This window comes from Poecile atricapillus, chromosome Z (assembly GCF_030490865.1).
Source record: "Poecile atricapillus isolate bPoeAtr1 chromosome Z, bPoeAtr1.hap1, whole genome shotgun sequence".
NCBI classification, from domain to species: domain Eukaryota; kingdom Metazoa; phylum Chordata; class Aves; order Passeriformes; family Paridae; genus Poecile; species Poecile atricapillus.
In genome coordinates, this window is record NC_081289.1 from 36,281,263 (window position 1) to 36,422,876 (window position 141,614).

General features: G+C 37.8%; 2 protein-coding genes across 3 annotated transcripts; one reads left to right on the forward strand and one right to left on the reverse strand.

The window, feature by feature from the left end:
• Positions 1 to 11,323: 11,323 nt before the first annotated feature.
• On the reverse strand, positions 11,324 to 62,701 carry LOC131573539 (probable methyltransferase-like protein 25). 2 transcript variants are annotated; one of them, XM_058827589.1, is made up of 12 exons: positions 62,440 to 62,701; positions 58,304 to 58,468; positions 53,654 to 53,754; positions 47,322 to 47,954; positions 46,958 to 47,102; positions 37,246 to 37,340; positions 34,781 to 34,810; positions 33,622 to 33,695; positions 31,563 to 31,656; positions 20,726 to 20,800; positions 20,019 to 20,090; positions 18,172 to 18,442 (listed from the first exon to the last, which is right to left on the reverse strand). In XM_058827589.1, exons 1-12 carry the CDS (start codon positions 62,684 to 62,686, stop codon positions 18,344 to 18,346), a joined length of 1,830 nt encoding a protein of 609 aa, XP_058683572.1. In that variant the 5' UTR covers positions 62,687 to 62,701; the 3' UTR covers positions 18,172 to 18,343. The 2 variants fall into 2 exon arrangements, with proteins under 2 accessions (XP_058683573.1, XP_058683572.1); XM_058827590.1 differs by lacking the exons at positions 18,172 to 18,442; positions 20,019 to 20,090; positions 20,726 to 20,800 and adding an exon at positions 11,324 to 11,395.
• A 43-nt stretch (positions 62,702 to 62,744) lies between these two features.
• On the forward strand, positions 62,745 to 67,946 carry LOC131573716 (thyroid transcription factor 1-associated protein 26-like). Its single transcript, XM_058827925.1, has 4 exons — positions 62,745 to 62,890; positions 64,136 to 64,361; positions 65,134 to 65,233; positions 67,709 to 67,946. The coding sequence occupies exons 1-4, from the start codon at positions 62,761 to 62,763 to the stop codon at positions 67,868 to 67,870; spliced, it is 618 nt and encodes a 205-aa protein (XP_058683908.1). The 5' UTR covers positions 62,745 to 62,760; the 3' UTR covers positions 67,871 to 67,946.
• The last annotated feature ends 73,668 nt before the right edge of the window (positions 67,947 to 141,614 follow it).

The following is a 141,614-nucleotide window of genomic DNA, read 5'->3' on the forward strand; positions in this document are numbered from 1 at the left end:
TCTGCGCCTGGTGCTACATCTAATTTAGGATTAGAGGGATGGAATTGGGAGCCTCTGCCCAAGGTTGTTGTGCTCGTCTGGGAGACATTCTCAGAGCACATCTGAAATGCCTGCAGTCCACACAGCACACAGGTGAAACAAGCAATCCCTTCAGAATATGGCCAGGAAAACCAAGTGTTTGATTGTCTCCCTTTTTCCTTCTCTTTTTGCTACAGTTGTGATCTCTGAAGCCCAAGAGATGTGAGGAAGGCTAGACTATATCCTCACCATCTGCTGTGTTCTGGCCACTCACATGACTAATGGAGACTGCTACATCTTAGCTTTTGGCTGACTTCGGAGTTAGCCCTGCTTTGGGGCTGACCACCAGAGGTCCCTTCCAGCCTAAGTTACTATGTGAAAATAACATCTGCTACTCATATTTTAAAAGCCAGCAGTAGGTTTTGCTAATTTTCTGCAAGAAAAACTGTTGACTTTTTTTTTCATAATTCTACAATGAATAAGGGGGTAGGTATAAATAATAAGACTAAGGAAAGTAAATTCTGTCTATGGAGTTTTTCACACTGGTGAGGTGGGTTTACTATGCATATGGATGCTTGATTTTGCCATCCTTTATAGGATGTCAAGCACTACTTATTAGTACCCAGATCTCCTGTGTGTCTAAAATTTCAGTCCTAAAATTCAGATGTGAAACCAACAGGATTGCCTCTGGGGAAAAGGAATTTCAACTCCAGCCACTCAGATACCAGCTAAAATGCATTTTGGTTTCTCAACAAGATCCTTTATTCAGCAACTCCTTTTCTGGTTTTGCACTAAAGAAGCCTGGCAGAGAGCTCTTCTCACTCCTCCAACATTTTGAACTGAGCAGCAAGCCATGAACCAAGTCCTCATGCCCGCAGATTACGGCTCTGGTTATAAAAGTGCTTCTTGAAGTTTTAATTCCTTACCACTCAGAAGTTTTAATTCCTTTACCCAGCTGAAAGTAGACTGAAAATCAATAACTGAAAATTATGCTAATGCAGCAAAAAATTTCAAAATATTGTTCTATCTATCTGTAAGTTACCAGCAGAGCACATTAAACTAGAGAGTATGTCTCTATTCATAAACAGAAATTAGAGGATAATTAGAGGTTCAAGATAAACTCCTAATAAGCATCCCTGGAGATGTGCTGGGCTGTGTCATTTATCCTGGTTTTGGGTGCTGTTCAGGGTGCTGGGGTGCGGCCGGGCAGGGCCTGGCTCCAGGCCCCATCCCACCATCCCACCATCCCACCATCCCACCATCCCACCAGGAACAGCCTATCCCGGGGCACTGTGCTCCCTGGGGATGGGGCTGAGGCCAACCATGGGGCAGGAGTGCGTGGGCAGCGATGCTGCTGCAGAGCTGCTGGGGCACACACTTGTGGCCATGGGCAGGGTGATGGCAGCACTGGGAAGGGGACCAGGGTCCTGAGGACTGTGGTGCTGTCAGGACTCTGAGAAAGGGCCATGGAAAATTCCAAACAGGCAAGGATGGATGAGGTTGTCTTTTTTGAAGAGAAGTAAATAGACATATGGCTACAAGCTCTGCAGACCTTCTCCCCAGGCCTGAGCTCTCCCTTTTCACAAGAATGGCCAATAAACAGACACAGTTTGAGATACCCTGGAAACGTCCTGTGACAACAGCTATTCTAAGTTTCTGCTCTCAAACATATGAATTACCTTCTCTTCAGTATCTATGGGCAATCCAAAAGGCTTTGCCCTCAGGATCCCGACACCTTAGGCCTGGGTCTTTGTGTATTTATAACTCATTTCTCAGATGAGCCTCCTGCAGAGCCACCTCAAACACCAGGTTTTTAAGCTCTTGGGTGTTGGGGCAAAGGGGAACCCTCTGGCTGTGGCTGAGCGGGCATATACTCATCCTCTGATGGACTTCTCCAATCTACACATGCTTCTGGGAATTACAGGAGACTGACATTCCCTTGCAAGGGGCTGGCTGCCCGTGTGATTTAGCATGTTCATCCCTTGCTTCTGTTCCTTATGCTCAAATTGAATTGTGAGGTTTTAGATCTGTATCTTTGGTAATGTCTGGCACAACACAAAGCTTCTGGTCTTGCTCACAGGCTTATTTCTGCCAGCTAAGAAATCTTGTGTTGATCCCTAACAGTAAGCAGAACTTTGCTGGAAGTGTGAACTGTCAGTTCTGTCAGACCTGGCAAGTACTCCTTTGGGAAATATGTTATCTACTGGAAAGCATCCTTAAACTCTTCCTCAGTATTTTGTTTCTTTCAGCAATGATTCTTCTCAAGGAGATAATTTACAAAAATGAACACTTATTTGGGGGAGGTGGGGCCTTCAGAAATTGAGAAGTTTCCAAATAATTTTTACCCACATACTTTTTTCCTTTCTTAATAGGTGAATAGCCTATGCCTGTGCCATCCTAAATGCCTATTTAACCTTGAGTCTAACTGTTACCTTCTACTAATGCTGGCTTTTCTTTCAGTGATAATATTATGGTTTCTGGCTGCACAGGCTTCTGCACCTGCATCCAACTTAAAATGGATAAAAGTTTCATTTGCTTTGGACTGGTGGTTAATTCATCTTTTGATGCAATGATGTCCAAAAATTCCTGTTTCTTCATTCTCTCCTGGCACCAGTAAACTCTTACGACATGGTGTAATTACTTACAGTGTCTGCATTCTCTTCTAAAGGCCAGGAATTGTGTTGTTTATTGCAATACACGGAACTGTTCCATGTATGCTGATTTTCATCTCCACATCCTTTATTTCTTCCTTATTTCAGTAGTTAATCTTCTTTTTGCATCGTCTGGGTCAAAATCACTTTCACTTCTTCACAGTAAATTTGTAAAAATTTGAAACTGGATCCCTTATTAATTAGTATCTTCTGTTTCAGATTTCCAATGTGATTTGCTATATAGAAACTTAGCCTCCAAAATCTGAGGTGTTTCAACCCTCTGTAAGTCAAAAAGCTTTGTATCTTCTCTTTTCATTCTGTGATGAAGAACACCTCTGTCCCATTTCATGTAACACGAAGTAGAGCATTCCTCCACTTCTATGAGTTTCAGAGTGTGCCTTTTCTGTCTCTCCTGGTGTTTGTGTTTTTTAGTTTCCTTTCTGGCATCCTACATCCATTAGGAAATGTAAGTATCAAAGTGCTTAACAAATGTCTGCTTTAGGTTGTAATCTCCCAGTCATTAGCACTGGGTCAGATGCATTTCCAGATCACCCATAATATATTCTTGATCCAGATCAGGTGTAGTCATACAAATACTGTTTGGTAAAATTAAGAGTACTCAAGAGGGTGTTAATGCTTCCTTTACACTGTGTGATTTTTGATCTTGCACTATAGACTCTAAACCTGGCTCCAGTGTGCAGTCAGAGCACAACCTCAGTGCCTGTGTTGCAAGCTGGCAGCAGACACAGAAATCGAGCCTCAGCAGAGCACAATGCATTCCCTGCAGCTTTTGAAGGGTTTGCGAAATCTGTAGATCCCTGCTGGTTTAGCAACTTGCACAAAGGAACCTCAGTCAAAGCTGAAGATGTGTAACAGTGTGTTTTTCTTGATACACAGTGATATAGGACTTCTTGATATTTAATATGAGCTTTTTATTTTTTTTTCATTTTCTAGTAAGTTTACCATTAGTCTGTAATTTTTCCTCCCTACGTATTTCAGAACCCAGAACTGTATCATCACAATAGCTTTGGGTCTGAATGCAAATTTTAAATATACATTTTTATATATATATACATATATATTTATATATATATATAAATTTATTTTCAAACTCAAGTATTTAAGTGCTCTTTAAATTCTACTGATTTTTTTTTTTTATTCCTGTGAAATATGCCTTTAACTTGTATTGTAGTTTTAGTCTATGAAGTTGCTAAAGTAGACAGGGAGACAGTGAGAAAGTCGCGGGTTAACCAAAGAGTATTTCAGAAGCCCTGTCATGAAAAGGTGAATGTAATTGTCCTAAAAGTGAGCAAGCTGGCATGCAGAAGGAGAGCATCTATTCCAATTTTGTCTCTTCTGCAGAACACAGTTTATTATATTTGTCTTCATTCTCTCATTTGTAAAATAGGCATGGAAATATATTTCAAAATTCTTAGTGTCAAAACTTGGAAGAAGCTCCTATGAATATATTCTTTATGTTGCTATGAGTGCCAGTACTAATTTCATTTCATAATTCACAAAAGGCTTCAGTGGTTGACTAGAGGACTGGGAAGATTTGAAATCTGACATTGTGTAAATTGCTATTTCCAGCTTTGATAAGGAAAGTAAAACATGTGGAAGAGGATACAGTGGGATAAAGACATAAAGATATGGCTCTGGAAGGGCCCTCTCTAGGGATCCTGTAGCCCTTTTGATTCTAGTGAGAATTCATCACCTATGAATTAGATTGGGTATCAAGCTTTGCCAGAGCTGACTTGGCTTGTGACAGCTAAACATCTCCTGTGTCATCATTTTTACAGAAAAACATCCTAATGCAGTAAAGCCTGAGTGCCCTTGGATGCATAAGCAATGGACTCAGTGAGAGATGAGGATGCAGATGAGTGGATGTGAAGTGGCAAGCAGGATACAGACACAATGCTGCACTGGAAAGGCTGAAGTGAGCATTCATCCCATATTAATGCTCATCTTCCTGCCAGCTTCGCGCTCATCACTGTGTGCATTGAAAAGCTGTATGCTGTGAGTTACAGTGAATAGGGCTGGAAGATAACCTTACAAAAGATGGTATGGGAGATGTGGAAACCTGTGCCTTTGGAGCCAGTCATATATGCAGACATAGGAAGCCTGGGGTGGTAGCAGAGAAAAACTGATTATCTGTGACAGTCAGTGATTTACAGCACACATCAGTAAAAAAATACAGCATCTCTCTCCCTTACTCTCAGAAGACAGCTCTGCAGATTTTCTCAGAACCTTCACAGGTATTCTGCCTGTATTTGGAGGAAAAAGAATTTTGAACAGGAAACATTCAGTTGTGAGCTAAATCCATATGCAAATACTAAAATTTATATTCTGTGGGGAGCTAACTGGATTTCTGAGGTCTGCAGCAAGCTTAGAAGACTGGAAAGCTGCCAGAAGCCTGGCAAGGTGACATCGTCATCCTTCTGCAATTACTGTGGTATAACACAACCTAAGTTTTCTTGAGGAGAAAACAATCCATACTGAGTTTGTACAATAAACTTCTGTCAAGCACTTCACAGGAATCTACAGCGTAGACAATGCTTTGAACTGAAGTAAGTCAAAGGTTAACAGAGGGGCTTATGGAACCTGAAACCATACATGAACCAATTCCAGTCAAACAAGAGTAACCTATAGTTCAACACTTTGAATTCACAGTTTTCTTTTCCAGTAAGACTTTTAAAGTCCAGGTAGGACTTTAAAAATAGAGAAGCATATGACATATGTTTATGTGTACATAACCCAAAAGTGAAATCTGGAAGGAGGGAAACCTAGCAGACAAAATTTATGCTTATTTTATTGGCAAATGTAAGGATTTTATTTTTAAGATAACTATAACATTCCTGAGTTAATGTGGGGTGGTGGCTTTGAAAGTTCATGCCTTGAAGGCTTGATACTGGCATTCAAAATTTGGTTTATATGGTGAAAAAGACATTGTGCAAATTGGTTGATTTTCTCCTTTTTTGTCTGCTTACTGCTACAGTAAAAAGAGCATTTCTATTAATAAAAAATATCCTTAACTTCTAGGGAAAAAATGTATGAGAACTATCTGGATTGTTGATACTTGTTTGTAATAGAAAATGTATTGGTGTCCTTGCCACATGCCATAAAAATGGTACAAAGATCAGGAAAATTCCTTATATTTTTCACTGAGTAGAGGAAGTTTTGATTATATATATCACAGAGAGAACTGTCCCCATTAATTAATTTTTTCCTTTTTATAGGATATACAAGAAATCCTGGACTGGTAGGAATACAGGTAGAAATGCTGATTATTTGGCTGGTGATTAACTGTCATATTAATAAAAGAAAATTAAAAACATTTCAAGTAAACTAATAAATTCTTGAAGAAGAGCATTCACAGAACTACTACTAGTATAGGAGAACTACATATAATGACTATGTATATTAGAAATATAAGATATATTTCATAAGGTTCAAAAAATCTCCCTTCAGTAGCTGCATAACTGGAGGAAGGATATGATCTGAGGAATTTAACCACTTATCTCTGTTTCCCCAAAAAATAATAGAAATCTTTGTAACTGGTTAAATCTTGTATCCTTCATGCATCCTTGGTAAAATTAGTTATAAAATATTGCCAAAAATGTCTTTGTCTACAACTTGCTAACATGCAACACTTCATATAGAATCTTCAGAAGGTAAAGCTGACTTTCATGGTACATGGAAGTTGCTTGTGAACTCCAACCCTTTCTTCCTCTTGTCAGTATTTCTTGCATTAAGGTACAGCCCTAAGAAATCACATTTGGCAGCTTTCCTTGAAATGCTTGGAGTCAAGTGGCTACAAAGGATCTCTTCAATTTAACAAGTATTATCCTTCTCAAGCAGTGTTGGAGGTGAACCATGCCGTTAAGGAAGCAGGAAATGCATTTAAGTAAACAAACCAGCAAATAAATAAATAACACTTTTTGCTCTAACCATTAATAATATTGGCTTCTGAATGGCTGATAGCATAAAGCAGTCTTTGCTCAGATCTGAGCAGAAAGTGCTCCTCCTTAAGTATTTCACACTGTTAGTGCAGGAGAACAATGCAAAAAGACTCACTCATGACAAATAAATGCAAAAAAGCATGCTCAGACACTGGATTTGTCACAGGAGTGATTAGGAATAAAAGCAGGCAGAAAATACATTCTAAGAAAAGCCAACAAGGATTTTCAACACTGCTTCTTCCCTTAGCAGTACAGCATTGAAACAGGCTTACATGAGGGAATGGGAAATGGGAATTCAAAAGCTCCTGGGGTTACTATGTAATGTTTAGATTTGTATTAATGATTGACATAACAGATTGAAATTGGAAAGATGTTATTTTCATGGCAGCATTACCTTATTTCTTATTTAACAGAAAGCAGTAAGAATATTTACTAAAACAATATGAAAAGGTAAGGTGACTTGTCCTGAACTGGACCAAAAATTAAATTAAAAATGAAAATAGAGAAACAATATAAAACTTAAATGGAAACATTATTATGGCTTTGTCTACATTGCAACTTTCATCAAGTCCTGACGTATATGTAAAAACTGTGAAACACAGATCTGGACACAGTAAAATCAATTAGAGAAATTTGTGACTCTGTGTCACTCAAAGCACGATGCTGCAAGGGGTGTATTTACACACTGTGACAGTACACACATTTGATTTCTAAATCAAATACTTACAGTCAAGCATATTTGAGTCAAAGATGCAGCTTCACATCTTTAATGGTCACCAAGCTGTCTTTGAGTATTCCCATTAGAGATAATTATTTATAAAATTTTGTGTCTGTTCAGCATACAGTGTATAAAAATAGTTACACTAACTGGAAACACTTCTAATTTATATTCTGTTCGATTATTTTGGTTCACATTTGCTATGTTCCAAATGGTCAACATTTTTTTTTAAAATTAATTAATTCAATCAGTCTTTTCTTTTGTTTTCTGTTTTAGCTAAACAAAGTCTAAAAAGTTTCCATTGTTGCTGTTGCTGTGTTTCCAAAACATCCTGTGGTATGTCTGATTTGCTACATATTTGGCTGTTTTTTGTGCACTTTCTTTCAATGTTCAGTCTGCCTATCATGCAGTGTTCTTTCTGGCCCCAAATGTCTGAATTTCCTTCCTAGATTCTCTGCTATTGGTTCACAGCATACTTAATTTGATCATGATACAAACATAAATATTAAATGTGTATACTACACATACCATATTAATCTTGCAAAAAAGTCTGGGATAAATATGTTTCAGAAATGTTTACTTTCTTTAACTACCTAATTTATTTTAAGAATGTACATCTTTGGCTTTGTTTGTGCCTATTTGGTGTACATGTTCCATAAATACTTTTATAAATGCTGTTCATTAAGTGAGTAGTTACAACTGCTAATTTTGATCAGATGCTCTTATAGTAGCAGGAAATATTCATATATTATATAGCAGTTCATAATTCATATACCATCATTAATCCACATTAAATGTGCCATTGTTGCTAGCTTACGATCCTGGATGATATCTCCCACTTATTTGTGCTACAATGCAGCGCCTCATGACCTGGACTGGACTAAAGTAGTGAGGATAAGCAGATGAACCAGTGTCTGCACAAACAGATCTTCCTTTACTGAAAAAATTATCCAGTCAGAAAACAAAGCAGTGGAAAATAATCATCACATACCATTTGTGAACCATCTGCAGGCCAAGTTATTCCCTGAAGAAATGTATCCTTCAAGACAACAAGTATGAGAGATAAATAGGATCTGTTTGTACAATTCACATCAGGGAGGAATCACTGTGAACAAGGAGACAGAATCAGGTAGGAATCTTGCAGGCTGATTTTTATCTCTTCAAACAGGGTTTAAATTAGATATAAGTACATAATGTATTTTATAACTAGGATCAGAATTCACACAAACCAAGTGAAAAATTAAATAATGAGTCTGTTGAAATGTTTTCCTGTTCTTCTATGTAGGAAATAGACACTCAGTGAAAAATATGCTTTTTACAAGGAAAGGTGTCATTGAGTTAAAAAAATGAGAATGCTTTGTAGTATTCTTCTGACAGAGTTTACTGAAGAATCCTTGTTTTGTATGGGGAGTAGTTCATTACCTGTCTGCTTTTTAGGGCAACTTAGCAACAGATTGCAGAGGTAAAAAAACCTGGCATTTTAATCCAACAAACAAATATACAATTTTTCAGAAATTGAGTGTAAACACTTCTAAGGTCACTTTCAACAGAAGATACATTGATTAGACAGAAAAAAGAAAAAAAAAAAAGAACTAAAAAGAACTTTAAAATATTAATCTGTCTGTAGCTGGCTTTCATAACAAATATTAGGGATTTTTTGTTACATAAAACTGCCTGTCTATAATAATTTGCTTAAGTTTTTGGGAAAGCAGAGCACTGGAATTCACGTTGCTCAGCATATCACTGTTTTTGAAAGCCATACAAACTGCATGTATTGACTGTGTATGTTGACATTAGAACTTTCTAAGTTTAAAACTTTACAATGGGAATAGACCTTTTCAGCATCTGCAAAATAAAATTCGGATTTCTTATCTGTATGAAATCTTATTTAAATTATTCCAAAAGTTGTAACTTTTTTTACTTCATCTGGAAAATGGTTTTTCTCTCTAACACTCCATTATCCCTCACTTGAAGAAAAAAACCCAAAAAGAATGATAAAAGTCCATGGAAATTAGAAATAAAAACTACATTTATAATACAAAAGATAGTTGCCCTGAGGAGATGTTTCAAGAGAGAAGGTCAGTTTTTGAAAAGCACTTTGAAGTGCATTTTGTTGTTAAGAGGGTTGCCAGAATGCAAATGTAGTGATAATGAATGTAGTGTATGTACTCTTCTGCCAACAAAGGGCAATATTTATGATTTAGCACACATAAAAATACTCACCTGTCTGAACACAAAACTATTTTTGTTTTGTTTCTTTTTAATAACATCCTCTAGGCAACCTGGGAATGATAAGATGTATTGCAATGTTCGATGGCAAGCCTGTGATTTTACTGTTCAAGGGAAGAACTCCAGTTCAATAAGAAATGCTCAGAACAACCTGGAACAGGGCACCCCACCACACTGCAAAGCACAGCATCACTTCTTGAAGAGAAAGTAAATCCTGCAGGCTAACTTCCACAAAGGGAATTATCCAGCCTTTGGTGGTAGCAGGTTCCAGGCACCAATTACACAAAAGAGATATGCAGGAGCAATGCTTGACCCTCAAGAACTGTGTGAGCTGCTCACTGCTACCTTTAGACAGTAAGAGAAAACTTGGCCCAAAGCGCTTAAAGGTGTTACACAAGCAGTAGGTGGGAGGAGTAATAAAACTTCTACATTCTTCCTTGTTGATCCTGTCTCAAAAAGCCAGATAATGCTCAGAGCATACACATGCTCCTCCCCTGGGCTATACAGGAGTAGAACCGTATCAGGGAAGCACTGCACCAGTCTGGTGATGCTGCAGTCATAGAATTAATTTGGGGGAATCTCAGACTAACAGGCTTATGTGGCCACTGGGGTATATATAAGGTAATAATACAACAGTTTTACCTGGTGTAAAGTGAATCCATCTTTCCTTTCCTGAGATGGAGAATCAAAATGTGAGGCTGGTCTCAAACCTTAACTGATTAAAAAGAAGCTAATTAAGCTGACATTAACTTCTGATGACAAATTGATAAGGAAACTAAATGCTTACTGTGAACTGTAACATTTTTTTGCATGTATTCGGATTTATTTTGGCAGCTTTTTTATGGAGAAACATGACATTGCTTACTATATCATACACTTCTATTTCATTCAACAGAACTAATGCATAAAAACATTAATGTTCCCAGATTTGCTCTTCCAAAATCTTAGGTGCAGTTTGCCGAAGACAAGTAAATTTGCAACATATGAGGCTGTAATATTTCAATAAACTAGAAGTGAATGAATAATTGTGATACCTTTTACACTTAATTAATTTCTGTTGTTGTTAAATCATAACAAACAGGATTTTTATTAAATTATCCCCACAGACAACCTGAAATATTATTTTAATTCTCCACTGAGATTCTACCTCCAATTACATAATTTTCAAGTGCTGCTGTAAAATATTTTTATAAAATCACATTTAAAAATGTTTTCTATAGAAATCCATTCTTAAAATATGTCCTAAATGAAATTATAAAAATAAATCAAAATTTTTGTCTGACAATCAACATTTATAGGTTCTATTGAATTCTTGGGCTGTGCAGAAAGAGTTATTAACATTCCTTTAACACACGGTTCGTGAATAAGGGATGCGCTGCCTACAAAGTGCTAGCAGAGGTGGCTAACTGGTGAAACACAACAGATAACTCATAAAAACAGATAACTCAGATAAATTCAGTTTTTTGTTTTACAATATTTTATAAAATTTCTGCATAGAAGAAAGGAAGGGAAATACAGGGGAAAATGAAAAGTAAATACAAAGTGAAATCTTGCTATGACAATATTCCGTTAAAGTGCTGTGACAAGTGTTGATATTTTTAAGAATTAAGGCTAAATCTTACTTTCCTTATTCATAGAATCAGTTACATTGGTGTTCATGAGAATTAAGCCATTAGATTCAAAGTACAGGCTGAGACACTTCAGTTGTTCTCAGGAACAAAAAGTGCCATTTAACTCTGTTACTGTAGTCAGTGCCCTCATTGTTAAGGGCTAGTGAGAGGAGAAAATCCTGAGAGTTTTGATACATTCAAACATATTATCTGAAATAAAAAAAAAAACAAAACAAAAAGCCATTTAAACCTTCTCTTACTATATGTCAGGAAGATTTCAGTGATGAACCAGCACTCACAATCGTTTCTATACCATTCAATATGAATGAATAAAGGAAGCGCATACAATCTCTCCACCTTCAGAAATGTAAATTTGGAACTGTCCTTGTACAAAAGTATTTGATCATACACACTGTTTGTCTTCAGCAGACGCTTTTGTATCCAAGCCTGCTCCCATGGAAATCAAGAGAAATTAGCCAGTGACTGAAAAGACAATACAGGTCTTCACTACATTATTTTTTACTTTTACTTAAATCAAGTAAAATTGTCTAGGTGTAATCTTAATGATATGCATTTTTACTACATGACTGGCTACCATTATTCATATTCTCAAATTAAATGCTTTCATTTCTGTGGAATAAAAGCATTTTTGTATTAGCTAATAACAGTCTGTCAATAAACACTGGAGAACTTAAAATTCATAGAACTTGTTTTATATGCCGCTCATTGAGTATTTTGTGAGTTGTGCTCTTTGAATGGATGCCCATGCCTCAAAGTGTAAAAAGCTTAGCAAATGGCACATTTATTCAAGCAATGTAGAGCTCTTTTTGCAGTTTTTAACATCTGTATGTCCTCTTGATGACTTTAGCCTTTCTAAGACTAACAAGTGAACTTAGGATTTATAGTTGAGAAACAGCATGGTTGCTTCTGCTGTCAGTCTTTATTCATTACTCTAATAATAGGAGGTATAATAAACAGCATAGATTTACAACTGTACATTTTAATTATTGTTTCTGAAGGTTTCTATAATCAAGAGAGGTGATCACTGCTCCTTTCTGCTTTGGAATTTTCTCCTTCAGTGCCAGACACTACTGAGTTATTCAGTAAGCGGACAGCTTTGCTCTTTTCATCAGTGAGTCATGAAAGAGTTGACAGTGTGTTAAGGCCATCTCAGCTTCAGTCTAACAATCTGATTTGTTGGCTCAGTAGATTTAGTGCATCTTGATTTTCCTGATAAATTCCATGTGAAACCCAATACCAGCTACCCTGACAACATCTTTATCTACATCAGTAAGTTCATACTGGTCAAGATGCAAAAAGAAAGAGACTTGTATAAATCTGCGAATTTTGTAATGAAAACTTAAGCAGGTTTCACATGCAGAGTTTTTTAATCCACAGATAAACTGTAGATAAATTCAGAAGTGATATTTTGCTTTTGGACAGTCTTTTTTAATCTTAAACAAAGATAGTAAATAATTGTATACTGTTAGCATGTGTTGTATCATGTAGCAATTGTATCATGTTAGCTACAAGAAGAAATAAAAAGTCCTTGCTTATTACACATAACCACTGTGACTGTAATTGCAAAACACTGAAAAGACATAATTTAATAATCAATTATTAAAACATGCATGGACTTGGATTATAGAACAGGTACAAAATAAATGTTGTGTAGCTTGATTTCCTGGGGGAAACAGTATATCAAATGGTTGCCCCCAAAAAATTGTCACTTTTGCAGCCACTTCCTAAATTGTAAGGCAAGTTTAAAGTGTCACTCTCTCGTCTACTTACTGTGAGTTCCAGTTTTCCTGTATTCCAGTTAAATTACATAATTGCATTTCTTCCTATGGCTTATAAAGAACAGCAATACACTTTATGGTAACTGCAAATCTCAGATATTTTCTGCATGCAATCCTGTCTATGTGTTTTTTATTTGTCAAATTCTGGCCAAGAGTTCACCTCACGATGCAACCTGACATATACTGTGCTTTCCTACCAAGAACACATTTACACAGTATAATTTCAGTTTCTTTTACATTTAATTGGTAATCTAGAAACTATTTTCTGGTGTACTTCAAATGCACATTTCTGAGAAAATTATGGTACATAGCAGGATTCCACTTAGATAAAACAAATTTACTATAAAATCCATACATAAACTTAGGAGTAGCTAGCACTGCTAGAAACTAGTTGAAGTAATTTACTGTTTGGACAAATGTATTGTTGGAAAGGTTCACCAGTGAAACATAAACCACAGGACACTGTAGACCTGTTGATGATAGTAGTGACTGCAGTAACAGACTGGACCGACTGAAAAAATCTGTTCAAAGGATTTCAATAATGGTATCAGGAAAAATCTGTGAATGTTTGGCATACCCATTCTAAGGATTCTGTTGCATTTTAGCATAAAGCAGAGAGTAGAATGTCATTCTCTTGCTGATTTCATGAATGTAAGACAAGTGTCTATTTGTTTCCAGTTTGATACAGACATTGCAGACAGCCTTGAAGAGAATTTAGGTTTATACTGGGAAGATTGGTGTACAACAGCAATGTTTTAACAATTTGAGGCCAATCTTTATTATGCTGGTGGGTTTCCTTAGATGTCTGAGTTTAATGATAATGTGCTCTGGAATTCATGTGAAGAAAATGCTTTAGAGCTCTTGAATTGAGAAAGACTTCTGAAGTGAAGATATTGTGCACAGTAATTTTTAATAGCCCATGCCTCTCAGGATGTCTGGTGCTTACTAATCTTTCTGATCATCAGGAATTAATTTAAGGGAGAAAGCAACAAGAAGTGTAACTGTGGTGTAGCTTCTCTGAGGCATCCTAAATCTCAGAAGGATTTTACTCTATCTCAAAGTACAACAAAATACAACATTGACAGAGATAACAAGAAGGGATAAGGAAATTCAAAGAAACCAACTTATTCAGCGGTTGCCTGGAGATACAGAATATAAACCCACCAATCTGAGTTGGTTATTTCAGATAGGGAGAGAACTGCAGCTGGATTTGCAGAGAATTAGGTCATGCTCCCATCTGGCAGGATTTTGGAACTCAAAATTTGAATGGACTTCAGAAACTTAGGGAGCTAAAGTCACAGTTCTAAGGGTTAGGTGGCTGATTTAAGTGTCTGGACAACTATACTTCAATTCTGATTTGCTTACAAATACTGACAATTCTTCATGGACCACAGCCTAGCATGAATTTCCCTATTTTCAGTGCACTAGACTATATATCAGGAAGAAGGAGAACAGATACCAGTGAGAATGCTAAGATGCATGGGGTAAAGAGATTTAAAGATGCTAACAGTGGTTGGTATCCAGTTACTTCCCTGGGAAAGGGAAGTCTGAAGTGCCACACTAAGCTGGCTAATTCACACATAAGCAGGGAGGACTTTCTTGGTGCTTGTCCTATTTTACCACTTGCCCTTAGTACCAGTGATATCTGCCAGTATAATGACAACTTAGGATAGTCTCTAGGAAAAAAAGTAAATATAAGCCAGTAAGTACTCCAGTAATTTGAAAGACATATTGCTGCCACAAAGCCAAATACATTTAGCATACTTCCCCTGTGCAGATTTTATGCCATCACAGAACACAGACTCTCAAGATTTTAAGTCCATCAAGACATAGCAAAAGCATGCTAACTGTGAGAAGATACTAAGCACTTTAACAGTAATGAATAATGTCAATTGAGAAGATAATTTACCATAAAATATACCTAATATTTAATAAGAAAAAAACCTTTGAAACTAAAACAGCATGAATTTTTTTTGTGTGTGATGTTACAACTAAGGAATCAGACCTGGAATCAGAATCGTAGAATGGTGTGGTTTGAAAGAGACCTTGAAGATTATCTAGTTCCAACCCCCCTGCCGTGGGCAGGGACACCCTCTACTAGACCAGGTCTTACAGTCCTATCCGACTCGGGCTTGAACCCTCCCTGGCATGAGGAGTTCATAACCTTTCTGGCAACCTGTTCCAGTGCTTCACCATTTTTTCCTAACACCTAATCTAAACCTACCTGCTTCAGCTTGAGACCATTCCCCCTTGTCCTTCTCCCCAGGGCTCATCTCAATCCATTCTCTGCCCAGCCTGTGTTTGTGCTTGGGATTGCCCCAAATCAGATACAGGACCTTCCACTTGGCTTTGTTGAACTTCATGAGGTTCTTATAGGCTCATCTCTCAAGCCTGGCAAGATCCCTTCCCTCCAGCACACTGACCTCACCACACAGCCTGGTGTCACCTGCAAACTTGCTGAGATGCACTTGATCCCACTGCCCATATCTCCAACAAGGATGTTAAACAGCACCAGCCCCAATACCAACCCCTGAGGAACCCCACTCGACCTGCAGAATTAAAGTTTGTCACAAAAGCAGGCTTGGAGATTTTAGGGCTACATTGATCTCTTTAATACTAAGTTTTCCCACATACCCTGCATATACCCTTATTCCTCCAACTAAAAATGGGTTTCAACCCTAAGAAAGATAAATAAGCTCTCTGAATCTGTTAGAGAATGCATAGTTGTGCCACAAATAGAATCAGGCAAACACCTGATGGAAAGAAGGTATATCCTCTGTTCCTTAGGGAGACCAGGAAAATAGATAACGGTCTGTCATACTGAAAGAAAATGGAGATTCGTTCCTATCAAAAGACTTCATCATATTTAGGATACAGTTTACTTTATGGGAGAACTTCTGGCAATAACCATGAGGAAAAGCAGTTTTATTCATCTTTATTACTGTCAGGGATTTTTCCATTGTGTAAGCAATAATGCATAGGTATTCAGGCACCCAAAGCTTTGAAACAGCTTTGAGAGCAGACAGCAACTGACTTCACTTGAATCCAAACTCATCATATAAACCTCTTGATAGTTATTATTCTAAGAAGCACATTGCCTCTGTTTTTGCCTGCATAGACTACAAAGTGCATGAAAAGTACTGAAAGAGCCTGAGATGTTGCTGGGGGAGGGTATGCAAATTTATTCAGACCTTTTTAAAACAGTAGACAAGCACTTGTGCTAATCCTAGAGATGTGCTTGTTTTTCTAAGCTGTTGCAAACGTTCTCTTAAGATAGTAATAAAAATTTAACTTTGAATTTATCTAGCATTACAGACATATCACATCAAATTAACAGCAGTCTGTATACCCTTTGCAATTTTGACTGTGTTCAGATTAAACCAGACAGGGCTTGCTCAAATGAGTATTTCTGGACCATAAAAAGGTACTTTTAAGCCCTTGTTTTCAGTGGGAAACTGTGCTTTCTTTGTTTAAACATCATATATGCCCAGTTTTTAGAATTTGGTCTGCAAAAGTAGAAGAACCTATTCATAACAGAAAAAAAGGTAATTTCTTCCCCAAGTACATTTTTTCAACAGCACATAAAATAGGGATGACAACATCTGAACACTTCAGTGACAATTAGTCATCATGTCTTAGCATGAACATAATATAATAAAATAGAACATAATATAATAAAACCTATTTTTCTAGGAATTTTGCTCACCTTTTTTCTAACTTCATGTACTTTAGATTGCCTTTTTATATCGGATATTATGGGGTTTTTTTTTCCTTCCAGATGCTTAGAGGTTACGAAAGTATTTTCTTTCTTTTAATTCCTCTCCTGGGAAAAAAGTTCAGTGGCTTATTAGTTTTCTCAGTACTCTCTGTATAACAAAAGGTGGCACTTATGGAAGGCCTCATTTTTCTCTTAGCTCTACTGCTCCAGACCTGCAACTTCTGATAATTTCCTTGGGCACTGAAGATGTTCAGCAGCTCTAAGGACCAAACAAATATCAGACACTAACACTGGAAACATGGAATTAATAAGGACTGGAGTTCTGAAACAGACAGCAGTGAGTTTAGACAGACACAAAACCAAAGTATTACTTCTAAGTGAATACATCAAGAAAGATGTGACTTGTTAGAAAAATACCTTACTTCTCTTGAGTGGCCATGTTCACAAGCTCTCATTATATTTTGCAAAGTGCAACAGACTAAGATCCATTCCTGTTCACATCTCAGTCTCAGCCTAATTACTGTCATTATACAATTACTATAAAAAGTATTTTTGTTATTCTCATCTTCCATTAGTATTCTCCTTTTTCTTCTTTCTCTTCTTTTTCTTCTTTACTGCTGTATTTTATTATTTATTTGTTGTCCTTTTTTTCTGTGCACTAGTAATTAATTATATTTTACATATGCTGGAAAATTCTAATAAAAGCACTAGGACTTAGAAAATAAACTTTTCTCTTTTTTTAATTAATGGAAAATCTGCAAGTTTAATTAGGCAACCCATTGAGATAAATGCATCAACAAATAAATTTCCCACTCATGAATGCAGCACAGCTAACAAGAAACTGCCTAGGAAGTTTCAATTCATTTGAGTACTGAAGTATTTATACCAAACAGATTTGGGCCAGATAATAGCTTTCCAATACAACCCAAGGATTACAGAGTGAACCCCAGCAGGGCAGCTGATTCTTAAGCACTGGGAAATCTCCCACTGGATTAGAGCACACATATTTTTCTTTCAGAGTGACAGGAAAACAAGTGCATGCCAGGAAAATGCCTGAAGGAAGAAGAGGTTGATACGAAACTGTCCTTTGCAGGTAGTTGCTGCTTAGGCTTTTCTACGCTGCTGTATAAATAAACTGGTCCTGATGACCGAAGAAGGGGAATTACAAAGATTCTACTTAGTCTATGAGCCTCTTGTTTACAGTGCAGGTTATTTTTCTGTTTATACTCCTCACCATCTGAATCCAGAAAAGAAAAAAGTGAGCCCAGTCTGAGACTGCTGATACCAGCCACTGGTAAAAATTTAGCTTATTATGGGATTAGAAGTATCAAGAGAAAGGATACACAAGCATAATACCTTAAAAAGAAGAAACATAATTGTTATTTTAAATAATAATCACAGAGTATGGGTCATACCGTTTATAATAAAATCAATGCTCGACATTAATAACAGACATAAGGAAGCAATCATATTTATAAAGGAGATATTTATTTCTGGAGATTCAAAGAGACATTGCACTTTTTTCTTTTGCATCGAAAAACAAACACTGTACTTGAGGAATCAGTTAAAAATAACAGAATAAAATGGAGGAAAAAGCACTATCAGTTCAGAATTTCCAACCTCTTTGCAATTTGCTTCCACTTAAGAATATGACTGGTTCTTCAGAGCAATAACTGCATAGCATCTGGGGGACTTCACAGGATCAAATAACTTCACAAGTCCAGACCAGGCAATGTTTTCCTGAAAATGATATATGATCGAAGTGCATAAAAATGTGTTTGACTTACAAGCTAAAATATGGTAACAGGTACACATTTTGAAATACAAAATTGAAAATAAATAGAACTATCCTAATGCAAAGCAGAAGAACTACTTATCTAACAAGAAAATTGGGGGAAAGTTTGTTGTGAAAAAATGGGAATCCATAACAGGATGTATTTTAAAGTCATTTAATTATTTCTGGTGCTATCAAATGATAGCTTCTCACCTGCTTCATCAATAAAGCTTTGTTTTTTGGTTGAACTAGAACAAAGAAATTAAGGATCATGTCATATTCGTTTTATGTTGCACATTCTACTACTGAGCTAATTAACTGACTTTTCTAATGAATCAGGCCAGCTGGATCTGGTCATCACCCTGCATTTGGCTTTTATAATTTGTATTTTTCTTCCTAAACACATTTTGTGAATCAATCAGTACGAGATTAAATCCATGCATATATTACATTTAGAAAAGGTGAATTAGTATTATATGCAGCAAGTTTGATCTGCCATCTTGGAAATCATACAGATTTCTATGCAATTTTTAACTGGTTGGCATTTGGGAAAATACATCATTATTTAACTATTTCAAATTGCCTCTGTAAAAATACCAGTTAGAACAAAGGCATACATTTACTACAAAGCAGTTGTTCCAAGTGCACCATGACAGAGAATAAAGTGAGTTTTCACTTATGATAAAATGGAGCTGTTAAAATGAAAGGTTTATAGTGGAAAAACATAGCTATTCATATGAATGAGTTTAAACTTTATTTTAAAATTTTATTTTGACCATGGCCCAGAGCAGAAGCTGGAAGATGCTACCATTTCCTCCTAGGAAATTATTACTTGTGTGAAAAATGTTTATTGGCACAGAAAAAGTATTACCACTGCTTTCAAGCTAACCAGGCCAAGCTCAAAATCAGTGTTAGAAGAAAAAAGCAATAATGGAAGAAGTCATCATGGAGTAAATGTAGCAGCATTTGCTTATTACATCCCAGATCTATACTTGTAAAATATATCCAGGCTGTATATTAGTCAAATGTACCTCAGCTGACCCATACAGTTAGAAAAGGTGCATCCTCTCTCTTTATTAACTGATCTTAATTAAGAAACAGTAAAAGAATGTCATAAACATTTTGGATTGAATTCAAACATTTTTGAATTATAAGTTCCAAAGCACATTAATTGGAAGTATTAACAGCACAATATTTGTTTAGCATTTCCTAAAATTTTTTTTAATTATTAAATATTTCATTATGTTGTGTAAAATGAGATTTGCTGCATCTTTGATTGATTTATTTTTTACTATCTATTGACTAGTAATTACAATACAATTAAAAGAGCATAAACTTTACTGTTGCTGCTTTGTTGAAAATAAAAACATCTGCTGGGCATATGTTTATACTAAATGGAATGAATGCTTATACTTGTGCAAATATGATGAGAATAATAATTCTGCAACAGAGACTTTTCGTCTGCACAGTAATAAATTGACTGAAATAGCCTCATTTCAGTGATGTAGCCTTTAGGTATCATGAAAGAGAATGCAAAAATACCTGCTCCTTGAGGTAGCAAAGACGATCCAGAAGTATCAAAACTTCTATGCAAGGAGCCAGAACAACCTTCAACTGAAAGAAAGATTAGATGCTAGAATCCTTTTAGGAAAGACAAGCAATACACTCCCAAATGGCTACATTTCCTCAGAACAATTCCAGGAAGGTCAATCACCTTTTAGGGGTTCTGTTGTACAAATGTACAATTTGTAATTGTAATTGCTAATTTTTCCCATGGGATGGACATCTTCAAAACAGATTATATTAAAATCAAAAATACATGGAATGCCATAAATCACGGAACTACGTTGTTTAGTTGGTTTTCAGACATTGTCCAACAAGAAAATAATATTAAATGTAGCAGAACAATTTTAAAGAGGGAAATAACCAATTTTAATAAAAAGAGTTTTTTATGAAATAACTGCATGGAGACCAGTCTAGATTTAAAAGGAGACTGACATTCCATTTTCCAGTGCAACAGTCCCTCTTGAGAAAGAATCTTCCATGTGTTGTTCACTTTATTACTTTACTTACACCTAATATAGTTCTGGAATAGGATACGCTCCAAAGTGTGGAAGGGGGAACTGCTTTGTTTCTTGAGATTGCATACCACAGTGTAAGACAGTCCCCCACCACATAAAACTTAACAGGGCTTTGTTCTAGACTAGCACATGTACACAAGGTAGTAGTATTATTCCTATAACTTTTACCATATTAAATGCTTCAAGCTCATTCATTCTGTGCTTGTACTTTTCATAATAATCGATTATACAGCTGTCTGGGAGCTGCAAGAGATTAAAAAAAAGATATCAAAGTTATTTTAGGTACTTTTTCAAGAGAACTTCAGAATTAAATATTGTCACACTACAAAATGAAATCTGTATTTTGTTTTTGAAATTAGCACTTTGCTAGTATTTATAATGGTTTTCCAATAGCCGTTTCTCAGTTCTTACTTACAGTAACTGTTCTTCACACAGCATTTTCCACTGACAGGAAATACTGAGAAATATCCTTATACAGAAAGCTCCAGCCACTCTTAAATGAGAATTAGACAGTAAAGTGGAGATAACATTCTCATTTCCTTTCCATGTACCTTATCCGTTCTTCACTTCCATGCCCAAGAGATTTATTTAAATAGCTGAGAATTAAACTCCGGTGTGAGACTAACATGGATGGTATTTCACCACCTACTGCCAGATTCTGGAAATAATGCTTTGTCTCCCTGTGCATAAAATTACCCATCTTTAAAGCAGAACTTTCTCTACTGACTTTGAACTACTTCATGTTCCCTCTCTTCCCAATCACCTGATGTGAATTTGCCAGCACTGCCACCATGACTGCAAATGCTGAAATTTGGGGCTGAATTTGATACACAGTCAGTTCAGGAACTTGGCCAAGCCTTTTCAGCCCTTGCTGGACAATGCAGCAGAGCAGCTGCTGCAGCTGTGACCATGACTGCTCTTTACATGTTCTCTATAGGGCAGCCAGACCACCACATCTCCTGGCTTTTGAAGGTCATGATGTGTCTGCTCTGTTGACCACAGTCCTGGACACTGAACAAGACACTTGAACTGGCCACGTAAGGAACATGCCAAAGAAGTGGGAAGTAGGATTGTAGCATTATTGCTGCTGAGAAGAGCAGAGCTGAAAGAGCCTGATGCACTTCTGCTGTACTGGGAGTTTTGCAGTATGGCAGTTCTGTCATGGCTATGGAATGAAAGGGTCCAAACTCAGCAGAAAAGTAACAGTTCTGCCAGATGTGTTGATGTGGTGCTGAGGGACATGGTTTAGTGGTGGACTTGCAGTGCTGAGTTAATGGCTGGAATTGCTGCTCTTAGAAGTCTTTTTCAGCCTAAATGCCTCTATGACTCTATGACAAAAGACTAGGAAAGCTAAGATGCTTAATAAATTTTTGCACATTTTATTAGAAGAATCATCTGAGAGCATGTGGCTAATACAGTTGCAAAGAAGTAAAATCTTTGTCTAAAATAGGGAAACAAACCAGTAAACATTTAAAAAATATGTAAGTTTTCCAATCAAGTGAGTATTATAAACTTTATCCTGGGACAGCCAAGAAAGGACTGAAGTGACCTCAGAACTATTACTCATTGTCACTGAGAAGTTCTCAAAGAGAGTATGTCAGACACATACATAGCATAAAGATAGCAGATACATCTTTTATTATAGACCAGAAAGTTCAGGTTCAATGCACTGAAAAAGTGGAACAAATAAAGAATTTAAAACCACTGAAAGATAAGCAAATGAGTAACAACAAAAAGTCATCAAGAATAAATCACAAGTCAGTCTACTTCACTTGTAAGGATAAAAGGATTCACGACAGAGAAAAACAACTGATTCACACATATTTTGATTTCAAAAAGATTTTTGATAGCATTTCCCATAATAATTTTATAAGCAAATTTAGGAAACAAGCTTCAGATTAAAGTACTAAAAAGTGAGTGAGAACTGTTTGAATTACCATAACCAGAGAGTAGCTCCTAATGAGTCTTTGAGCAACTGGAACTACCTGCTGACTGGAGGTCCATCATGGAATGCAGTATTTTCATTAAGAATTCAGACAATAGAACAGAAACCACATTAGCCAAGTCTGCAAATGTGCAACAGGAAGGTATTGCCAGAACTTAAAATAACTTTCAGAAACTGGAGCATTGCTTAGAGAAGAAGTTTGAAATGCTGTACAGAAAAGCAGAAGGGACTAGGCTCAGGCAGAAATAATCAGCTGTTCAGGATGGGGAGCACCAAATGACAGTCTGGAAGACAGAGCAGATCATAAGCTGAGTGAGAGCCACAGTTGTGCTACTGCAAAAAAAAAGCAATCACCATTCTGTGACATGTATGGGAGAGCAGCCTGCAAAGTGCAGGAAGTAATCCTTCAACTCTGGCAGTGGAAAAGCTCTAGCTGGAATACTGCATCCATTTTTGGGCATCAGATTTCAAAGAAAGAAATGAACTGTCTGAAAAAGCCCTGAGAGAGAAAATAGATCAGAGATCTAGAAAACATGACCTGTGAAGAAAGACTCAGAGAACTGGAACTGATCAGGCTAAATGAGACAAAATTGAGAGTGGGGATAATAACAGTTTTTACAAGGCTATCACCAAGAAGTAGGGAACAGTTTATTCACTGTGTGATAGGGCAAGAATTAATGGGCTTGAATTGAAGGAAAAAAAAAAAGAAAAAAAAAGTCAAGACTTGAAAATTTTCTATTAGAGGTTAATTAAGGACTGGCAAGGCTGTCAGTCTGCATCACAGGAAGCTTTTAGAAGATCTGACAAATATTTTCAGGAATGATGCATAATTCTAGCTCTGCTTTAAAACAAGAGATCAGAAAAAATCCTTTTGTGGTATTTCAGTCATATTTTTTTAATTTAAAAAGTACATTTTCACTACTGCAAAGGCAAGGTTGAGTAGTTTATCCAGCAGTACTAAAGTGGACTAACAAGAATTTTTTGGTCTTACTGCTATTTTATTTTCTGTGAAGCTGTGCAAATATTTTAGAGTTCTTTTTGTTTTTCTCTTCCCCTCTAAACAGTCAAACCAATTAAAATATATCAGTCATGAAATAAACAAAAGAGTTTATTTAACCTCTGCCCTGTAAGCTTTTCATTTCAACTGAGTATTAATAGGGTTTTAGTATAATGGATTTTTGAAATTACAGGCTATTTGGAATTAAAATACAAAGATCTATATTTGGAAAAAACATGATCTTGAAACCTCTCTCCTTTTGCTCCCTTTATGTTCTCCTTTTTTCAAGACAAAACATTCAAATTAAAAGAAAACAAGCTGCGAAATGTTTGGTAAATAAAAAGTAGGTCAAAAATGTCTCTGCCATATACAAGTATGCGCTTTTCCATTCCTTCCCTGCCTATTACACATTTTGACAGAACACATCCTGCTGTCATGGATAGATCAGGTACTATTCCAAACTGTGCCTCAGATAAAGGTTTGGTGAGCGAACCAATTCAGTGAAACAGCTCAGCTGGAAAAGAGCAAAAGTGTCCGTCTGAAAAGCATTGGTAGAGAAGGGCACAAAAATGGTAGTTAGCCATGTGTTCAATTTACTGGAAGACATCTAAAACCCAAATAACACTGGCTTTGTCTGAAACTGCAACAGCTTTCCACCTGCCTTCGGTACCTAACACAACCTTCAGCTCTCCTTCCAGGGTGAAGTAGGAGTAGTTTACTCTTGGCATTTCTGAAGAAGAATTGTACTTCCACATGCAAAGCAAGCCCCATTCAGCCACTGAAGTTATCCAAGCAACTGAACTCTGCGTTGTCACTCACTTGTGTATGCAAAAAAAATTCTTCATATATATGCACTGAACTTTTTGCTTACATTTTGACATTGAGACTATGAACATGAAAAAACTCAAATACATGCATTTGTCTTAATAATGACTCTGCACTCAAAGATCTAACTTATGTTATTGACATTCAAGTGACCTTCATTTCATTTGGGCCAGTATTTCTTTCCTGATACAGCTACAATGTCTCCTGGTCTTTATCAGGTTGCCAACAAAAGGACCTTATCTCTTTGTACTGTGATGGTGGTGCAAGCTTTATTTTGAACAGATTTCTTTGAGGATGGATGTGGGCACTCAAACAACTGAAACAAGCAAGAGGAGCTAGCAAAGTCTCCAGTGACTTAGTTGTTACAATACCATATATAATATACCATATATATCATAAATATCATATGGTGGAGATGGCACTAAACATGAGCCATAGGACTGACTGATCCAATTTGAACATGGTGAGAACTCTGAGAGTTCTGAGATACCACACACCTGAGCACAACCAGCTTGGACTGCAGTCCAAGGCACACTGATACAGCACAGGCTGAAAAGAAAACACTCAGGCACAAGGTGTGAGGCAATTACTGATACCACACTTCATGGTTCTTCAGAGAGCATTTTTTCAGAGCCATATCCTTCCCTAGACTAAGAGTATTTTCACTGAATGCAAGTCGCTTTTACTGTCCAATGCTACACATGACCTCAACAGAAGAGACAGCCTAAGGATGCTATTCCACAGTCTGTTAGATGCAATTCCTCTTTGCTATCTCAAAGGGACTGCTTCTTCCTGCACTGACTGCACACTTCCATGTTTCCTCTCTCTCCTTGTACCAGTGTGATCAGGAACACTGACGAGACTACAAGAAAACTGTGAGGCAATACTTCTAGCAGAGCAGAGTCTTAGATCAGTTCAAAACATTGGGGAGAACATACTTAAGAGGAAATTTTACAACTTTTCCATGACTAAGGTAGTTAAAAATAATGTAATGTTACATACTATAAAATGATGTAAAACAGATAATGAGACTACTGACTGGCTTAAGTTTATTTAGAACTTTGTTTAAAATGCATTTCAAATGAATGCAATTTATATTATTTATAATTATGCTTAACTGATATACAAGTCACATCTCTTAGGACCCTTCATCAGAGTAAAATGCTACAGTACTATAACTGGGATAGTATTTTGTCTATGTGAAAAACAGTTATGCTTAAAAACAGCATTATGTGCTTATACTTTATAGAGTGCTATGCAAGTGTTACCCGAGCCATCATTTAGTACTTCCCTAACTAACAAAGGAAACAGGAAGTCTGTGAGATTAAATTCATTCTGTCCAAGAAAACAGTGAAGGAAGTCAACTCTTCAACAATTGTAAAATGTATTATGTGTGTAAATCCATGTACTACCTTCATTTTTTGACTGCTTAGTCTCAGTTAATTGCTGTTTCAGGGTTCAGGGGAAAGTAGTATTGTTTTGGCTTTGGCTCCATGTTTGCCCAGTGGCTGAACACAATAAAACATATCAAATTACAAATATTCTTAGCAAAGACCAACCAGTTTCAGATATTCACTGTCATTTCAGGATATCCACCCTGACGCTGACTGTGGGGTAGACATTAAGATCATGAGAAATCTCAGGCTAAAAGTCCCTCTCTTTTCCAATTTCTGCAAAAATTCATTTTAGTTCACAGTACAGCTGCATATATTCAGGTTAGTTAATGTCTTAATGTATTACACAATTCCACTACTGACAGTTTCCCAGTCTTAAGTGAGTGGCTTTTCAACGCTTTTTAAAGCAAGAGAAAATTAAGACACACTGTAAGCTTCATGTTGTCTCTCTTCATTTGCAACCTGCATTTTATGATATTCCGCTAGTGACTGCTGAGGAGAATTTAAAAGTCAAGGACAGTCTATAGTAAGCTAAGAGTAACCCATCTCCCTTATCAAATGCAAAAAAACCCTGAACTTGTCTAATTAAAAAATAAGCAATTAGTGAAAAAAAAAAGTATTTTTGCTCAAATTCTGATTTCAGTATTGTCTACCAGCTTTAACACTAAAATTAAATAGTCTGGATTTTTGAAAAGCACCAAGTCAATAGATCCCAAAGGCTGTCAGACACACATCCAGGCCTTAGCTTTGTAAGCACTTCATTTAATCACCTTAAGCTAGCCCCAATGAAAGGTCTTTTGCTAATCTACCCCAGTAAGAACAGGACACCAGAAAACTTAAAGAGTTTTGAGTTTTCTTTCTTAAAAACTCTAGAAATACATAAATACTTATATAAGGAGATTTTACCATGGCAATGCTATTTGTAGCACTTACTGCCTTAAGCAGCAATCAGATGTGTTAATAAAGAGGCTTCATTTTAAATGCATTTGCAAAGCAGCTACAAACAGCTGGAACATGTTCTGAGCTGAAGAGGAAGGAATTGCTCTCGCTGCTTGAAAGCAAAAAAGGCTAACAAGTATCAGAGGGGCCAGCTACTCCAGGAGAGACGGCAGGGATGAATGCTTCATTCTCCCAAAAGAGGGTTCCCTGTCCACATCAATTAGGTTAAACGTGAATAAAAGGGAAAAGAAATCTTGTGATAGAAAGAATTTCTCCAAAATCTATATGAACCTAAACGCTCTGTCTGTACAAAACAGAATTTATAGAAAGAGAGTGAATTATGACAAACAAAACAATCAGGAACAAAATACTGCTTTGGTATGCATCCAGAGCAATTACTGCAGCCCTGTGCAGGGATCTCTAGATATGGCCTTCTACAAGCACAAAGGAGCAGCCCTTGTCCTCATGGGGCACTTCAACCACACCAGTATCTGCTGGAGGGACAACACAGCAGGGCATAAGCAACCCAGGAGGTTCCTGGAATGCATCAATGAGAACTTCTTCCCTTGAGACAGAGGAGCCAATGCTCTCAGTTCTCAGCAATAGAGTGCCTGGTGGGGAATGTGAAACTCAAGGGGAAGCCTGGGCTGCAGTGACCATGAAGTGGTGGAATTCAAGGTCCTTGGGGCAGCAAGGAGAGCACACAGCAAACTCATTATCCGGGACTTCAGGAGACCAGACTTCTGGGATTAGCTTGACAGAGTACCATGGCATAAAGCCCTGGAGGGAAAAGGCCAGTAAAAGCTGGTTAATACTCAAGGGCTACCTTGTCCAAGCTTAAAGAGGAAGTAAAAAATACCATGAGGTCAGTATGGATGAACAATGATCTTCTGGCCAAACTAAACAACAAAAAGGAAGCCTACCAAGAGTGGAAGCAAGGTAGCCTGGGAGGAATACAGAGATATTGTCCGAGCAGCCAGGAATCAGGTTAGGAAAGACAAAGCTCTCAGAGAATTAAACTTGACTGACATCAAGAGCAAGAAGAAAAGCTTCTATAGGTACATGTGCGCTCTCCAGAACCAGAGAATGATTACGGAGCTTACGGAGAATGCTGAGATACTCAACAACTTTTTTGACTGAGTCTTCACCAGCAAGTGTTTCAGCCACACCACTGCAGAAGGCAAAGGCAGGGACTAACTAAATGAAGAACTGCTCCTTGTAGGAGAAGATCAGGCTCAATAACATCTTAGGAGCCTGAAGATGAACGAGTCCATAGGACCTGATGAGATGCATCTGCCAGATGAACTGGCAGATGAAGTTGCTAAGCCATTATCCAGCATATTTGAGAAGTCATGTCAGCCTAGTGAAGTTCCCATGGAAAAAGGGAACATAATCTGTAACTCATTTTCAAAAAGGAAAAAAACTGAAGGCCTGGGGAACTACAGGTTCCTTGATGCCTAAGATCATGCATCAGATCCTCCTGAAAACTATGCTAAGGCACACGGAAAATAAAGAGGTGGCTGTTGGCAGCCAACATGGCTTCATTAACGGCAAACTGTGCCTTCAAATCAGGTGGCCTTCTACGAAGGCGTTACAGAATTGGTAGATAAGGAAAGAGCAAGTGACATTGTTACCTGGACTTGTGCAAAACATTTCACATTGTCCCACGTGACATCCTCGTCTCTAAACTGGAGACCACTCGGTGGATAAGGAATTCACTGAATGACCACAATAAAAGAGTTGTGGCCAGCAGGCTGAGAGTGTTGAGGCTGCACAGCCTGGAGAAATGAAGACTCTGAGGAGACCTTAAAGGACTTTCCAGTACCTAAAGGGCACCTACAAGAGAACTGGAGAAGTACTTTTCACAAGGGCATGTAGTGACAGGACAAAATGACTGAGGATAGCTTCAGATTACATAAGGAAGAAATTCTTCACTATGGGGGTATGAGACACTGGCACAGGTTGTTCACAGAAGCTGTGGATGCCCCACCCCTGGTAACGTTCAAAGCAAGACTGGATGAGGTTTTCAGCAACCTGGTGAAAGGTGTCCCTGCCCACAGCAGGGGGGTTTTAACTAGATGATCATTAACACCCCTTCTATCATTTTATGATCCACAGCCCACAGAACAATTCCATTAATTCTGAAGCTAGAAGCAATATAACCACACTTGTGAAGCAGCATGCTTACACTAAAAGACCTTTCTCTGCCCTCACAGAATGAGAATGTTTTGTCAGAAATTCAGTTGTGGTTTATACCTCATTTTTACTACTGAGATGAAAAGATGTGTGAAGGGAATGGTCTTGTACCAAAAGGCAGAAAAAATTATTTCATTGCATCTAAGTGTTTAATTGACAGACTCTTCCACACTAAAAAGAAACACCATGAATGGAGGAAATTATTTTGGCTCACTTAATAGGAAACTTCAGTGCTTGAACAGCAATTCGTTACAATTGTGATGCTAGGTTATTGATAAATGCCTTTTATTTTTTGTAGAAAAACTATTTTACTATGCTGTTTCACTCTAACTCATTTCTGATTGAGACTCTTTTCATAAAGAGTCAATTCTTGCTTCACATAAGCAAAAACTTCACATCTATTTCACAAAGGAAAGAAGCAGAGGGCTTTCTTCACATGAATTATTGGCAGGATTCAAGAATTTATCTTTAATTAAAATCAACAGCCAAAACAACCTTACTATTTGGATAATTATAGGTGATGAGTCTTCATTAGGGTAATAGTTAGCAAAAGGCACACTTACAAAAATGAGTATCAAGGCAGGTTAGGTGTTTTATATACTTGCACTCTTTATCCTGCCTCCACAATTGTCCAGACTGGAAAATGACCAGATTGCCTCAGGGCTACCTTTTGATCAGAAACAGAGGTATTGGTGTGTATAAAGGAAGCAGCTGTGATGCTTATCATAAACCATTAATTTTGGAAGAGTGTTTACATCCCACAGTACAGATTCAGCTCCAGTGATAAAAACCATGCAAGATTTTACCATACATGAACAAGCTACCAAACCCTGGCAGGGACTCCTAAAAACAGCGCCTCTATCCCTCTGTTTTCCTTTCCAGTACTTTTATTATCATACAGAGATGAAATTATTTTTAATATTCTGATAAGCCTAGTAAAAGACTGGAGACTCACAATTTCTTGACTTCTGTATTTTAGAAAATATCTTTGCACATGTAAAACAGAGACCCATATGGAAACAATTTTTTCTCAGAGTTCTCTGCTTGTATTACACAGTGTCACTAAGTTTTAGCTGCTTTTTAATATAACCTAAATATATTTATGCATAAGACAATGATTGCCTCCCTTTTTTTTTTGTGAATGACAAGGACATTTTGGATTATTCTAGAAGTATGTTTCATATATGCTTACTCCCACCTTATATTCATCCCAAGGCATCAGTTTTTGTCCACTGCCAGAGACAAAGCAGACATTTGGTCTATGCAGTACAGCTGCTCTTTTGTTCATTTCTAAATAGAGCTAAAAAAACAAATTCCACATAAATTTCTCCTTGATTTTTGTTATCTTTCAGAGCAAATGTTTAGGCTTCATCACATTTCTAGCTACATAAGTATTTTTTTTTTCCTGAAGTGAGGCATTTAACGCATTCTCCAATATTGTGTAGATATAGTGCTGACTCCACCATGAAAACTGCAGGGTCAGAACCACTGTTAAGGGAGCAGTAACAACTTTCCTCTCAGTAGTATGAAAACAGCACTGGTTTTGTGCTGCTGCAGATTTCAATATAGCTGGGAAATAAAAAATAATATTGTTTACATCAGCATAAAATCCAGTCTTCAGTATGCAGCCAGCTGCACATAAAATGAGGAGAAACATGAGCAAAAGTGAGCATTTACTTGAATCAGGTCTTCAGCAGCCACATAAATGTGCAGCTTGAAGTAGTGTTGACAGACATCTTTGTCTCAGGGCAACTTGCATTTGTCCAGACCCTTCTTAGCAAAAGGCAACATATCTAAAATCAGACCTATTGAAACAACCTTTCTATTCTTACTGGTTTTCAAGAAAACATCTTGTGAATTGATTATTACACAAACAACCCACTATTACTTTTGGGTGACTGTACACACATGAAGAAAGATGTAATTTTATTTCTAGTTGAGGTGAATGCATCTTGTTAGTGCCTATTCGTACAGAAAAGCAAACAGGTAACTACATTTGCTAGAAGCGATTTGCTAACTACGGAATGAAATACAATCCTTCTAAAATACAGCAGACTTCAGGCATAAGTCCTTTTCCTAATGCTGTCAAGATGATTCCAATGTCATTTGAATTTACTTGCTTATTTGATTTTGCCTGTTTCTCCCAGCTTATGCTTTGATGTGCCTGGCAAATTTTGAGTCATTGGACATTTTGACTACAGGCTTTAAACATTACTTTACCAAGGGTTGCAACAACATTTAGCTTAAATATTTTACATGCTTACACTCACACTTTTCCTTTGATTGTACTTAATTTGTTAACAATATGTCTAGTACTCTCTAGTGTCTCCTCTGCTCAACTTGTTCTCACAACATGGTTGTGATCTTCACACAGTCATATTCCATGCCTAATACTATATTGCCATCTGTTGACCAATTGAGCAATTGTAGGACTACGACTAAGACAAGACTCAAGAACATAAATAAAATCTCCAAAAGATTTTAAATCTCTACTTTACATTTACTTCTTTTTCTCCAACAAAGTGATTTAATATCTTCATATATTTCCTTAACATTCACTAATTTAAAGGTATGAAGTCTTCAAATATAATATTCATACAGCAATATATGACATAAATCAACACAATGGCTCAAACATTGCATTGTGGTGCTGACTTAAGAACTTACATGGATGTAACAATTTCATATAGTCACTAATTAGTGACTCACCTTCGAGTCATCCAGTTCCAGCTTTTTCAGAGATCGTCTGACATAATCTACGAAGGAGGATGATTTGGAGAAGGTTTTTCCAACATGTCGATCACTGCAAATACAGTACTCAGGTGTAGCTTTTACACATCCAACAACAGAAATTCATGTGTTTTTAACAAAAGAAATAAATCAGTTGGATAGCTACTACTGCCAAGTTAGCAACAACTTTCTTTTTTCCCCCTTCCACTTAAAAGAATCTAGCTAACACTTGAAGTAGCTTCTAGACACAGCAACTGTATAACTGTATTATGGTTATAATATGGTTATTATTTTACCTAAAATTTTGAGAGATAGTTGAAGTTTCTTTTTAATTTCTTAAGTAACTTTTCCTTTTATGAATGACAAAATTATTATTTCCACTGACAGATATTTCTTTCCATACTTCTACATTATTTCCATAATCTAACATAATTCTGCTGTAATTTATTTAACACCAACTACTGGACTAAGAAAATGTCACTTTTGCTTGTTACCTGGTGTTCTTATCCTTTCAATTTTTATTTCATTAAATGATGCCAGAATTCTGTCCTGTTCAAAACTCAATAGCTTGCATTTTAAGCCAGACAAAAATGTGCGTTGTTTCAAAACATATGTTAAAATAATGCACAAAATCTTAAACATATAGGAAGAATGAATCCTAGCAGACCACTTGTCTGTGCTTAAAATATCTTGGAGAAACAACACACAAATCTTCTTTTTAGTCTGAATTCACTTTCTTGACTGAGTCTAACATTATTTCTCTTCTAGATGTGCAGGGTAGGAGTTAAATATTCAGGTACTGAGTTATATAATAAGAAATACACTCTCCCCATACCCTCCCAGTGAAAAATTGAATAGAAATATATTAGTTTCAAACTTTTCTCCTTCTTTATTCTTAGCATAATGTATCTCCTTATCTAAAACCCAGAACGAATATCTGAGGTCAACAGAATTCAAAGAATTTCAATGCAGTTCTAATGCTGTTTAGGTGTCAAGGACCCTCACTCATTGAGAATCATTTTTGTTTTCATATTTAATATTCAGATGCACCTAAACATTTAGGCTGATACAGTCTGAAAATCAGTTAATGATTATGTTGTTATGTCATTCCTAGGAATATGGGCATTTAATGTCATGCTCAGAAAAAAAAATGGGGGTGACAAAGGTCTTGCCAAGGGAGCCATTGTGCTCATTACGGACATATAATCTTAATTACTTCCTCCAAATTATACTTCCTTCAAAACATGAAAAATGTACCTCACAGTTTTTCTTTTCATTACAATTTAGCAGCCATGACTTTTTGTGTAATATTTTATGCAACTTTAAAATAAAGAAATGTTTCTTCTCTCAGGAATTTGACCTTCTGAAGGGTAGGTAATCTGTCAGACTCTACATCTAGTAAATTTTAAGGGTATTTGCATTAAGTACTTATTTTAGATCAGAGTATACTTCTGAAGTGAATTTTCTGGTTTTCCCCACCTCTCATGCCTTGGCTCACACCATGAAATAATATCAGAACTCAAAAAATGGGTTATTTTCAAACCAAATTAAACTGGTAGGTGTGCTTCTGGATGTGCTCCAAGTTCTAACAGGCATACATCCCACAGATTAAGATAAAATCAAATCCAACTGCAACCACAGAAGAGAATAATGTAGATGTCAGGTCCTGAACAGCAGCTCTCCAAATCCCATTCCTCCAAGAAAGCAGCACTTGCTAGTGTAGGCACAGGCAGTGAGTAAGCTCTTTGGAGCCATGATGGCCATAGAGCTGTCAGCAGTTTTTCTCAGGACAAACAGAAATGCCTTTTTCCTTCTGCAGTATCAAAGCACCCAGGATCTCTGCATGACAGGGACTGCCAGGACTGCCAGGACCGCCACTGACTTTTCAGTGCATTTGCTGAGTATTCTCAGGTGAAGATACACTTTACCCAGTACCAAAGAGGTACTGCTTTCCAAAACATACTTTCTCTACAACACAGAGGTGGAAGAGAATCAGATCAATCTCTGGTTGTTATTATGTGAATGCAGAGCTTCCTACCTTTTGGTGACACCATAAATTTCTTCTATAATAACCTGAAGAACAGCTCGATAAAACAATGATTCTGTAGGCAGCTGCAAAAAATTTTACAACAGCAAGGATTTAAAATTGGCACTGAAATTAAGATCAGAGCAACAAAACTAGTACTGGCTTCCTTAACTATTTATTGAGTTGTATACTTTACAACCAGTCATACCAGATTTAACAAGACAATTTACTAATGTTCTTGCATCCAGTTAAAATTATGTTTTTAAGTCAGATTCTAACACAACCATAAATATAAGAAAAGAAAAACAAACCCAGACTCTCTTGATGGAAAGAAAGACAACAGAGAAAAAAAGCACTGTTCATGATCCAAATTCTAATATACAAAATAAATAACAATTATCTAAGCTGTTTTGAAGACAAAAGGAGAAATTACCTAGCTGAATCATCTATGGTCAGACTGTAGTCTGAATCACGCTGAAAGTACTATGCTAAAAAAAAAAGTACTAAAAATTTCATATATTTGTCTATGGAAAATCTCTTTGCATAAAACCAGTTAATGACTGCCAATTAAAAATTCACAGAAAAAGACTGCTGGGGCCAGTGGGCTTACTGAATATGGAAAGTCTCTCAGCCTGGCCCTTTAAATACTTGCACAGGTGGTGCCCACCATCCCTTAAGGATAACTTGCACAACAATAATTCAAAATATTCACAGGGAAAAAATATACAGGGATTAAAAAGGAGAATGATGATGTTTCTAACAGGTTCAAGCTTTTGTCATAACAATGTCTATTTTTACACTAGTTGATAAAACATTGGGATAGAGTGATCCAAACCAGGGATATCAGGAGGACATTTGCACTGAATTTATGTATTAGCTGAAAGACAGCAAAGGAAGTTAGGATGGGTACTTTAATGACTTAAATTTTACGTTGTGCTTTTTTTTCTCAGACTCTTAATTGTCAAGGAAAACAGATTCACTAAGTACAACCACAGCAATAAAATGTGATTTCATGATGACACATGCTATCTATCAGGATTTGACATAGTGTAGACCAGTATTTCAGATTCCAGATACGCAGAAGTTCAATAAAAGGCCATGGATTAAGAACATTCAAGGGGGGAAAAACACATTTTATCGTAGAATGGCTAAAATAAACAGTATTACTTACCATTTGGCCAACTGCAACTCGCTCCAAAGCCTTTAAGAGTCAAGGAATTAAATTGCTGATATGTTTATTCTTTATCATAACATTTTATAAACACATGGTATAAAAGTCAGAGGAGATGACATTTTAAAAGATTAATGGTGTGAAATAACATGAGCTTGCACACTTTAAAGTGTTAATACCTTTAGGCACTCATAAGCAGCTACTCCTGTTATTTTGGTTTCTTTATGGGAGAAGCAATGACATCCAACTGTGTGGAAACAGGTCCATGAAAAATTTGCTTGTTTTTCTGTCTATTGCACAAGAATTTCAGAGGATTACTTTCTGTGAAAGCGTAAAAACAAATGAATTTTTCTTGAATCTGTTTCTACTGAAATACAAATAATTCACTTTGCATATTTAATCATTTAAAAGTAAATACTAGTTCAATGGACAGTATTAGTTTTAATTGCTAGTACTCAGGTAAACTGCAGGCAAATAAAGTACCTTAAGAGAGACTGCAGTTTAAAATACTGTGCATTGTTTTCACTAGAGTCTTCATACTATAAATGCTGATGTAGATATGAGACTACTTGATTTTTATGATGCATAGTGACAAAGAATGACACATAATTAGAAACATGTAATACTCTTTCACAGTTAAAACGATAATGTGCCTACAAAATTTCAACAGAGTTTTGAAGATTGTAGTAGAAATGAAGACAAAACCTCAGTATCTGATTATCTGATACTACACCAAATTAGGCAGCAAACCAAAAATCCCTTGCAATTTACAGATTATTATCACCCTTAGTCCCAAATTTCACTATAGTAAATAAGACTGCATGTTACACAATCAACCACTCTTCTTTCTCCTTATTATAGAACTAATCTTGTATTTCACACTGTTCTTCAAACACAGTCCACATAGTTGCAGTTCCTCCACTCACGGCTTTGGCCAGCTATCAGGTTTGCCTTTTGCTGCACAAGCTCTCGTAACAGCAGCTATCTGCTGCTGCTGAGGAGATGGTACGGGTTCCAAGACATATTGTAAGGCTCTGGAACTGTAACTCTTGCCCAACACCTCTGGCTCTTGTCAGTTCAACCAGTTTGAACTCAGTGTCACTGCTCAGCAGACCTGCTGCTAACCAGCCATTAGCCCAAGAAATGTGGGTGCTTAGTGGCTCTGTGCTGGCTCCCTTGTACATCCTACACGGCAAGGAAAATCCTAGTCATGAAAAATGCACATAGATGATTATAAACATAACAGGAGAAGTATCTAGTTACACAGGAGAACTCTGCCTTTTGTGGATATTCAAACAAAAGGTTTTTTAATTGCCAAATTTCTGTGATTTCTGAGACATCTAAAATAGATATATATAGCATGATCAGTACTCTCTTGGGGGTCATTTGCTTACAAAATTTATCTTCCTACCATTGCTGAAAAACAGCCCAACCTTTTTCTGTCCAAAAGAAATGGAATAGGAAACAGCTAATGTGTCAGCTGAGGAAGGACTGGTATTGTATGACACTGACAAGAAAAAGAGAAAAGGCAAATCCCTTTAGAAAGCACTTTTCTTCTGCTAAGTTTACAACTACATCTCTAAAATGAACAATTCTTTTCTTTTACTTTGCCGAGGGTAACACATTTAAGCCTTATGGATCCTAAACAACTGTCCTCCTATATTTTCTCTTGATAGCATTTAATTATCATGGTAGTTCAAGTTTACATAACCTCAATACATTAGTCCACACTCAATCTTTAGTCTATCTTCTTTGTAATGGAGGTGCGGAGCTAGCAGTACAGCCTAGCCAGAACCTGATGTGATTTATTTGGATACCATAAATTAAAAATTAATAGAGGGAAAGAATAGTGGTCTTCTACCTGAAACAGTGGTCAGAATTTTCAGTACCTATCTGTTTTTTCAAATTAGAAAACAGCTCATCATCCTATCTTGATGAGGCTAAGTCTTTAAAAGTACTTCATCTCTTGGTGCAATGTTAAAAAGACGCTTCCAGATTCTTAAGCTACATGGATTTTAGAGCTCCTCTAGTTTTTTGAATAGGCAGGATTGTTCAGGTTTTAAACAGCTAGAACAGTCAATATTATGAATCATGAAGGCATTGGAGGAGTTACTGACTGCAATCCTTCTACAATTACCTTGTTTCTCCCAAAGTCCTAGGCCAAGAACTATTATCCTGAGGGGCTACCTTGTTTAGGTTTCAGCAAAGTTTTGGCCTTTCTGTCCACTCTTAAAATACATTTCTGTCAATACTCATTTTTCATGCCTTCGGTAAGCATAAAATATATAAAGCTGGAAGGTCAATACTGTTTTTTTTAGATATAATTCATCACGCTTACAACATTAATGATGTTATTCTGTAGGTTCTTGGATTAAAGTCATGGCTTCAGGATCAGAAGCCAAAAACAATGAATCCTGTAACATCTGGACAAAGCTCTCTGTAGGAAAAAGGGAGGGGAATCATACCAAGCATGCTGACATCCTAGCATTGCGACCACAGCACCAGCCTTTGTCCTTCAAGTACTGGCACATGGGAAATCCCCAGACTTGGTCCTGGCATTCTGCAACAAGGAGGGAAAAAAAAAAAGGCACAGCTTTTTCACTTACAGAGTACTCAATGGATGGAGCAAGATGAACAGTAGGTAATGTAGCAGAAACACTTAACTGTTCTCACCCAGTACCAAAACTCGTGGTAGTCCTACAAAAAACATGCTTTCCCTTTAACAGATGTTTTTGGTTTATGCTGAATTTCTGATAATTTCACATTTACCAAAACAATTTTAAGTGAGTGTCCTTTGCATAAATCCACTGAAAAAACAGTCAAAGGGACAAGAGAAAAGTCTGCAAATACTCTGGGTAACCTACACTACTCCACGAATCACAAGATGTAGGCCAAGCAGTCATTCCATGCAGAAGAGCTTCATTACCACTTCTCATTGTCTCCTTATTCTATCCCAAATGTCTTTCAGACATCACACAGAACAATGTGTATTTGTTTATTCTAGTTTTGAAAGACCATTCTGCTGTGAGGCAGAATGTTTGTTTTCCAGAAAAGAGCAGCTGCAAAGGCTCTTGCTCTTTCTTCAAAACACCAAGAAGCATTTGCATCACAATCTGTGCTCAGTTTCAGTATCATTTGTATTTTGAATAACAAGAAAATTATTCATGTTTAACACTAGTGCAAATATTGGAAAACTGAAGCACAGAGATTACTTTATAGATGTTCTTAATACTCAGTTCTAAATGTACACAAACTCTAAATGTTTAGAGCCTTCATTAACACATTGTCAGCTGATTTTTTAGAATGGTGAATAAGAATCACTGCTTTCTTTAAAAAAACCCACAATTTGGCTGAGATCCTGGCTTTTTAGCACAGGAAGGTGACTGGGGCATATTTCAGAATAAATCATGTAATGGGGTTAAAAAGAGGGGACAGCAGAAAATTTACCAACAATTGGAGATACATACATGGAAGCTGAATTCATTCTATAAAAGTTAGGCAAAGAAAAAGAAAAAAAACTGTAAAGAACCAACCCCAAAACTTATGACAGCCTTTGCCTTTTTGGAAGAAATGCCCAGTCTCAGCTGACCACTAGAGAATTACAGCAAGCAAACAAGAATCCTGTGCAGGGAACCTCACACTTTGCTCTCCTTTTAGCCCTGAGGAACACCAGAGGCTCTTAGGGGTTGAATACTGGTTTGAGAACTGTGATTTAAGAATAGGATTTTAATTATGGATTGCAAGCAGAAAGAGAAAGAAAATTCTTTAGAAATAAAGATGAAATTTGATCAAACAGATTGCAATTGGTTTCAGCACTAGGAATGTACCAAGAATTTGTAAGTGCCTCATGACAAGCTCTAAAATATTAATTAACTTCAAGTCTAATTATGAAGTACATGGAATACATGAATATTTCTACTGCAGGGATGGCAGTAAGAAGTTATTAAATATATTTACTTTGCAAAGAAAACAATGACTGACTGTCACCCTGAAAACTCAGCTTTTTGAGCTTGTTGACATAGTTTCTAAAGACTTTCCCAGGACAGTAACTGTAAACATAGACATGTGTACATTCTTTCTGTTACACGTCTTTTGATGGACATCTCTCATGGCCAGTGCAGTGAGAAAGTGTTATCCTGACCATCCAATCCCTGGCTGTGGTCAGAAACCTATAAATTCTGAGAGAAGAAATAAAGTTTCTCTTTCCTTTCATCACACCTTGAGCTGTGTCTGTGTGACTCATTTTGTGTCCAACAGCGACAACTGACATGGTTCCTATTGTATGATTATCACTAATATGTCTTTCTAATATGTATGTTAAAATATTTCAAAATAAACATTTGCAAACTGATTTAGAAAGATGAAATACTTGATCTTTTCAAGCAAATCCCTTCTAATTTATGCCCTGTCCTCCAGGCAAACTAATCATTCATTCAAGTTGAAGATACTAGCCTGTCAGCTACAATCTCAATATCAGTGCACAGTACTCATGCATAATTCTGATAATCTTTGAAAAAGATTATCACTCAAAGCACCATCTTCATTTAAATTATTGAAACTGTAAAGCAGGAGAAAAAGGGAAATTAATACTTTAAGTTGGAAAGAATTTTTTGTATATATCAAAAGTTGACCACACATCTACAATATTGCTTTAAATTCTATTTATTATTTCACGTTCAGTCTGCTCTCAAGTACACTTTTAAAAATTTTAGGATTAATGTATTGCTACAAAGTTCATATATTTGCAAGCTATATTTTAAAAAACTAGAAATTATTTTAATGCCTCCAACTACTTCAGATACACTTAATATTATATAGCTCACTAAATACCTTATTGTGCCTCTAACAACACAACAGCTGTTCTACACTGTATAAATCTCAAAAAATATTCAAGAAACATTTTAAGTACATTTTAAGTACTCCATGGAACATTTCACAGGAAACAGCTCAAGTGTTCAACAGCACATGAAGCAATCACGTTATAATTCAGTACAGAGTAGCCAATCAGACAGAATTCCTTCTATGAGCAGTTAACAAAATAGGGAATTTTAGGTAATCATTCAATGAGCAGAACTGAAGTTAAGCTGGTGTTTAATATCAGAAGATATTAGTTAAATAGCAAGGATTTTACCTCTAAGCTAACTTCTAAGAAAGACTAAATCACGCATTTAATAAAATGCTGCAAATAACGCAACTAAACATCAGCATTTTTTAAATTGATATGGTATTTATAAAAAAATAATATAAGGCAATAAAAGTAAGATAAAGTTAAAATCCTTTTCACAGTTGCTAACTCTGTGCACAAATGATGACAAGGAAGTTCAAGAGAATGGGATGAACTTCCCCAATACCTTTAATATTAGGCTGTCCATAGATTCCCATCTCTAAGAATATTACAATTTTTAGTATGCTAATATTCAAATTTTACTTCACAAAGCTTTACAGTAAAATATTGTCATTATAAAACAACGAGACCAACAAGCTTTAACATTACTGGGAAAATAACTGACTTAAGTTATTATATTAACTGACTTGAGTTCCATGGGATGAGCCAGATCAGAAAGGTGTGGAGGCAGCAAAGCTGGTGCCGCATCGTATTCCTCTTGGCATGCCTTTTCCAGCCCTGGTGTCCCTGGAGCTGCAGGCTTTGTGGGAATCTCTGAATCCCAACCCTAAACCTAATGGCTGCTTTTGGCTGATTATGTAATTCAATGAATTGAAATGGCATTTTTCTTTATGAGATTTTTCAGTGGGAATTAATCTATTACCCTCCTCATTTTTTTTCACATACACCCTACTTTGTCTCTTTGTATATATTGTGAATTTCATCAAAGTAGTACTAAAACACAAACAACTTTTTTCAGGTCCTCCATACCCTCTATCTTCCACAACACTGTAGATTTTTAGTCTACTTCTGTTATTCAAAATGAAATAGATAACCACTAAACTGCCTTTTTCCTTCATGGGGTAGACTAAATCTTCCTTGGCCATGTAATTCACTGTTCCTTGAATTTGTATTTTTCAAAAAAAGTCCCCTGACTAAGCAGGATTTTGCTGGGGAAAGCAAGGGGCAGTGGGGAAGAAAAATGTTCTCTAATTGCAGGAAACAGAATCAGCTGCCACCAAAATAATTTCCAAAACCCAAACCTAGAGTATGTTTTAAGTATGTGCATTAAAACTTTGGCATTCTTAATTCTAACCTTATACTTTGTACACATGAGAAAAATACAAACGTAAGATGGTTTCAGGTTTTAATATATTCTTGCTACATTTATTAATGAAAAGTACCATAATAACTTCAATAGGTAATACTTTCATTTAACATCTGTAAAGCTTACCTTGTTAGTATTTTTTCAAGTTTCATATTTTCTTCAGAATCAATTTTTATAAAAAACATCTGGGATTTAGTGACTAGTTAGCTGTGTCACAAATACATAGAAAGGTTCCCTATGCAGCAATATCTAAAGATGCCTTGGGAAGGAAATTAAGTTTTTTGATCTGTTGCTTGGAAGTGTTTTCCTGTGTTGCCATGGTATCAGTGGTAGCTATTTTAAGATATTGGCTGTGGAATATTTTTGAAAATATAACTAGGCTACACATAAATCATCTGTACTCTAATACCCTGAAACAGTGAGTAATCTTTCATATTTGACTGGGATGGAGTGATACAAAGCCATTATGCTTGTGTAAGTAATCCTTTAGAAAATTCAGTTTCAGAGTATTTGTCCTCCAAATCCACCTTACTCAAGGCTTTGCCAAGTTTCACAAGTCTGATAAAATTCTGTCTGTGAATTTTGACTACCCTTTGCAACTCTTCTGATTCCCTTTATTATGTTCAGTAGCTTTTAATAGTCAAAGTTTATTTTACAAAAGCTTTGCTGACTTCTTCCAGAGTGCCTTATTGAGAAGCTACTTTCCACAGCTTCCTGTAGAGCTCTAGAACTCCTCTACCCAGCAGTGACCTGACTTTGGCAATGCTTACACAACCTGGAGTTTATGTTTTGTATTACTAAAGCCAACCTCAAAAAGAGCTTCTATCAGATAGCTATCACTGAAAGTATCTATACAACTACACCTATCTCTTATTTCAAATTACAGAATCAAAGATTATGTTGAATTGGAAGGGATCCAATGGATCACCAAGATCACCTTGTAGCCCTGCAGAGCACCATCCTCAAGGATCACACCATGTTCCTGAGAGCATTGCCCAAACACTTCTTGAACTCTGTCAGGCTTAGTGCTGTGACCACATGTGCTGAGGACTGCACATGATCCAAAGGGTTAGAACTTCCCCCCGCCCCGGCAGGGGAGGTACCTGGGCTTTCCCACCTGATCCTGAGCATATATTAACCCTTGAAGAGTTTGTTTCATGGCTTCCCCCACCCCTGATGGATCAAGACTGCAACCATCACTTTAACTAATGGACATCTGAAATGCAAAGTGCTCCTGAAGTGCAAAAATAATGTGTAGTGATACCTTTCCTCTCCACTAGCTACTCTTCTAATTTCTTTCTCTTCCTTATCGATTTTCTTCAGTGATATTTTCATGCTTTTATAATGTCATATTGTTATAGATAATAACCAAAATGGCTACATTTCCATTGCAACCGAATTGCTCTAAAATATATATACCACCACACACAAACACATATTAATATATATATATATATATATATATACACATGCACCTATCATTCTTTTCACTCTAATCTGCCCCAAGGGATATATTAAAAAGAACCTCAGTAACCCTGTCTCTGGTGAATCTTAACAGCGGCTCCAGAGCAAAAGAAACATTCGTGTATTTTTCCCTCAAAACAGAGGATATAATACTGAAGAATTTCATTGGTTTCTAGACTGGTACTGATATATTTGGTGGTAAGGAAGATGGAAAGCAGAGAATTAGAACACAGAAACTCAAATTCCTTTTCAAGGAAAGTAAAATATTTTTTAAAAATATGTTAAGTTTTCAGTTCTTCTCTGTTAATAGATAACCATAGACCAGCTGGTACACTGCCCCAAAAATGTGTTAGCTGAATGCAAGATAAAACAGCTCCCAAGAATCCTAAGAATATCTCCTGAACAGAGGCACAGAGTCTGTTTTAACCTAAAAATCATCAGCAAACTGATTTTTTCCCCAGAAAAACTGACATAATGGTTCACTATGTAAATAGGTTTATGTAAAATGTCTCTAATAAATAGTAAAATCCTTTCTACTCTGATGTAATTGACTACCCAATGCAGTAACAGAAAAGAAAACCCCCAAAGGAATCAATTATATTAATGGCTACATATATTTTATCCATACAAGAATCTCTACATAAACAGGCAATTCTCCTTAGGGAGACCCAAAGCAAAACTACTTAGAATTTTTCAAGAGCTGTCATATTATTCCTTATTAACTGATACTTAGAATTTCATACTGCTTATAAGCAGTGAAATTTAAAGACAGGTGTTAAAAGACATTGGCTTCAACTTTTTAAAATTGAGTTGAAATTTAACATTACACAGCACCTCTTGGTTGTTTTAGTTACTAATAAATCAAAGCAAAGGCTTTCATGATCTTAACAGTTCAAAATTATTCCCAGCATAATTGGAAATGTGGTCCCATTACCAAAATTCCAAGATGAATTGTTTATTTATAGACACATAGAAGGATACTGTATACTGATTGCATTATTATTCAAGATTCTGACTGTTGACACCTACTTTCATCAGAAATGCTTCCAAAGAATTCACAGCAGGTCCAACAGCAAACTCAATCAGCCAATCTTGTAATATATGTACTATTTTTAGAGTACGTGAGAAATGTAATGCATTATTCCCTGATGTCATCTCAGAAACAAAAACCAAACCCAAACTTGTGATAGCCAAAGTAATTCAGTAGCCCAACAAAAACCAAATAGTAACATTTTGTTGATACTGGTAAATTTTATTCCTATGAATATCAGTTGATTCCAGTTAATATGAAGTGAAAGAGTAATTTTCACTTGACTTGGTATTAAATCTTAAGTGCCAAAGAACATGCTCTCCAGCCATACCAAGTTCTGAAACCAGAAGTCCATCGCAGCTCCTGCTTGAGGCTCCTCTGCTTCAACTGTGCTTATGAGAACAACACTCTGAGTTTACATTAAAGAAACACCAAAGATGGAAAATGTGCTACTCTGGGGGCAAGAGCTTTGAGGTGGACTTGCCACAACCTTGACTTTAAGGGTGCATACCTCAGGAAAATAAAAAAGCTTTTATAGAGGACAAATAACATTTTTAAAACAGACTTCGAAAAACTTCGAGGCTATTTAGTCAAGATAAAATGACTGTAGAATGCTTTAGAACAGAACTTCCCACTGTGTCCTTGCAGCCAAGTCCTTACTTACTAGACTGATTTCAAATGAGTAAGTCATTTCCTGTGTTGGAGCAAATTCTGCCCAATTCTCTTTGCTTCTTAGGAAGAGCTATCCATCACTGCAGAGATGTAGCTCTAAACTTGCTTCCTAATATTCAAATTGGTCTCTCCGTCTAAAGCATGTACATGTCTCTGCAATCTCTGATTGGTGCCTAGAGTAGCCAGTAGCTTTCCTGAGTTCAGAGCCTGGGCAAATGAAGGACTATCTGCAGTAGAGATTATATTGGCTGAAGTACCACACAAGCCAACTGGAAATACACAACTGCACGTGGCCAGATGGGACGCATTTCAGGATCACATAACTCACTGGTGTCCCATGAAGACCATACTCTATCATCTTCGACAGGTCATGTCCATCCTGATTATAGGAAACAGGTGAAAATCACACTCATCTTCACCTGAATAAGCTCACTCTCAACAAGTTTATGGAGCACATTTTCCTGGAAACCATGCCCAGGCCCATGAAGAACGAGAAGAAGGTTGACACTAGCGGGCAGGAATTCATCAGGCACTGACAAACTATTACCCTCTGTGATATAGTGTCTGGCTCCATGAACTAGGGAACAGCAGAGTCATAGTTTATCTTGATTATATGAAGTCATTCAGCAAGCTTTCCTTAGCATCTTTATAGACAAAATGGAAAGATATGACTCAAATGGGTGGACTCTAAAATAGGCAGAAAATTGATAGCAATCTGAAGTTAGACAGTGAACCCTGCAGATTAAGGGATGTGATTATTCTCCCTTTTTAGCACTTATGAGAGTATCTGGAGTGCTTCTTTGGGCTCTTTAGCCCACCATAATGACTGAAATTAACTTAGTGGTGGCAAGAGCACTAAAGGGCTGCAGAGAAGGTCAAGAAGGGATCTAACTGCTGTTTTCAACAAAGGAAAGAGAACAAAAAAAGATTAAGCTAGACTATTCTTGGCAGTGCAAAATGAAAAAGACAATAGATAATGCACAATAGCTGCAAATTCTGAATAGATATGAGGGAAAGAACTTCATGGTGACAGCAAACATTGAAGTGGGCTACTGAATCACTGCCCTTGGAGAAATTCAAAACATGAATGGACAAGGCCCTGAATGAAATTATCTAAGTTGGCCCTGCCTTGTGCCATGATCTGGTCCAGATGGCCTCCAGAAGTTACTTGCTACTTAAATGCTATAATTTGGCCCATTCTGGAAGCAATATTAAAATCCACTTCCTTCCAACAGCTGCAAGAGGAGTTTGTTTACTGCTTGCAGAAGTAAATTGTTGGATCAATACCATCTGATTAGTTACAGAGTCTCCTAGAATCCTCTAGAATGCTCTGTCAGTTTGAAGTCCATGTATAGGAAATGCAGACACAAGATACAGTCTGAATTCTTTCCCATTTGAAGAGATCTAAGCTCTGAGATACTGTCAGTCCTTGTTCTCTTAGCCTTCCTCTGCACCTTTAAGAACAAGCCATTTGGTAGATGACTTAGTAGGGGAATACAACAGCATTATACATTTTAGAATATGCACTCTCATAGTAATAGTAAAAAAAAAATAATTTTGAGCATTACTAGGACAATATATGTATTCTTTCCCAAAAAAAGAATACTGCAATTTCCTTTTGTTCTGTCCAAACATTATTCTCTCCTTTGAGAATAATTTTGTCCTTCAAGCAGAGTAAAATCAAACAGCTAGAAATTCCAACATGTAGTCTGACTTCATTTCCATACTGCTATGAAACTGCAGTGTCTCTTCTAACCATGCACATATATCTGTTTGTTTAAGCTTTGAAAAGGTTATCATGCCTGATCCTTCGGTGGTGTCTGAGTTTATGCACTGGTCTGCAAAAAGTAATCCTATATAGCTAGAGCAGCAAGCTGTGTCCTCTTTGTAATAGTAAGAAAGAACCAAATATTTCAGACACACAGACTTAATGACAAGTACCTGAAAAGTTCTTAATTTCTCAAAACTCAGATGTAAAAGTAATTGTATGTCTTTTCTCTAACTGCATTTCTGAAGCACAGAAATTTCAATTGTATTTTGCTTTTGGAGTGAGCTGAAGTATTTTGAAATTACTAAGACTAATACACTGAAAAAACTCTTAAAATAGCTGCAGAGCAAATTAAAAACAACATGAAAAGCAAGAGCTAGCATGTGTCATGGCCAGTGTGGAGCTGTGCCATAACTGCCTAAGCAGCTAACTCATAAAGAGCAATACCTGGTAAATGAAACCGCCCCTCCATTTATAGCAAAATTTGACTATATTCTGAATCCACAAATAATTTTCAGGTTATCTCTCCAAGAAAAACTCTTACATATGTATTGTTTCATGATGGGCCAAACAGGCAAAGACCAGCACAGCACCCAGATGAGTGGTTTTTTGAGTATTACCTGACATTACAAAAACTTAATTCTGCTCATCATTGTATACGTACAACTTAACAAAAAGATGTTGCACGCAGACAGATGAGGACAAAATCTGGTACAAAATATTTCAAAAGGATGGAAACATACTGGAATAAAAGAGCCTATACATTTATGAGTGAATTAATGGAATAAAACCAGCTGTAAACCACATAAAACATTACGCACTAATGTCCCTAATCTCAGTAAAAATATTAGGATTATTGGCATAACAGAAAGGCAACAGTGCATCTGGGAGTGAATGATCCTCATAAAGTAATTAAAACCAGTACTAAATAAGCCACTGGAAAGGAACAAACACAAGGAAATTATTAATTAAAAGGTATAATACTCTCAACATGCAAACTGGCAGCCACGAGCTAAGCTCAGAAGAATTACCTTCTTGGTTTTCAAACTGTTCTGACAACAGATGGTAGCAGCAGCCCACACTGCAAACGGCTTTGATTTCAGGCTTGGCAGTAAAAATTCGTAGTGTATTTGCAGCAAGATCTCCGCATGTATGTAGACCCACCACCATACAGTCCTGAGAAGGAAAAGAAAAAAAAAAAGCAACAATAAATTCATCTCTTTCATCAACTGAAATAGCATACTTCTGCTACCTGGTTAAAAACCATTATTGGCCCAGAATATTCATTTACACCAGAGATAGCACTCTGTGTACACTCAGCAAACGTACACACGAAAATGGCAATCTAAAGACAATGGACAATCTAAAACGAGTAAATATTTAGAGTAAAATAACCTCCAGGTCTGTTATGATGTCACTGAGTTCTGTTTCTGCAGTGATGCAAGAGGTCAATGGAAAATACAGGTTCGATTCACTTGATTTTCTTGCTTTACTCTTGAGAGATGTCATTTTCCTTTGTACTTTTTCCTCTTCACAGAGCTCCCCACAGTTATAACAAGATGAAGAAAAATCTTCTACAGCATCAGCAGGAAGAACATTTAGAACAGCAAGAACCTCTTCAGAAAGTTTGGTCTCATGAGATTGTGCCCCAGTCACTAAATCAGCTTCAGTTTCTGTGTTGGTTTCAGGTGTAGCCATTTCTGTGAAACCAAAAGAAGGAACTAAATCTTGGTTAATCACTTGGTCCTGATTTTGAAGACTGTTGGCATTATTTAAGAGCTCTTCATTGATTGTTTTACAGTTAATTTCACTTTCCATTGGCCTGTTGTTTGACTTTTCCAAACTCTGGCTTTTGAGGTTTTCCCTTCCTCGACTCTGATATGCTCTCCAGTGTTTCTTCAATTTTTTATTTCTTTCATGAGCACCATTTGTGTTGGAGCTTGAGGAGTCAATTCCATAAACTTTTAAGTTATATTGCATGGACAAAAATGAACTCAGGTAGCCTTTTCCAGAACCTATATCAATCACCTAGATAATGGAGAAAAAATAAAGGAAAAGAAAGTTTGCTGCATTAATAAGAAACAAGGCACACTTCAAATGCAAAATCATTCCCTAAAAATTTAAGCATGGATTGAACAGCTACCTTATTAGTACCATACTTCTCAACGCACTTAGCTCTTTTGCTTTGTTGGTCCATCTTCTGACTTTAAAACACAGAATTAAGTCTTAACTGATGTACTCCAGAAAACAGAGACTACAATGTTTATGCAATACACATGCTCTGCTTCTTGTAAAGACTTCCAGTATATTTTTTTGACACAGACCTTTCTTCTGCTAAAAAAAATAACCATAAACCAACAGCAATTCTACCTGCCCTTACTAAACTGGGTCAGAGTTAGCAAACAAACCACACACAGTATTCAGCTTTAGGCATGCAATTCCCATACTTAGGAGCCTACTGCCAATGAGTGCAGAGCAGAAAGCATCCTTAGTTTGAGTGCCTAATTTAATCCCTTTAGATTTGACCTAAAAAAGGGTGATACCGATACTCTTTTATGTCAGAATGCTTGCTTATTCTGCTTTCCCCTTCTGTGAAACAATCCATACATCTTTATTTAACATGAGGATGCTTTTCTAATAAAATAAAGGGGCTCATAAGCCACATGTACTTTGCACTGCCCGTTCTGGAGGAAGGAGTGATAGGTGACAGTTTGTCTCACAGCTGATACCATGTGCTAGTTCAGTGACTGATGTACCCCAGGAAAGAAAACCCCATACAAAGTATTAGCAGAAACAAGAGTAACCTGAGATCTTTCAGTACATAATCACAGCTTTGTATAACACGTTTTAACATGTAATAAATACATATATAATAAATACATAACATAATAGTTATGAGAATTGGCAGAGTGACACTTCTCTAAGGAAAGAAAGTTACAATGTTCACTTCTGTCCAGGTACTGACCAAAAATTATACTGATTATATATGACTTCTTTGCAGAAGCTCCTGGAAGTGTTTGATTTAAGAACATCTATGTTTTATTCTTGGTCTGTCACATGTTCATAAGAAAGCTTACACTGACACTGCTAAACCCAAATTGCGGCATACACTACATTGATGCATCTCCAACTCAACTGCACAGTATTTTACCAGGTAAAAATATTCAATGCAGCAATATTCTTACTCAATGAGAAAGATTTATTCATTATCTTAATAAAAAGATTTGGACAGCCATGGAATTAGAAATAAAAATTTGAGCCAATGTCACCAAAGACTATGAAAAACACAGGAGAATACATAATATTAGGTAAAAACTGTTTACTCAAGTAGCACATGGCTTTCTCATTGTAGTCATCATGTGATATTGATGAATATTTGCAATCTAGACAATCTACCACCATAAATTCTTTTGAAATAAATCTGTACAGCAATGAATTTAGGGAAATGAAATTTATATAACCTAAGCATACTTTTTAAAATGCCATTTATTTGCCACATTAATCACTAATATTCTGCTCTACTCAGCCCTAGTGAGGCCACAAGTGGAATGCTATGTCCAGTTCTGGGCAGCTCAGCACAGGAGCGACACGGAGCTCCTAGAGCAGGTCAAGCACAGGGCAACAAAGACCATGAAGAGACTGGAGCACCTCTCTTATTAGGAAAGGCTGAGGGAGCTGGGCCTGTTCAGCCTTGATAGGAGACAACTGAGAGTAAAAGTAGCTGAAGGGAGGGTGTTAACAGGATTTCTCCAGGCTCTTGGTGCTGCCAAGCAGCAGGACAAGAGGCAACAGCTGGAAACTGATGCACAGGCAGTTCCATCTAAATATGAGGAAGAACTTCTTTATTGAGCAGGTGACTGTGCACTGGAACAGGGTGCCCAGAGAGGTTATGGAGATATTAAGGAATAATCTGGATGCAATCCTGTGCCTTGTGCTTTGGGATGAATCTGCTGAGCAGGGAGGTTGGACCCACTGTGATCACTTCCAACCTGATCCTTTCTGTGATTCTGTCATTAGGAATAATTTTACCCACTCTTTTATTTAGCAGACATTACAATTATGTAGAATGTGCACTCCTCCTCTTGTTCAAGTTCTGATTTTTTTCAGTAAAAAGCAGCACTTGGACACAAGAGAGGGGTAGTGAATTCTTCCTATGACCCCTGGTGGTTATGGAGACCAGCTGCAGTTTGTGAAAAGTTTCTCAAGTAAATAGAAAACAGTAATACATTGTTAAATTAGCAGGGGGAGAACAGTTTAAAAGCAAAAGGAAAATTGACTAAAAATAGCAAGCAATGTTCTTGCACGAAACAAATAAGCTGCATTCAATTATTCCCTGCTTTACCTTCCATTGATTACATAGGGAAAGGTAATAAGCAATCCATAGCCTATCTGTCAAGCATGAACTTTTAAAATGAAATTTCCATGATATAATAAACTCCAAAGGTCTTGTCCAGAGAGAGTTGGGTCCTATGTTTAAACACAGTTTCTGGCACAATCAAGCATTCCAACATTTCCCAGCATCAATTCACAAATGTAATGGATGCTGTATGCAGAATTATATCATCTTTACATTACACACTCCAAGTTTTGCTGCACATGCTGCAATTTGCAAGGAATACTTTGACCAATACATTAAATAAAACAAATGTGCACTTAAGCAAAGAGGAATCAACACTGGCTTATTTTCAGAGTTTAATCAAGAACTTCTTTAAAATACAAGTTCCACTTGTATGATAGGAATGGTGCTTAAAAGGGTCAGCAAACTACTGAAAGAAAAAAGCCCTCTATTTATTTTGAATTACTACTTAAATTCAAATCATTAACCCAGAAGTGATTATAGTGGTAATAAAATTTTTGCTTTTTATTCTTATTTTACTATTTACTATTGCACATTAAAAAATACCAAAAGAGAACAATATCTTCTACCACCCATTATATACAGCGTGGGTATGGAGGTGAAACGGAGGGCATTTTTCAAGCTGCCAGTGATCTGTAATATCTGAAACAAACACCCTGAGGACATGTGTTGTTGTAAAACATGTGTTTCATTTTCATAACTCTAGATTTTTTAATTAAATGCTACATATATTTTGTTTTGCAAGAAGAATGGAAAAAAATCAATTAGGGAAAAACTCCTAAAATTTATAATTGCTACTTTTTTTTCAGTTGAAAGAAAACAAAAATAAAAGGAGTTGCTTTTTAAAGACTAAGAAGGAGGCTTTCCTTTTTTTATTTTCCAAAGTAAAAGGAAAGCTCTTTTCATATATTAGGGATTTGTAACTTTGCACAAATAAATATTGCTATAGTGTATGACTAAAATGGAAAAAAGTTAATATAGTGCATTCAGTATTTCATATACTGAAATATATAATAATATACTGCATTAATATTTTTCATTAAATGTTAGAATTTTTTTAAAAGTAAACAGATAATAATCCCATGTATAAACATAATCCAAGTTACCTGATAAAAGTGTGCAATTACTAGATGAAATTGTAATGAGATGAATATATATATTGTATATATGCAGCATATTGACAGACACTTAATAAAGATTGGTTTGAGATTTTATTAGTAACCAGCTACATTGAAACTTCAGTTAAGTTATCAAGATGGCATTACTTTTTCAGTTTTTGCTTTCCTTTCATTCCTGAATCCCACAGGAACTATTTAAATCTAAACAAAAATGCTATATGAAACACCACTTTCCAGCAAATAGAGAGACCACTTATTATTGCAATGTAAGCAAACTATACTCTCCTACAGCTTTTTCAGTACATGTAAGTCTTCAATACTTAACTAATATTTGCCTGAAACAAAAGCTAAACAAGGCAAAAAACACATGCTCATGACAGAATAGCAGACTTTCACAAATGTGCTGCTAGTGTATTTCTGTTCTCTGCAGAGCACACCCACTTTAGGGCTGTGGAGGTCTCTGTCACTGTGGCTGGCTCTTACAGGGCTGCTGGAGACACTGCCTCCCACCGCTGTAAGCGATCACAAATGCTCACAAACTGAATGTGTCTCACCCTGGGATGTTTGGCCTTAATGGAAGCTCTCTATTTACTTGACAATCCCAGTTGTAAGTACACTACCTAAAACTTTGTCTTCATCAGCTGTTCCTCACAAAACAGATGGTCAGGACTGAGGATTTTGATCTCTGTGTCCAAGGTGCCAAAGGCCTGACCCAAATCTAGCAAGAGTATGGCATCATTTACGTATCTAAATTAAACTCAGTCTGAGCCAAATAACCTCCCAACCAAAGTTCAGCTTCAGCAGTTCGGAGCTGAATCCAAGTTTTAGGGCTTTCCCTGTGGTGGGAGCAACAACAGCAACTTGGGATGCTGCAGGTACATTACTTTTAAACTATACTCATACATATTTACTTATAAAAAAGAATACTCAGAGAAAATACCCTCACCATAAAATCTGGACAGGTACCTTATTAACTTTTGTTTTTAAACAAATATAGTTCGTTCTCCACAAAATCTTTGTGGGAATAAATATTAGCCTGGAGGAAGTCTCCATTCACAGTTACAGCCCCTTGCATGGAAAGCAAGTGCAGCTCAGATGTAGAAGGGAATCAAATGCGCATCGAGAGCCCCATGTCACCTCTAGTTCAAACCAAGGATGAAGTTACACTGGCCAGTTACCAGCATTAGAGAGATTAAAATGAATTAACGAACTCAGCTCACCCAGATACTGAGAAATTTAGCCTTACCACAACACAGGCCTATGGTATGGAATCTAACATAAGGTTTATCACTGAAAAACCTTACAAAAAAAGCGTATGTATGTAAACTGAGGAAATGGTATTGCTATGGCATGGTATTGGTGTATTTTGTCTAACAGAATGTGAAACACACTATTCAAAAAAGTCAAGTATTGCTTGTGTTTTGTCAACAGATCCATAAATAAACCTCTACAAGGTTTTACTGAAACGGTGATCTAGCACACTGTACAATCACAATTATATGTGTATAAAAAAAAGTTTTAAGTTGCTATCAAATTTGAGAAAGGAATCCTGCAATTCTTCACTACACAAAGACAGACCTGTTATCTGATGTATGAAACACCCAACTCATGCAGTAATTGCTAGGTGATAATGGTGTTGGGTGTCCAGGCCTCATACATGTTCTACCAAGTGTATTTCATACACACTCTTACATAAATTTCTGCCTAATTTGCTCTCTCTTCAAACTAAAAACATCATAACTAAATTTCTAATTTACAGATCTCAATCCATGTTTAATAAAGGTGAACAGTATTAAACAACAGGAAATAATTTAAATCTTATGTCAGAATAAGAGGAGCTTTCAAACCTTCTCATGATATTCTGCCTTGGTCTCTACGTGACACCCCTGTGTGCATGACACAAGGCAGCTCTCCTTCCTACTGACATGTGCAAAACTGCCAGCAACAGAATACTGACAAACAAGGCAGTACCAGTCCAAAAAGCAGAACAGTTTTTAGCTGTTCAACACATAGAGGATGATCATAACTTTTTAAAATTACTCATGAGTGATTATGAGTCACTGAAAGGCAGCTCCTTTGGAACAATACATTAGTAAACAAAATTGTCCTTCAGTTTGGCCCCAAGAGCTCTTCTTTAGCTCCAGTTATGGACAGGAAAAATAAGAACAGCAGTGACAGAATATCAAAGTGATGCATCAAGGAGAATAACTCGGGAAGTACCTGGTAACACACAGCAAGAAATGCTTTCTTACCTGCTTTATCCCACAATAATTTGCTATGCTGTCTACCAGCTCTGACATGACCTTCACTTCATGTGATTTCTTATTATTCATAAACTCATCTGGTTTGATACCTGTATTAGATTAGGAAAATAAATACACATTAACACAACATGTAATAATAAGGATTTGTGATTAATCAGGAAAAAAAAAGCTAATACTGTTCATATATTTCCAGGATAATAATTTTTAATTAAAAACTCACTAAATCACTAGTAAAGGAGTAAACTTCTGGATTATGGATGAATTAGCAACATTCAACACTCTACAAAACTCAGTTTTTTAAGATGTAGCATATTTAATACCTGACCATATATCAGACAATAGCTACAACTATAAAACTGTACTATTTCTTCCTTTACAATGGAAAATATTTATTTAGTCTCATTTATCACATCTACCTTTTCATAAATGAAATTAAAAGGCTGGGACAATAAGCAATCGCATTGTACAGCTTGTTAATGCTGCGGATTTGCTGTCAATATCAAGAGGGAGATACACTATTTCTACTAAAAAGTTATGAGCAGTACTGGGAAAATTCAGAGGAAGATGAACTTTTCTTTATTTACCCTGTGAATTAGTTATAGGACTGTTACACCTTAATGGCAGAAAATCCCTCATTTCAGTGTTGCTGGAGAATGTGTTAATGAGATGGAGTCAACCTGCACCGTGGGTTACCTGCTTGTGCAGAACACCAAGCGCACTCACTTGCAAACCTCTGCGCCACCCAGCCAAAGCAGGAGCTCAGAAGTCTCTCATTCCCTTGGGAGCAACCTACTTATTTCTCTTAGGGGTCCAGTGCTGCAGTACACTTGGATCTAGTTAAACTGATGGTAAGACTGAGAGATGGTAGAAGAAAATGGATCATTACTAATGAGCATGCTCCTAGAAAAGAGGACTTTTCTACATGACTAGGCAGATTAATATATTTTCCCATTTTCTGCTTTATGCACTGTATGTTTTCATCTGTCCAGAAACTGATCATTAGGTAAAAACAATGTTCATTTCTTGATCAAACCATGCTGGGAGCAGAGCCAAGTGTGTTACTTATTTAAAAGAGAGTGGGGAATTGAACTGAGCTCATAAGAAACCCAGAGTTTTCTCTATTTTTCCCAAACCCCAAGGGATCTGTCTATTTCTTGAACATCTGGGGTTCTTATAATAAACTGTTATGACAATACTTAAAATCTAATATAGACTCTATGAACTGACAAAAGGAAAAATAGACTGAAAGACTTAAACAATACAAATAGCAGAAACAAATTGTTTGTCATCTCATTGAAGAATCTCCTTAACTTTAGAATTGTAAAGATCTATACAGCATCCTAAAAAGCTCATAATTTGTAAGCACATCAGGTTAAAGAAAAACAGACAGGAAAAAAATTTAAAAGAAATAAGGTCTCTCTTTTTGTTTATGTTAGAACATTTTTGTGTCTGGATTGGCTCATCAGAAAAAGAAGCAGAAATGGAACAAGAAGAAACAGACATTTAACTTCTTGACAGAAATAAAAGTTATTTTTTTTTCCAAAGCAGCATTGTCCCTTTGGACAATGACCACATACTGCACCTTTACTCTTTATTATGAACTCAAAACACCGAATGGAGTAATGCTAGGTGAAGTACTATGTCAGAGAGTACTTAATCCAAATTAAGTATTTCAAACATGGTAGAGATCCAGAACAATTACCTAACTTACAAAAGCTGAGGCTCCATATAGAAAAAGCATAATTTGTTTATATTTACATCTATAGTTTATTTATCACCTTAGCTTACAAAACTTTCTTAAGCATTTTTTGACTTCTTTCCCTTCTTTCTGCAGGATAATACACTGCTCATATTTCAGCTCAGGGCAAAGGATACTTTTTGAAGAAAATTATGGGTTTTAAAATAAATTTTATTTTTCCTGCTTTTTATGCAAAATTCTGATAGGTTTTTACATTATTCTGGAAAAAACCCTGATATTACAAACTAATGCAAATAAATGTATCTGGGGACTGTTTTATATTGCCTAGACAGCTGAAAATTTGAATTAAAAAAATATACTAGTTTGACTGAAACTGTGTAAATTCTTTCTGCTACCACAAAATTACTTTCTTGAAACAGATAATAATACATGTACTTGTATTATTACTTTGTGTACAACTGATGCAGACAGAACAAATACTAATTTCAAAAAAACATCAGAAACTTAGAGAACCATCTTCCATTGTGATGAAAAAAAGATAAAGTGTGTTTTCAAATAGAGAAGTAGCTTGGATATGACAGAGTAACAGAAAGCTTTATGTCACCAATTTCAGCTGGTAATGAAGTGCTGCTCATTTCCACTGGGAATCCCTAGCATGAGTACCTGTATTCCATTTGAAGAACTGCTTTAACACTGAAGTGCCATTTACAGCTACATCTTTAGTTGTGAAGCTAAGCAAATCGAGGAGAGACTTTTTATCCAGGGCTAACACAGACATTTTTAAGATCTCCTATGGCAGGGTGCAAGGGTTTTATACCCCAGCTACCTGTGGAAACTCACTTACATACCAGAAAAAAAAGTATAAATCCATAGTCCACACCATACAACTATCTATATAGAAGTTTACTACGGTGATTTAACTCCATAATCCAGAGTCAGGAGCTGGACTAACCATATACTCAAAAAAAACCCTTCTGAGGCAGAGTGATATTCCAGCACATGGAATTTAAAGATGGATTCATTAGTAGCGACTGCATGGCATGATTATTACCTTGGCCATAAACACACTGCAAAGGTGGAGTACTCTCAATCCAGCCATCACTTCTGGGTGGTTACGAAGCAGAGCAGAACACCCTTCAGACTCAGAACTCCATTCTGAGTAGCTATGTCCACAACATCCTTAAAATGTTTGTGCTTCCCAATTATTCCCAGGAAGGATGGGAATATATCTACATTAAGATTGCAAAGAAGCTAGAGAACTATATAAGTATGCAAACTGTGGGAAAAGGCTCTGTTTGTCTTAGAAGAAGAAAAAGTATTAAAAACATCTGGAACATATATGGATATGGAATTACCCTGATGCATATTTTTCAGAATATAGGCAACACCATCAAAAAGTTGCCAGTTTTCTCAGACTTCCATTTCTCTGGACTTGCAAGCACACTTTAGCATGTCAGGGAACAAAGATATCTTTTGAAATACAGAAATAAGTCCAAAATATCTAAAATAGCTCAAAGTTAAAAGATCACAACTTTCATTTGGCAACTTGCACATTATGAATCCATAAGCTGGTATTTTGCGTATGCCAAATGACTACCAGGAACTTCATTTAAGTTAATTTAACTGATATTTACTGCTAATCCAGCACAAAGGTTTTGAATTATAGTTCTGTTGTACACATTTGGAATGCATTTTATTTTTCCCCAAGAAGTACTGCAAAAAAAACCAAACCCAGGCCCCAGCTACCCAACCAAGTATCACTCCTGCTACACAGAACAAAATACTCAGCAATTGCATTATTCCTGATGCTCCATTCTGCATGACAAGAAGGTGAAAGACTCCTCAAAGTTTTGGCTAAGAAAGTTAACTCAAATAGAAGAAAGTAGAAACAGAGAATTACAGAAAATTAAGAGGAACATGGAGAATGAGATAAAGTAAAATTGAAAATAGCTAAAAAGCTAGTGGGAAAGAAAAACAGCATACAGCTGTCAAGGAAGAAAAAAGGGTTTGTGATGAACTAAGAGCATAAGGAAAGAAGCCAGAAAGTAAGAGGAATGCACTACAAATCATTAGGAGTATCTCAGCAATGGCATTCTAGTACCTCTAAAAAAACCTGGGGAGCCAACCATGAAAAATGGCAAAATTGGAAAGAGATTGCTGTAGAAAATGGGAGAGATGCACAACATTTGTATAATGGTGCTACCACTTAGGATAAGAAACATCAGGAGTTTTAATGCATCCCAGAGATAAAAGGCACTAGAAGGCTAAGGCAGAGAGCTGCTCAGTCTATCTCTTAAAAACTAATGAGAAATCTCAAAGACAGTGGCAAACCTAGAGAGGCTGAGGACTCCATGAATAGCCATTTCCTTTGCAGTGAAAATGACAGCAGTCCAAATAAGGATCAGTTTATCATCTGATCTAAAAATTATAATCAGGGTAAGATTCCCGGGTCCAACTTGCTGCCAATTCAATTTCTTTAACTACAGAAAATGAAATTACTTGTTTTATCACATATAAATGGTATTAGTCCCAAAAATACAGAATTAATTAAGCTTTTTTTTCTAAGACATCAAACATTTGCCATATTTTAGAGTGATACTTCTAAGAAAAGCATGAGTAGCAACTATGATTCTTGCCAATCAGGGACAAAACAAAGAGAATTAACAAGGTATCTCAAGTAGTGATGTGCATTTTTCTTTGTCCCATCCCCTTTGGAACTGAATCCCATGATGGGTCTATAGATACCAAATGCTCAAATTTTAGCAAGAGAATCCATTTTGTAAACAAAGACAATAAAAAAAATATCCAGGAACAAATAAAAATAGAAGTGAGGCTCACGTAGGAAAAAACCCTCAAACAAGAAACTACCCTCCAAAACCAAAACTCTCTTACAGTCCTATAGTGAATAAGCAAATGTTAAAATACAGATGTAAATATACCTGTTGCTCCTTCACTGTCTCCTTTCAGTGCTTCAAGCATATCTTCTAGTGGGGTACATACTCCAAGGTTAGGCAAAGAATAATACTTAGCAGCCAGGGCAAACAAATGTACATTGATAAGCTTCTCAGAGTTTTCACAAAATGCACTGGAAAAGATGTCATCGTCTGCACATAAAAGAAAAGGAAAAAAAATTTGTAAACAGTGCTTAACAGCTCTCTAGTACTGCTGACAGAGAACTACTGGCAATAAATACTTAGTATCAAACACAACTGGCCATTTATCTTGCTTCTCTAAGTGGGAAAACTCATTATTTTTCTTCAGCTGTATTCCCCCTTCAGAACTGAGGTCAAATTCAGCTCTTAGCTGAGCAAGTGTAAATGTGGCAAAATCTGTTGTTTCAGCAAACCTACTTTAGTATAATTGACAAGTTAATCCAGCCAACATTATCACTTCTCTTCTGTTTACAAACTTGCTCATTATGCACATCCTAGTCAGCCCTATCTGCCAATATATGCTGCTGGATTTTTGTTTTTAAGGAATGCAGCTGTTCAGTATATGAAATGTTTAGATTCACAATCACTCAATTTATGTACTTTCCAAGCTGCTTTGTCACTGATGAATACTGGGAGAATTAAATTAATTTTTATTTCCAACCAGGTGTGGGCCAAAGTTAAATTCCAATATGTATTTCATTAGATTCATGATGCAATACTTCGTTTTGGTATTACCTGGTACTGAGTTTCAAAAATGTACATTTATTTTTAAGTGAAACATATCAGTATGAATTATTTATTATTTCTAAGATTGTTTTGTATTGTCTAATTCCTCTCTATTTTACCTATTTGTGAATTCTACATAGTTTTGCTAATTATTTTTACACATTTGTAATTCTTTTCAATATTTAAAAGGCAACCAGTCCAGCAAACCAACCATTACAAAGATTTGGAAAAGGTCTTCTAGTTTGTCTTTTGTGTCATAGGTAGATTTTGAGGAAGTACATACCTAGCGCAGTAGCTTTCCTGAATCTGGCATGGCAATGGATACAGCTGTTTTGATTGACCTCAGCTCTAATGCTCTCAGTTTTCTGCATGACCACAATTAAGGGTCATGCATACATTACAATCCTCTGAAAACAGTCCCAAACCACGTTAATTTTCATGATATGACACTACAAAGTGACAAGCGCAGCAAACAAATTTTGTATTGAAGAAAGCATAAATATTGTCTAAGTTCTGACCAGAATTAACATGGTTTTGTTGCCTGCACAGCACTTCTTACTCTACTTCTGCTACAAAATCTTAAAAGAAAGCCACTTTTCTCCATAAACAACTCCCTTGTCTGAACAAATTTTAGTTAGTGTAGCCTTCATGAAGGGTAAGACTGTAACAGGATACTAGAGATGAGAAATAAAGACTGCAGCTTTTAGGGAAAAGGGGCAACTTTGCTTTCCAATGTCTCTTCTGTAAGATTTATTACAGAAAGATAAGGAAATAGATGTGCTTTCACTTTTTCAGCAGCTGACATAAAATATAATTACTGTTCTCACAAATCTCACTTAAGTGAAATACAATGCAGCAATACCCGAGTTCTAGAACACTCCTTAGCCTGGTAACTTAGTGGAAGAACATGACAGAACTAGCAGGATCTCATACAAGATTGCTAGTGCATCTCTCATGATAACAGTTCCACCAAACTTAAAATTGTTGGCCCAGCTTGACAACTGAAAAAAAGGAACCAACTACATTAAGGCTTCTGAAGCCTAACTTCAAGCTACAGAACGGCAGTTGGGGTGAACTTTGTATTATTTATGAATATTAAAAATGTTAGGTTTTTTGACATGTTTCTACTCTGGATGCTCACAAGAGGAAATCTAGCATGTCTTTTAACCAGTCAGTCTCTACATTTGCAAACAAATCTTCAGAGGAAAGAAACATATGCCCCAAAGTTGGAATCACAGTACAAACAGTAATTTACAGTAAGATATGAAAATACTTAAACACAGATTTGTCTGTGCCTGTGTCCAATTTACTGCAATGATGTGATAAACAAAATACAATATGGCAAGTGTCAGCTTTTTGATGTATTCAAACCAGTTTCTGAAACTAAAAAGGGATCTTACATTTTTCTGCAGCATACAAGTGAAAACAAGCGTTCCATCCTTCACATGGTCATTATAATGAAATTACTTTGAACAGGGAAGAGTAATTTCTGTTTATGTTGGGTTTCAAGATTTCTGATGGTCAGTTTCTGATTCCCTAATGTTATTGAGTTGCACTAATGCACTCAGATAAGCTATGATACTATGATAAGATATAATACTACATTCCTCCCTCTCTCCTAATTTTAATACAGGCTAGCAGTGCACTTATTTGCAAATGTAAGTAGATGTTTGCAGGTGTCTTCACTGAAAAACTTATATTCTACTATGAAGTATTTTCATCATACGACTGGATGGACAGATACCATGCAGTCAAATGAGGAAGGCATGAACCTCCAAGCATATCAGCATGCATATACCCACTCCACTACAGTGCATTGCGTTAAATAGCATATTATAAAGTCAGGAAAAAAGGGGAAAGTCTTCCATTTTTTCTTTTAATTAGCAGAAACAATCCCTGCAGAAACAAAAGAAGAAATACCATGTTTTAGCTACAGCATGAAAGCTTCATACTCTTCAAAAGGCGTGCTTAGACATAAATTTTCTTTTTGTTCCAGTAACTTCTGCATCAGAATCTGTAGCACGCATTTGGAATTCAAATTATTAAATTATTTCCCAGTTTTGAAATCTACAAAACAATATTCCTCATTCTCATTCTACTCTACAGGCCACCACTTTGGTGTCTGAATCATTCCATGCACTTTCCCATAGAAACAGGTTAGAGCAGAGTAATTTTCCTCTACTGTTTTCTTTATGATGATTTCATTTAATAATTAGTTTTGTTTCAGCCTCTAATTACATTAATTTTTTATGTCCTGTTGCTCTGAACCAGTCCTGACTCTGACATTACCTGTCAAGAACATTAAGCCTGTCCTTGCTGCTTCCCAACACTTTTGCTTGCTGACCAGACCACTGTCTTATTTCCATCTGGATCTTGAAGGTAATTCATAATCCAGTGTCTTTTCTATGCACAAATAACCTCTGTGGGATTTTTCCCAAATAACCCTTTAAAAATGAGTCTTACAGTTAATATTTTGAGAGGTCTTTAGACCCAACAGAGCAAATGTTGCTAGTGATATAGCAATTCACAGTTCTTCAATCTCTTTCTGAGTCCAAATCATTATTTTAGCTTGTCTTCTATGCCAAAAAGCACATGCTACATCCTGCGGAGCCTTCTCTTCCACTCCACACGCTTTCCTGCCTCGCATGCCATTTAACGTGAGATTTCAGAGCTAACGCAATGTGGCAGCGATCTACACTCCATATGCTTTGGCTTTTCTCAGCTAAGTGCTTTGTCAGAGATTTCACCTTGGATTTGAAAATGATCTCTTTGCTTGGGATCAGTCCCCCCAAATACCACAGCTTTCAGACGCTTTATCTTCATTTCAAGGAGCATTCATTACTGGTACGTTTCTCTCCTACTTGGAGCGCATTGCATTCAGCAACACAGCAGCCTAGCTGGCTTCCTCTTCAGTTATGTGAAAATTACTAAAAATATGAAATGCTACTTAAATAGATCTCGTCACAAATAAAGCAGCTGCTTTCCTGTGCCAGACGCACTATTACAGATACACAGGAAAGCGGTGTTACGCCTTTTCCAGCTGTCCCCCGCATCTCCAGTTTCAACACCGGAGGATTTCAACTGTTACATCTTTCCACTCGTGGAGGTTTTGGGTGGTTTTTTGGGGGGTTTTTTAGTGGGTTTTTATTTTTTTTTTGGTGTGTTTTGTTTCATTTGGTTTGGGGTTTTTTTCATTTTAATTGTGTTCTTCAGGAGTCAGTCAGAGTGAAGGAATCTGACAGCTTGGAGTTTCATTTCGTTTCCAAATGAACGCGGCCACAAGCGCCACTTCCGCGGGGCCCGACAGTGCAATTCCCAGGCCGGCTGCGCTCCGTCTGCAGCGGGACGGCTCCGAGCGGCTCCGGTTCCCGCGGCACGGCCGAGCGCCGCCGCCCCGCGCCCCCCGCGCCACTCACCGCACGGAGCCGCCGCGGCGCCCGCCGCCAGGGGGCGCGCCAGCGGCCCGGCCGCGCGCAGCGCCTCGAGCACGGCGTCGGGGCGCAGCGCCACGAGCCGCTCCCAGAGCCCGCGCGTGAAGAACTCCACGGTGTGCGCGCGGCACAGCGGCAGCGCGCGCCGCACGAACCGCGCCGCGCGCCGCAGCGCCCGCGCCGCCGCCGCCGGGGGCGGCTGGGCCGGGAGCGCGCTCGGCGGCCGCGACATGGCCCCGCGCGCGGCCCGTCGGCGCCGCGGCGCGGCTCGGTGACGTCATCTCGGTGCGCGGCGCACGGAGCGCGATGGCGGCGGCGCGGGGCGACGGGCCCGGGCCGGCGGCGGCCAAGGCGGGCGCGGCGGCCCGGGGGCCCGGCCGAAAGAGGCGGTGGAGGCCCGCCCTGCTGCGCAGCGTTGTCGGCAGCGTCCAGGAGGGTGAGTCGGGGCCGCCGGTGAGCCTGAGGGGACGCCGTGGGAGACCCGACTCCTTGGCTCAGCTGCGAGCCGGCTCGACCCGGGGGTCCTGGCTGGGGCCGGCCCTGCTAGGCCTAGCGGAGGGTTTGGGCTGGCGGAGCCCGCAGCCCCTCTCGCCCCCGGGTGTTGGTGGCCGTGGGCTCGGGGCTGGGGGTTCAGGGCTGGCTGAGCGCGGCCTGTGTGAGCTGGAGCTCCCCGGGTCCGGGATTGCAGCCCCTGGGCCGCGTGGCGATGGGTTTCGGCTTTTGGACTCGCTTTGAATTTTCTCCGTAGAAAGGTGCACGTTTAAAAAGGAAGCGTGTTTGAGAAAAGGTTCAGATAGGTAGTTATGCAGATGTAAAAATGAGTAGGAAGAAGAGCATGGGCTTCAGCAGCACTGTGCTGAAGTGGCAACTTTGGAAAAAGAATAAAAGGAAAAGTTGGAACTGATTTGGCTTCCCTTTAGAAACTGTTTCGTTAGTAAATACCACGAAAGTCAGTAGATTTTTAAGAGTAATGTAATAAAAAATAAGGTATTAGGAAAAAAGCAAGTTTAACTTAAAGTTTCATTTTTCTTTAATGGTCGAGACTGAAACAGCCAATGTCTGAGCTTTTCTTTAAGCAGGAATGATTCTATGATGTAGCTGTAGAAAAGCTCTTCCTGGACATGTGCAGAAAGAAGGTAGTGGCAATAAAATACTATTTAAGTGAAAAGATGTAGTGGGTTATTAATGTAGAGCGATACGAGGCTTTAGTGACATTTTTCCCTGCGTCACAGCACATTTCTGCTGCTGCAGCGTTGTTACCTTTCTTTTCCTGAGACTGCCTTTAGGAGCTTATTTTGGAATCTGTTTAGATATTGCTTTAGAAGCTGTCAAAAGCAGGACTGAAGTGAAACATTAATACATCTTTTCCCTGGCTTCACAAAGCATTGGCAAAGGTGCATGGTGGTGAGTGGGCAATAAGTAGTGATGTTTGCAGTGCTCTCCCGGGGATTTAGGGAGTAATTTTGAGTAAATCAGTGCAAGCTGCGATGCTGCAGTGGGGAACAACCTAATAATAATGTTTTTTCCCTTGAACTTGTGACTGGGCCTTACTAAAATTGCTACACATAGTGGCTTTTTCAATTTGGAAAGAAAACAGATTGAAAGAGTCCAGACAACAATTGAATGGTTTGGTACTATTTTAGTGCAGGTGTATTTAACTCCCCTTTTCTTATGCTTTCAGGACGAGGATTTGCATTTCGGAGGAAACAGAAGATTGAACGACAGTACAGGAGATTGTTGAAAAAGAGAAGACAAGTGCCTGCACAACAGGGTGATCAGTTTACTGATACTTATCCAGAGCACTTGAAACATCTTTACCTTGCAGAGGAAGAAAAGCTTAAGAAGCTGCGGCGCAAGACTCCAGATGATTCGGTGTCATCAGAAGAAAAGCTTAATAAAGCAGCAGAGTAAGTTTCCAAAGTCTTTTAAAAAAGTAATTTTTTCCATCGCTAAATAAATATTTTAGATCTTAACAGTTCACGTGGACTTCAGTGTGGTAATTTGCTTTACTAAAAATGCCATTGTGTCTTAAATATTTTTTCCTGGTGGTTAGAAAAATAAATGACAGCGTAACTAGTTTTGTGTGCTTGAGACGATGAGGCGTCATTGCACAGTATTACCACCAGATGGAGATGAGAATGAAGCAAAATTTTTTTGTTGTTTTTTCCATAAGAGAGCAGTATTTCTAAATGAGTGTTGTCATCTCTCTGCAGTTGCTTCCATATGTTTGAACTAGAAAGAGAGAATGCAGCTCTAAGCTAGTATGTCCAGGTTTTTAGCTCTGAGGAGCTTAAATTATGGGGGAAACTCTTTTAGGCAGTCTTTAAGCTTCAGGAAACATCATCCATGTGGAGATACAGCAGATAAGGTGTATGACTAAAAGTTGTGTGCGCTCTGGTCTTTGGTGCATTTGGCATTGAAGAAGTTTAGTTTGTTGTGCTTTCTTGCTGGCTGCTTATGCATGGCCTGGAATGGTGTCGGGTATCACGTAAGAATGGTGCAAACAATCCATTCAGTGTAGGAGGATGACTCTTCTGAAACCTGTATTTGTAGTTAACTTCCCTGAATTTGTAAAAAGCATTGGAAGACTGTGCTGTGATTGTGCAGTGGCTGTAGTGTCTAAGGTTATGTCTGCTTGGTGATAATCAGTGTCTCAAGAACATGTACTTTTTCTTCCAGGTCAGTTGTGACTCAAGAGAAGTTTAAAAATAAGACATCCAATCAGAAGGCAAAAGAAGAGTATGAGAAAATAAAGGCTGAGCATGCTAGAAAGAAAGAGGTACATTTAAACAGAATTCTTTCTTGATTTTAAACAAAGTCTAGATTAATGCCATTTCTGCCTCAGTCTTCCATCTGAACCCAGAGAAGACTGTAGGAGGTATTGGAACTCCTTCAGTCTTTTTCAACTTGACAGTGGTATTCAAAGCACACAGGCGTTCAAAGGATCCTTCTCTTTGTTCTTACTATTTTTGTCCTGCAGTTGCCAATAGCAGAATTTTATCATGTCAGTTGGTACATCAAGAAAAGCTTAGAGCTTGATCTGCATACCCCAGTGGATTATATTAGACCTCTTAAATTTTGTAGAAGGGGAAGTAATAACAATATCATCATCTTGTGATGGAAAATGAAATACCCATCCTGTCTTTCATGGCATTATCATCATGCGGTCTTCATTTTACCTTTTTATGTACTTTGACCAACAGTGAAACAATTAAATGTAATAGTATCTGCAGTCAAAAATTTTAGTAATTCTCTTCATTCATATTTATTTGGAATTATTTTTATGGGACATACTGTAATATCATCATTGTGAAATAGCGCACTTGAATTATTAATTTGAGAGGTCTTTATTTAACTACTGTTCTTTCCCAGGACATTGTTTGTTGCACTGTAAAAGGGCACACAGTATAACATTGTAGAAGTTGTGTAACTTCCTGGTCACATACTAAATTTCAGTAGCTACTGAATAAATATTAAATATCTATATTAAATATAAATTAAATATATATATATATATATATAGTAAGTATTAAATGTATAGCTGTGTAAAACATACTGTTTCTTCAGTTCAGCTACGTTTAGTTTTATGCAAGCTGATCTGTGATTCTGGGTGAGTTACATGGTTATTCAGCTGATGGCTGCTTTTTTGCGTATTAGCTACAGTTTGTATCAAAAGAAATTAATGTTATGACCAGCTTATTTAGAGAAGGTGAGAACAAGCCAAACCCCAGCAAGACAGCAGGGAGTATTCTCTGGGCAGCACATAGGAGTTGCCTGAGTGCAGGTGTTGGCATTTTTAGTTTTGCTAAAGATAATTAGGCAAAACAGGAGCTAAGTGCCCAATAACAGTAATCATTTATGTGGAGTTCTTAAGTGGTGTGTGATGAAAAAGTAAACCATGTTCTTCACCATCGTGTGTATATTAGCAAACACTGAATTTACTGTTATTTATTTTGAGAGGAGAAACAAGCCTAAAGACGCATTTCAGCCTCCTCAAAGGCCTTTTTTGGCCTGAAGAAAGCTAAGGTTTAGTAAAGATCAGAAAAAATTAATGCAACTAGCAACTGTGTAAGTAAGATGAATGTTCTTGCTTGGAAGTAGCCATTTGGTTGGTAGCTTAACTGGGTGTTGTATACAAGAATATGCTGAACAGCAGAAAAATTATTAGATAGGATGTGAATTACTGGTAAGTTAGAGCTGATGCTGCTCTGTTTTTTTTAAAAGGGGGGAATAAATTGTATTAGTCATTATGGTAAAATAAGTCAAGGGTTCTGAGTGGAAAGAGGTTGTTATCTGTGCATATTTTGCATATGCATGTTTATTAGATTGTTTGGGATTTTTTCCTCTTAGATTTCTGTTTAGAAATCTTTCCTTACGTCCTATAAATTTTATATCAGAGGGCAATTCTTGCTAATTTTGGTACCTCACTGAAGCCATCTAGGCTGTGGAAAACAAAAATTACAACACTGGAAAAGGGGGTGTGAGATATTGGATAAAATCTGAACATAACACTGTGGTGATATCTATATAGTGTTGATCGTCCATCCATATATAGTTAACACTCCATTAGTAGTTTGGTTGCATGTCTGCTTCATGGAAGGTTTTACAGGTGAAAATTTGATTAGGGTTTATGGTTTTGTTCCATCTCTCTTAAAGGAACAGACTGCAGTCTGTGTTGCTCAAAGAGGACAGATCACTAGTAGTTTGGTCTGGATTAATTTTCCCGAGATAATGCTGTCCTAATAACAGAACAATGTTATTGCCCAATTCATGGTCCAGATATGTCTCATATCCTTTCAGCCTATCCCATGCAAAGGTGTCCAATATCCTAGCACATCTGGATTGGCAAGATATTCATTCACAGGGGAGCTGCTGCATCACCTTTTTCTTTCTTGCACTCAAGAGGAGAAAGTGGGGAAAATTTCGCCAGTTTGTCATTTAAGGAGAGTAGTGAAGGAGCACATTTCACAGAAAGGAAATAGTATGCATTGCAGCAGCAAACCTTATTGTAGGATGTTCTGCTGAAGAAAACTTGGCTCTTCTCTTGAAGCTTGGGGTTGTATAATTTGTTTTGATTGCAGTATCTGCTGAAAGAACATCATGATTCAGCTTCAGAGAAATGATGTTTCTATTGGCAGTACAATACCTAATTGCCAGTACCTATATAAAAATGAACTTTATTGCTTATGGATAGCTTTGCAGTCACAGAAGGTTTGTAATTGTTTCATAATCTTATATCTTTACTTAATTTCAGGAAGCAGAAAAAAGAAAACAACAAAGAGAAGAAGCTCAACGTTTGTACAAGAAAAAGAAAATGGAAGCTTATAAAATACTGAGTAAGAAGACAAAGAAAGGACAGCCAAATCTAAATTTACAAGTAGAATTTCTTCTTCAGAAAATACAGCAAAATACATAACCTCTGCATATATTTAAGTTAGCTGTGGACATTTTATTAAATTTCTTCTAATAAATACTGTCTTTTTGTTTCTGCATTACTTTTGTTATTGCCTTGATTTATCTCATCAGTCGAATGATATATTCATCCTAAAAATATCTCTATGCTGAGAGTGAAAGGGATGTGGTACCTTGAAAATAAATGGTCTGTATTTCTAAACTTAAATTCTATAAGCTGTATGTCATCTTGAATTAAAAGTAATAGGCTGTAGCACCATCTGACCATGAATCTAATACTTCCTGCAATTGTGATTACTAAAATTGCACACACTTGGAAGGACTAAAATGATGCAAATTGATATCTCAAGAACTGCCAGTTCTAGGAGCGTGTTTTGTGTGCTCTTGGATAGGTTTGGCACATGAAAACAAAGTACATATACTATACTTGGATGGCTATTATTTGTTGTTTTCCACAAAGAAGAAAACTTGCCAAAGGCCCAGAAGTGTTTGGATGTAAAGATCTTGGTAAAATAATTGTTGGCCCATTCATAAAGCTGCTTTGTAACTTGTAATGTCTGAATTGCTCTACCTTTTGTGTCATAGCTTTGTCATGAAATTTGTTTTCTTCTATGTAGCTTTTACTTAATAGCAATTTGGACCAATATTTTCAAGTTTATGTATTTTCCTAAAGAGAGAGGTTATCCTCACATTTGTGGGTTTTTTTAATATCTTACTAACAACCCAGTTGAGGAAACACAACATTTATCAGTTGAGAAGTTATAGTTGAGGATCCCACTTTGTGGATTAAAGGAAAAAAGAAATTATCAACTAACAATGTTTTAGAAATTTCTTCAATCCATATTTGCTCGCTAGAAACTGTGTGCTGGTTTTGGCTGGGGTAGAGTTACTTGTCTTCACAGTGGCTGGTACAGAGCTGTGTTTTGATTTGTGCTGAACACAGCGTTGATAGTGGAAGTTTTCATTATTGCAGAGTAGGGCTTACACAGAGCCAAGGTTTATTCCATGCTGCCACACTGGCACAGACATTGGGGGTGCCAGGGAGGCTGGGAGGAGACAGCCAGGACAGGTGACCCAAGCTGACCAAAGGGGTATTGCCATGTAGGTAAAGCTATTCTGAGACCACGAAGCAGTGAGTATGGCAGCGATTTCTCTCTTTCACCAGAATTTTTTTTTTTTTTTTTTTTTAACTGAACAGTGATGATTTACTACAAGGTAGATTTTTTTCCCCATTTTTTCCTTTTTTTGCTCTTTTTCTCTTGCTTTTTCCTTTTTTCTCTTTATTTTTTTTTCCTTCTGTTATAGAATGAAGTACAAGGACTTGAACTGCCAATGGCAGATGGAAAGTATATGATCTACAGTTGCTTACGTGTCACTTGGATCTAAAAGTTAAATGCTGGCATAAAACTAGAAATAATTCTATCCAGTGCTTAAAAAAATTAAAACTATTGTAATACACTGTATGTTTTCAGTCAGTGCTGAACACAAATCAGTTACGCATTACTTAGATTGCTTTAAGAAGACTCGGGTGGTGAAACTTATGGGAGAAAGATAATGCTAGATTATGGAAAACTTCATTCTTTATCATTCAGTTGTTAATATTTACATTCAATTTATATTGTCCAGTTAAATTAGATCAGATACAATGTAGGAATAAATACACTTATTTTTAAAATAGAATCCTAAATTACATACTTAACAATTTTTAAATTTGTTCTCGGTTTCAAGGACCACTTGTAGATCGTTTATAAAAGTATCCACCAGCATAGTCAGGCTGCTGCTGGTAAGCGCTTGTTTCCCCAAGACTTAGATGTGCTAAATGAGTGTTTATATTAATCACTCTTCAGGCAGATCTATTTCATGCTTCCTACCTACACCAGTTTTGGGTTGCTCACTGGTGACAGGACTGATGTATTTCAGTTGAGAATTTTCCAGGGAGAAATGGAAGAAGCTGCCCTCCACAGATGGCCATCTCATTGGCAGGAAATTCATCTGGTCTCAGCATGTAGGATTTGCTGTGCACATATGAACTCTTCTTTCGGTGTGCACACAGTATATCTGATCCAGCCAAGAGTTATCAGCTTTATGGCAGGAAGCTTTGCAGCTGATCTGCACAGATACTGAGCATTTGAAGCTCCTAGAAATTTTACAAAATGTTTATATACATGGCACAGAATTAGCTTTCTCAGCATCCCTGAGTGTTTGCAACACAACATTCCAGCCTGCACCCACACTAATGCATATTCAACAGTTACGTGAAAACATTTGGACATCAAACTTCATCAGGCAATGTTCTTGGACACAAAAAATCCCCTAACACCAAATATTTAATAACCCTATTTGTTAATAAATCAAAGCCAACCTTATTTTTTAGGAATGTAGTTCCCTTTGCTTTGGTGCCCTTTTTCAGATTTCATCATATTTCCTGATAATAATTAAAAATCCCCCAGCACTCTGCACTTAAAATCAAGGTGTATCTGCTGAAGGCAGTGTTTCCTCACGCTAACCCTAACCCCAACCCCAACCCTAACCCTAACACTACTAACCCTAACTATAAAAATGGCGGCGCTCGGTAGTCATGTGGTCAGGGAACACATGGCGGCGCCCATGCAGTCACGTGATATGGGAGCAATATGGCGCTGGCATGTACTTCCGGAACAAGGTGGTGGCGCCCATCTCCGAGTGTTGCGTGCCGCCGCCCCAGCCCACCACTGTGCCGCGTGAAGGTGTTCAGGAAAAAAAATGGCATCGCATGTCGTTCTAATTGGGAACGGCGGAAAGAACGACACGGACTCTCAAAGGAGTCAGAACAGGAGAGAATCTCTAGTTTATTGCTACAGCCATGTTATATAGACTGGTTCGTGGAAAGTACAGAAAGGAAACTCTTATTGGTTAGTAAAGTGCTACATTACCATCATTGGTCAGTGGGGTTCACCACCCCCCTGACCCTCTCCTGCAAGGAAAACACGGGAACAGACAAACAGCACCTGCAGGCTGTTTTCTGTCTTTGAGGATTGTTTTGAATCCTCCCATGAATTTCCCAGGCTAGCTCTCAGGCAGGGCTGGCAGGCCATGGGGCCTGCAGCTTGCTCCAAAGCTAGCCTCCATAATCGCATGCGTTTAATTCTCCAAAGGCATTGCTGGTAAAGCTTTTTTAATGCTTTTTGATTTTTCAAATTGGTCCATTCTTTAGAAATTACAGATATAAAAAGCATTAATTCCTTCTGTGTCAACATTTTTACTGATATTCATGGTTTTTTGCTCCTACTTATTTAATTTGGATGGGGTTTTATATTTTGTTCCTTCTAGATAATCTAAATGAAGCTGTTATCTAGTGGAAAATGCTGTTTGAGTTTAATGAGGTAGACAGTATTCCTTTGAAAGTAATCTGGTATGCATTAAAATGCTTTTAGTGGTCGATAAACCAAAAGACATTAAAATATCAATGTATTTGAGGTATATTTTTTGCAATTATTGTCTAGCTGTCAATATGTTGAATTGCACTGTGGGTCTGAAAACACAGAACTAGTTCATATGCACTGTGCTCAAGATTAAAGCAAAGGGGATATAATTTACACATCCATACCTTCACATACTTACCTGTAAATGCTGGTCTGATTTTCAGGCAATATCTTAAGATAATCACTTTTTATTTTAAAACAATGTCTTGTCCAGGTGGTAGTGATCACTGTTGTCAATGTTATTTTAAAACCAATCTTACATATATATGTATATATCTATATATATAATTTTGTGGTAATTTCAGCCGCTGAAAATTCAAGTGTAGGAGCTGCTGCTCCTCGATCTTTACAGTACTCTGCTCCGAAGGCAGTGGAGGTATGATGATAAATTGCCTTGGCACTAGGAGCAATAAATCATGCCAAAACTTGCAGACGTTTTGTATTTAACAAATATTTTCTTTGGGAGTGCAGAAAGGGTACAAAACGCAGTTACAACATACACAGGAACACTTTCCACTTCTCCATTATACTTTGTATTAGAGCAAGTTATCCAATTTTCAGCTCCGTGAGCGGGGACAAGGCAGCTCTTCCAGCCCATGTCCTCACTTCCTGTATCTGTTCAGAAAAAGCACTCCTAGGAATGGGCTGCACCTTCAATCAGAAGGGCTTAAGCACATTCTTGATGTTGATCATATAAAGTAAGAGAAAAGAAAACAAAAAAGGAAAAATAAAAAGCTACCTTGTTCCTCTGACCTCTTACCTTGTTCATTTGGCTTTTTTCTCTTAAGTTTTATTAATGTCTTATTAGTAAGTCTAATAAGACTTATTAATATGTCTTATTTATAAGACACCCTAAGTCTTATTAATATCTGGCAGAATAGTTGTGGTTTTTTGTTTTCTGTGTTTTGTTTTGGTTTGGTTTGGTTTTTGTTGGTTTTTTTTTTTTGCAAGAAGAACCAGAAGAGGATCTGGGGGACTACAGGTCTCACAGTTTGACCTTGATGCCAGGGAAAGCCATGGAGCAGATCATCCTTCCTGCCATCACACATCAAGTGCGGGACAACCAGGAGATAAGGCCCAGCCAGCATGGGAGTACGAGAAGCAGGGGCTGCTTGAACAACCTAATCTCACTCTGTGTTAAATTGATGTGCTTAGTGGATAAGGGAAAAAGTGTGGATGTTAACTACCTCAACTTTAGCAAAGCCTTCAAAAGCAAAGCCCGTGATGCTTCTTTCAGGGGAGGCCTTATCCCTCTCTAAGAGTGCCTGAAAGGAGGCTGAAATCAGATGGGAGTCAGCCTCTTCTCCCAGGTAACAAGTGACAGGACAAGAGGAAATCATGTCTCAAGTTGCACCAGGTAAGGTTTAGACTGGATATTAGGAAACATTTCTACATCGAAAGATTTTTTTCACAAAAGTTTTAAATTCCAAGTAAATTCTGAATATTGTTCATACCTTTAGCATTCACAATTGAAAAAAAACCTAAGGATTTTGATTAGAAGATGGACCTACATTTAATACTCTGTATATAATGCAAATGAATATTGTTTGCTAAATTCCTTACAGGTATTCTACAAAAATACTATATAGTCATAACTTTGACACTAAGACAATTTTAAAATATTTTAACTTTCTGAGGATTCTTGGGTTGTATTGTAAGCTCTTTTAAAATAGGTAATTACCTTCCTTGGATTCACAAACCAAAAACACTGGTATGGTGAAGTTTGGTTGGATTTTGCTCTTTGGTTTGATTTGCTCTTTGAGGAAAAGCTTCTAACTGAAAACCAAAAAAAGGGAAAAAAACAGATCAGAAGTGAGCCTAACCTGAAACTGTAATGTGTAGGTTTCTTTCCATTTCCCTAGAATGTCATTTGGCAAATGTGAAATTAAGCTATCTCAGACCTTTAGCAGCTGAAACACATACACGGCATTATGAAGCAAAAAAAAGCAACACACCCCCCTCCAAAAAACAGGAATAGCTAGAAGCATCTCTATCTGTCAGTTTATATTAGGTATCTCTCAAAACAGTGCAGTGCCCTAGAAAATGATGAACTTGATAGAGAAATGGTTCTTCGACCTGTAGTATAAGAAATGTAAGAACAGAAGATGAGTGTATGACTTCTTTGCAGTTTGAATTATTATCTAATATGTTTGGGCTGTTATTCCTACTCCACCAAAATCTAATTTGTACAGAAGACTGTAGATTTTCTCATCTATAAATAGTTGCAGATTAATTACAGGCTGAAAAGCTTTTCATTATTCTTTAATTTCATTGTCTTTTAGCTTCAGTTCTATGGTAGTATTAATAAATTGTAGGCAGATACTTGCAGAGAGTAGGAGAGCTATTTTGTGGGATAGAGGTTTCTTCTGGAGTGGTTTTGGTATTAGATGTAAGGAAGATGTCATTAAAGTGGTGGAGGATCAGAAAAGTGTATTTTTTATTTCTCAGACTGGAATGGAGGAAGGGATCTTGTTCTTCTTCCTGGCTTGGCATAAAAGTGTTTACCTAAACTGTGTTTTCTTCTTTGATAGATTAAATGTGCACTTCCTTTTAAGTTTATATTTTTTAATGTATAGTGACACACCACAGTTTAGTGGATATGGAGGCCTGACAGAAAAGAAAGGAATGGAAAGCAAAGACAGTTGGAGAAGTGGTAACAACCATGTGTTTCTAAATGTAAACAATATTCAGCATATATGAACCACTGTTTTACAAAAGCAGAGCATATATCTGAAATACCCTATGTAATTTAAGAGAGAAGTTGACATCTACAGAACTCATTTTGTTATAAGCTCTTTAGGATATATATCCAGGATAGTTCTTCCAGTTTAATGCAGGAGTGCCATTGCAAGTCAATAAATAATCTCAATTGGAAAGAAAAAATGGTAGAAAATACTTTTCCTTAGTTTAAATATGCAAAATAAGTACTATGAAATAAGGGTTATTTATAATCACAAGCCAGTGTTGTAATCTGTTTTGCATTTATTTTAAAAATTAAAACTCATTTCAGATTTTTAGATTTAAAAAAAACCCACTCTGAAATTTAAGCTTTTTTCTGGTGTCAGCTGGATTTAGATGCTTCCCAATTACCATTTTCATAGCAATGGCAAACATATTATGGAAACAATATTAAAACATTTTTAAAGATATCACATTTGTGGTTGTCTAGCTGCAGAAGGTAATATCAAATACCTGTCTACATTTCAGCTGAGCCACTCTACAAAAAAGATGGAAAGAAAAAAATTCACACCACCAATGCTTCTGCTGGTCCTGTGTGCGTGCATGCACTTTTTAGGGTCTCTTTTTGTTCTTGGTTAAGAAAAGCCCACTGGGTGGAGGCATGGAGCTAAATTTCATCAGAAGACAGCAATTGTAGATTAATAAATGTAAAAAAAGGAAGGGACATTAGGAACAAAGCCCAGCAGCCCTGTTTAATGAAGGCTTGCTAGCTATTTGAAGTTGTGCACATCTTCCTTAAAACCGCCTGATTATAATTTAGAATTATGTCTGCATTAGAGAATCAATGGAAACCTTTTCTGAATTGCTCAGTTGTATCCCTTACTTTTAATTTTATGAAGTTCTCTTAAAATTTTGGCTGTACCCTGGCAGTTACATAAACAATATTGTAACAGTTGCATATGTATTTATCCTTCCTGAGCTGCTTAGAAGGAACCCTGAAGTCTTGCAGTATAGAATCTGCTTCAGTAATTTTTTGACTCTTCTGAAAGCTAATTGCCAGTTTATCAACACTTTTCTCTTAATAGGGGCACGAAAGCTGAGCAGAGCTAACTGTTCTACAAGCAATTGTGCATTGCACAACACCTTGTTTTCTACACATTATACTCTCATCCAATGCTAAGTGAGAGTCTTAGCCACAATTCCTCATTTCTCACTTGCTGCCTGGTAATAGTATCAGTGAACAACCCTACTTACAACAGCAAGCAATCACAATTCCACAGCTTCCCTGGGCTCAGCTTTCTCCTGCAGGTGCTGACAGCTGTGGCTGAGCATTGTGGTGGCCCCAGTACCACAGACAGCTGAAATACTTTCAGCCATGTGAGCCCTTGCTTTAGGGGGCCAATCCAAAATGCCACAGGGGATGTGCCTGCATCCTCCTGCAGTGATTCTGCTGAAGGAGTTGCTTCAGGAGGGTCAGGGACCTTGCAGACAGAACTGAAAGTAAAGGGCCAAAAGCAGATTATTGACATCCATTACATACTTACATAGGGATTATTAATGGAACTCTGTGAGGTGCTGGGATTTGATAATCTCATCCTAATCTATTTTTCCAGGCCTTGGACACGGTTTCAATCCAGGACCTCTATCTGTCAGCTCTCTGTAATGGCGGTGACATCTGTCATGGACTGTTCTTCTGTTGATGTATCTCAAAGCAACTTTGTATGAAGTCTTTTCTGCAGAACTGTGTAGGAAAAAAAACAAAGTGAAATGAGACCTAGTTAGAGTTTTGACAGATATCCACATAGTCAGTTCTAGTTAGTGGAGGCACAAGTACCACAAGGTCAGGCTTTGTAATTTTGTCTATAGATGCCTATTCTGTGCTCCTTGTTCCTAGGAAATGCTTGTAGAGAGTTCCCACAGGAATTGCAATTACTGAGTGGAGTCTTGGCAAATATTGACCCATCTGTGAGACAAGTCAGTGCCCCAAGGTCAAGCCATGTAACTGCTGTGCTGCTCCAATGTTGTTATACTCCCTGTTGGGCTGGTTCACTTGGGCATCTTCAGCCAGGCATAAAGATATCCTGAAGTCAGGATAGATGCACCTTTAAAATAAAAAAAAAAGCAAAAGTTTATTATTTAACATAAAAGAGATAGCTAGAATAAGCTGTTAGTCTAAACAACAGTGTGCCCCCCCACCTCTGGTGTGAAAAACCTTGGCAGACAGTGTGGAATCATTAAGAGGAGGAAGGGTTGGGCACCACCACGTATCCTCACTGCTTCAGTGTGTCACCAGCAGCGTCAACACTGACAACACTGCCAGTTTGACCCAGTGCTTCACAACTCCTTCCAAACCAAACAGACCGTCCCAACTAACCTCTCTGCTGTCTTCCCATCAGGCCTTCTCACATTTGCATGCTGGTATTTTCTCTCTTGAATCTTTGAGCTACTATTGATACTGTATCAATAATACAACCCCCCCCCCCCCCCCCCCCTCCCTGAGACTTTTGTTTCTTCTGTCACTTTACAGACTGTCTCACAGCCCTTTAGAGGCAGTTGGAGCCCAGGTTACTCTAGTGTCACATGAGACCTGAGTCTTGGATGACTAGTCCACCGGGCAGAGTGAAGGCAGCCTTCAGGTGGGGTTACAGAAGGAAGGTTTCAGCCTATGCCGTGGTACAAGGAAGGTGAGCAGGAGTTTCTTTCCCTGGAGAACTGAATGAATTCCAGTATTACTGATTCTGTTGCTTTTCACAATGCACTGTAAATTACAAAACGACTTGATCATGGAAGCAGTGTTTTCATCCAGTTCAGGAGGGGATCATATGATGTGGTGCCAGGTTCTTCTACCACAGATCCAGGACTCCTATTTGTCCTTGCCCCTATTTTCCTGTTCCTCTGGCCTGCCTAGGTCTGAATCTAAGTCCTGCCTCTGCCTTTGAGCATGGCCATTGTTATCCCTGGTTTTGTGCCCAGCTCACTAATAAAGATGTGAGACAAGACAGGACAGACCTTTGTGTTATTCCACTTGCCACTGGCTCCAAGTAGAAACCTGTGACCCTCTGAGTGCAGTTATTCAGTAAGTTCTTACCCATCTTGTAACCTGTTAAATAGTATTTCTTTAAAACGGTAAATACACAATGTGTATCTCAGTGTCCTTTTCCCCCAGGTAGCAAGTAGAAATATTGATTGAAAATGTAGGCAATTTATGATTTTTTAATCAGTTTTTTATTGAAAAAGAATTGATAGGATTCCTTTTGTCCTAAATAGAGTTTAAATTAGTTTTATTTTCCTTGCTGTCAGCTATAGAGTTCCCTTGTTATCCTTTAATTTTCTCTATTGATTTTCTATGATTTATTGATATTCATTTTGCTGTCCTTTGTTTCTGCTCTCTTGAAAATAAAAATTTTAATAACAGATTTTTTATATTAATCTGTGCAACTCTGTGATGTATATATGTAATAAAAATGAAAATGTAGAAGTACTGATTTATGTGCATAAATTCGGCTCATTTAGTATTATTCAAAAAATGAGCATCATAAAAGAGGCAGTGATTCTCCACATAAAAATAGCAATAGTTGTTACATTTGTAATGCTTAACAATCCTGTAGTACAAGAATATTTTCACAAGTATTTTATCCTGTTTTCTAAAATCTCTATGTCTTGTATGTATAGCTTCTAAAGGGAAAAAGAGAAGCCTTTCCACTGAAGATTTTAAACCCAATGTTATCCGCTGTACCAAGAGTATTCCAAAACCCTCATATAATTATTTTGAAAATAACTTAATTCAGCTCAGTAATATTTGGTCTTATCATTCACCCTGACAAATGATGAGTTATCCCACAGAATTCTAAAATTTTGTAGCTCAGTTCCACTGACCATATCTAGATTATATTTCAATTATCCTTGTTATGTGGAAATTACATACAGAGGAATAATACTTGGAAAAACTACTGACCCTAGCCTACACTTCAATGCAGGCATCTCTTCATTCTAGCAAATAATAAAATTACTATATAAGGTGGTAAAATATCTCGACAGCTTCTTTATGACTTTGGATACTTCTGTCTTGTAGATTTATGATGAACTAAGCCAATCCAAAAATCTACAAGAGAAAGTACCCTTGTGCATTTATGCAGATTTTATCCTTTTATCCTCAGTTATTCTCCTGAGACTAAATGTGTAGTATATACAAGTTGTGGCAACTTACAAATTTGATTTTTCTCACGAGTTTTACGGGTAAATGGATGTTTTCCAAGTGAAATAATCACCAAGAGCTTGTTTACATAATATGATTGACAAACACCTCAGTACAATTCACATACAGTGAAAAAATTCCTGGGGAAAAGCATAACTGAAGGGATTACTTTGCTGGAGCTCTAGCAGTATTCTAACAACAACAGTGTATGTACAACAGGGAATGTTTTATGTAATGATAAGTGTTTGTTAAATGTTAGGTTTTGTTCCAGATGGCTTTTGGAAACACTGTCCTGATAGACCACTGAATTTGAATTCTGCAGATGGAGATTTTTTTGATACCTGCTCAGGATAATTATGCTGGGTAATAATTGTGGTTGGAATCTGTAGGCTAGAGCCACACCTGAGGAAGTAAAGCAGCAATTTATGCAGAGCTGGAGTGAACCAGGGTGAGAAGGGTACACCCAGCCAGTCAGTGTCTGTCATGTGAAGCTTTGAGGGTCATGTCAGTTAGAACAGGGGACAGGTAGTTGACAACTCAGCTCCTTTCTGTAAACAGCTCCCTGCTAAACATCTGCTAATATTAAGGAGTGAATGTAATAGGAATGATGCTGGCTTGGCACCACTCTCTCCTATGTGGTGCAGAGAATCCTTTTCTCTTTGAACAGTATCCAGCAGAACCAGTGCACTTGTGGGCATCAGGAGCTAGTGGGGCAGACAAGTGACTCTGCTGTTTTATATCATTTATTCACCACTGTTTACACAGTGCTTCATGGAAACACAATTTAGCCTGCACATTATGGACATCTTCTTGCAACTATGGTGCAACAGGATCTGATACAATATATTTACATTCTGATTGGTCTATCAAAGCATTTTAAATAGTAGAATGATTGATAAGTAGTAGGTAGTAATGATTCTTTTATTCTTCATTCTGTACCTTCATAAAAAGGATATGAATATTTTAGTATTATCTGTAACGTTATCTGTTCCAGTCTTCAACACCTCTTCAGGTTTGACCTGCAGAGTGAGACTAATAAAAATACTGATTTTATGTGTCCGTTCCCACACTCATATATGTGTACGTCATTAAAATGTCAAGATTTTACATACTCAGCATTGCTGCATACTTTCCACTGTCTGGTTTTCACCCTGGATCTGTAAAACAGTTTGTTTTAAGAGTGATCAGTTCCAGGGAAGTAATCACATTCTTTACACAAGGGCATAAAATACAGATTTAAAACAGGTATTAAGAAACCATGGTACAGTTGGAGCCATACCTCTGAAGTAAATTATATCCTTCCTTGGATATATATTTTGGAGGCTGTTGTTATTTTTTCTTATAGTACTTGACGCTAGTAATATCTAGATGCTTTTCCTCTACACTGGTTGTATTATTTCAGTACCTGAAAATTGGAGTAAGATTTCTTCATTTGGATTTGTCAGAGCCTGCAACCTTTCTGCTGGAAGTCAGGAAAACTGATGTTCAAGTCTGAAGATGCTACTTTCTTAAACTCACCATCTATGAGGAACTTAGCCTGTCTGAGAGCAAAAGTAACTGTCAAATGAAGTCTAGCCCCCAGGGAACAGAAAATAATAATCTTACGGGACATTTCAGGTAGCTCTCTGGAGAGAATAGAGTATATATTCCAAGTCCATACCTTGATTATGCTTCTTGTTTTGGGGTTTTGCTGTCTTCCAAAATAAAAAAGAATGAACGTGAACATTTTTCCGCCACTTTTCTTATTAATAGCCCTTTGTCACACAGCTTCACAACAGTATTTCCTCCAGAGAGCCTTAAAACAAAGCATCTCTTCCAGACTGAACAGCTTTCTTTCTGGTTACTCTTCAAGCCAGCAAAGCTTGCTTTCTTGGCCTCTGTCTTTTTTCAATGTGGAAAAAATTAATGAAGCAGACACATTTGAAGCTGATCTCTATAACAATTTTAGCTTTGCAATTTACTGGTGTGCAGCCTGAGCCCTAAAAAAACCCAAAACCAACCAACCAAAAACAAATCAAAAAACAAAACACAGAAACACCCCAGGTCCCTGGATCCAATCTCCATTGCTGCATCTTCTGCCAGAGTTCCTCCTTGCTGTTACATGAATCAAGGGAAGAGTCTGTAAGGCAAATTTCGATGTAGGATGAGGCCATTACTCATAACAGGTAAATCTCAAAAAAGTAAAAGTCATACTGGGTAGCAATGCCCTGTGGAGTTAACATTTTGTTTATCACATTGTATGTTAACATACCATAGCAACTATATTTCACAGAAAATAAAGTAATAACAAATAATTCCATTTTTTTTTAAACTCACTAGAGCTATTCTAATGAGAAAACATCAGATATTTTTCAAGTTTGTTTCACTAAAACAAAGTTAAATTTCTGCCATAAAACCATAGTTTAAACTACTACGTAGTTTATGTAGTAGTCACAGTATTAGTAAAATTATCCAGATACTCTAATATTTAAAAAGGAGGCATGTATTTAAGTGTGATGACTAGTCATAAATAAAGCAACTTGTATTAAGTTCATTTTATTTAATTGACTCTTGAAGTACAATTTTGATCTTTTGAAGGCAATCAGATTTTCACCTTGCGTTTTCAACCTCTCTTTCTTTTGTTAACCTTTTTTGCTTCCATTCTAGTCTTTCATTTCTTGAAATGATGGAGTTCAAAGATCTGATTGTAACACTTGACAAATCTTGTGGACCAAAGCCCTTTATTTGATGTGTCAGTAATTTTTAAGCTGTAAAAGCAAGCTTGCCAGACCTCCAATGAACAGTTTTTATTTCTTTTTGCTAGTGTATGAAGATGGTAACACAAACAGTGCCTCAAGACCTGTCTGTCTCTGTAATAGGAAGCACACAGATTTTTACGAACTCAGAGTAAAATGCAGTTACTTCATGTTGAACTGCTGATTTCTCAGTACACGCCTGCTTTTAAAATAGCTACAGCTAGAGACTTCTTCTCCTTGAAAATGCCATGTAACAATGCTCAGTGAGTATTTCATCCTGTAACAAGCATAAGTCAACTTCCCTCCGGTGTCAAGAAACAAATGCATCACCTCAGATGTGCACCCAGGGTCATGTCTTTGAAAGGCAAAACTGTTTGGTAATGTGACAGTGGCTCAGGAAAACATTCTGTAGAACCTGCAGTTTTCATGAAGCACAGAGACGGCATTTCAGGGCATTTCAGAAAGAATGTATATTCCAATAACTCCTAGTTTTGATGTCCTCAGTTTACTTTAAAGGCAGATGAATGACACTTTCTTGTATCCCTTACAAAAGAAAATGAACAATCTTAACGGAAATCATATAATTCCAGATTTCCTTTGTGTATCCCAAACAACATTTTCTTGAGAGAAAGCCAAACTGTCATTTCAAAGCACTGTTAACAAATGTGAAGTCTGAATAAACGTGTTTCTCCACACAACCACTAGGTCAATAAAACATTTACAAAAGTCAGTTCTAAAAATAAACTGCACACTTCTACAAAGGAAGCTCAGACTTCATGTAGTTACTAATTTTACTACTTCATGGATTTAAAACCAGTGGATTTCATGCTAGTGTAAAATGAAGTGTAAGTTCAGTCAAAAATAATAATACGTTTAGGCTATTTATACCATATAATTAATCTGTTTTTATTGCCCATAATCTTACTACAGCATACAGTTGAATTGTACTGGAGTATGAGGCGTATGTCACTGTGCCTAGCTGTGGACCGCAAGAAATTTTCCAGGGATGGCATTGAACACTTTAGAAAAAAGCCCCCAAAACAGGCAAACAGATTGCTGCATGATGATATATGGCCTTCGAGTTTCGAGAAATGTTTTGTTAGCTCACTACATGTAGTTCATAGAACCTTATGAATGTGTGAGTCACAAGCTATAAAGCCTTCTTAAATGTTGGAAAATCCTATTTATGACTGAGGTATGGATGCTGAAGTCAAGTCAGAAACAGCTGAGCATTGAAAAACGGCAGCTACAAATCACATTCAGAAACAAGGGAAAATAAAGTTAGAGAAGTACATCAGATTTTTTTTACATCAGTTGACCAGAAGCCTTTCTTCCAGATGGATCCCTTTTAAATCAGCCTTTTCTTAATGTAGTGATTCCATAAAAGCAGAACTGGAGTCCTTTACCACATCAGAAAATAAGTTGGGAAATTAGGGATTGCTTGCAAGTAAACATAGTTTTGGGGTTGGTTTTTTTTGGTTTTTTTTGTTGTTTTTTTTTTTGTGAAGGGTAAGGGTCAGTTCCCTCATGCATTCATTTGCTGCTTCTTTACTTACCACTCTTCTGCCATTTGCATGTGCCACTTCTCTTTACTAAATTTTTGGAGGTTTTTTCTTTGTTTTGTTGGTTTGGTTTGGTTCTGGTGATTTGGTCGTTGTTGAAAGGCTTTGCTGTGTCACTATGATATTTGAGACACTTTCTCTGTGGTGAAGCTTTTGATTTCTTTTTTCCCTTGTCTAGTTAAAACTTCTGGATTCCAAGAACCTCATACAGTATCAGGAAACACAAGTTGTGGATGAATACAGATTTAACAGACCTGAACAGCTAATCTGGTTTTATGCTAAACTAGAAAATGCAGGCAACATTGCAAGAAACATGTTTACTGTTAACAAAAGTGTCTGGCTTTCAGCATTTCAAAAGTTGTTATAATAAACCTAACTTCATGCCATAAAAAACTGCTCAGTAATGATATGCTAAGACTGTGAAGAAAATAATTTCCTACCAGATCTGATTCCATCAGGACCACTGCTCATGTGACCTTTTAAAACTCATGGAATAATTTGGAACCAAATCCTGAAACTGGATATTCATCTATTATAGTATTGTATTTTAAATGGGGATAGTAGCAAGAAATGCTTCTTCTTAAAGGATTTTCTGCTTACATTTCACGATTCTAATGTTCATGTGGGTTTGTATTTCCTCTTGCCTTGCCTGCATGTGGAACATTTAGAGAACTAGTGAAGAATATGCACACCATATTCTTCCCTACACCAATACCCCTTCTAAAAGGATATTTTTCTAGTGATAGAGGCAGGTCATTGGTAAAGAAACCTTTTCATACTGTCTTTAATTTATAAGAAGCCTGGTTTGTGCCTTCTTCAGAAAATGACTTTTCTATATATGGATTTCTCAAATGTAACACATAAAAATAACCAAGTCTTTAATTATTATCAGAACTTGGGATCTTGCTTAGTTGTATTTTCAAGAGGTATTTCCTAACATAATGAGAGTTTGTACATGGCTGAGATCAACAGTACTTTCATCCACTTACTGGGGAACTGCAGAGCTCTAGATGTTGTGCTTTAGGGAGAAAAAAAAAAAGGAAAACAATCACTCCTTCACCTTACAGGTATTTTTTTCTTAGTAAGAGTTCAAATTATGTCAGAGTTTCTCACAGAAAACTAAGAGAAGAAATACTGGTAACATAAGTCAGTGAGTTGGGAGTGGAGGAAGAACCAATATAAGTCTCAGTAAGTGTTCTTCACAAGATACACCATGTACCCAAAGAGACGCCTCACTTCAATTACTTTTTCCTTCAGATTTCATCCACTGAATTATGAATTTCATACATGAGACTCTAAAAAAAAGTGTCTCTCCTCTCCAGAGAAAAAAAGCAAACTGTCTCAAATAACGAGCTGCAGGATTTGTAGAATTGTCTCCTTTGTTGTCATGGAAACCAAAGTTATAAAAAAATTGAATGAAAGAAGCTGATGATGCCTCCTGTAATTTTTCTGTAACTTCTGGAGTTGTTAACGTTCCTTAACAGAGGTAATTATTTGTAAATACCTTGAAACAAATGATGGAACAATATGGAGTTTTATTGAAGAATATCTGAATATTTATGGGCATAGCTGCAGCATGCTAATGCTTGATAATAGCCTATGGATGAATATTAAAAAGTCATAAGCCCAGTAGAGTTAGGCCAACTTTAGCAGTAAAAGCAGTAGGAACAGAATTTGATCCAAGTGATCAGGAATTATTGTTCTCCATTCTTGGGAATTTACAGCTTTGGAAATTAATGTCTTTCTAAAAGTTAATGATGGGTATTCTAGGATGACAATACTCTTCAACTGTTATTTCTACAAGGTTAGTGTACAAGAATCTTAAACCCCAAAAACAAAAATGAAAAAAAAAAACCAAAACCCCAAAACAAAACAAACCAAAACAAAAAAGGCACTGTCTCCTACAACAAGAATTACCTGAACAAAATCAAGCAAGTATTTTGTTTAAAAGAACTATATTGTGGAATCAGTCCTGTAAAATCCTCTGGGTCAATTGATCTAGACAGTTTATATTTATGGTCTTCATTATATTTATTATTGGCTTCTGAGAAAAATCCTGAGCCCTCAAGGTTCATTAATATGGGCATGTTACTTCAGTGATCAACTTCTATTAAGTTAATATCTTATATCATCAGGGAAGCAGCCAGATCAAAGCTACTTTGCACCTGAAATGCTGAGCATCAACTTAACTCCTAACTCTGGTTTATCTTTTCTTATTGATTTTTCAAGCAATTATTGTGTTTTGTTGGCGACAGGAAACTTCATAAACAAATACTGAACATCCCAGATCTGCTTCCCCTAAATCTTACCTTTTAAAGTCTCCTCATTTAATCACATTGCTTTTCCAGAACCATCTCCTGGATTTTTATGGGTAAGAGCTTCAGATGCAAGGTTTCTGTTTGTCTTCTCTATTAAGCATTCTGTCTTTACAGAAATAGATAAACCCCAGAAGACTGGATTTTAAAAGCCCATAAGGGCATTCCAGAAAACAAATAAAAATAACCTCACAGGTTCTTTTTCTAGCTGTTTTTGTAACCTAGTGTCCTTGAGGTTATACCTCCAATGATATAGGATCAAAATTCCAAGACACATGTAGCAAACAATTACATTTTCCAAGACATATCATTTTGTTTCATTGAAAGGAAACAAAAAATCCTCTAGTCTTGCATATTAATGTGGGTTTTTTAATTATAAAAGCAAGGAAACACGGTTTTGTTTTAACCTTATGAAGAATGAAGACTGAGAAGTTTAAGACTTAGTTTATATCCTTTATGCAATTTGCATTTCTCAGACCATTTATGAAGGTAGCAAATTTTAAAAGATATTCTTTTACATTGGGCAATCTGTTTATCCACAAACCAAAATGTGTTTGATATATGACCAGTTATAGCTCTTTTTTACAGGATAGTAATACCGCCAATACTGATCAAAAGTTGGACGGCATGGAAATCATATATATTTTTAGAGATAAAATGAGCAAGGGGTTTTTTAAACACTAACATGTTCGTTAGGACAATTTTATGCACAACATTAAAATATAATTCCCAAAAGGCTAGGCTGCCTCTACTCTCCCGTGTGTCTTCTTTCATTGACATAACTGCTTCCACTATTCTAGAATGAAATTAAATTAAACATATATGCATAAATATATTTTGTCAATCTCAGCATATCTCAGATATGATAAGGAAGCTACATGTAACCACTGGAACATTTTACAAAAGCTTGTTCTCCAACACTAAACATTTCCAGGAGGAATTCTCACAGAATTCTTAGCCCCTTATGTATATCTATGTTAGATATATCTATTTTTCAATACCTGTGATTCTGATTAATTGCTAATTAACATTTTGAAATCAAGGTTGGTTTTTTTTTCTAAAATATATGCTCTACCCCTGGTAGTAGTATGAGATCTGAAGGAATAAATAATTAAATCCTGTGGACTGTTGGTGCCATTCTGAAAATTGGAGGGCATTAATCTCATCCAACTTTGAATTTCTTAATTTTAGGCACCTTGTTTAAGTTAATTGTTTAGGAATCATCTATATCCTGTAAAGAAAATCAGCGGTGCTAGAGATGGAGTCATCCTGCTTTAAGACAGGTGTCTAAGGCAGGAGAGACAGTGTGGTCATAGCTTGATGAGAAAGGCAGGAGAGACAGTGTGGTCATAGCTTGATGAGAAGCAATAAGCAGATGATGCTTAAGTTTCTATTAGTAAAACGAAGGACAATAAAACTAATTTTGTGATGAAGTGCTCATCACCATAGTTTTTCAACACCATGAAATTCAGATTCTTGACAGTCTCTTTCTGTTCTGTACCCCAGCACTAGAATCAGTACTTTACTGAGCTCCATAGCCCCTGTCGACTGGTGCTGCTCCCAGCTTCACCTTTGTGGTGGCTTGTGGCGCCACACCTGCCTCTGCCTGGTGGCAAGACAGAAACTGACTAGAGGCAGTGGGATAGTAAAAATGCTGCACAGAGGGGTGGGATAGCAAAAATTCATCTTCTAAGCAGATAATTGTAGCCCTGAAGAGGAGAAGAGAAATTATGGAAAGGCCAAGAGAAATCCTGAAGGACAAAAAGGCTGAAGGGAAGTTAAGAAACAGGAAAAGGACAGGTGTAGCAGAAGAAACAAAATGTGAGACTTACTTGTGTGTGCATAAAACCAAGGTGATATATAAAGAACCACAAAGGAAGAGACTGTCGAACAAATGAAGAAGCATAATTCAGATTTTATGATGGACTTGAGTCATCTTTGAACATCCTGGCTCATGAATAGTTAAACTGAATATCTTGAATAACCTATAGAGTGACATTTGTTTCCATAAATTATTCACTGAATACCTACAAATAACAAACTCATTTGTTGTAGCTGGCTTTCAAGCAAAAAAAGTGTGAATTTTTCAATACATTATTCAAACAGCTGGAGTTCAGATATGTTTTTATGTATGCCAGCCACAAAAACACTTGAGGTGTTATTAGATGGCAAGTGTGATAAACTGGGCATTTCCTTTGCATCAAATGCTATTGATTGTGAGCTCAGAGAGCCATTGTCTCCTGGAAACATGGAGTATTTGAGTTTCTGCCAGTTTCTTGTTGCTGAGCAACAGCATTTGTCCCTTCCAGTTTCTTGCCTGTATACAGCTTGTACATATGGATTAAATAGAATGTGGAACAAAAACTATCTTAACTATTTAGTGACTTTATAAAATATCTCCCCTGTTTAAAAAGACCTGCCAAGCAGTAAATTGTCGTGGTTTTCCTGTGCAGTTTGGGTTAGAGAGAGGCCCCAGGGAGCAGCCAGAGCAGCTCCAGGGAGTGGGAGCCCAGGGACCCTGTGGCGGATGGCCAGGTTCAGGGCCGGGGCTCAGCCCCATGCCTGGGAAGGAGTGGGACAGGCCGAGGGGCTCTGCCAGGTACAGCTGTGGGCCCGAGCCGAGGTGACGGGCATGGGGCTGAGCCCTGGCAGAAGGGTCCAAGGGTCAGCCACAGCATCAGGCCCACACGGGCCCAGGAGGCCAGGCAAGGCCACAGGGGTGGCAGCAGGCTGAGCCAGGCTGGAGATGGGCCCACGGGGCTGGGCCAGGCTGGACGGGGTATGGAATCACTGCGGGATGGAATGACGGCCCTGTGGGGGCTGGCGTGGGGTCCTGGGACTACGGCAGCATGGAGAAGCTGGTATGGGGTCTCAGGCCATGGACATGTCAGACTCCTGGAGCTCCAGGAGTCATGAGGCCCCGGGGCCTGACATGAGGCCCTTCACCATGGGCAGGTTAGGGGAGCCCTGGGCCTAATATCTCTAGTCAGAGTCACACATTCCCACTGCTGTGTCTAGATTATTTTATAATACATAATTTCTGGAAAAAAATAAAGACCTTTCACTAAATTTTATGCAATGTCTATTTTTTAATTTTTTTTAAAAAAAATTCATTATAATATAATTGTGCAAACAAAAAAATAAAAGAGTATTCATTAGCAAAGAGAATTTTCTCCAAAGTGTGGACTGTCAGCAGCATCTCACCATCATGGAAAATGAGAACATCTTTGTGAGATCCAAAGATAGGTAAAAGTGGGATTCACAAAACAGTGCTAAAGATTATTTTGACCTTTTCATCAGTCAGTTTGAAATGTCAGATATTTTCAACTGACTCCACAGAACACCTTTAGCTCCATTAAGCACCTGTTTTCTATCTGATATTTTAAATTTTAATAATGAGTTTAAATAGCTGCATGTTAATTAACACAAATAAAAGTGATTTCCATTGCATTTCCAAATACAAAATGTATAGGTAAGTTCAAATTAATTTCTTTTAAAGTATGAAGTCATCACTGAACTCAATTTCCAAACGTGTAAGCTCCTATGAGGTCAACGGTAGTTAATTAGAGCCTTTTTTGGACCCACTGATAAAGACTGATAGCAAATGTTAAGTGTGGTAAGAAACAGTAACACAGGATTGAGTTACTCATATCTGAAGGTGCCTTGGTCCAACTCTAACTCTTACCTTTTTTCTAGCACTTCGAACTGGAGCTTTAACTCTTGTCAGCAAATGCAACTTTTGCCTGCCAGCTGGAAAAGTAACCAGTAGTAGAGCAGGTGGAGATTTTTCTAGAGGTTATCTGATTTGATAACTAGAGGGAAACATTGGCTTAAACTGAAGTTCTGAAGAGCTATTACAGATTTCCACTCAGGTAAGCACTGGCCATCACTTTCTCTCTACATTCAGGGCTGTCTACATCAGTACCAAACTGGAGTTTGCTGTCTCCTTCAAGAACAGTGTAATGTGTACAGGGGATGTAATGTTACAGGATGACCGTCACAATAAGTAACAGAAATTTAGTGAGCTGCAAAGTTTTCTATGAAAATGCCTTTTCAGGATCAGAACAAGAAATTGCAAACGATATGTGAAAACCCATGTTTAAACAAATGAAGAATACTTGTTTTTTAATTTCAGGAAACCTGCAAGTCTTCTGTTCTTCCATACTGCCTCACTAAGTAAATGAAAAAAGATATGAAGGAGTTTTTCATATGCAGTTAATGCCTGAAAATGATTTCTATATAAAAGGTCACAGAAACTTAAAACAAATAATTATTCATTATATGCATCTGAATTGCTCAGCCTCTCTCAACACAAATATATTTTATTTGGATATATCAGAGCACCCCAAATATTTGAACTATTTCAGACTTTCATGGTTACTGTAAAACTTCCTTCCCCCTCTTCTAGCCCAGAGCCAAGAACAGCCAAGATTTAGCTCTGCATCTCTTATCATTTTCTCTGAGACGAAGAAAGCACAACCAGAGTATCTTCTCAATAAGGCTGGTAATTGAAGGTTGAGATTCTAAGAATGTTGTAAAACAGATCAGGAAATTAAGCTTTGTTTTATATCTTATTTGATGATGTATTCAATCATGAATTTACCTATTGTGTTAGGTAAAGGTTTCAAAGAGTTGAATTTGGATTTACCGAAAAAAATTAATGGGATGTACATCTTTCTTCCAGTCCCTCATAGTCATTTTTTTTAATTAAATTGCATATATGTCCTGTTCATATGGCCTAGAATTTCCTCTAAAGCACCACAGGATCTGCATTAAAGGTGGTATTTTAACTCATGAGGGCATCACCAATTATTCAAGGAGAGATGTAGTGCCACTTTCCTGACACAGTCCACACTTGGAACCAAAGTCACTTTAGTTTGGCTCAGCTGTTCCCCAGAATTTGTGCTAAAAAAATAGAGTATGAGATGTTCTAAGCTGTATGTTCAGAAAGGCATCCATTTAATGGTCTTATGAAACAAATATTCAGATGGCTTTGCAAAGCCAACTGTTTTGTGGCAGTATAAATGGAAGTAATGATCAGTGCTGAATATTTTGGTACAGAACAGGGATAATTTTACTTAGGTTTTGGAGACAATATAATAAAATTCTCTTCATAAACAGAGAAGACTCCAAGTTTGAAAATCCTGAAGCTGTATAACTCCAATTACAGCTGTAGGAAGTCTAATTTGCAACTGTACTTCTGCTGAAAGGCTATCTAAATTCCAACCAAAATTTATTCATTGCCAGTTTGTTTCTACTTGTTTTTATGCCAACATTATCCCTTAGATTAAATAGTTCTTATTCCTCTCCCTTGTTTATCCTCAAAGTGTTTATAGAGAGTGACTATATCTCTCTCAGCTTTTGTTTTGCTAGGCTAAACAAGGCAAGCTCTGCTGACAGATGGTTGGCCAGAACCCAGCCAGGCGAAGCTAACACACCAGCTTTGGAAAGCCAGGAGCAATCACTCTTTGGAGGTTACCTCCAGACTCTAATGCAGCACATCAGAGATCAGAGAGCAGATAAACATTCTCTTAGGCTGTAGCTGTGTCACTTCTTTCCATTCCTCAATTACTAATACTCCATGAACTAATTGCCTTTTTAAAATAATTTTCAGTAAGAAGCTCAACTCTTTTTATAGACATGGGAATTTTAATTGTAGCCTGAGTTGACATAACTGGACTGCTTTTGATCTCATTAATTTGTACAGTAAAAGATATGAAAGATGACGAGTCTGAAGACAGAACAATAAAAAGCCATCATGGATTTGAGATATGGTAAAGTCCTTGTAATCAGTGTTCTTGCTTCCTCTATTCAAAATAAATTTTCCTATATATACCTGTGTGGCAGTCATACTGATGGCTGCTGTGAGTACACATTTTCCCCTAATCCTGAAAAAGAGCTCTCTGAATGCTTGTGGAAAACCTTAAGTGTTAAAATTATTGATAAATCCTGGGTATTTCCCCCTCTCATTGTTTCAATATGGAGCTGGCAAAAGCAGTTATGTTTCTTCTTTTAAGCCACAAATGTCGTGGATAAAATTCAAACTAAGGTACCTATGTTCTGCCAATACAGGAGAGAAATTTCTTCTTTTAGATTTATTCTTCTTCTCCATGTTCAAAATATTTTGCAGTCATGAAGTGGCTTCTTACCAACAGTGCTGGCTGCATGTCAACATGGGTGAGGTAATCCCTACATATAGTGCTCAATCTTAGGAGCTGGCTAATCTCCAAACTGTAAAAATGACTAGGTTGGGCTGCTGAAATAGGCTTTGAAATCTTGTTCCTGTAAATCTAATACAGGAAAAATATGAACTATGCCACCTATGGATAGTTTTAAGATTAAAAATCTGGGCAGGAGTTTCCCCATCTACATTATTTGCTTTTAAAGAAGACAAACCAAAAAAGCAATATTTATCAACACAAATGATCCATAATTGGCTGTTTCCCTCCCCCCCTGCTGTCAGTTCCTGACCTCCTCCCCTCCTCTCCTCTCCTCTCCTCTCCTCTCCTCTCCTCTCCTCTCCTCTCCTCTCCTCTCCTCTCCTCTCCTCTCCTCTCCTCTCCTCTCCTCTCCTCTCCTCTCCTCTCCTCTCCTCTCCTCTCCTCTCCTCTCCTCTCCTCTCCTCTCCTCTCCTCATGCGCTACATTCATTTCAATGTGTTTGCCCAAAATCTTTAGTGCATATGTTAAATATGGACTAGATAAAGAGTATTGCAGGAAAGGCAGCTGCTACCAGTGGAAAGGGAGAGAGGAAAGGGAAAAAATAGGATAGGAGAAAAGGAAGACAAAATATCCCCATCAAACAACTTTCCATCAGTGTCTCCAGAGCAGTGATATTGATGGCCTGAAGTGAGTGCCACAAGAAACTGGGACTTGACAGATGTACCAAAAAAAAAAATCCATTAAATATAAGAGCAGTGCTGAAATACCTGTGTACTCATTGGCATGGACAGCAAGGGATCCAAAATGATTCCTTACATACAGGTATTCACAGTGCCACAATACACTTACTATTTCTTCTTCAGTGTTTCTCTTTGCCTGACTGGATTTCCATATGCTGTACTCCACCTTACTGCCATATGGTATAATGAAATGTAATAGCTTCTACATAAAGTTGTAATCAAAGCATTCTTTAACAGCTGAAAGATCACATTGCAGTCTTTTCATTGGAAGTAGTCCTTTCAGTTTCTGTATGATCGTCTCATATGATTTTAATTCCATTTACCTTGGTAGAAAACATGCTGTTTTCTTTCCATTTATATTTTGAGTGGTTCCTTGAAAATATTTAGGTCTCAAAAGGATTCTTCTTCTTTGATTTTCTTTATTGGCTGTTGCTGCTGGTGGCTGTTTTAAAGTTATTAGAAATGTTAAATATTTGTATATTTGCTCTTCACAATAAAAAGGTTAGCAATTTACTAAAATATTTCAGTGTTTAATGTTCTCCAGTGAAGAATTTTTATGATTTTAGTGACTGATTCTTGGTTATTAGCTTTTACACAAACTTTTTTTTTTTTTTTTAAATTAATGAAACTCCAGGAAAATAATGAATAAGTGACTGATGAAATGAAAAAACCCATTTGTTTTATTTTTTTGGAGGGAGGGAGGGAGGGAGAGAGGGCGAGGGGGGCTGTTGTGTTTTTATTGCTTTAAAACTTGCTCACAGCTCTGTACACTTTTAGTACACATTTTGTCATGTGTATATGTGTTAGCTCTATAACTTCCTCAAACAGGATGACGGGACATGCTGAGCATGTAATGTACATGCCGTACAGGCAGGGGTAGATTACAGTCATTCTTGAACAGGTAGCAGCCAGAGGCACAATACTTTCCAGGGGCTACCTGAAGGGGATTTCAACCTGTTTAATAGTGGGTTAAGTGTTTCTTTATGCAAGAATACAAAGTCATATTCTTGTGCACTAAGCTGACTCTTGAATGTGGCCACAGACAAAACGGACTCATTGGTAGAAAGACCTCACTTTCAGCTTAATTCTGTTTTGATAGTTAAAATCCTATGTATACATTCATTATTGTATTAATTCAAGCAGCAGATATCACAGTAAAACAATTAGCTCCCAGTGTCACATGCAAGCTTATGTAACCACTTTAATATCTGTAGATAACTGAAAGGTTCAAAATTCTGAAATGGTTTTTGCAAATGCCAAACCCAAACTAATGATTTTCCTGTCTACAATGAGTTTTCAGCACATGGACAGGAGTGTTTATTGGATTTCAAAAACAATTACAAACAAATCTGTTTTTTAGTAGCAAGCACTCTGAAATCAGAACTCCTTTTGCTCCAATAAATGTGCGTATACCACAAAAAACTCCCTTGAGGAAACTGGATTTAAGCAACTGATGCACAGGAGACAGGGACTGAGTTCTGAGGAGTAAATCTATACTGAATGTTCAAGTAATGAGATACCAGCTATATTTAAGGAAGTTAAAAGGGTAACTTCCACTACTGTAACTGTGTTGAGGGCTGCTCAATATGAAAAAAACCAAACAAGTCTGTAAAGTAGATAAATTGATTCCACTGTTGGGGGTTATATTTTTGGTGGTTTGGTTTTAAATCTGATTTTCCATATTTTACAAGTTAAAGACACTTTCTAGCCACTAAACACGTACCACAAATTTGTTAATACTTGGACATTCAATGTTGTAGTGTTTAGCAGTACTAGAACTTTTAAGAAACATGCTTATCTGTAGTTGAAAAAAATCTGCTAAAATATGTACTTGCAAATAATAGAGAATTTATATTCAACACTGCCTCCATTTCTATTATATGAGTCAGAGCATGGTACAAAATGCCTGCCAGTTGCCTGTTTGCAGCATGAGATTTTCAACTGTTTATTTTGAGTGTAACACTGATTGTGAAGATGTTTGATTCATTTTCCAGAAGTGAACAAATATATCTTGAGGAAGAGAGGAACAATATGAAGACAGCTTTGCAGCATATTCCTTGGCAGATGTTGTTATGTGATAGACATTGGTCCACAGGGAAATCCACAGAAATTTGTGCACCTAAACAATGCTTTATGAGAGACAGAAATGTTCCTGCTGAGCAGTAGTTACAATCCAAATTATATCGTTTATGTGGAAACCTGGTTCTCACAGATAAATATATCATTAACAAGAAATAAAAGGTTGTACTGATGACTTAACTTGAGAATATATTACTTCAGAAATCAAAAATCAACATGCTGTCAAAGACACAAAGCCTTGGTTACATTGCTGCTAAGCATACGTTCTCTAGAAGGAGCTGGCTGTTCTAATGATTGCATCTGGCATTTGGTCTAAAGCCTTTCATGCTTTTTGAATTATCTGGTTCTTAAGGTACACACAATGGCTCTTAAAACTTATACTTACAAAGATAGAAACTAATGAACCTCTTGAAGTACTCAGCTCTGATAATATTTGCTAAAACATCCTGGAGAACTTGAAGTAGAGATACTAAAATATTTTAGTGAAAGTTGTAAAAGGGAAAGAAAGGGCTTAGATGATTTTAGTTGTTTTCAAATAGGCAATTTTTGTCTTTGCCTCCAAGCTGCAACATCTCAGAATTCACAATTAATTTTGAAAGCAATGCTCTCACTGAAACTTCACAAAGCAAGTGCATTAAACATGTTTTAATGTTTGCTGCATTGTGATTTTTTATCACTGGTTCCTTGATATCCATAATTTGCCACAGCAGTCACAATCAATTTATTTGAGGTAATATTTTTAGTTTAATAGTGAAAGAACCAGAAATTCCTGGGGCCTTTTGCTGAGCAATCTCTCGTAGACAATAGCTACATTTAATATAGAACTTCATGTGGAAGTGTCTTGAAGGAAGAAGAGACCTAATTGTATTGAGAGCCTTGGTTTTTATTTTTCTAAACTCAGAAGACACAAAAGTAACTGTGCATTTAGATATACGTAAGCTGAAGAAATTGAAAAGATACATTTGTATAAATTAAATATTCAAAATCATAAGTTTGAGGTTGAAGATTAATGTTTTTTATAATTCTTAATCTTGAGCAAAAACTGAAATGAAAATTGGCTTCTCAATAATTGTATATATTCTATTGAAGAAGTTGTTTTTCTACAGCACTTAATCTTTTTTTCTCTTTACTATTGCTGTAAAATGTCTTTTGCTATGAACATTAAGTACAGGTAGTAGGTGTGGCTCCTTCTGGTTTTGAGTTCAGAGCACAGATCTCAATTGATGCCTTATGTTTTGACATCCAATTTAGCCTTTGGAACCTGATTTTGGTAACTCCTTATCTCCAGTCCACCTGGGATCATTCATTCTAGCCAGTTTCTAGCCAGAGAGGTCACATTGCTGTCTTCTTTCTAATGTAGCATGCTAAGTAAGCCACTAAAACCATTACATTGGAACACAGTCCTACAAATTTATACCCCCAGGACCCCCCCCAAAAAGATAAAATTACAGCTCATGAACAGCAGCTTCAATTTGTTATTTTCATTCTGCTTGGATGTTCAATTCCCTGATTTAATATTTTTAGAGTTCTGTTTACTTTTCACTCTCTGCTGCCCAGACACTTAATGCTATTAATTAGCAATAATGCATATAACCATGCACGTTAAAGCGAGATAAATGTCTTCTACCATTTTAATGAGATACAAAGGAAAGACAGACCTATTTATTTAATAGCTGAAAGAGAAAACATTTGTCTGATGGCCATATATAACTTTTGTATCTTGCTAATAATAACAAATTACATAGTTAAAACAGGTTGTCAAAACCAAATGTCTGTAGTGAGATTTTTTTATACTAAAAATTCAGTGAAATATTTTTAATTTATTTTGGTTTTGTTCATTAACCACAAACATTTTTCTCTTAATATGCAGCAAGTTGGATTTTTATTAAGTAGTTTGCTTTACAGTGCTCCAATCAGAATAAAAGGAGGAACATTCAGATTATTTTTTCACTTTGTCAAATCTTTCATAGCTAGATAGAATGTAGCCTGTTTATCTCATCATTAAATCCTAGTTGCCCAGGCTTAAACAAATCTTTCATGATAGGTTTGTTAAATATAGGTTTGTTAAATTCCTTAATATAATACCTGTCATAATACTCAATACTAATTTAACTAGGGATTTTGCTTAAAATAACCATTTGCTTCTGGATGATATATGAGCTATATATATTACAGGTGTTATTTTAACTATTGCTTGTAAACATTAACAGTTTCTCAACTTCCTTTTGAATTTTTCTGTCTAAATTTGTGCCATAACTTGGCTTACATTCTGCTGATTAAGGATATGCTCAGGGGAAGAAGACTGAAAGGTGGAGAAGATTTGGGGCCCATAGAGTTCTAAACATATACTTACCCATATCTGAGCAGAGCAAGTGGAATTATGAATGAGCTGACTGCTGTCTGTCTTTGAGGCACTGTCATATTATTGCTGTTTGAGACACAGGAAAGCATCAGCACCATATCTTGAGAAGAGAATGGTTTGTTGGGAGTCTGAACTTACACAGGTCTTGTACATGGTAGAGACACCACTCAACACGCACTGCTTGTAGGAATTGAGTAATTAGATCATGCTCAGTGAGAGTTTGATTCTACCACAAACCTGATGGTAGCCACGCTTGTACCACCAAGGCATGGCATCACATACACAAGATGGAAACTTGGCAAAGAATGAGCATGCTTTTCAGCCTGAAGGCACCAGTGTAGTTGTACAGCTTACTGCTCAACAACTAAGCTGCTTAACCAACAGAAAATTAATGAAAGCTAAGCAGAAGCTACTGCTCTGTCTGAGTTACATTCACCAGTAATGAACTTGCACAGAAAAATTAAAAAGGTTAAAACACAGCAAACTCATGATTACTTGACTGCTTTTGCCAGGAAAAGTTGCACCTGGTTTTTCAAACCAGGATGCTTCTTAAAGGTTAAAAAGAGTTTTTCTACATCCTCTGAGATTGAAATAATTTCTGTTTCAGCAAGTAATGGCAGGGAGGGAAGGGAGGAATGGTTGGCAGGACAAGGGAGGGCATAATGCATAGCTAGGAAAGCACAAGCATACCAATAATCCTGAGATACTCAGCAAGATCATACAGCAGACACAAACAGGGCTTGTGCCAGCAGACAGTGGAGGAGGTACCCACATCTCTGGAACAACTCAGAAGCCCAGAATGGCCTGAGAGTCTGCCTCTACCAGTGATTAAAAAAGAGAGTAAGAGGATCAATGCAAAAGGCATCCAAGAATGGTGGTTAGGCACCACAGTAGGCAGAGAGAGCACAAGAAGGCCTGAAGCCCAGTACTAGAAGAGATAGCTGTGCAAAGGCAGCCAGCCAAACAAGGAACTGTGCAGAACCCTGGACCTTATCCCCCCTCACTTTATCCCTTTGATTCCAACCAGGGCATGCCTCCCTGCAATACTTAATGATTATTTAACTAGAGAAACCAGCAGCTGTTGCTTTCCCAGGGGAGGAAGAGCATAAGTTTTTACACAGCTGTCTTTCAGAAGTTATAACTCTGCTTATCTACTTTTAAGAGTGTTATCCCTGCAATAAAAAGATGAACATACTTAGGTTATTATATGTAGTACAATCATAAATTCACAGAATACGCCAGGTTGGAAGGGATCCATCAGAATAACTGAGTTCAACTCCTGGCTGTGCACAGGATACCCTGTGCACCAGGTGCACAATCACACCATGTGCCTGAGAGCATTGTCCAAATGCTTCTTGAACTCTTGTCAGGCTTGATGCTATTAACACCTGCCTGGGGAGCCTGTTCCAGTGATCCATTACCCTTTGGGTGAAAAACCTCTTCCTGATATCCAACCTAAACCTCCCCTGACTCAGCTTCATGCCAGTTCCTCAAGCCTTGTCACTGAGAGAGATCAGTGTTTGCCCCTCTGGTTCACGTCATGAGGATCTTGAAGACTGCAGAGAGGTCTCCCCTCAATTTCCTCCAGGCTGAAAAGACCAGGTGACCTCAGGTGCTCCTCATACAGTTTCCCCTCCAGACTCTTCACCACCCTTGCGGCATTTCTTTGGGTGCTTCCTAAGGGTTTAATGTCTTTCTTACATTGTGGTGCCCAAAACTGCCCCAGCACTCGAGGTGAGGCTGCTCCAGTGCACTGCAGAGCAGAGCAGGACAATCCCTTCCCTTGCCCAGCTGGCCATGCTGTGCCTGATGCCCCCAAGGACAAGGTTGGCCCTCCTGGCTGCCAGGGCACTGCTGGCTCCTGTTTAGCTTCCCATTGATCAGAATATAAATAAAAGTCTTTCTGGGTGGTAGGCAGTCACAAAAATTAGCCATGTTCTTAAAAAACATTTCACTGTGATCACTGTGATTTCACACTGAAGCTCTGCCTGCAAACTACAGCTCAGATTTTATACCCTAGTACTTCACATATATGCTAAAAGTACTTCATGCTGTTGACTCTTATTCATGGGACCATCTAAATATAGATTATGTCTAATTTTAGCAAAAAACCCTGTGGACTCTGTTCTGCCATGGAGTTTTACCATCAAGTAGCCTGTGAGCAAAAATGGGTCTGGATAATAAAGAAGTGGAAGATAATCAGGAAAATGGTAAGCAGGCACCTGCAGTTTCCTTAAGCATTTCTCAGCTGCAGTATTTTAGCTCCTTAATTTGGCCTGTTTGCTACCAAGTGCTTTGGCCAAGGGTATTTAATGAACTTTTACAGGGAACAGACCTCTAACACCCAAGGGAGCTTTTGGGAAGTCACTGGTACTATTAGAGGGAGCAAATGCTGGTTGGAAAATGGGATTTATCTGCTTCAGAATTACTTATTGTTGACTGACTCACAGACCTGGAAAGGTAAAGCAGTAGCATTATGAAAAGTGTTCAGTACTGATCTACTCAAGAGAGGACACCAGTTATTGTCAAAATACTCTTGCAAGAATTGTCAAACTCAGTTGTTCATGAAAACTTATTTTACTGGCGGTAGCTCAGAGAACAATTCTTCCAGGTATTTGCAGATACAAAGCACAATTTATACAAATAAGTATAGTTCGGATAGGTAATCAGTATTTGGATATAGAGATGGGTGCGAATAAGGATTTACAGCCTAAAAAAAAAGACAAAATCTTCCGTGAAACAAAAAGACAAAAAATATTAAAATTTCTTACATATACTTTTATTTGAGATTGTGAAATTTAAAAACATTTCAGTTAAATAATTTTAACTTTTGAAAGCCAAACTGGAAATACAAACCTGCAAACTTTAAATACAGAAATTGTGGTGAATTTATCCTGGCTGGACACCAGGTGCCCACCAAGCCACTCTCTTTACACTCACTTTACACCTCAGCTGGATAGTGGGCAAAAAACATGAGTAGGGTTGCATGGTTCAAGATAAGGACAGGGTGAGAACACTCACCCACCACTATTACAGGCAAAACCAACTTGACTTGGAGAAATTTGTGTAATTTATTGCTGATCAATTCATAGTATGATAATGAGAAATAAAATAAATTTTTAAAAACATCTTCCACCCACCCCTCCCTTCTTCTCAGACTCAACTTCACTGCTGGTTTTCCTTACTTTCCCTCTGTCACTGTAGACTGTGTTTAGTTCATCACCTGTCATCTTTTCCATGCTTTTCTCCTTGCGGGGAGGACTCCTCATTCTCTCCCTGCTGCTCCAACGTGGGGTCCCTGCCATGGGAGACTGTCCTTCACAAACTTCTCCAGTGTGAGTCCTTCCCACAGGCTGCAGTTCTTACTGAACTGCTCCAGTGTAGTACCCTCCCTCAGGGCACAGTCCTTCAGGAACACACTGCTCTGGTGTGGGTCCTCTATGGGGCCACACCAGTCCTGCCAGCAAATCTGCTGCAGCATGGCCTTAGTTCCCTATGGGGCCACAGGTCCTGCAAGGAGCCTGCTCCAGCACAGGCTTGCTATGGGGTCACAGCCTCCTTTGAGCATCCACCTGATCTGGCATGCAGTCCTCTGTTGGCTGCAGTTGGATCTCTGCTCTATCATGAGCCTCCATGACTGCACGTGGAGGCGCATCTTGCCTTACCTTGCTCCACACCACAGGCTGCAGGGGAATCTCTTCTCAGGCACCTCCTGCCCCTCCTTCTGCCCTGACCTCAGTGTCAGCCCAGCTGTTCCTCTCACATATTCTCACTCCTCTTCCCTACTAGCTGTTGTCCAGCAGTATTTTCCCTTCTTATCCCTTGTTATCCCAGAGGTGCTGCCACCATTGCTGATGGCTCAGCCTCGGTCAGCAGCGAGTCCATCCGGGAGCCGTCTGGAATTGGCTCTGTGGGACATGGGGGAGGCTTCTGGCAGCTTCTCACAGAAGCCACCCCTGTTGCCCTTGTACTAGCAAAGCCTTGCCACACAAATCCAGTACATGCTTAAAAATATGACATGGTATACAAATTAAATTCTGCATTTTTTTAAAACTAGATGCTATTTTTCAGTCATGTTTTTCTAAACATTCCCTTCTTTTTTTTTGTAACAGGTACTGAAGTTGTCCTTAAAAAAGAAAATACCACCTATACTTAAGTAAACCAACCCAATTCAAAGCATGAATTGACATGTGATGTTTAATATGCTGGGTTACAGAAGACATCAGAATAAGAAATTAATGGACTGATATTTTCATGACTAATTTTCATTTTACATACACATGCTGTTACCAGTGCAGCTGATCATTTAAAATTGCAACAGGTCTGATTTTTTTAGGAAAAAATCAGACTATTAAGTAGGCTGGATGATAATACTAGCCACATACTATTGTTAAAAGCTAAACAGAACAATTCACTCAAAAGGTTGTTTATGCTTACTGTGAAAATACTTTTTGCATTATTAAAAAGAGAAGAAATCTGCACCTTACAGTTAGTAATTCTGTCTTTACTTCTTCATGAATAGATAAAAATATTATTTTAGTGAGCAGTGTATTAGTTTCAGAGGGATAATGCGGCTCTGTAAGCACTGGGGATTTGTGATTCTCTTACAAATCAACAGTATTTTTTGGTATAGAAAAGTTACTGCTGTCAGCTGCTGAAAATTTCTATTACACATCAAAGTCACTGGAAACATGGACTTATACACTAGCTGACAGCAGGATCAGAAGATTCAGCTTCAGAACAATTTGAAAGAATCAGAACTGCCTGCATGAAATAGCTACCAAAATAGAGTACAATGTAAACAATACTTTGGCATGAGATGTAACAACCTCTGGAAAAAAATACATAGAGATGTGTGGATATAATTAGAATCCTTTGAAAAATATCAAGAAATACAATGAGAAACACAGTAGTTGAACCAAAATGGAATTTAAAGGCAAAAGTGGGTTCTGGGTTAATATCATAGCAACCAAACAGCAAATGCGACAAGCAGCGAATAGGTCTGTACCATGAAGGCTCCAACACTCAGAACTGTGACTAAGACATGGGAGTCAACTTCCTTTCATACAGTCATCAAATAATTTGCTCTAATACTTGTCTTAACCATGCTCATTATATCTCCTTATGTATTGGTTTCCAAGTAAACTAAACTAATAACTCTTATTTGAAACATTTGTATTTCCTAACTCTAATTTCTTAATTTAATCAACGTATTACTTGCAATGGGTATTTTTTATCTATCCTTCAGCCCTCATGCATTTTCTCTTGCAGGCCTTGCTGGCACATGAAAATTAACTAATCTTTTCCACTTTTCTGCTACTTGTGGAATTGCACTTTTGTGTGATAGATATTCAATATTAATCTCTTAAAAAACCCTTCTATTCTGTTTGCATAATTTTAGGCTGCAGGAAACATTGTCTTCTGGTTTTCATATGTAATAAATCCAGTTAGTTAAACAACTTTTACTTTTGAGCTAGCAAGAGAAGGTCCAGGTTAAGTAACTCAGAGATTGCATTAACTCCAGCTGAGTTAATGAAGCTGGTGTGTTAGCAGAAAATTATTATTAATTACTAAGGGTTCCTCTTCAAAAGAGAAGAGATTACCTAAAATGGAAACTGGTTAACAATTAAGATGGTTTTCAGTACTAGTAAACCAACATTGAAGTCCAAGACAGGGATCCAAACCCTCGTTTTCTGGTTTCAGGTATTTTGACAGATCAAAAGTCTGAATGAAGTCCACTGAACCTATAAATATAAAATTTTACTTGATCCAATGGCATTTAATTCTGAAGTATTGCAGGCTTAAATTACACTGGATGAAGTAATTCCTGTTTCAATGGATTCCTGAGCCTGTGCTGAACTTTATGAAGTGAATGTCTGGGATTTTTTTCCTTCAAATCCCCTGCTGTGTAGGTACTTTTCACAGCTGCAAGTGCATTAGCTTCAGTACACTTTGGATTTATATCTTTAAACAGAAAGGAAAGAGGACCACATGTAATTTCAGCCATCTAAAAAGTTGGGTTTTCCACCCAAGTTGCATATCTATGTTTTTTCTACTGCAAGTAACATGCACCGTCACCTCATAACCATCAATTAGTTTTAAGGAACACGTCTTAGGATTTGGTGAATCTTAAGAATAAATTTGGTTTTCCTAAGATTCTTTTTTTGTCGGGGGAGGCTTTTCTTTAAATGTGATAGATGCTCTTGCCTGTACATATGTTATATACAACCACAGTAACCTCTACCAGTGTAAGAGACATTGCTATGGCTAAACCAGAAAAGGCAAAATTCTCTCTTGTATGAGAAGGAAAAAGGTAGCTGAAATATATTAAGCTGAAAGTATAAAAGAGTAAGGTAATATTCAGTGATTGATAACTTAAAATTCAGGTCTTCCTAGGTATAAAGAAACATGGAAAAATCCATCTCTGTGGAGGAAGGTTCTTCACCAAAATGGTGGCTGAGCACTGGCACAGGCTTCTCAGGGAAGTGTTCACAGCACCAACCTGACAGAGTTCAAAAAGCATTTGGACAATGCTCTTGGGCACATGGTGTGACTCTTGAGGATGTCCTGTGCAGGACCAGGAGTGGACTTGATGCTCCTGATGGGTCCCTTCCAACTCAGGACTATTCTATTCTAGTCTAGTTTAGTCTAGTCTAGTCTATTCTATTGCTATGCTATGTTATTCCAACTAGAGGTGAAAGCTAAAAAAGTACAGTGACAAACACCCTGAACCAGATTAGCCCTCTTGGGTGAGCAGGTGCAGGTGAGACCAAAGACACAAATTTTCTTCTCCACAAAGAAAAATCACAGGTTAGTCTGAAAAGCACTACAGATAAGATTTTCAGACTAACATGTCTGAAATGCTAATAAAACTCTGGATATTCAAATTGCTACTGATACTTTTAGTTATTTCTGGTTTTAATTGCTTTTGGGCATTAGAAGAACTGCAAGATTACAAAATACACAACAGATAAAGAAGAGCTTATCAAGTTAAAAGGCTAGTGTTATCAATTATACTGATTGAAAAGAGGAAACGGTGAGAGGAAGTCTACATTGATTGAATACTACAAAGACACAGTGCTGGCTCCAGCTAATGGAGTTATTTAGGAAACTTTGGGTTCTACTCCCAAAAGTAACTTCTCATAATTAATTTATTGTATTGTATTGCTTCTGCAACCCATTAAGCAAGAATGTTATCACATGGAACCTTACAATGCTGTCTCTTAAATGATGACTACAATGCTATTCCTAACCACAAAGGAATTTGTTTGAAAACTATATGAGATAGGAACAAGGATAAATATAAAATAATCTTGTATAAACAATTTTAATACAAAAGTACAGAGACAGAAAAATGTCATTGGAAAGCTTTTCTGTATTTTTGCCAAAAAAAGATGTAATAGGTTTTGGGGCAATCATGGAAATTTTTAATATCCATACATGACTGAATGTTTTAAACTGGACATATAAAGGAGTTTGTACATATATTGTACACTGACATATATAACTACTATGTATATGTGTATAGTAGTTGTATCAGGTCACATGCTAAACCAAACAGTGGGACTGGAGGAAAGAGCATCTATTCAAAGCACAAAGTACATTCAAATATTCAAAAATATTAATTAAAAAAATAATCTTTTTATTCCATTTATTCTATTATATTCTCAAATTCTGCTGAGTCAGAATTTCTCTAGGTAGTCAAATCAACCATTTTTCCTTAAATATCTCATAGCCCAGAATTCAAGATTTCTAGACCTGTATCTGGTATCTCACAACATTTGAAATTAATATGTAGAGAAGTATTTGGATTAAGAATTCTGAAAAGAATCCAAACTCAAACTTCACCAGTGCAGAAATCACTTGACTACTAGAGGATTAGGAAGATAACTTTTAATAGAACAGGATAGAGTATAACACAAGATTGACTCTGTTTAGTGTCACACTATGAACAGAAATAATTTCCAATATAGTACTAGCAGATAATTAACATAGTTTGTATTATATATGGATGTTGATGAATTTGATGTTAGTTTTCTTAACCAGAGAAACTAAGTAGTTCAAAACTGTCAAACAGAAGGAATTGTTTAATTTCAGGCATTCATTTTTGACATCAGTAATGGACAACCACACAGAAATACATTTCATGATTAAACATTCTTGTCTAAACATAGGAGCCAGAATAATTTTTTCCAGCTAACACTATGCCTTTTCAATACAGTTCGATTACTTACATCAGTCATCTGAAAACATGCTTTATTTCACACAGATTTATATTCCTCCACAGAAGACAGGCAAAGTCTTATAGCTGTGATGATGGCAGATTCCTTTCTCTCAATACTGTAGCACCTTGTAACTCACTGTGGCCCAGGAAGGCTTGTCTGCCCCATGCCTTCTGGAAGACTGCGGGGATCTCTAGTGCTCCTGGAGCCATGCCTACACATGAGGAGCAGACCAGAAGATCGAGGCTTCACTGGGTCCAGTGTGCTCTTGAGGCTATAGATCACTCCTGTTCCGCTCCCATCCCAGGGCACACATCAAGCAATGCTCACTGTGCTGCACCAAAGACTCAGAGAGGTGGCATGGAATCTGGAGACAGTCCCTGCTCATCACAGGGATATGGGGATGTTGTGCACTTCTGTAATTGGTGACCCAGGGGCTGACATCCTCTGTAATGACAGAGCAGCTGATGGAGGAGGATGCAGTGTCTTGACAAGCTGGACACCATGTAAATGCCAGTGGGGCATGGGGGACATGTAACAGAATTGTGGAGCAGTTAAAAATTGCTTTCCCAGAAACCTTTGCATTGCATAGGAAATGGCCAAAATGAGCACTATAGGTACAGGATGATCAGACTCTTCCCCGGTGCGTCCGGCAAAGTGGGCATGACAACCAAAATCTCATCTCATCAGGTTCAAGAACAGTTTCACAGCTTTATGTCTAATATGAAAAGCCCAGCAGAACTTGCATTTTTCTTTCTTCTATTGATCTTGCTAAACTAAGAAATACTACACTTCCTAAATTAATTTCAAACTGATCAAGATACTATCAGACCACCTGATGTGTCTTTTCTTTAAATTCCAGATATTATGTTTAATATATTCAGTGGAAATGACAATATTTAATTAATTTTGTGCATCAGTACATATATCCACCTTTGAAGGACTACACAGTGAAACTGTGTATTTTGAGCTTATTGCAAATACAATTTTGAAAGAAGGGCTTTGTTTCAGAAATAGATCTCTATTTTTATATATATTTTTATATTGACAATTTTTGTTTTCATTGTTACTGAACAGTGAACTGAACATGAATATAGGGAATATTCAATATGTATACTGTACTTTTAACAGTGACACAGATTTTCAGTATAAGTCTAATATATTCCAGCTTCTATGCATAAAAGGTTGACTCCCTAATATGAGGGTAGAACTTCAAGCTAGCCATCAAAGTCAAACTTTGCCAGGTAATGCAACCCTTATCTAAAATCATCTGAAATAGGCAGGAGGTGTCTGACTACTTCTTGGTTACACCAAGACTAAAATTCTCAAGTGGGGAGCTAAAGTGTCTCATACTTCCATTACTAAAAGAAGGCAGTTTTTTGTAAAGGTACTTAATAACCTGAAAATGTCACTGCATACCTAGTGGCACTTTGCAAAGTTTTGCTTCTAGCTGCCCAGATGCCCCTAAGGGTAGGTCCTTAGCTGTGTGTGTCAACTTTCGAGTAACGTAGTTCTACATGCAATTTTTCAGTGACAATGCTGTCTAAAATAATTTCAGTACTTCCCCTACTTTCCAATAACTCATTTCCAAGGCAAAATATAACCAAGGGAAATCAGGATTTTTCTTTTTACAAGCTATATAGTTTATAAATTATCTGGTTTGCATTTAAAGTTGAGCCTGACTTGGTTGAGAGCCCAGCCTTTGAAACACTTGTGCTGGAGGCTCTGAGAGAGCAGCATCCTAAAACTGACAGGTAGGAAAGGTCAACAATACCTTAGAATTGGTGCAGAATATGAACCTTTGTCTTTAGGCCTTATTCACTTTTGTGTTTTCAGAAATGTCTCTCTAAGCTCTTCTGGCTGTTGTGTAAAAGCTCTCTATTCACCTTGTGATGTGGGGATTTGTCTATGTGTATGTGGAAAGAAAAATTTAGAAGTGAGTAAGGAAACTTTCAGAGTTGTTTAATTCAGGGTAGAGGTAATTATTTGTTTGTTTTGGTTTTTTTTTACTACATGCTGGGTTTTCTTAGTGCAATGCTTCATGGTAGCATGGCTGTCTACATTTTCCAATATACATAGAAGTATGGATATTCAGTGTACATGGAGAGATGCATGTCAAGCATAACACAAGGCACTTTTTTTAGTGAATCATTGTGTCATTCAGTAAATCATTATAATACTATCAGACCACCTGATAGTGGTCATTTAAGCTTGGAAAGATATACTTTAATAACATTAGGACTGAATGAGATTTGCCAAAACCCATTGCAAAATCTAGAATGCGTGCAATAACTCATCATTAAGGTGAGATAATCAATGATTTTTTAACCTATTATCACTGATATTAAGTAGGTAATTCAACAGAAATTGTTTTCTTGCTATTAGAAGGAGAAATTTTGATTAAAGCAATAGATTAAATGATTAAAAAATTATACTGCTTCTTGCAACCAGTTCTGTTTACATCCTCAGGAAATTAGGGTGATGTCTGCACCAGTTTTGTGTTTAGACTTCCCAGGCTCACTAGTCATTGCCCTGATAATTCTGCTGGGTCACATCGGTCAGTTTGTGCAAGGACATAACTGGGTGCAGTGCATCACACAGAGGTAAAATGTCACACTACAGAGAATGAAAAATAACCCTGAGGGACTCTCAGATATGATTTCAGATGAACTCCATCCTGTAAAGAAAATTAAAAGAAAAATTTGAGGGCATGTGATGAATCTGGTTTGTCCTTAGTCTACAATGGAGAGGACAGGGGAATATTTTTTTCAGCTACAGCCTGTACCACATTTTTGAAAGCGAGTGTAGCAACAGCATGTTAGATTCCAATCAATCTTACCTCTTTTGATGTGCAAGGAAACTGGTGTGTGCTTGGAATGAAGAAATAGATTGATACCTTATACAGGAATTTGGGATTTTAGGGTGACCCATGCACAAGACCATTGAGCCAGTTTTTTAAATAGACTTAGTTTAAAACAGTGCAGTCCCCAGCTCAGACTGTAAAAAAGTTACACCGCATAATTCTAAGCACACAATTTTCCCCCAAGCAGGATAGTCAAAATAACATAACGTGAATGTTCACTAAATCTTTAGATTTAGGTTGCATCAATTTATAAAAGCTTGTGTGTAGCTGTGATGAAAGCAAGGAGGACTGCATTTCTTGTGTGTGTTGTTATAGTTAATCCAACTGTGTATATTATCATACCGAAATATGATGAGTAGGCAGCATGGTAAGGATTGGAAGAGATGTAGACACAATTGTTAGCAAATAGATGATGCTACCTCCTCCCCATAATAGACAGTAAGTCTTGGTCTACCTGACTTCATATTTGTAACTGAAACTCCTACATTCTATTTACTTTCCAGCATCAGACATAGTGGTTTTGTCAACAAACTGGAAATATTCATCCTTCACACCCCATCAGAAGCTCACAAAATAAATTGTCAGTAAATATACTGTTTCCTTAGCAGCTTTACTGCTCAACCAGCATTGCTATGCTATCAATAAAATTCATATGCAATTGTACTGAGTTCAGATATAGCTAAAGGCTTCTCTTTGGCATATTTTTAGCTGAATATATATCTCTCTGCATAAATGTAAATCTTAAGATGTAGAAAATTTAGGAAGGGATTTTCAAAAGAAAAAGCCTTTTTCCTGTACAGAAATTGACCAAAAATAAAACTGTAGTTATAAAGTACTAAGCTAACTGTCTCTTATAGACTCTGAAAATAGTTTCTCATTATAATATTACCTATATTTTCCTATTCATCTTATGTATCAGCATTACAGAAATTATTAGTGTATGGAGCAAATACATATTCTGGGAAAAACAGTGGACTCAGGCTTTTCACGGGACATAAAATCCATTAGGAGGATCTCATCAGGGAGAACAGATGATGATAAAGATAGTGTGACAGACAGCTCTCTGGTCTTTACTCAAAGTTAATTGTTTTAAAAGACAACTTTCCTGTCCTATCTGCAGGTTCCTTGGCTGTCACAATGTACAATTTAGGGTAGCCTCCTACCAGCTTCACTATGGGTGCCTGTAGTCCTTCTCAGTAACTTTAGGCTATTGCTAACATTTACAAGTTTAGAAAATGATGAATATTTAGATCCTGCTGTGATTCATCTGAGATTAAAAGATATTGTATATATTTGCTATCTGTATATATTAAGAACTCATGGTCTACAATTTCATTTATGTATCACACACATATGTGTGCATATGTACCCTATGCATGTATGACTGCAAAATTAGGAAGGAGTGATGATATAAATCACAGGCAGGATGCCAGCTCAGAAGCATATATAGAGATGTACATTTGTAATTCCTTGTACTAATGATGATATATTTAGCCTCCAAACATATTGTTAAAAGATTATTTTATACCTTTTAATAATACAAGGTTTCTTTTTGTATCAGTAGGTATATGCACTGGGGCATACTTCAGAATAAATGTGCAGTATAACTTACCAGTGTGCACCACTGTATATTTGTCAATGAATTGTGGTGTTATTTGAGCTTGTACATACTTACAATAATCTACTTAACAGGCTTACTGTTTTGCTATACACTACATCTAAAAATAGAAACAAAAATTATATGACTTCAAAAAATCTGCTGTTATTCCTTATAATAGAATATTACTTGGTTTATGCGTTGATGTGTATTATAAAAAAATAAGCAATAATTTTCTTTGGTTTCTGTGACCAAAAAGATTATTCCATGTGTCAAAAAAAAAGACATTGAATAAATGATCCTAAACACATCTCATTGTAGCTGAATATTTTCCAAATCACAAATAAAATAATCTAAATCAAAATAGGCACTTAAAGGATTTCTGAAATGAACTTATTCTATCTTACTTAAAATAGACAAGGGGATGGAATTTACACAGAAATCTGTAATTTAATAAAATTGTCATAAGGATTTTTCATTTAAGTACAGTAAGATCAGAAAATTTGACCATTTCAAAAGAGTATTGTTAATATCTGTCTCTGGGAAGCAATTATCTTTAACGTACTGATTTCCCTGAATTGGAAGTCTTCTACATGGAACAAGGCTAAAGTGCTAAAATGTTAATTTTCTCCATCAGGTTTTTGAGGTTTCCACTTCTCAGTAGCACTCTGAAACTTCAAACTTCCTATCACTTCTGCTATGAAGCTTCCCAGGGTCTACCTGGAAATGCTGAGGTTATGTATTTGTGAATTTTGGAACTAACCAAAACAATCACTTCCTGACACCTCAAATATTTAATGATTTCTTTTTCATGAAGGATTCATATTTCAGAATAATATTTCCTTTATTTTACTGAACATGTTTAATATGAATTTAATAATTAAATTTTAATGCTGTATAAAATTGTATAGACATTACATACATATGTACATACATCATATATAATATAAAAATTGCATATAGCTGTATTGAATAAAAAGAATAATTACATTGTTTTAGAAGTTAAATAAAAAAGTATTAATGAGTTTGTACCAGGAATGTAGCTCCATATTACTCTATTTTCTATGTCAGAACTTACTGGAGTGTTGTTGGGTTAATATGAAGAAGGAATGGCTGGAATTGATTGAACTGGTTCATTGTGATAAGACTTTATCTGCTTGTGACTTCTAGATAGCTCCATTATCCTTTCAGAGAATATTCCCCAACATAGTAATAAGGTCCTGACTATTTCACCTATGTTAATGAAAGCTAAATCTTTACCTGAAATTGTCAATGACTATTGACCTTACAAGCAACTTACATCAGATCTTTAAAGATCAGAGAACTTTCATAATTTCCATTAGTATTTATTTCAGCTATGTTGGAGCAGTCCCTTCAGCTATTTTTGCAGACGTGTTAAGAAAATTTCAGCATTGATAGGTCTTAGACTGCATTGAAATGAAGTAACAGCTATATAAGAAGCTGTTAGATGTGATTTTCATTTTTGTCAAATTTTCTGCTTTTTTTAATCCTACAGAATTCAAATAAATCCCCATCACTGCTGTCATTTTTATTGTAATATCAGAAAAGTTTGCAGCAGGAAGATTCATAATTTTTTTTTTTTTTTTAATCTTGACATAAGTTGTGGAGAAATTTTACTTTGTGTGTAGACAAATGTAAAGACAAATGTAGCCAAATAAGAGTTCATGGGATCCATGAATTGCAGTCTTGTGCTCTCCTCTGCCCCCAAAGAAAAAGAAAAAAAGAGATGGCCTTGAAAGATGAGTATGTGAAGGAGACCCTTCCTTAGCCCCTCGACGTAATCCTGGCTAGCTCTGTCGATAGAGGGGTTCAGGAGGTCCTTCAAGACCAAGAAAAAGACCCAAAAGGAAGCTGCTTCTCCCCCCAGAGTAACGGAGGATGTTTATTCTGGCTGGATTCCAGGGGAAAAAGAGACCGGGTTTCTCCTTCCCGGGCTTTTTCAAACCTTGGGAGAGGGGCGGGGGGACATATAACACCAACCAATGGGATCATGTTTCAGGGACGGGGAGGGGAGGGGAAAAACACGTCACAGCTGTTTAGGAGATCCACACAGAAACTAGGAAACACTCAGAAATATGCATTACCACATCTGCCCCTACTTTGATATATGTAATTAAATGAGAGGTAACAGGTTTATACGTCTTACTGACCTGAAGTGGCCCACCAATCTCCATTTGCAGGCTGGTGGGGGTTACTCCGGTCTGCCAACTCTATATGGTTGACATATGAGGTAGCTGACACTAGTTTAACTATGCTTCTGTACAGTATTTTGCTCAGCACTCCAAACACTAACACTGTTAGCAAAACAATGACTAGCAGTGACAGAATGGTTTTCACGACTGAAGCCCACCACCCCGAGAGTCCCCAGTTTTTAAACAGTCCATTAAATCAGTCATCTGCTTCTTGCTTGACTTGTCCGATCATGCTTTTCATCTCTCGGAGCGTGGCGTGGATGTTAGGAGCTTTTGATGTCAGATCCATGCAGCAGAGACCCTCGAACTCCTGGCACTCGTGCCCGTGGAGCAATAGGAGAAAGTCTATTGCAGCACGGTTTTGAAGTGTCGCCTGCCTGGTAATTTCTTCATCTTCTAGGAAGGCACTTATAGCATTAGATGTTAAATTCGCTTGTTTTACTACCCAGCATTTTAGGTGTCCCAATTCACCTAGGGCTTTGGCTGCAGCCACCCAAGGAAGGAAAATGGATGCGGCAATTCTTTTTGATTTTGACCAATGGAAAATCTCTGAGTCACAATTTTCATCTAATTTTGTAGCGCTTCTCTTTTGAATTTTTTTTGTCAAATTGGTTTTATGGGTCCACTCGCCAATTAATGTTTGATTGGGCGCTAACAGTGATAGACGCCCTATGGTACACGGCCCTCCGAGGAGACGGGATGGAATTCCTGCCCATGCACAGTCCCCACAAATGAGGAACAGTCCTTTGGGGAGGCTTTTGGGTTGTGTATGAGCTGAGGAGTGCACTTTGATGTAGCTTAGTACACGGCACCACCTTTTTGCTGTGAACTCCTCCCGATGTTGTACTATATGGTGGAATGTTTCTTTATGAGTTGGAGGACTGACCCTAAAGTGTACACAGTATGATGCTGGGGAGGAACCCAGTAGCTCTAACTCCTGGGGTTCCTGGGTTGCCTTAGGAAAATGGGGTAGCCACTCTTCTACTGGGTTTCTTAACTCTGCTTCTACATGAGTGCTGTGTAGTTTATTATCTGCTTCAGGAGTCAGCGTACCAAAGCTGTGTGTGAATTCATTATCTTGCAAAGGAATTCCTACCAGGCAGGTAGACATAGGATTTTTTGCTGCTGCTGTCGATAGGCATATGTTTTCCTGTTGGAGTGTTTGTGCCAGGGTCACCCAGATGTTCTGGCGTGGCTGTGGGACGATCCAGGCTGCTGTCAGGCTGCTCAGTGCAAGCAGGATGACAGCAGGGTTAAGGCTCATCATGGATTTGAGTAAGAGGTAGGTTATTTCTAAAAAAAAGGAAACAGACATTTTTAAAACATATTTACAGTTACAGTATGCAGGTCAGAGGCTAGAGAGGTTTCTTCTTGCTCTCTTCAGCGGCGTCTTCTCTTGGAAGCAACAGCCACTTGCTTCTCCTTTTTTCTTGCTGGTGCTGGATTCTTTGGAACAAAAGGTTTTACAAATTTCTGAGGAATTCATCGGGGGCCTGTGGGGGTGGATACACATGTGTAACCACGCCCCCAGGTGACAAGTTCATAGGGACCCTTGGTCTGCCAAGTTTCAGGGTCTCTGATTAACACTGGTGGATGTTGTGACAATTTAAACTGACCACCATTGTTAAAATGCCGAGTTACAGGAGGATTCATGTTTTCAAATGAGCAGTTTAGGAAGTTAATGGTAAACAGAGCTTTACAGAGTTTCTGTTGTGGAGACATCCACACTGCTTCACTGCCTTGCCTGGCTAGAACTTGTTTGAGCGTCTGGTGGGTACGCTCGATTACAGCCTGACCTGTGGGGGAGTGGGGGATGCCAGTTTTATGTTCCACTCCCCACTGCTGGACAAATTCCAGGAACTCCTTGGATTTATACGCTGGGCCATTATCTGTTTTAATTTCTTTAGGGATTCCCAATACAGAAAAGGCCTGTACTAAATGTTGTTTAGCATGCACAGACTTTTCTCCTGCGTGAGCAGAGGCATACACCGCTCCTGAGTATGTATCAATACTCACATGTACATACTTAAGGCGGCCAAAACTGGGGATGTGAGTGATATCTGTTTGCCACACCTCACAGCTCTTAAGGCCTCGGGGATTAACTCCGATGCCTAATGATGGCACTGCTTGGAGCTGACAATTGGGACAGGTAGCCACGATGGCTTTAGCCTGGTCCCGTGTCAGCTGGAACTGACAAATCAGTCCTGGCACATTTTGATGGTATTGCTGGTGACTTATTTTTGCCTGCTGAAACACATCAGGGAGACATACCTTTTCCGCTGGGGCAGCAAGGGAATCAGCCCTCCGGTTCCCCTCAGCGATTTCACCTGGCAACGGGGTGTGCGCCCTTATATGCATTACATAGAAAGGTTGTTCTCTCTTCGAGACCAAGTAAATCAGTTTTGAAAGCAATCTAAAGAGATGTTCGTTCTCAATGTCCTTGAGAACTGCCTGTTCCGCTCTGGACACCACTCCTGCTACGTAGGCTGAGTCAGTAACTAAATTAATTGGTTCTGAAAATTTCTCAAAGGCTCTCACGACCGCAGCTAGTTCAGCTATCTGGGGTGACCCCTCTACAAACTCAACATCAGCTTCCCAAAGCTGAGTCTGTGGATTTCTCCAAGTCATCACCGACTTGTGGGATGTCCCAGATGCATCAGTGAACACTGTGAGCGCCTTGAGTGGCCTTCGGCTCCTTTTCTCACGAGGAATGAGATGGAATTCCTCATGAAACAATTTGTGTGATGGTGCATTAACTGAAATCTGCCCACTATAGCTGTCCAGAGCTAACTGGAGGTTAGCATTGCTCTGTAGCAGATGCTCAAACATCTCTTTGGTCAGTCTCTCAGGGGAGTGTTTGCCTTCTCCAGAGAGCCTGACTGGGAGGTGAATACACATAAAGTCACAACCTGCCAGTTCCCGCAGTCTTATCCTGGCCTTTTGAATCGGCTGAGCCATCAGCTCTTGTGGCTTGGTGATAGTTTTGGGACTTTGATGGGAGAGGAAGACCCACTCTATGATTAAGAGTGCATCTCTCTGCCCCTCAGCCCATTGGAATATTAACCCATGTAGGTGTGGCAACTTCCCCAGGACAATAAATTTGAAAGGCAGCTCAGGTTTGAAGCGGTGTGCCTGTCTTTCTGTCAAGGCCTTTTGTGCCTTTTCAATTACAGTTTTTGCTTCTGGAGTCAGCTCCCTGGGAGACAGTAACTCTCTCTCCCCTTTCAATAAATTGAGTAGTGGACTCAGGTCCTCATTTGTGAGACCTAGCCATGGTCTGACCCAGTTTAGTGACCCGCATAGAGAATGAAGATCTGCTAGAGTTTTAGGATTACCAATAATTTCCAATTTTTGTGGAACAACAGTCCGTGCAGTAATTTCCAGGCCCAGGTATTTCCAAGGTGGCATCCTTTGAACTTTGTCTTCCTGCAACTGGAATCCAGCAGAGGTTAAAACTTTAACCACTAGGTCAAGGGTATCTTTCAGTATGTTGTTATTGGGACAGCATATTAAAATATCGTCTATGTAATGCAAAATGATAGCTTCTCTCTTTTCAGCACGCACGGAGGACAGCAATGACCCCACATACCACTGGCAGATGAAGGGGCTGGCTTTCATCCCCTGAGGTAATACTGTCCAGTGGTACCGTTTCATTGGAGCTTCCCTGTTAATTGTAGGAATGGAAAAGGCAAACCTTGGTGCATCCTCTGGGTGCAGGGGAATTTGAAAAAAACAATCTTTAATATCAAGTACTGCTAGTAGCCAATTCTGTGGTAGCATGGTGGGAGATGGCATTCCTGGTTGGAGAGATCCCATGTCTTGTATTTTTTTGTTTATTTCTCTTAAATCTTGAAGGAGACGCCATTTATCTTTCCCTGGCTTTTTTATTACAAACACCGGGGAATTCCAAGGGCTGGTTGTTTCTACTATGTGTCCTTTAGCCAATTCTTCTTCCACTAATTTTTCTAGCGCCCCAAGTTTTTGTTTGCTGAGAGGCCACTGGTTCACCCAAATTGGATCATTATCTAGCCAAGATAACTTTTGGACCAGACGCTCTACAGTGGCCTCTATCAAAAATCCTGAGGTGTCTCAGGAATTGTTAATTTGACCCCCCATTGCGACATGGTATCTCTCCCCCACAAGGGACACTTGTAGTCAATTACAAAAGGTCGGACACTAGCTATTCTACCGTCCGGACCTTCGATCTGGATGATATCTTTAGCAACTTTTGCCAGTTTCATCCCTCCAACACCCTGTATTTTTCCTGCTACCGGTTGTAATTCCCAATGTGAGGGCCACACCTTCTCCGGTATGATGGTCACATCTGCCCCAGTGTCAATTAACCCTTCTACATGGAGATGTTCTGATTTATGTGTTAAATTACACCCCATAATGGGCTTATCTTCACCCACTACTTCTGCCCAGTAGACTCCCGGTGCTCTGTCATCTACTGGGACTTCTGTTGGAACAGGGATTACCTGGGCTATTACCTGCCCTTTGTCTATATAGAAAGGTGGTTGAGAGCACCTAGCTAAGAGAATGAGATGTGTTAGGTCTCCCATAATTGTCATGGGAGCCACCTCAATCTCTATTGGTGTGTGTGCTGTGTCTCCAATAACAAAATACCTACTATCCAGTCCAGCCAGGTCTTGTGAATTTTCCTGCAAATCTACTACAACAACAGCCCAGCGGTCAGATCTGAAACAAAAAGCTTTAGAAGTTACAAGTCTGAATCGCTTTTGCGGTTGCCAGACCTTATTAGGCAAACGTTTTTCACAATTATATTTTTGCAGTTTTTCACCCCCCTCCCCCCTTTTTATTAAAGGACAGAGATTTGTTTCCACTTCATTTATGTCTGCGTGCTGAATGGATAAGCGCTGTGATGTAAGTTTTTTGGCAAGCTGGTATTCGTGTGTTTCTGTTGTTTTAAAGGACAGTTTTTTGCGAAATGTCCTGGTTTTCTGCAGTGAAAACAAATTCGCTGCTGCTGGTCAGACGTCATCTGTTCACTCCTTGTCTCAGATGAAACCACAACAACAGGTCTTGGGGTGGTCCAGGGAGGTCTCTTTTCCTGCGAAAACATCTCTGCTTTCCTTGCACAGGCTGCTGACATCTGTGCAAGGGTTGGAGGGGGATCCATAGGCAAGCCTAGAATAATTCTACGACAGGATTCATTAGCATTTCTCTGAGCAAGTTCTTTGACTAACTCTGCCTGTACTACAGGGTCTTCTACCTGACGGGACACTTGTTCTCTTAATCGGTCTAAGAATTGCAGGAATCCTTCTGAAGGCATTTGTTTTATATTAATATAACTGCCTTTACTGTCAGCTGTAGGGAGCTGAGTAAAACAGGGGGGAGGGGTTTGCCCTGTCCAGGTATTGGGAAGGCTCGCATTTCCCCATCCCCCAGGGGCACCACGTGGCTCTACAGGGGTAGCAGGCAGAGGGGATCCACCCTTCCATCCCCCGGGGCGTCCCCCAGGGCCATCAGGGCAGATTGTATTAGCACAACCACACCTGCCTTTGGAGTGTGGTGAGGCAACCTCACCTCCCTGCTCGGTCTCGGCCCCGCCCCCTGGACCGTGAGAACTGGGAGGTGCTCTGCTCCTCATCCCCCCCTCGGCCCAGCCCCCAGCCCCGCCCCCCGGACCGTGGGAACTGGGAGGTGCTCTGCTCCTCATCCCCCCCTCGGCCCAGCCCCCAGCCCCGCCCCCCGGACCGTGAGAACTGGGAGGTGCTCTGCTCCTCATCCCCCCCTCGGCCCAGCCCCCAGCCTCGCCCCCCGGACCGTGGGAACTGGGAGGGGTTCCGCCCCTCACCCCCCACTCGGGTTCCGGGTTTCTGCCCCCCCCGACGCCGGGCTCCGGGGTGCTTGTTCCCCCGCAGGAGCCGGGCATGGGGCGGCCTCCCCTCACGCCGGGTCCCGGGGGTCCGGACCCCCCCACGCCGGGCTCCGGGGTGCTTGTTGCCCCGCAGGAACCGGGCAGGGAGCGGCCTCCCCTCACGCCGGGTCCCGGGGGTCCGGATCCCTCATCGGGCTTGTGGAGGGACTCAGCCCCACCCCCGCTGGAGCCGGGAGAGGGTCCGTGCCCCCCCTCTCCAGGCCCGGTAGGCTGGCATCCCCCCATCGGGGGGCAGGGCCGGGACACCCCTCCCCCTGTCCCTCTGCAGGAGCACTGGGTGTAACTCTCTCCCTCCCCGCCCCTCCTCCCCACAGGACAGGGGTCGGAGGGATAGGGGATAGGGTTACAGCCTCGGGGGGCAGGGTCATAGGGTGGGGTTAAGCAGGGCTGGGAGGTGGAGCAGGGTGGAACATCAGAGGGAACAAAGGGCTTGTGATAAGGGTTATGGGTGGAAACCGGTGGGTGGGAGGGGTCATGGGTAGGAGAAAGGGAATACACAGTGGGTTTTACCATGTGGCTAGGTAGCACGTGGCCGGCGCCATCTTGGCTCTCAACCATGTGTTCTTGAGTAAGTTCAGCTGACCCCTCCCCCCCTTGCAAGGAGGATTTTAAGCTATTTTTTTCGGGGTTTTCTGCGGGGGGGGAAGGGCACGGGGAGTTTTTGCCTGCCTGCAATGCTTCAGACAAACCCTCTGACGGGGGGGCTGAGGGAAGAGGAGGGGGAGAGGGAGTTGGAGGCTTTTGCCTCTGTAGAATGGCTTTCCGAATTAAAAGGAACAGTGGGAGGTATTTGCCAGCTGTTTTCTCCCCCAGTTCAATTTGCACTGTGAGTGTATGCCCAACTTTCTCCCAGTCAGGAAGAGAATCAACATTAAAATCCGGAAAATGCAAAAAAACCCATTTTACTAATTTCTTCAGCTTATTTTTTGAGAAATTGATATTTCCAGCCTTTAAAATATTCTTAATAAGGGAATATTTATTCCTTTCCTGTGTAGACAAAAGAGTACCCATGGCCAATCTTAAGGCTTTACTACACAGGCTGGTCTAACCTTTTTTACCTCTGAAAAAGCAGAAAAGATCCAAACTGTGCTCAGGGTTTAAAAACCACCAGGGAGCCTAGGACGCGCCGCCGGTGCACCGCCCCCACACCACGTGTAGTGCCACGTGGACTCCCCCGGTCCTGATACCGGGGAGAGGCACCGGCACCACACAAACCACCGTGCTTCGCAAAACCCCACAACAACCACAGGATCTCCCGCACCCCCCACACTCCCCCCAGTACCTGTATCCTGAAGGACGTGTGGTGTTCGAAGAAAAGAAAAAAAAAGGTTCTCGATCCGAGTTGGCTCGTGTACTCACCGAGCTCCCAACCCGACCCCTGTCAGTAAAATCTGCAGGGTAGGTGACAATACCTAGGCTTGTTAAAACACCAGTGGGGTGTTTTCCAGCCTTCCCGAGGGGATCTAAAGCCCCACTGTTGGTCGCCACCTGAAGGAGACCCTTCCTTAGCCCCTCGACGTAATCCTGGCTAGCTCTGTCGATGGAGGGGTTCAGGAGGTCCTTCAAGACCAAGAAAAAGACCCAAAAGGAAGCTGCTTCTCCCCCCGGAGTAACGGAGGATGTTTATTCTGGCTGGATTCCAGGGGAAAAAGAGACCGGGTTTCTCCTTCCCGGGCTTCTTCAAACCTCGGGAGAGGGGCGGGGGGACATATAACACCAACCAATGGGATCATGTTTCATGGACAGGGAGGGGAGGGGAAAAACACGTCACAGCTGCCTAGGAGGTCCACACAGAAACTAGGAAACACTCAGAAATATGCATTACCACAAGTATGAAGGAAATCCATACATTAACAGGCACACAGAAACCAATTCACACCACTGGCAAGGTTTTTGCTGTATTTTTTAAAGTTCTGTGGGGACAGAAGTTACACTGGAAATATTATTTCAAAGTTGCTAATGACATGATTCCTATGTTTTTAGACTTGCTTTTGATCTGTGAAGAAGGTAAATTTCCAGTCATTTAACATTTGACAAGTCATCCCAGCACCTGAGGACTATTTGCATTACTGACTCTTCCACTTTCACTCATGTGCCCATAAGTAATTAGATTCCTGAATTATGATTAGCCAAATGCATTCTCCATTGGACCATCTCCATTAGCGTGGTGAATCTTTCATTTTTCATGTGACATACTGCAAAATGCAATCTTTTCAAGAATACTCTTCTGGGTCATAGTCTCAAAGACATCACCGAAGGATCTCTTAAGATGATTTAAAATTTCATTGCATTTAATACAAATAATATGTATATGGCCATTAAAACAGAATTTCAAAACATGTTATAGGATGCTCATGCTTCACCAAGCCAAAACTGCTTCAATTAGTTTTCCAGTAGTTTGTAAAATAGGAAAAAAAAATGTTGCAGTGAAGCAGAAAGACATAGAGTAATGTCTTACATATCCTAGGACAGGATGAATTTTCCTCAAAAGTGCTTATTCCTCTCAATTTACTATGTAGGAGACTGGAAAACCTAGACATACCATGGTTTTTAATAATTATGTTTTCAGATTATTATCATTATGGAAGATTAATTCCCTGTTAGCATTTTATAAAAAAATTTAAAAGTCCAATAAAGTTAGATGGGAACAAATTTCATCCAAAATTCAATCCTTGCTCAGAAAGTTATGATATTAAGTTATAGTCAATATTTATTTTGCATTTTGCTCTGCATCTGCAGTAGTTATATTATGGTACAGAACTGACACAAAACACTGCCAGCATTTGTTTTAAGTGTCTGGATAGCTTTTGCTTCATTTTCCTCCGATATGCATTTTAAAAATTTTAAAAACTGAAAAGATGATACCATTAGTTTCACTCTTTTAATCACCAGACAAAAATTAAGAGATCTTGAACTTCAAACCACAAAGCTCAGGGACAGGGGATTATTTTCACCCAGGACTTGCTGGATTTTGGTATTTTAGGCAGATTTGCTAACAGGCTACTAAATGAGCAGGTATATCTAATGGCAACAGCCCAGGATAGGCTAAGAAAATTGTATAGCAGTCACTGCCCTTCAGGTATAGATTGGGTCTGAACAAAAGCCTTTGCTCAGCTGCCATCACCATTTCTTCCAAAATGCCAACTGACACGACTTAGAAAAACTGGTCACAAGCAATTTGTTAAAGACAGTTATAGCTTACAATCCTAGGCTAAGCTCATCATGAATAAACAGTGGCTCTTCTGAGAGGTGGTGCTGATATTTTGAATTAAGATCTCTAAATATCTTCATGAAACTGAAATACATTTTGTGTCACTATAGAAAAACTGTATTTGCCAAAAAGGATCTCATTATTTTTCCCTCCAGACTGAAAACTTACAGAATTTTATCTTATTTAATCATAATTATTCTGGTTTCAGCTTTTACTTAAACGTGTTTGATTAAACCCTTTTTACTCAAAACATACTTCAAACTATTGGCAGCTATAAGAAATGATGAGTCATTCATTTAAATCAGAATATTGTCAATTCACACTTCAGTTTGAGAAACATAAATCACAAACATGGTTTCAAACAATTTATAAAATTATTACAATTTTTTTTCATTGCTTTCAAGTATAGGTTGGGGTGGAGGAGCTGGGCTACTTCTCAAGTGTTTCTTATTAACATAATGAGTAATTAGTAACCAAAATCAGAAGTTGCCCCATGTTTACATTAAATCTATTTTTATAGTTTGCAAAAAGTACAAGCAAAGCTTTGGATAATTGCTCATTTCAGTTCACAGGGATTAAACACATCAGCTTCTCACATTAAAAGATCACAGAAGTGAACGTATTACAGGATTAATGTTTTGAGTCACTTTTAGATATTGAAAATGTTTAACTAATATGAAGCAATATTATATTCACACTTCAAAGATATTTTTAAATTAGTTACCCAGGCAGGACTAATCCAGTTAAAAAGGGAAATGGAGTAAAGAAAGGATTTTTTAACATCAAACTAATAGTGATGTAAAATTTTTATTAGTATCAAGAGTCCATGTTCTCTCTATATTTCAGAAAGGGATAATGCAAGTTGAAAGATTTGTAAATAGAGGATAGATTATTAAATGCTCCAGTGCTTGTTCTCGTTTTAATAATAAAAAAAAGTAAAATCCAGCTTGAAGTAATAACATCTTAAAACATCCTTAACAGAAAACCTGGAGTTGAGCCAATTTGCTTTAGAAAGGAGTCAAAAAGGGAACCTGGCTGAACTAAAGACAGGTTAGCAAAATGCAGATGCAGTACTAGGCAGAAAATGAAAGGCCTGCTTATTCCTGTGTGATGCTCTTTTTTTGACAGGTTGCTTTTACTTGGCACAGCATTTGTGTAAAGCAAATGTTGGAACACACTCGGAAGAACAGAGCCTTGACAAGATTCTTATTGAATTTAGCATTTTCTGGAAGATAACAATGAATATTGACCTTGAAAAAAATGTAATGGTATATTTTTATGCTGTTAGCTGCACTTCAGTGCAATGAATTGCTCTTCAGAATGTTTTTTCCAATCATGTTTACATGTAAAATATAAAAGTGGCCCTAGATGTGGTAGAAAACCTATTCCTCTCTCTGACAGAAACTAAACAACATTTGTTGAATTCAAGATCCTGAATTCTGTAAGGTATGTCTTGTAGCTAAATAGCAAGCATTAGTCTTCATGCTGCTTGCCTACATTCTTTCTTATTTTTATAGTACTGTGGAAATGTCTCGTGAGGCAGATTTTATAGTTAAAATGCCTTTCAGGGATGTAGCCATTTCAGATATTCTGTGATGTGAAATTCTGTCAAAAATGGGTCAACCATGAACTGAAGATTGGTTCAAAGGAAGACAAAGGATGTTATCATACAGAAAATGAGCCATTCCATTCACATTGTGGTTGTTTCACTGTAGTAACAGTTTTCACCCTCTTCCACAGATAAATGTTTTTCTTTTTGCCATTAAAATGGTTCTGTATAGTTAAATGCAAGAATGTGCAATAACAACAGTTCATTATATCACTGAATCCAGTACTTTTGGTTTTAGAATGACAGAACCCAGTACTTTAGGTTTTAGAATTTATATTTTTTCATGAATAGTACATGAATCTTACTATGAATGTATATGCATGAGCATAATCTGTATACTTGTATTCACCTTCATTTGTATGTGGCATAATTCTCATTTTCTGCCTTTTTTTCTGCCTATATCATAGCATCTAAACAGTGGTTGAATGTTTAAGGTTTCTGGTTACTTTCCTCCAAGGTTATTTATTTTCCTGAGACCTAGAGTCTTGATAACTGTATGAAAATTACTATTAGTTGTACGGCAGAATTAAAAAGCTGGAAACCTATAAATAATCCAAGACAGATTTATGAAGGGAGCCTGGTGACAGCTGCACACAAGCACTTTTTTAATGAAAACAATCACCAAGGTCCTTAATTTAGAAATTTAATAGCACGACTATGAGTACTAAGTATACCCATGAGTGCTCCTTACATTAATAAGTCTATAAACTGTGCTTATACCTTCATATGTGCTTGAACCTTTAAATAACAAATTATATGTATAATAATTATCAATTTACTTCTCTCGCAAAAAGCCTGTATTTTTGAATTACTGGCTTGTGGTTTGTAACCAATATGATGGCAATTCATATTTAGGACAAGAGACTGAGCACCCACAACTTGTAATGGTGTACACTTCATGGTACTGTAAAACAATCTGGATATATTAATACACGTTTCACAATTGCTCTTTTTATACTTAAAGTTGCATATACTGGTATTCAAATCTTTACTGGTGTGATACTTAAAACATATTATGGACCTTCTGAGTAAGTGGAAAATAAGGCATAAAGGTGGAATTTGGAAGACGTCATTCAATCCTGGGTTGAAACAGATGCACAAGGCTCATCTTTAAGTCCAAAGATAAATTTGTATAAAGGAGTAAGGTTCAGAGCTAAGGTCTAGTCATAATAATTTGACCAAAAATTATATGTGTGACATTTGATTCACTTTTCTTTTCTAAAACCAGGTAGATTAATTTTTGTCATTTTCCAAATCAGGACACTTTAGCTTTTGATGATTCTGCTAATTGTACATGACAAATTTCCCATGTCCCAGGAGATGCGCCTCTCCCTAGACGCAACACAAGAAATTGCAAGTATAGTAACACAGCTGTGGGCACAAAAATATCCTGATATTAATGGGAGTGGGAGGGAGGAGGGTGCTGAGCTTGCTTTCCTCCCTGTCCTTCCCTCCGCAGCTCTCACTGGGCACATAGCTGGAGGCTGGGTTTTTGCTGGTGGGTACTTCTCCTGGTAGGGGTCTTATGTGCCCTTTTCATGCCCCCTCCCTCCCCTGTTACATTGTGGCCCCCATTTACATCTTCAGAGCCCTTGTGCAGCTTTTCTCTGGCTCTGTTAATCTAGTAAATAAGGCCCAGGAGTCAGAGCAAAACTGCAGTTCTGCAAATATGAGTAGCATAGGAGCCTCGTGGGAAGGACCAGCAAACAGGCTCATCTCATTCTTTTTACTTCTTGTCTATAATTACTGTGCTCTTGAGGCTGCAGCAATATGCACTAAGATGCACTAAAAGGAAGTTTAGATTTTATAACTTCTAAGCTTCAGGAATTTGGATTCTTATTTTCTACTTCTGATAAAGTGCCATAACCAGCGGTGAACCAGGCAGGATAAGGTTGTTTGAGCCTCCTCATGCAAAGTCTCACATTAAAAAAAAAAAAAAAAAAAAAAGCTTTGTTGAGCCAGAAGAAGTAGAAAAGGAAGCATGACTCCTTCAATCCAAACAGGAGAGGAAAGTGGGTTCAGCACCCAGGACTACCTGCCCTTTTCACATTAATGTGTCCCTATAGAGCACTGACTGAAGTGCAGATGAGCTGAAGCTGGTTTCATAAAGCAGACTATAAAACTCGTATAAAAAACAAACTGTGAAAGGAAACAATGAGTCTGACTTACCAATATTTTTTCTTACTCCACATGTATGTTTTTAATTAAAAGGCACCATTTTTCTCTTTGAGGTCAGATGAGGATCTTGCCAGTGATGCTGGGTTGTATTCTGGTATGTGGAAATAAAAAAGCCCAATCATTCTTGTCAGTGTCCACTGCACTGAGCTGAGAAAATTTTGTCCTTTATGTTTTTAATTCAATATTTAAGCATCAGTCAGTTAAAGGTCAAACATACAGACACACTTTAAATGAAAAAATACATTTATCCAACTGTTCCAAATGGTCGTATCTCAAGAGAGCTTTCCATTTTGTAGATTTTCAGGAAATTCTCTTTTATTTGTTAACTTGCAAGTGAAATAATCATATCAGTAAGATGGAGACAGAGAATATGCAATGAACCATACAGTGAATTTGTAAATTAAATTTATTCTGATTTAAAAATAAATTTACATCACCTATATGATTGATGATATACAAGAAATATAGTGTTATTTATGCACCTTTATTTTTTATTATACACTTTTATTTTTAAGGATCTCTCTTTAAAGGGTGCTTATTTTTAAAGATGGAGGAATGATTTTGAGAATATTAATTTCATTATTTTTCTAGTTCTAATTATCTGAAGTACAAGAGATTTTCTAGTGGATAGTGGTACCTTCTCCACTGGTGTTCTTCTGTCAATTTACTTCAGCTGCTGCATGTTTCATTGTACACCACACTTACTGTACACTTACTGTATGATTTTCACACTTTAGGATATTCTTAAGTATTCTTACAATGATTTAATGGAGAATTCCCATGTATTCTTTCATCCAGGGCTTAGTCAAGCCCAGGTCCATCTTCACTCATCTGAAGATGAAATGTTATCGGTTTTACTCGTATATGGATTATCCCGTAGTTTAATGCATAACCCGAGTTTTGCATATTTTGTTAAAGAATTGCAACCAAGTGGATGAATGTTAAGATGGCATTTGACTCTCAGTAGAGTATTTGGGTATGTATCTTTAGACTGTAACAAAGGTTGAAATTAATCAGCAGTCAGGTAATATGGGCAACTCAGGTATACCAGCTGTTGTTTAACCACAGGAAGAGCATAGAGGTTTTGGAAAGATGCCATGTTACAGCTCATAGAGCTAAAATACTGTGTTTATCCTTAATTCTTGCTGTGTTTTGTCTTAAATTAACACTGCAGGGGCAGGTAACCAGAACAATCCAATGTCACTAACACCACTTTAGATCAAACACTTAACTACAATTACTTTTATTGCTTGTAAGACAAAGCTGACATAAACAGCAGTATGGGACAAGAGACCAAAGTGATCTGAAGGAAAGGATCAGCCACACAGCTCATCTGGGTTTTTTGCTGTCTTGTTATTTAGTTTACTTAAGGCTACAACAGTTGCAGTAGATGTCCTGAGCCTGAATTTATACTTCAGGGAGCAATGTCCTCTACATCATGTAAATAGGTGCCAGAGAACTCAGTTCCTGTAGTATATGAAAATATCAACACATTATCACTTTCTGTTGTTATTTTTCCCTTTTTCAGAATTTAAATTATTATTATTTCTGAGTTACAATGACCAGAACTGAACTAAATCATTAAAGTCGTAGCATTTTTGTTTGGTTTTTTTTTGTTGTTGTTGTGGTTTTTTTGGTTTTTTGGGTTTTTTTTTTTTTAATGCAGTCAAGGAATTGCTCTTTTGTGTGGGATTTCACAGATTTACTGACTGGTTGAAGTTGGAAAAAAACCTCTGGAATGCATCTGATCCAATTCCCTGCTCAGTTAGGGCCACCTAGGACCAGTTGCCCAGGACCATGTTCAGATGGCTTTTGAATATCTCTAAGGATACAACTGCTCAGGGCAGCCTATGCCAGCTCTCAGTCACACTTCACAGTAAAAAGTGTTTCCCAATGTTTAGAGGGAACCTCTCATGTTTTGTTTTGTGCCATGGCCTCTGGTGCTGGCACTGGACCACTCTCCATCATCTGTATTCTGTTAAAAGTTCTTAATAAATGTATTTCTAAATCTAAACCCAGAATTTTTGCAAGGAAGAAGTCATATCAATGCTTGATAAAGCATCTGAGTTCCATAAATATTCCGTGTAATGACAGGATATAATATCTTCAATCAATTATTCACGTCTGTTGTAGATAGTTATGAAATAGATTAAATTAATTTAATGAAACAGCGGAGCCTAGAAATATTCTCCCCACGATGATGTTAATCCATGTCAGAGTAAGTAACAACTGTGCACTTAAGAGTAATTTTACTTCTGAGATTTGGGGATTCCTAATGCTACCTTTCATGTAGTTACAACATACCTGTCATATTCTTTAACCTATTAATTACAAAAACACGCCTTCAATCTTAATTTAGTTTTAACAGAGAGTATTCCCATTGGTACACCATATGATTTTTTGGTTTGTCTTCAAAAAATTTAAAGTAACAGACCAAACAAATGTTCTTAAAGAACATGAAAACTCCAGTTTAAAGGTTTTAGGTCTATGGAAAAAAATACTTGCTTTTATTTTAGCTAACATTTATACACTGCATTGTAGAAAACAGCTGACAGTTTTTCTGCCAAAATCCCTTGGGTTTTTAGGAGTTCACGGTAACAGTGCTATACGGTGACATCCCAGTGCAGATGTCCATGCAAATATGCAATTGTAAAATCCTTCAGGACCAGTCAACTATAGAAGCAAGGACTTAATGCTTTAATATTACATTCTTCTGCAACCCAGCAGAATTATTCCTGTACAGTAGTACTATGGTGGTCCCAAAATTGCTAACATGAATTCCTGTTGATGACTATAACAATTACATGTGGAACCCCTATCTTAAAAGAAGGTTTTTAGAGAATAAAACACTTAAAAGTTATGAAATGCCAGAGATATTTTTCAAAGGGGCAAAGCCATACCTATTATTAGCATAAACAAGTGGAATAAACAGGCAAGGTTTTATGCACATAAACCAGTGACTGAAAGACTAGCAGGCAACTTCAAAGTAAATAAACTAAGAATGTGTGCAAGAAAAAAGGGTTAGTATAATTAAGGTCAGGACAAAAATAAATGAGGATATATCATGCAACTTTCATGTCTCCTGAATTGATGGTGTTACAAAGGCTTTGGATTCCAGCCCTAGCTTTTGAAACAAATTAGTAAAACTGAATATTTTAAAAATTGAATAGTATGTCCTGGTGTTTTGCTTGTTTGTATGTCTGGTTCATAACTTAATTAGAAGTAAAATGTAGAAGAAATCAAAGAAATTTCATGGTCCATTCAGAACATGAAGATTAATATTCTATTTTCTCTAAAAGACTTTAAAATAAGAAAATCTCAGCTTATATGAATCTATGGAAGTAAACATAATCAGCATGGGTTGGAAATTTAGTAAATTAGACACAAGGAGCTCCAAGTAAGGGATTTTTAATACACCCTTGGGATTTGGTTCCTGAGCCAGTCTATTCTATTCAATACTTTCTCTGTTTTCTCACTTGACTATACAAAAAACGCTTCAGGATACTGTATGTGTTTTGTTTAATGTAGGTTTTATAGACCTATTCTGAGCCTCACCAGAGTATCCATTTTAAAAAACATCTTAAAAACCATACTTTTATGTGAGGCTTGCCTTAACATTTCTGCTGGAGGAGAAATACTCTTGGTGTTAATGAAAGCCTTACTTCCCATTTAATTTTATTTCCATTTTATCTTGTGTGCCTCAAGCCTATGCTTTTCTCAGCTGTCAAGAAACAAGAATATTCCTTGTTCCTAGTAAGTTTCATTTATCTGATTACCTTTTTCTTTCCATTTTGTGTGTTTGGAGTAATGTCACATAAGCCAGCTGTTCATCCTACAGAGGACTTCTTAGAGCTCGCATCTGTTCCCAATGTTACTGGCTTGACAGATGTCTATGGCTCATATTAAGATTAAATTAGCTTCCCAAGGCAGCCTATACATCATACAACTATTTTGGATTTTGCCACACTTTGCTGTACCACTACTAGTCTGCTTTTTACTAAAGAGCAATGCAATTTTCCAATTTCACATGTGTTAGTTTTACATTTTCAGCATACTGGCATCCATCCACTGGTTCACACTTGTGATGGATTGGCATTTAAGTAAACACAGAGAAACACCGAAAGAAGTTAAAACTGCTGGAGGCTGATGGGAGCTTGTCTCCTAGCCAATAACAGGCCATTTCTAAGAATTGACAACACTTTTAACCATTGAAAAGTGAAATCAACCTGTGAACACCACCTTAAGACCTAAGCCTGGGAATTTCTTTGTCTCTTTGTTTCCTGGCTGTGAAAGGTAACAAAGCTCCTGCTGGCCTCCCGTTCCCTGCCCAGGCCATGCAGCCCAGGCAGGGGCTGGGCTGGGCCCAGGGGCTCCCGGCCGGGAGATGGGGCCTGTGGGGCTTGTCCCGGGCTCTGGCCGGGCCAGGCCGGTCCCTGGCTCGGCTGCAGTTTTTGCTGTGACTGAATTCACCAGAGACTGCTGAGTAAAGAGAGAAAAAGCTCTGGACCTGCAGCGTGCTGAGACAGTGACCAATCTCTCCAGAGCAGCCATGAAGAATCTTCCATCACAGACAGCCCCAGCTGCTGCTCTGGCAGAGATCACAGAACCATCTACAAAACCTGGGCAAGATTTTAAGCCATTTATTACCTAGATGAGACTTGGAGATTAATCCTTTTATCCAGAGAGAGAAAAAGAGAGTAATCAACATGTAGAGACTTTATAAACTATCAGAGACAGTAAAGAAAATAATTAAGCTTCAGAAAAAGTAGAGAATAAGGAGATGCTTAATTAAGCTGAAATATTTTTCTGTTAAAGCTATGGAGATGGACAATAATGTTCTGAAAAAACTCCTTTAATTCATGACAGAGTATTTGGGGAGGAATGGAGTGTTCAAAATTTTGGATTTTGAGCAAAAGGTGGAGTAGTTGTGATACAGTGAGGTGCTGGAACAGAGAGGGGAGAAGTAATAGTTAAAGATTTGGGGGCCGTTGTAGAGGCAATGAGAAAACTGTTTTCCAGGGAAGCTCACAGAGACAAACGAAGAGAGCTTTTGCCTTTGAATAACTCATCCTTAAAAATGACATCCCTAGACTCATTGACCCATACACACCTCAGAGTGATGTGAAATGGGAGGAGTGAACTGATGACAGATTTCCAGGCAGCTGGCATCAGAGAAATAGAAAACTATAACAGAAATAGTTTTCTTGTGAGAAACTCCATAGATTAGCAGAAGAAGACTTCTGTTTCTCTACAAAGACTGATGAAAAGACTCTAGTGAGAATTGGGACTGTTTTAAACACCAAAGTTCCAAAGTTTTTTGTCTCTATGTTGTCATGTGAATGAGGGAATGGTTAAGTAGTGGGGGATAAAGAGGTTTTCTGGAGGTTTATTCTGGTGTTTTTATTCTTGTAGTTTTGTTAATAAACTTTCTTTATTCCTTTTAAGTTTTAAGCCTGTTTTGCTCTTGTTCTAATCCATATCTCACAGCAAGAAATAAGTAAGTTTTCTCGTAATTTTTTAGTTACTGCTTTAAAACCACGACAACACTCCCCTTAGGTTTGAACAGGGGAAATTTGTAACAATGCAGCAGATTCTGCCCAGATAACATATCAGCTTCAGTAAGGTCTTGCCCACATATTAACAAGACAGTAGTCGTGCCTGGATGCTGAATATTGGTGCTAAGCTGACACTGCTTTATGGACCTCTCTTTTGTCCACATCAGATGATAATAATTAATGTTTCACTCACTGTAGAGTGGGATTACAGTATGGAAGGGACAGAGCTCATTTTTTTACTTATTTGTGTGCACTTCTTCATTTAAGTGATGTTTATTCTATTAAAGAAGACTTGTAATAGTCTGAGTTCCCTTCAGCAAGACCAGCTGTACTCTTTTGCAGATGTCTATAATAATGCCAGACAGCTGAGTAATTTTGTGGAGGAGCAGCATAATCCTAGCATTGTTTCCCTAGGGATGTGGCATATTTACCCCATTATGGACCTGAAGAAGCTGGTTTGGGAAATCATGATGACAGTTTATACCACTCCCTCACCAAACTGAGGTGAAAAAACAGACTTCTTTTTAAGGGCCCGGTAAATATAGTGAAACATCTAGAAAAAGCCACTCTTAATTTACTGCACTTGGTTTCATTTTACTAGAACTTGGTGTCTGTATATTTAAATTTTTTTTTTAGACATTTCAGCATCTGAGTATTTCTTGAGCTTCAAATACTGGTATGTTCTTTATGAATCCGCTTAGTTTCTTACAGTTCAGTGGAGAACCAGGAAAAAGATGCAATTTCCTTTTAGGTCAGATTGAGCTAGTGATACGTTTATCTCTGCATTCAACTCTTAGCTATATCTTTTTCCAGTTTATATATTTAACAGAAAGCATATTGCAGGAAAAATAGCATTATGATTAAATAGCTGGGCTAGAAAGAAACTGTTTTGCTGCCACTCTCCACTTCCATCTTCTATTCTGCTGGATATGCAGTGCAATTTTCCTTCCCAATGTGCCTTTTGCAAATCCTGTATTAAGGGAAATGCCATAATTTAGGAAGTTCTTACAAAAGTAGCTGCAAAACTTTGTCGGAGAGACATGCCATTGGATGGCTTCTCAGTGCTGTCTTATAATAACTCTTGGGCTCTTGGCTTTGGAAGGGAATCATGCCAATAAACAAAACAGTCAGGGGCTAAGGGCATAACTGAAATCTGATATAAATCTTTCTCAGTCTTGGCAGTGAGATCCATGATGTTGTTGCCACAGGACAATATGGGGCTCTACCTTGGCCTTGCTGCTGGGTTTGGGCTGCATGGCTGCTCATCACCCTTTCACGAGTGGAACTGAAAAACAACTGACACAACTCCGACTGAAGCACAAATGTCTCTCTCATTTTTCTTGGTTGATGTCTAGTGAAGGATGTCTTTAGTCAATATATAGAATTTTATAACTTTTGATAAATTGTGGACAATTTATGATTCTTGCAAGAAACCTTCCCTTTGTGTATGACTGTGGTGCTTATGGACATGATTTAGTGTGGACCTGGCAGTGCTGTGTAAATGTTTGGTAATCTTGGAGTTCTTTTCCAATGCTAATGATTCTGTGATTCTATGACTCCAAGCTATGCATGGAATACAGAGAGCTTGCAAGCAATTTTTGTCCCAGCTCAGTACTTTTCTGGGAGAGTCTTGCCTCTATTGTGAAAATGTTGATATATACATATATAAATATGTATATACCAATATATAATCATGGAGATCTTCAGTTTGTGTGGAATTGTATCTTATAAGTAGTGGAAGAAAAACTCTACAGGATTCCTCAGTAGCTACATGTTTAGAATACATCTGGCTCAGACATGATATGACAAATGTTCAAAACACATTTATTTGATCAACAAAGAATTTCATATGTTGTAATTTGTATGTTTTACCTCTTATCTTACCACTATTCTATTTTTGAGAAGAGTTACACTCTGTCTCCTTTTCACCCTACCATCAAGCAGCAGAAGACAGCAGCGAGGTCTCCTTTACCCTTCTCTTGCCAAGAGTGAAAAGAGCCAGCTCTCTAAGGATCTATTTGTACTTCAGCTGCTCTGGCTCTTCATCATTGTTCATTATGAAATTTAGCCTTCACAAATAGGGTACTGTGATCTCATACATTTTGATATCATGACAGAAAGACTTGTCACATGTATACATGCATACAGCAAAAAAAATTGAAATAAATAAATAACAGCAGTCTCATCTAGCAGGTGAAACAGCACAAGGTTAAGGGTATACTGGAGGAGAGGTGACTTCTTATCTTGAATGAGGAAAGTGTATTGGTCTGCACTATGGAGTCCAGAAGGTGTTATTTTCATTCTTTAGTGGCATTTCTGGAAGATCTACAAGCCTTGAGCACAGACCAGATTTGCATGTATCAACAAATAGTCCTTTCTGGCCTCTCTAAAGTTTTTACCTATATGAAAATCCTTACAGATTTGAAGCTACAAATATGCATCCAGTCTTTTCTGAAACTGAAACTGAGCAGGGCAGCTCAATTACCCGCCAGCTTTTGAGTGGGCAAATGAAGTACCAGCCACAGCCAGCACAGGCTGCAGCAGAAGAATCAATAGCCGAAATGGAAATTACCATTCCAGCTGATGCAGAGCCCAGCTTATAATGCCCAGATCCATGCATCTGCAGACCCAGTTCACAGCAACTGTGGAATAACAGGAGAAGAAAGGGAAGAAAGAATAGTTATGAGACAGGAGATTATATTACTGCAGTACTTCAGCTCAAATAAGGAAATTAATAAAACAGCAAAGGGAAATAATCCAAAGGAAATGGAAACTCGGTAATCAAGTTGATGGAAGGCAGTTATAAGGAGTGGAAGATGGTGAACAAAATCTTAATTATCTTGGAGCAGGGAGAAGAGTGAGTCTTTACTATGAAACATACTCCTAGACAGGAACCCAGGCCAAAAAGCCGTAGTGTGAGATGAAAGGTCCTGCCAGGGGAGACAAGAGAGACAAAAAGACTGATGGAAGAGATATAAAAAATTGACTAGTACACAAAACCGTGGAAAGCAGAGAAAGAATGAAGTGAAACAGCAATGAATGAGAGAAGTGGAAGAAGAGAAAGAATACAAGTAAAGATGATACTTATCAAGTTGCTAATTTCTCTGCATTCATAGTTACTTTTAGATGACACAGGCTGTATAGAAATATCAAGATGTGCAATATGACAAAAAAATTTAAAAATGAGATGGTATAACTGGAAATAATTGCTTGAGGGACTATTTTGTTATCTACACACGTATTAGACTCAGTGGCTGCATACTAGCACAGGGTCCATGCTAGTGAATGGTTTGCAAACAGCCTTTGGCCAGCTGAGGGTGATCCCTGCCCCATTTCAACTGCTGAGCTGTGGCAAGGGATAGCTTTGGATTGCACTAACTGGTTTTGGCAAAACCAAAGGGTTCTCTAGTTACTGTTATAAATTGTCATGATCAAGTGGGAAACATGATTTCCAGGCTTAAATGAATTTACAAGAATATAAGTGAATCCAGATAAATATATAAATAGCATGAGAAGTGGAGCTTCAATCATAGGAGCAATTCCAGCCATGGAGAAATTGCAGCTGAAGGTGCTCTAAGGGATGATTGTCTAATGGAGAGATGGGAGGGACCAAGGACAATCGAACAGCAGAACAGAATTTCTGCTGCAATTTTAGATGAGTGACAATGAAACTGGCAAGGAACTGGCAAGTAAAGAAAGATGGGATTACAGATCAAGATCTCAGCTTTAGCAAAGGAGGAATTTGAAGTTTCAACACTCATCCACCAGCAGCAGTCCTGTCTGCACTGCTGCATGCAGTTTAATAAGTAATAAGAAAGGCTGCTATTAAAAATTAGACCATCCTATTAAAAATCAGACACCATTTCTCAAAACTGAACTTCTGGCATGTTTTAAAAGGTTCCATATCTCTCTACAGTAATCATCATTTCACTGGTGTGTGTGCTTCGGGGCCCAGACCCCTTCAGGACATTCATGGCTTCTAAAGCAGAACAGAAGTTGGTTCTACTCAGCAGCAACATGAGCTTGGCCTTTATTTAATATTCTGTGGGCACATTCTTAAAACGTCAGTGTATATTTGAGACACTTTACTGCACTTCTGTGCGTCATTTCATGTTTTTAGTTTCTGTTATGAAGTGCAAATATATGAAGCACCACTGAAAAACCTTCAATTGCCATTGTACTGTCTCTGCAGTTTCTTTTGAACCATCATAATAGCTCATCATGGGAACTGTTTGTCGGTACACTTACATGTATATTGCTCAGGGAAAATTCTTTGGCAAGAGACATATATCCCCTCAAGGGAAGGAAGTACTTTACTTATCTCTTGCCCCACAAGATCAGGTGTAAACAAGCCCTGCATGGGAAATGATCTGGTGTGTTGGCAATTGATAGCTCCAAAGTTGTTACTCCAAAGCTGGATAGCATGCTGCTTATCCTGGCTGGTATTACATATTGAGTTTAAAAAAAATTAAAATTTCAGAATATTTATTTTTCACATAAAATCATTAAAAGTCAACAGAAATGCTTTTGAAAAAGAAGTGAATAATACTGATTTAAAATGTTGATTCCTTTCAATGCAAATGCAGTGTTTTGATAACAAATGATTACTATTTTACAAATTATGTGAAATAGAAGCTGTAGTCAAAGTTCTGTGATTTATTTTTTAAATCAGAAGTCCCAAAAATAATATTGAAAAACCAACTTCCTACAATGCCTTGAACTGTGTGAGATCTGTAGGAAAAACAATGAACCTTGAGCTAAAATCCTGTAAGACAGATCTGCTTCTTTTTTTCAAATACACAGTTTTATTTTCTTGAGTTACAAGTGAACATTGATAGCAATAGTAGCTCAGGTATGTCATTTGGGAGATATGCACATTTTTTAGTATATATATATTTTATTGTTACAAATTGTTGTATTTTCTTCTGTAAGACAGATTCTGTTTACAGAATTTTATGATCAGTTACAAAGGAAACATTGTGTCCATACTACAGATTTTATTAAGCCTCTGTGCAATAAAGGAAAAGATTTGCTTATTTTTCATTTGTTGCCTTCCTTTTTGCTATACTGAAATAGAGAATAAAATTGTGAATTACGCATATTACACACAGCTTGAGCATGTCATTCATTTATTTTATTGGTAGGTGAATATTTGGGACACAGCTTTAGAGCTGTTGTGGATTATGTAGCCTTTCATTTTTGTGGAAGTGAGAGGGAACATGGACCAGAAGATCAGGATTTGGACTGCAAGCAAGATTTCTGGGTGCTATTTCTGGTTCAGCCAGTGGCTTGCCAGATGACTACAGGCATTTGCTCCTGTCCTCAGTTTCCTTAGATAAAGTAGAAGTGACAACACCAGATATCCTTTGCAAACTGCCTTTAAAACTAGGAAAGAAAAGAAAAAAGGGAAAGAAAAGAAAAGAAAAAAGGGGAAGGATCATGAAAGATGTCTCTTTGTAAATTGCAAAAAAAAAAACCCCAAAAATTAATTAATTAATTAATTAATTAATTAATTAATTAAATAAATAAATAAATAAATAAATAAATAAATATAATTAGGGAGGTAGTTATATGTGTGCTAGATGGAAACTAGCAAGTCCAGGTACAGAAAAAGTAATGCTGCTACAGTACAGAGCTCAGCTAAAATTGCACAACCAACCCAGGACCTGAGTAAATACTCTGTTGGCAAACTTGCACAGAAGGTGAAGTCAGCACATCAATACCAAGAAGAAGGATTAAAGGTGCTTCTGCATGTCTGGGTTGAGCTGCAGCTCCAGGTCTGAATGTAGAAGAAAATTTGCATCAGAAAATGAAATACACAAGACTTAATAGAAAGGTATTAATGAGGAGTTGACAGCGGAAAATATTTCAAGACTCTTAGGAGTGAAATCCTGAAAATCAGATGAATCCTGAAATATTCAGAGCAAATTTGAATGCAAGTCTTCCTGTTCTCATTTCCTGCCTGTGAGATATCCACATCAGCTCCTTTGGCATGTTCATATACATGTTCTACATCAAGATCTTCTAAATTCAAAGCACAGAAGTGCCCATCTGCAATTCCCTCCCTCCACATGAAGTATTGCTGCTTGCCTTACCTGCCACCTTCTTGGCAGCCAGGTTGTAATGGTGTATTGGAGAGAAAAGCAGTTTTAGCACTGCCCTGCAATGAAGGGATGGGCTTTCTACCACTTTGTGATCAAGAAGAGCGCACATGGAGCTCCATCCTGGCATTCTGCCTTGCCCCCGTTTTATTGATTTTGTATCAGAGTTCAGAAATATGTCGGACTTCTTACACAGTAAAAAAACAGAGACTTGTTCAATATAGTATGCTCAGAAATGAAGCTTTAAAGACAGGGTGTTTTTAACAGTATTTGATAGGCCTTCAAATAATTAGAGTGAGCATAAATCTGGGGAAAAGCTTGGCCTCATTTTCCAACAACTGAATAGAAGATTCAGCCACAGCTATCCAGATGTAAAGCACACAGTATAAAGGAGCTTAAAATTGTCAAGTAGTTCCTGAATAAATGAGTGGCTGTGCATGAAGTGATTGGAAACGGATAATATTAGCATATAATCTTTGCCAAAGTATGGCACTGAATATTGGGTTATTACTACAGATCCTTAGCATCAATTTAGACAGTATTTCTCTGTAAAATTTCTACTTGGCTATGTGACATAACAACTTGTGTCCAACCAACAAAAAGGAATTATGTAATCAAGAGAAAATTAAAATCTAAGTAGAAATATCTGTGCTTTGTGATGATGGATGTCATTATGAAACACAAGTACAAGAAAAGCAAACAGAGATGATGTAGAACAGATTACATTGCAAAACTTTATGCAACTTCACATAATTTTTTTTCAGCTTCCAAAGGATACATATTCCCATGTGAACACAGTCAGACAGCTGACTGCCTGGAAAGCATGATAGCTGTCACGTTGCAAAAACATCTTATTATGTATCTTTTTATATAAATACACTGCAGAAAGTATTTCTCTGTATCTCTGCCTCATCAACTCAATTTTCAAATTTCAGCTGATAAATTTATCTTCTATTTTCCTGCCTACTCACCCACCCAAATTCTTTCTTCTCTATACTTTTTTTTTTTGCTTTCCCCCTATTATTTATTACTAGAAACAATTTAGAGACCTGAAAGATGTTAAATAAAATTAAACTGTAGTCAGTAAGACCCATCCAGCAAAGCAAATAATGTATGCCTAAGCTCATAAGGTGTTAGAACTACATTTACAAATATTAAGATTAATACATCAAGCTGACATTTAGGTGTTTTTTTGAAACATCTTCAGACACCTTTCATTATTTTGTCCTTTCTTCTTATCTCTGCCTTCTGCTGTCCCTGGTTGTTGGGAGGGGACAGCCACACTAGGAGCTTCCCATTAAGGGGTGCTCAGCTCTGTGTGGAAGCAGCAGTGGGAAGCCTGGGGAAGGCAGTGCAGAGTGATGTGGGATGGCTGCAGAAAGAAGCTCAGCAGCAGCACAGCCGCCTGAGTTCAGCGGGGCAATGCCTGATGCTGCTCAATGCACTGTCTGCCCAACAGGGGCTGGAAAGGAACGAAAGAGAGGAAACCAGAGGCCCTACCTTAGAGCTAAAATGGAACATTAGCTCTCTTTTGTAACACAGAATTGTATGCTGGAAACCTGCCTGAGAGCAATCACCCTTGACCTTTTGAAATTTTGCTTTTAGAGATTACTCTCTCCAGTTTGTTTATGGACATTGTTGTTGTTTGGTTTTGGTTTTTTGTTCTGTTGTATTTGTGTTTGTTTATTTGTTTTTGTTGTCTTTTTTTGTTTTGCTTTCTACAGACAACAAGCCTTCATTGAACATAAAGGATAATCAGGTTTTTTTCCCTTTGCTCTTATCTGAAAAGTTTCATATCGGATTAAATGCTTTCTCCTGCACTTTATCAGGGCCAGTATTTTCCAAAATCAAGGAGTCACACAGTCCATACACTCCCTGAAGCACAGGACACTCTGGTTATGGACCTGACCCTCCTTCAGAAAAGCCCATGGTAAGACTTTTGGGGGCCTGGAGACAGGCTAAGCCTGTCTGTGTGCTCACAAGTCTGGCTTCACACAGTGGAGGACATTTTGGTGGAGAAGACAGTGAGAGTTGAAACAGTCCCTATCAGATCCTATCAATAGAAACCTGCTGATTTCTGTGTTCATTCCAATTTAGTTGACTGTTGCCCTTTATTATGATTATTTTATGTGTTTTCAAATGCCATTTCCCAATGGCAGCACTACAGAGATGCCTTATACCTGGAACACTTTGGAACAAACCTTTACTCACAACCCAGCCCAGTGCTGCATTTCTTACTGCAGGCTCCCTAATCAGCTCTCTATTTCTTCCCGGAGCCAATGATGTTATCTAAAAATTCTCTATTTCACATCCGGATATGACATTTGTCTAGTCTGTCAGAGAGTAATTAAAGTCTCTCATTACAGTTGTGTTTCCTGCTTCTGTGTCTCTTTCAGAAAATCCCAGTCAGTGTTGCTCTCGTAGTTGAGTCATTGGTAATACAGATCCCATACTATATTTTTATTGTTTGGACTGGAAGACCAATTCAGATATAACCTTCTCTCTGGGTCACTTTCATTGGATTTTTACCTTGCACAGAGAGAAGCTGGGTATATGTAATTTAAGAGAAAGCCATTATTTATTAGCTATCACTAGGGAAACAAAGACTAGCGAGCTACTAAGCTAAGCATTTATATATTCACTCCCATTTCACTGAAGCAGCAGTAGAGCCTTTCCTCACCAGACTATTGCCAGAAAGAAGGAAAAGTTTATCCATGGTTGCTCCTTGGGCTTCACCTCTCCTCTGTCCTATTGCCTTCTACAGATTGTCTGTTTTCTATTACCCTTTGTGTTTTCAAGTTTTTGCATGGTTTAGCTCACATACTTTCTTTTACCTTCATAAGAATTTCCTGAGTAGGAGAGAACGAAAACTGTGTTGTACCAGCCTAGACACTGGATCATATGCAGCTGAGTTCTAGAGCCATTCACAGAGGCTTCTGTAACACACTGAGGTGCTTGTTTTATTAACTTCATTTAAGGTGAATATGTGAGCCTTCTGTATGATCTGTGTAATTTATTGTACCTTTCTTGCATATCCTTTTTTTTTTTTTTTTTTTTTTTTTTTTTAGCATAGCAATGGCCCACCAAACATTTAAAAAAAATAGTAAAATAATGTCTTATTTAGGGGTAGATGTCATTCTATTTCTGTAACTTTACTCCTTAGTTTGCTGGCACTGGAGCAGAAGCAGATGCTGCTGCTTTGGTTCCCTTTTGTGAGTTCCAATCTGATTTGCACTGTGTGTGTTTGATTACCCAAGAGACAATATGCTAAACACTAATATTTTCAAAAATGAAAAATGGGCATTTCTTTGACCAAGGTGAAATTTAACCTGAAAAAACTCCTGCTGCCTTTCCAACATTTCCTTGATTTGTCTTTTGTCACTCCAACCAGCTCATCTGTGTTTCATGATATGGCTAGGAGGAAAGTCATCTATACCCCGTGTGCTACATATTTACCCATAACTCAAGTACATTTGTCTTATTATGGAAAGTCTGCTCCTCAGTGATTTTCCCTCTCTGTTCAATTTCTAATCCTGGTAACGCTCCCTCAAAACTTGCTATCTTCTCACTGTCCACCACCAGCCAAGGGACCACATGTGAACTTGTTTCACTGGGGATTTGAAGGAATCTCTCTATCCTTAGCTCTTCCATCTTTGGAAATGTCAGTTCATTATGTTTTTTTTAGACTAGGACACTGTTATCAACTTCTTTGAAAAAAACTAAGATTTTTTTAAAATTAAAACCGCTTCATATGCATATATGTACACAGACAAAAAATACAGTAAATAAAAAGTTATGTGTAACCACCCATTACACATGGAGACCCTGCAAAAGAAATTAGGGATTAATATCAAAAACAGTTGTCACTCCATTCCTGTGAGATTGCTCAAACAGTGAGCCATTACAGCATGAGAGTGTAAATAATAACAGCTACAGAAAAGCAATGTCTAGTATTTTATTGATTTGTAATAAGAACAATTATTTTTCCTTTGTGGAACTGTGGGATTGATACTAAATCATTATTGGCCATGTTTTAGCTACCAGTCTGAGGTCCTTGTCAGATTTTGAAATGAATTCTTCTCAGTTCAGCACTTGTTTTTTGGTAATGGGAAGTCTGCCAAGTTCTGGAATTTGATTTAAAGCTTTTAGCTAATTGTACTTCTTTTCTATTAGTTTCATTTAACAAATTTGTTGCAGCTAGACTGCAGTTTATGGCTTTTTTTCCTTCTAAACCAGAACGAATTGCTATAACATTTCACAGTAGGGAAAGAACAATTTTGGCAGTAAAGCTTACACCCCCTCAAAATATTAAACCAGGATTTTTTCTAGATATAAATTGCAGTGCATTATCAGAATGAAAAAAATATATAAACTTCTGAGATTCTTCCTACATTTTTATTAAAATTTAATTTCACAGCAACCTTGTCACAAGAGTTTTTTGGAAGTTCTAATGGATTTAGGGTATAATGAGTTTCAACACATGAGAATATTGGCACATCTTCCTTCTTTGCTGGGACTAATAGCCTTTCCTGATTAATTCCTGCTGATCAATGACTTCACTCGTAACAACAGTAATCCACCATGGAAAGGCTGACATTAAAGACGAGAAATCAAGGGGAAGTATGGGTAGAAATAGAGGTCAGGATCAGCTCAGCCTCTTGGAAACTCCTGGGACCATCATGCGGAATTTTGGCAAGATGCAGAGGACCCTGCACAGCATGTACAGTGAGTCTGATATCACTGGAGAAATGATGGAGAGTCCTCTCTGCACCCAGTGCAGTGTGATGGGTGGGTTGTCACTCGTGTGGTTTAAGCTGACCCTTCGAGTTAATGCTCAAAGGCAGCCCTGAGTCAATTCTTTGTTACTGGTGAGTAGTTTTTGATGGTACACTACCCTGTACACTTCCTATTTCACACTGTCATCATGTTAGCCTCAGCTTCTGACAGCTATGATGATAACATAAATTTTGGTGAACTTTGATGATTTTAAAATCAGTGTATCTCCAAATTTTTTTTTTGGTAGTTATTATTCAACTTAGAAAAAATTTTGTAAAAAAATATGTCATACTTAAATGCAGTACTGTGCTTGGGAAAGGGAACTAAATGTTAATTAATCCCTTAATACATTACATATTGCAACTACTTATTTTTTCCTTCAGTGAAAGAAAATTGAACATATTTTTTTTTTGTTTTTTACCTGGCTCTCCAGGTAAAAATTATAGAGCAGCTAGCCACCCAGATATTTTTTCAACATTCCTTTATGCTTTCTACTTACTAGGGTTTAAACAGGTGGGAATGTGACAAATATGTTAAAGGTTTCCTACTGTAACTGTCACACAAAGCACTAAATTCAAGGTCTTTGTCAGGTTGGTAACTTCTTGCTTTCAGTCCCATTTTTGCAAACTTTTCCCACCAAGCTGAAACCATACCAGAGACACCCAGCAGAAAAAGGTGGGCTTATCTTACAGAGATATGATCCAGGCAGAACATAACTTCTATGGACAACAATAAACTATCTCAGCTGTAACATTCCTTTACCAGTTTAAATCAATTGTAACTGCTGGCTCTTACTTGTCTACTTATGCATCTCACATACTTGTCTATGTGAGATGCATAAAATATGCTCGTATTCAAAGGGCTAAACAGGATGGGAAAGATGTAACTTGCAGATTTTTGGGTCCTTCTTCAGAATTTGCACCTTTGTATTGTCATTCATATATTGCTGAACTCTGCAGGTTCTCGTGTCAATGATTTAGTTTCCTTTACAGCATTTTTTTTTTTTTTGGTCTCTGCTGTGCTAATTATGTTTTAACTGAATACATACTTAAATCAGTCAGTTCTACTGAATAAAAATGATTGAACAGGTACTTAAATAATTTACATCATCAAGCAGCAATTGGAAGAAAAATGTATGTGTTTGATAAGCAAAGAAAAAGCCATAAAAGGCTGGACTGGGAGCAGGACAGCACTGTTTGCTTTCATTATGAGCAAACATTTATTCTGAGGTG

Coding starts and splice junctions, on each gene's coding strand:
- LOC131573716 (XM_058827925.1), top strand. CDS start 62,761: ATGGCGGCGGCGCGGGGCGACGGGCCCGGGCCGGCGGCGGCCAAGGCG. Junction 62,891..64,135: donor TGTCGGCAGCGTCCAGGAGG/GTGAGTCGGGGC, acceptor TTATGCTTTCAG/GACGAGGATTTGCATTTCGG. Junction 65,234..67,708: donor AGCATGCTAGAAAGAAAGAG/GTACATTTAAAC, acceptor ACTTAATTTCAG/GAAGCAGAAAAAAGAAAACA.
- LOC131573539 (XM_058827589.1), bottom strand. CDS start 62,686: ATGTCGCGGCCGCCGAGCGCGCTCCCGGCCCAGCCGCCCCCGGCGGCG. Junction 53,755..58,303: donor AGACAGTGAAGGAGCAACAG/GTATATTTACAT, acceptor AATCTAATACAG/GTATCAAACCAGATGAGTTT. Junction 47,103..47,321: donor ACATCATAACAGACCTGGAG/GTTATTTTACTC, acceptor TTTCCTTCTCAG/GACTGTATGGTGGTGGGTCT.